Consider the following 144,179-nt stretch of genomic DNA (forward strand, 5'->3'; position numbering starts at 1 on the left):
ATATTTCGTTACTAGATCTGCTCATCCAAATATCTTGCCATAGCTTTAGACATCGACCTAGGTATTTTTTTCTGGACTTCATAAAAAAACATATATGTTTTTCCTGTAATATCTAGTAGAAGAACTAATTTGTATGTCTAACAGATGGACAGGATTTGGATAACTTCTTCTCGAAGATTCTCCGCTGCATATGTCGAGGGGGTTGAGAACTTCATGAACTTTATCAGAGCTGAGTACGGTGGTCCGAAATCAGATGTGCTCTACCCATGTAGCAGTTGTATGAATTCAGTTACAAGACCCCAGTCAACTGTGCAAAATCATCTACACTTGTATGGGATGTCGGTCACATATACTAGGTGGGTTCATCATGGTAAAGCTGTGAACGTCCATGTTATTGACTACGTGGAAGCAGCAGATCACCATCTTGATCTGCCTGATGTTCAGGTGGAAGAGGAGGAGGAGGTGGTGGTGGCGGAGCCAGTGAGTTTGACCAACATTGAAACAATGCTACGAAATGCTCGTGCATTCCGTGAACTTTCACCTGCAGAAGAAAAACGGTGGGCCCGCATGTTGGAACAATGCAACGTTGATGTCACCCCAGGAAATAAGCTGTCAGTATTCTCAGCTACGGTCACCTTTCTTTAGGTGAAGACATCTGAGCGGATGACCAACAAATCATTCGATGCGATGTTGGCTGCTTTCCGCGAATCTTTCCCAGATGCGTCTGAGCTGCCACACACCTACAGTAAAATGAAGAATTTCCTTCATGCTGTTGGAATTGGATATGATATGATCCATGTTTGTAAGAATAATTGTGTTCTGTTCTGGAAGGATTATGCCAACTTAAGTAAATTCCCGATGGAAAGATGGCGATGATGTGAAGAGGATTCCTCATAATGTTCTAAGACATTTTCCAATTACACCAAGATTGCAGAGGTTGTTTCATGATGCTGAAACAAGAGAGGATGTACTGTGGCATTCTAGGAACCAGGAGTACAGAGATCAGAATGTAATGATCCATCCATCTCATGGTAGTGAGTGGAAAAGCTTCAATGATAAACACAAAGAGTTTGCTGCTGACCCGAGAAACATTAGACTTGGCTTAGCTTTAGATGGATTTAACCCATTTGGCCACCAGAGCGCCACATATAGCATGTGACCAGTGCTTGTTATCCCTTACAACATGCCTCCAAATGTCTGCACCAAAGAATCAAACTACATGATGGCCTTGCTCATCCCAGGTCCAAAAAGTCCTGGAAAGGATTTTGATTTGTTCATGGAGCCTCTTGTGGAGGAACTTCAACAGCTATGGAAGGGTGTTCTCACTCGAGACCTATATAGCAGCCCACCAGCTGATTTATTTCTGCGTGCTGTTATAATTTGGTGCATCCATGATTATCTGGCTTTGGGCACTATGTCAGGGCGAACAACACATGGTTACAATGCATATGTTCGCTGTGACAGGAATCCGCTGTCATACGCAATACTTAGCAAGATCTGTTACATTGGACACTGCCGTTTCCTTGCCAAGGACAAGCCGCATCCTAGAAAATACCGAAGACATGTGTTCAATGCAAAGCATGAAAACCGTGATGCACAAAGAGGCTCACCACCGATGAGTTGCAAGTGGAATTAGAGAAGGTCAGTCATATTACACCAGGAAACCATCCTAGTAATGGTAGCGGGAAAAGGAAGCGTGGAAGGGTAGAATAGAGATTATTGTTTACCCATAGGTCCACTTTGTGGGACTTGGAGTATTGGAAAGATTTGGATCTGCGGCATAATCTTGATGTGATGCACATCGAGAAAAATATATGTGACAACATTATCGGCACACTTCTTAATATTGAAGGCAAGACGAAAGATACCTTAAAATCTAGGATTGATTTGACACACCTGAGTATCAGAAAGGATTTGCAGGTGCAAGATGAAGGTAAACCACGGGATATGGCACCAGCTGTGTACGTCTTGGACAAGGTAAAAAGAAAAGAATTCTGCGAGGCCCTGTCACGTGTGAGATTCCCACATGGATTTGCTTCCAACCCTGAAAGGAGAGTCAGTGCAGATGGAAACAAGTTACAAGGGTTGAAAACTCATGACTACCACGTCCTACTTCAAAGGGTTTTACCTGTTATCCTTAGAGGATTGGGCCGCCCTGACTTATACAAAGCAGTTGCAGAGTTGGGACAATTCTTCAGGGAACTCTGCAGTAGGAATATCAGGATAGATGCTTTGGAGCGTCTTAGAGACAAGATACCAACTATCATATGCGACCTTGAGAAGATATATCATCTAGCCTTCTTTGATGTGATGGTGCATTTGGCTGTTCATCTACCTGATGAGGCACTACTTAGAGGTCCAGTACAGTATGGATGGATGTACCCTATTGAAAGGTGGCTAGGCACTTTCAAGGGCTATGTTAGGAACAGAGCTAGACCTGAGGGTTCCATTGCAGAGGCCTACATTGCTACAGAAGCGTTGACATTCTGCTCAAAATACATTGAAACAGTTGATCAGCTTAGCAAAGAGGTGGGTGAAGACAATCCCGGGCTCAATGTTTTCGATTATTCTGTTCGAGTTACAGGGAAGAGTCGACAAGAGGACAAACCTAAAGATTTGGACAAAATGGTTTGGTATGTGTTGAATAACTGTCCTGAGATACCACCTTATATCAAGTAAGTGCAGTACTACAGCTTATACATCGTAATCTACTAAACTTGCAGCACATTCTTATATATTTATATGTTTGACGCGATCACTATGTTGTGCAGCATCTACAAAGAGGAGTTACTGCCGCAAAATCCAAGAAACATTGACAAACTGGTTATGGCAGGATTTGCGAAATGGTTCAAGAACCATGTAAGCTTTTGAAGTGCACTGTCAGTTTTTTTAATATATTGAGTACATAAGATGATCAGCTTGTCTATTTTCTAACCATAGGTTAAGAAGATGCGGGAGGATGGGCAGGCAGTTGATGATGCCCTTTACTCACTAGCAATGGGTCCTGATACTCGGGTAAGACATTATGAATCTTGCGTTGTTGGAGATGTGCGCTACAACACCCTTGCACGAGACGAAGGCAGGAAGACACAAAATAGTGCCATCATGAGCACGGATACATATGACAAAGAGACAACTGAAATGTATGCTAACATAACAGACATTATTCAGTTGCAGTATATCTCCAGCTTCGAGGATCATTGGTGTGTGGTTCTGTTGTGCTGTCATTGGTATAACCTGTTTTCCAGGATCGCAAAACCCAGAGCTGATGATTATTTCAAATCCATCAATGTCAAGGCGGCGTACCAGACCAACGAGCCTTTTATTTTGGCAAATCAAGCAACACAGATATTTTTCTTGGAAGACACATTTGCATGTAGCGATGACTGGAGAGTATTGCAAAGGTTTGTGCAGAGGAATTCGTTTAATGAAGTTGCACAACAAGATGATGCTTACACTGCTCCTAATGTACAAGATAACACAGATGTTCCTAATATCTTTGAGAACCATCACGTCAATGACGCCGGCGAAAAGATTGCCTGTCGTGCTGTGGACATACAAGAGTTGATCAAGAAGAAGCCAACATTCGAGGATGTTGAGGACGAAGAAGAAGATGACACCATGGGGAATTATGATTCAGACTGATACACATGGCGAAGATGTTGACGCTACTGCTGCAGATGATGATTACATTGCTTTTGTCGTATTTTCCTGTCAGAAGACGGTTTTTTATCTACTATGTGAAATTGTGTTTGCTATGACAACTGAAACCTGATGAACATGTTGTTTAGTATTTTGCTGTGAGAACATCACTTGTTATGTATGCTGAGTTGTGTTTGGTGATTGTATGACAACTAAAACATGATGACATTGTTGTTTAGTTGTACTCATATTTGGCTGTGAAACTTGAATTTGATAACATAGTTTGTTGTTGGACTGCAATTTGCTCGACGTCTTCGAATGAGAACAAAGCTGACCCGATAGGGCCTCTGCTATTTATTTATTTATATGAGAAAAGGGGATACCCCTTGATTTCCGTTAATAGAAATCATTAGATGTTCACAACACTACGCCCAACCTGCTACACAGGTTTCATTCATTACTAGTTTCAGCAAAGTGCTCATGTCGTAGCCACTGAATACATCACGAGTGCTACATACACTGCAAATAAAGAGACAATCATCCTACAGAGAACATCGATTTTTCCCATTATCTTCACAAGCTCTTTCATCTCCTCATTGCTGTCAAGGCCGTTTAGCAGCTGTTGCTTGGCCATGATCAGAGGAACTGCATCTTTAACCTTCTGCTCTGCATCTTCCTCTTCTGCCGTTCCTTCAGTTACTTGTCCAACACCCCAACCTGCTAGTATTGGGATTCCTCGGCTAACCAAATAATCAGCGTAGTTGCATTCCCCCACATCAGCAACTTCCCAGAAATACAAATCACACGAATCTTCCCTTTTCTGCACGAATCAAATTGGTAGATCATCAACCAAACTATTAAAAAAAATCAGCAACTGAAAGCAGCAGAACAACACTTAAACATATTATTACCCCATGATTCGGGCATTTGTAGAAGACTCGGCCAGGGTTGCTGATTGTGGTTGGGACGTGATGGATGACTCTGTGTGATTTGCAGCAGTGGCACCACACCAACAGCAGCGGGTTGCGATGAGCAATTGGCCGCGGTGCGCGTGCCGGCGAGGGTGTGATGAGACCCACATGCGATGGTACGGGTTGCGACTTGGCGCATATCTGGTTGTTGCCTGCTGAAGAGCAGGTGGACGAGCAACCAGCCGACATGGTTGCTGCGGCCAGAGCTTCTGATGCTAGCCGGAGTAAGTAGAGAAGAGGAGAAGCGAACGTTGGATATGTCAGTTTCATTACTTGCAGAGTAGCATAGCACCATATATACGCATAGTCTAGGTTTGGATTCGAACCAGCTACAGGAGCATGTCTTTCTTTTTTTAAACTCGGCAACGTCAAATTACTGGTACACTAGCTTGTTCTGTACGCCTTCCCAAGTCTTTGATTTTCTTTCCCTTTTTTGTGAGGAAGGAAGGAGGACAAAATTGAGAGTTCCTGGGACTCGAACCCAAGACCTCTCGGTTGAAAACCAAGGGTGCTAGTCACTTATGTGGCGAACGTTCCCTGTGAGGAGGACGGCAGACGAACACATTTTCCTCGCAGTTTTCTTCCTATATATAAAAAAGTATGCTACTTGGTGTCCGCTTAGTCAACAAACGATTGTGCCAACCTTGACCGTTGGATTGACATTCAATGTCTGTCGCGTTTCTTCAGTCTCTTCTTCCTCGAGCCGACAAAGCCAAACCAGAGCCGGCGGGACTGCTGGCTCCCGCCTCCCACGGCTGGCTGTGATCTGCCCGGCTCCTGTTCGTTCCCGTCCGAGGCCTCACCATCATCCTCCGCCTTGGTTCGCTCGCCACGGCGCCGCCCTCCGGTGTTGTCAACATGGTCAACAACCGAGAGGAATAAGGAGATGACTGTACATGGTGAGGATGACAGTAGGGACCCAGCAGCGCACGAAGTAATTTTGTTTTTTCTGGATGGAGAAGGGTATCAACTGGGTTGTGCGGGACCCATGGCCCGTCTAGCCTAGGCTTTTATTTCATCTGTTTAGCACATGACCAGCCAGTTTGTTTTTTTCCTTTCTGAAAATTGCTAGCCAGCTATTTTGTTTTTTGCAGAATAACCAACGTAGGCCTACTTGCTTTTCTACACCCTACTGGGCCGGAAATCTTTCAAGACGAGGAGGGATGCATTTTGCCCAGAAAATGGGCTATAAGTAATAAGAAATGGGCTATAAGTAATAATAAATGGGCTGTAAAATGAAAAAATACAACAAACAAACAATTAGTTCCAAAATACTGTTTTCTTTCAGATTTTGATATTTTAAATTTCATTGTTTTTGTGCGGGTAAAATTCCATTGAATTTAAATTAAGGTATATTTAGATTTAAAATTAATTTGAATCTGGCAAGAAATTTCGGACTGTATGCTGTTTGGGACAGATTTGGAGGCTGACTTGTGGGTCTACTAGGTTGACGTGTACTTTGGCTCTGTCAACTTAGTCCACAAACAATGCTAGCAGCAGTGACCATTGGATGTTAATCCAACGACCGTGCTGCTTCTTCAATATCTGATCTTCTTGCTCCAGCCGCCCAAACCAGCTCCGGTGGGACTGCCTGCTCCCGCCTCCCGTGGCCGGCTGTGCTGCCGCACAGGCCGCACCGCCCCACCCTACTTCATTGCTGGCCAGGCCATTCCTCTACTCACCCACACCTCCTGTTATTTTCCGGCGACGGCAGCCGGACCAGTAAACCCTCGTACTCCCCACCGCGTGGGCAACCATTGTCGAGTCTTCCCCGGCTCCGTGTCGTTCCCTTCCTAGGCCTCGCCGTCGTCCACCGCCATGGTGCTCTCGGCGCGGCCTGGTCAACTTGGTCAACGAACGACATCCATCGGACATGGACTGTATGCGCAAATAATGATTCCTCCACCTGACAGCTGGGACCCACCGGAAGGGCCTCTGTATTTCGCGAAAAAATGTTACCCCGCTGACATGTCGGACCCACCAGCTATATCTTCGCACGCAAGAAAGTGCCTCCTTATTACGCACAAAAAATTAATACCCCCTGCTAGCTGTGACCCACCATAGTGGGAGGATGACTTGTGGGCCAACAAAGTTGACGGGGACGGAGGGCTTTGTCAACTTAGTCAATATGAATGATTCTAGCTCCAGTGACCGTATGATGTCCATCCAACGGCCGTAGTGCTTCTTCAACCTCTGGTCTTCTTGCTCCATCCGCCCAAAGCAGCGCCGGTCGTGCCGCATGCTCCTACCTCCCGTGGCCGGCTGTGCTGCCGTGGAGGCCTCACTGCCCCCTACTATTCCCACCGCTGGCCAGGCCCTGCGGCGACGGCAGCCTCACACCACAGCCAAACCAGTGAACCCTTGTACTCCTCTCCGCGCGGGCTTCCACTGCCGCGTCTTCCCCTGCTCTGTGTCGTCCCCTTCCTAGGCCTCGCCGTCGTCCACCACCATGGTGCTCTGCGCGCGGCGTGGTCAACATGGTCAAGGAATGACTTCCATCGGAAGAGTACTGTACGTGGAGAGGCTGACAGCTGGGTCCACGGCCACAGCCCAGTTTTTTTGTGATTTGCCAAGTAAGTCGCTTTGTCAGGCCTGTTGGGCTGCAAATCTTTCAAGACGAGGAGAGCTTTCATTCGGCTGGCCGAGAAAATGGCCCATCAGTAATGAGAAATGGGCTGTACATTTTTAAAACACATCAAACCGGCAATTAGATTCAAATATATTTTCATCCATTTCAAGATTTTAAATTACATTAATTTTTATGCATGGAGAATTTGTTGGATTTATTTTTAAAATCAGTTTGAATGTGAGTCAAAATTTCGGGATTGAAAACAGTTCGGACCGCACCGAAATATGCAAAATTTCGTATAATTTTTTAACCGTGGCCACAATTTGGCCTGTAATGCTAACAAAAAGAATATGGGCTCCAACAAAACCTTAAGAATTAGCAAATGGGCTGAAAATTATTAGAAATAATGGAAGATGGGCTCTATGTTGTTTTCCACAGATTTGAGGCTTTCCTAAAAAAAGGTTGACGCACAAGCAGTGACTGTTGGATGTCCATCCAACGGTCGTCGTGCTTCTTCAATCTCTGCTCTTCCTGCTCCAGCTGCTCAAACAAGCGCCGGCGGCACTGCCTGCTCCCTCCTCCCCGTGGCCGGCTGTGCTGCCGCGCAGGCCTCACCGCCCCACCGTACTCCCATCGCTGGCCTAGCCATCCCTCTACTCACCCACACCTGATGTTATCCTCCGGCGACGGCAGACGAACCAGTAAACCCTCGTACAGTCGTACTCCCCTCCGCGTGGGAAACAACTGCCGAGTCTTCCCTGCCTCTGTGTCGTTCCCTTCCTAGGCCTCGCCGTCGTCCACCACCCTGCTGCTCTCGGCGTTGCCTGGTCAACGTCGTCAACGACCGACATGCATCTGAAGTGGACTATACGTGGAGAGGCCGACAGCTGGGTCCACGGCCGCACGCAAGTAAATGCCTCCTTATTACACGCAAAATATTGATTCCTCCACCTGACATCAGGGACCCACCAAAAGGGCCTCTGTATTTCGCGAAAAAACGTTACCGCTGCTGACAGCTCGGACCCACCAGCTATATCTTCGCACGCAAGGAAGTGCCTCCTTATTACGCACAAAAAAATGAATACTCCCATGTTAGCTGGGACCCAGTATAGTGGCACGATGACTTGTGGGCCTACTAAGTTGACGGGGACGAAGGGCTTTGTCAACTTAGTCAATATGCATGATTCTAGCTCCAGTGACCGTACGATGTCCATCCAACGGCCGTAGTGCTTCTTCAACCTCTGGTCTTCTTGCTCCAGCCGCCCAAACCAGCGCCGGTCGTGCCTCGTGCTCCTGCCTCCCGTGGTTGGCTGCGATGCGACGGAGGCCTCACCGCCCCCTACTACTCCCACTGCTGGCCAGGCCATCCCTCTACTCACCCACACCCCATGTTACTCTGCGGCGACGGCAGCCTCACACCGTAGTGAACCAGTGCCCTCGTACTCCTCTACGCGCGGGCATCCACTGCCGCGTCTTCCCCGGCTCCACGTCGTCCCCTTCCTAGCCTCACCGTCGTCCACCGCCCTGGTGCTCTCGGTGTGTCGTGGTCAACGTGGTCAAGGAACGGCTTCCATCGAACGTGGACTGTACGTGGAGACGCTGACAGCTGGGTCCATGGCCACAGCAAGGAAGTGCCTCCTTATTACGTGCAAAATAATTATTCCTCCACCTGACAGCAGGGAACCACCGGATGGGCCATCGTATTTCCCCCCTGATGACCCACAAGTATAGGGGATCTATCGTAGTCCTTTCGATAAGTAAGAGTGTCGAACCCAACGAGGAGCAGAAGGAAATGATAAGCGGTTTTCAGCAATGTATTCTCTGCAAAGTACTGAAATAAGTGGTAACAGATAGTTTTGTGACAAGATAAATTGTAACGAGCAACAAGTAACAAAAGTAAATAAAGTGCAGCAAGGTGGCCCAATCCTTTTTGTAGCAAAGGACAAGCCGGAACAAACTCTTATAATAGGAAAAGCGCTCACGAGGACACATGGGAATATCGTCAAGCTAGTTTTCATCACGTTCATATGATTCGCATTCGATACTTTGATAATTTGATATGTGGGTGGACCGGTGCTTGGGTGCTGTTCTTACTTGAACAAGCATCCCACTTATGATTAACCTCTACTGCAAGCATCCGCAACTACAACAAAAGTATTAAGGAAAACCTAACCATAGCATGGAACATGTGGATCCAAATCAGCCCCTTACGAAGCAACGCATAAACTAGGGTTTAAGCTTCTGTCACTCTAGCAACCAATCATCTACTTATTACTTCCCAATGCCTTCCTCTAGGCCCAAATAATGGTGAAGTGTTATGTAGTCGACGTTCACATAACACCACTAGAGGCTAGACAACATACATCTTATCAAAATATCAAACGAATACCAAATTCACATGTCTACTAATAGCAAGACTTCTCCCTTGTCCTTAGGAACAAATGTAATTACTCACAAAGCATATTCATGTTCATAACCAGAGGGGTAATAATATGCATATAGGATCTGAACATATGATCTTTCACCAAATAAACCAACTAGCATCAACCACAAGGAGTAATCAACACTACTAGCAACCTACTAGCACCAATCCCGGACTTTGAGACAAGAATTGGATACAAGAGATGAACTAGGGTTTGGAGATGAGATGGTGCTGGTGAAGATGTTGATGGAGATTGCCCTCTCCCGATGAGAGGAGCGTTGGTGATGACGATGGTGATGATTTCCCCCTCCCGGAGGGGAAGTATCCCCGGCAGAACAGCTCTGCCGGAGCTCTAGATTGGTTCCGCCAAGGTTCCGCCTCATGGAGGCGGAGTCTCGTCCCGAAAGGTTCCTCCTCCTTTTTTCTCATTCAAAGACTTCATATAGCAGAAGATGGACGTCGGAGAGCCACCAGGGGGCCCACGAGGTAGGGGGGCACGCCCTAGGGGGGCACCCCCCACCCTCGTGAACAGGGTGTGGGCCCCCTTGCCTTCATCTTGGGCGAGGATTTTTCTTTATTTAGTTTAAGATGTTCCGTGGAGTTTCAGGACTTTTGGAGTTGCGCAGAATAGGTCTCTAATATTTGCTTGTTTTCCAGCCCAGAATTCCAGCTGCCGGCATTCTCCCTCCTTATGTAAACCTTGTAAAATAAGAGAGAATAGCCATAAGTATTGTTACATAAAGTGAAATAATAGTCCATAATGCAATAAATATCGATATAAAATCATGATGCAAAATGGACGTATCAACTCCCCCAAGCTTAGACCTCGCTTGTCCTCAAGCGAAAAGCCGATAACAATAAATATGTCCTCATGTTTAGAGGTAGAGGCGTCGATAAAAATAAAATACAGACATGAAGGCATCATGATTATTCTCATAACAGCAACATATATAGATTTTGTCATATGATTAGTTATGTTCAAGTGATGATCTATTCACAATGCAAAAGGATAAATCATAAACCTTATTGGGCTCCGACAAACTATAATCTCAGTCATTGAAGCAATTGCAATTTATCATAACATCGTAAAGAGTCTATGTCAAAGCTAAAAAGCAAGTCCACATACTCAACTATCATTTAGTCCTCCATAATTGCTAACACTCACGCAATACTTGTGGTTACGGAGTTTTAATCGAACACAGAGAAAGATAGGGGCTTATAGTTTTGCCCCACAACCTTTTACCTCAAGGGTAATGTCAACCATAATGGTTCATGCTCCCCTACATCCAATTAGATATATATATCATGTTCTTTCCAACATGCTGAGCTTGCCAAAGGATAAAATGAAAAAGAAAAGTTGAAGATCACCATGACTCTTGCATAAGGTAGAAGATAATAATAAAGGATAGGCCCTTCGCAGAGGGAAGCAGAGGTTGCCATGCGCTTTTATGGTTGGATGCATAAAATCTCAATGCGAAAGAACGTCACTTTATATTGCCCCTTGTGATATGAACCTTTATTATGCAGTCCATCGCTTTTATTACTTCCACATCACAAGATCGTATAAAGATTATTTCTCCCACACCAATCAATCATAAATATTTAGAGAAATTTTTATTGCTTTGCACTGATGACAACTTACTTGAAGGATCTTACTCAATCCATAGGTAGATATGGTGGACTCTCATGGCAAAACTGGTTTAGGGATTTTGGAAGCACAAGTAGTATTTCTACTTGGTGCTGAGAATTTGGCTAGCATGAGGGGGAAAGGTGTAACGCCCTCGATGCGGCTATATCTCCCACGTGTCGAAGCACGACTTAGAGGCATAACCGCATTGAAAGCAATGTCGCAAGTGAGGTAATCTTCGCAAACAACCCATGTAATACATAAGGGAAAAGATACATAGTTGGCTTACAACCGCCACTTCACACAATTACATGAATAAAGCATTACATCAACCAGATACAATCAAGGTCCGACTACGGAACCAAAATAAAAGAAGAACCCCAAATGCGACAAGGTCCCCGATCGACCCCAACTGGGCTCCACTACTGATCTACTAGAACGGAACAACACAAAGGACAAGATCTTCATCGAGCTCCTCCTTGAGCTTGGTTGCGTCATCTGCACGATTCAACGGCACCTGCAAGCTGGTTTTGGTAGTATCTGTGAGTCACGGGGACTCAGCAATCTCGCACCCTCGCGATCAAGACTATTTAAGCTTATGGGTAAGGTAAAGGTAAGAGGTGGAGCTGCAGCAAGCGACTAGCATATATGGTGGCTAACATACGCAAAAGAGAGCGAGAAGAGAAGGCAAAGCACGATTGATAAACTATGATCAAGAAGTGATCCTAGAACAACCAACGTCAAACATAACTCCAACACCGTGTTCACTTCCCGGACTCCGCCGGAAAGAGACCATCACGGTTACACACGCGGTTGAAACATTTTAATTAAGGTCAACTTCAGGTTTTCTACAACCAGACATTAACAAATTCCCATCTGCCCATAACCGCGGGCACGGCTTTCGAAAGTTCAATTCCCTGCAGGGGTGTCCCAACTTATCCCATCACAAGCTCTCACGGTCAACGAAGGAATAGACCTTCTAGCGGGAAGACCCGATCAGACTCGGAATCCCGGTTACAAGACATTTCGACAATGTAAAACTAAACCAGCAACATCGCCCGAATGTGCCGACAAATCCCAATAGGAGCTGCACATATCTCTTTCTCAGGGCACACCGGATTGTCTAAACTTCCGGTAGGCCAGCCCAGAGTTGCCCCTGGTGGCCACTGGCGGCTGACAAGTTGGACCAACACTCAGAGGAGCACTGGCCCGGGGGTTTAAAATAATGATGACCCTTGGGCGCGCGACCCCCAAGGGAAAAGAAAAGGCTATGTGGCGAATGGTAAAACCAATGTTGGGCATTGCTGGAAGAGTTTTATTCAAGGCGAACTGTCAAGGGGTTCCCATTATTACCCAACCGCGTAAGGGACGCAAAATCCGGGAACATAACACCGATATGACGGAAACTAGGGCGGCAAGAGTGGAACAAAACACCAGGCATAAGGCCGAGCCTTCCACCCTTTACCAAGTATATAGATGCGTTAATTAAATAAGATATAATGTGATATCCCAACAAGTAAACATGTTCCAACAAGGAACAACATCTCCATGTTCCAACAAGGAACAAACTTCAATCTTCACCTGCAACTAACAACGCTATAAGAGGGGCTGAGCAAAGCAGTAAAATAGCCAATCAACGGTTTTCTAGGACAAGGTGGGTTAGAGGCTTGGTTCAACAATATGGGAGGCATGATAAGCAAGTGGTAGGTATCGCAGCAAAGGCATAGCAAAAGAGCGAGCAACTAAGCAAGCAAAGATAGAAGTGATTTCGAGGGTATGATCATCTTGCCTGAGATCCCGCAAGGAAGAAGAACGAGTCCATGAAGAAGACAAACGGACGTAGATGAACACCTCACAAAAGCGACGTTACCGGAACCAACCCGAAGAAGCAAACACCGGAAATAAGCACACAACATAGTAAACAACCAACACATGAACATGGTATGATATGCGGGATGCGGTATGCGATGCATATGCATGATTTGACAAGGAATGAAAGAACCTGTCCTCAACTTGGAAATCCAAGTGTGCCACTGGAATGATGAGATGAAATCGCTTGAAAACGATATAAAGGTCACCGGAAACGGAGCTACGGTTTGGAAATGGCAAGCAATTCAAATATGACACCGGTCTGCGATTTACAGCAAGTAGCCAACTAAATGCAACAAGATGAACATGCTACAGCACTCAAACATGGTAACAAAATACATGGCAGGGATCCATTCATGATGCTTAACAAAAGATGAACACTGAGCTACGGCCAATTCATCCACTAACATGTTCAAACAAGCATGGCAAAAATGCAAACGGTAAACAGATTTCAGACATAGTGAAATTAACACAAGCCTGGAATTTCAGATCAGATAGCACTCTTCGGAGCCACAAAACTATATGCTACAGGACCTGAACATGGCAAAGTAAAGAATGGCATGGGGCTACTCAAAGAGCTTAACAAAAGTCCCTTAGTGACCTTGAGCCAAAAGGGATCAGAAAATAGAATTGCAAGCATGTGAACATGGCAAAAACATAATCAGTTCTCAGACTTAGTGAAAACTGGAACATGCTGAAACAGATATCAAGTAGGCATGTTTACGAGCTCGATGCACTCACTACAGAGCAAGGCATGACAATCTAAGCATACATCCATCAAGAATACACAAAATACAAGCTAGACATGGCAATAACAATAACATAGCATGCAAGGATCAACTACAACATCATCGGCAAAATCGCTAACAAGTAGACAATCTGCCCAGATTCACGAAATGACAAAAGTAGAGCTCGATTGACTCTGGCTAGGGTGCTCCATAATTGCAAACAAATACATGGATGGATAGAGCACTACAAGATTAACAAAACATCCTTACTGGTCATCCTCAAAAGAGGCACGGATCACTAGGAAACAACATCAACATATGGCCATATGAGATAAACAGATCAAGGACTTGGTGGAAATGCTAAGTCCCTGAAATCAGCATTACCAAGTGCCTCACTTGGCAAGCTTATGCTAGTCACCACACACATCACAAAAATACATGGGTTGCACCTCTGGAAAGATGGCAAAACCCTTAACAAAACATATGTAGAGCTCATGGGCATATCATGCACACAATAATCATGGCAAAAAATGACAAATATCTAAATGGAGCATCAGATCTAACAATTATCTCAAGTAGCACTCTTCTAATAGCATTTCGGGCATCAAGATGAACTCAAATGAAAAATGATGCAATGAGATGAAATGATGTGCTCTCAGAGACGAACATTTTGATATGCTATACGCCCAAAACGGAGTTACGGATGCGGAGTTACAATGCGATGAACATGGGCTTATGAAACATGGAAATCTCGGGGACTTAGTAGAAATTGGACCTTTCCGAGAAAGTCAACGGGAAGGAGCGGTGCGGGATGGCTCGGTGCAGATCTGAGGCCGGGTGTTTGGATGAGATCCCGGTGGATCTTGTCCCGATCCACCGGATCTCACCGGAGCACGGAGATCGAGGATGGACGGGAATGGCGCCACGGTGGTTGGAGCAGCGAGGATGCCCGGAGCGGCGCGACGGCTCGCCGGAGAGGAAGCGCGGCGCCGGATCCGGGGTCTTCGAGACCCGGGGCGACGCGGGCGGCTGTGCGCGGCGCGCGGCAGAGGCGCGGCCAGGTCGTCGCCGGCGGGAGAGGAGAGAGAGGCGCGGCTGAGGTGGCGGAGAGGAAGACCCGGGTGGCGGCGCTCGGTGGCCCGGGCCGCGGGGGCTCGCCTCGGGCCCGGCGGGCCTCGGGCGGAGGGAGGGGCCCGGTGACAGGTGGCACACCCGGATTGGGCGCGGGGCGGCGGCGGTTTGTCCGGCCGGGTCCGGACATGTTCGGCGCGACGCGAGGGAAAATTAGGGTTGGAGGAAGGGGAAGACCCGGGAATTTCGGAGGAGAGCACATATTTATAGGTAGAGGGACCTAGGAGAGTCCAAATGAGGTGCGGTTTTCGGCCACGCGATCGTGATCGAACGACCAAGATGATGGAGCAAATTTAGATGGGTTTTGGGCCACTTTGGAAGGGTGTTGGGCTGCAACACACACGAGGTCTTCTCGGTCCCTCGGTTAACCATTGGAGCATCAAACGAAGTCCAAATGGTACGGAACTTGACAGACGGTCTACCGGTAGTAAACCAAGGCCGCTTGGCAAGTCTCGGTCCAATCCGGAAATGTTTAATCCCCACACACGAAAGAAAGGTAGAAATGAGCACCGGAGGAGAACGGAGCGCCGGATTGCAAAACGGACAACGGGGAAAATGCTCGGATGCATAAGATGAACAAGTATGCAGATGAAATGCACATGATGACATGATATGCAATGCATGACACGCAAGCAATGACAAGGCAACAACAGCGAATAACTGGAGGACACGTGGCACATCGGTCTCGGGGCGTTACAAAAGGCAAGCTCAACAAGTTAGAGGATCCATGACAACATACTTTATCTTAGATATAAAAAAGACATAACTCATTACGTTGTCTTCCTTGTCCAACATCAACCCTTTAGCATGTCATATTTTAATGAGTGCTCCCAATCATAAAAGATGTCAATGATAATATATCTATATGTGAAAACCTCTCTTTCCTTATTACTTCCTATTAATTGCAACAATGACCAAAGCTATGTCTGCCAACTCCCAACAACTTTTAATCATCATACTCTTTCTATGTGAAGTCATTACTCTCAATAAGATCAATATGAACTTTTTTTTCTTTTTTTCTTTTTCTCTTTCTTTTATTCACCCAAGATCATGGCACAATAATCAAGCCCTTGACTCAACACTAATCTTTATTATGTATATCTCACGGACTCGATTACAAAGATAGATCATAAAGCAAAACTCAAAACTAGATCATGCCATAAACTTTATTCTACTAGATCAAGATACTACTAATAGGATCGAACTAAGAAAAAACGGTGAAGATAGGAGTTGTGATTGTGATACGATACCGGGGCACCTCCCCCAAGCTTGGCAGTTGCCAAGGGGAGTGCCCATACCCATGTGATTATAATCTCCTTTGTCGGTGAAGAAGGTGATAGTGATGTTGGCTTAGTTGATGGCTTAGGCTTCTCCCTTAATTTGCGCTTGAGGACGGCATTTTGATCCCTCAGATCATCAATCTCCCACTCCACGGTTAATATCTTTTTGCATAGGTCCTGCTTATTTTCCTGCAATAGAAGAAAAGGGATAAACTCGAACTTGGGTTTCTTTACCCCATCAGGGAGACTCGACTTTTTGAACTCCACGTGCATGTCCCCAGGTTGAGGTAATGGTGCTTCATCTTCATGTAAGCTCGTCTCCTCCTTCCCCTTGGGTTCATAGTCCTCTTCTTCCTCCGTGGTCCATCCATCGTGTTCCACATCTCCATAGACCTTTGGATTTGCTAAGTAATCATCCACATAGCTTTCTCCTTCCGAATCATGGGAAGACGTGTTGATTTAATCTGCAGCAGCAACAACTCGAAAAAAAACAGAGGAAATTTGCGTGATACGGGAGTCAAAACCTTCGGGAGATTATATAATGAATTTTTACCGACCAAAATATGTATCGTGTAAGAAAACGGAGTCTGGAAGGCACACGAGGTTCTCACGAGGTAGGGGGGCGCGCCCAGGGGGGGTAGGGCGCGCCCACCACCCTCGTGGGGCCCTCCTGTCCTTCCCGGACTACTACTTATTTTTCTATTTTTCTAAATATTCCAAAACGGATAAATGTTGCATTAAAAATTGTTTTGGAGTCGGTTTACTTACCGTACCACATACCTATTCCTTTTCGGGGTCTGAAACATTCCGGAAAGTGTCCCTTATGTATTCCTCCGGGGTTACGGTTTCAATAATATTGGTTTCAACATTTATGGGATTACCTGAGATATAATTTTTAATTCTTTGACCGTTTACCACCTTCGGATTTGTGCCTTCAAAGTTGTTGATCTTTATGGCACCGGAACGATAGACCTCTTCGATAACATAGGGGCCTTCCCATTTCAAGAGAAGTTTTCCTGCAAAAAATCTTAAACGAGAGTTGTATAGCAATACATAATCACCTACATTAAACTCACGCTTTTGTATCCTTTTGTCATGCCATCTTTTAAATTTTTCTTTAAACAACTTGGCATTTTCATAAGCTTGGGTTCTCCATTCATCAAGTGAGCTAATATCAAATAACCTTTTCTCACCGGCAAGTTTAAAATCATAGTTGACCTCTTTAATAGCCTAATATGCCTTATGTTCTAGTTCAAGAGGTAAGTGACATGCTTTTCCATAAATCATTTTATACGGAGACATACCCATAGGATTTTTGTATGCAGTTCTATAAGCCCATAATGCATCATCAAGTTTCTTGGACCAATTCTTTCTAGACCTATTAACAGACTTTTGCAAAATTAATTTGAGCTCTCTATTACCCAACTCTACTTGACCACTGGACTGGGGGTGATAAGGAGATGCAATTCTATGATTAACATCATACTTAGCAAGCATTTTACGGAAAGCACCATGAATAAAGTGTGAACCACCATCAGTCATTAAATATCTAGGGACTCCAAACCTCGGGAAAATAACTTCCTTAAGCATTTTAATATAAGTGTTATGATCAAGACTACTAGTTGGAATAGCTTCTACTCACTTAGTAACGTAATCAACAGCAACTAAAATATGTGTGTATCCATTATAGGCAGGAAAAGGTCCCATATAATCAAAGCCCCAAACATCAAACGGTTCAATAACAACAGAATAATTCATAGGCATTTCTTGACGTCTACTAATATTACCAATTCTTTGACATTTATCACAAGACAAGACAAACTTACGGGCATCCTTAAAGAGAGTAGGCCAATAAAAACCAGATTGCAATACCTTATGTGCAGTTCTATCTCCAGCGTGGTGTCCTCCATAAGCCTTGGAATGACACTTGCGTAGGATCTGTTCCTGCTCATGCTCAGGTACACAATGTCTAATAACACCATCTACTCCTTCTTTATAAAGATGTGGGTCATCCCAAAAGTAATGTCTCAAGTCATAGAAAAACTTTTTCTTTTGCTGGTATGTGAAGCTAGGTGGTATAAACTTCGCAACAATATAATTAGCATAATCAGCATACCATGGAGTACTACGAGAAGTACTTATAACATTTAATTGTTCATCAGGAAAGCTATCATCAATAGGTAGTGGGTCATCAGGAATATTTTATAACCTAGACAAGTTGTCTATAACGGGGTTCTCAGCTCCCTTTCTATCAACAATATGCAAATCAAATTCTTGTAGCAAGAGAACCAATCTAATAAGTCTAGGTTTAGCATCTTTCTTGTCCATAAGGTATTTAATAGCAGCATGATCAGTTTGAATAGTTACTTTAGAATCAACAATATAAGGTCTGAACTTATCACAAGCAAATACAACTGCTAAAAGCTCTTTTTCAGTAGTAGCATAATTTCTTTGAGCATTGTCTAGAGTCTTACTAGCATAATGAATAACATTTAATTTCTTATCAACTCTTTGCCCTAGAAGAGCACCTACAGCATAATCGCTAGCATCACACATAATTTCAAAGGGTAAATTCCAATTAGGTGGCTGAACAATAGGTGCAGAGACTAATGCTTTCTTAAGTATTTCAAATGCTTCTACACAATCATCATCAAAGACAAATGGTATATCTTTTTGTAATAAATTAGCCAGAGGCCGGGAAATTTTTGAGAAGTCCTTAATGAACCTCCTGTAAAATCCGACGTGACCAAGGAAACTTCTTATACCTTTGATGTCCTTGGGACATGGCATCTTTTCAATAGCATCGACCTTGGCTTTATCAACTTCAATATCTCCTTTAGAAACTTTATGCCCCAAGACAATACCTTCATTAACCATAAAGTGGCACTTTTCCCAATTCAAGACAAGATCAGTTTCTTCACATCTCTGCAAAACTTGATCAAGATTGCTCAAGCAATCATGAAAAGAGGAACCATAGACGGAAAAATCGTCCATGAAAACCTCACAAATCTTTTCACAAAAGTCAAAATATAGCCATCATGCATCTTTGAAAGGTAGCAGGTGCATTACATAAACCAAAAGGCATACGTCTATAAGCAAAAGTACCAAAAGGGCATGTAAAAGTAGTCTTTGATTGATCTCTAGCCGACACAGGTATTTGAGAGAAACCAGAATAACCATCTAGAAAGCAATAGTGTGTATCTTTGCATAATCTTTCTAGCATTTGATCAATAAAAGGTAAGGGGTAATGATCTTTCTTAGTAGCTTTATTTAATTTGCGGAAATCAATTACCATCCTATAACCTGTGATAATTCTTTGTGGAATCAATTCATCTTTATCATTAGGAACAACAGTAATACCTCCCTTCTTAGGGACACAATGGTCAGGACTTACCCACTCACTATCAGCAACGGGATAGATTATACCTGCCTCCAGAAGCTTTAGTATTTATTTTCTTACCACTTCTTTCATTTTAGGATTCAAACATCATTGAGGATCACGAACTGGTTTGGCATCTGCTTCCAAATTTATTTTATGTTGACATAGAGTGGGACTAATGCCCTTAAGATCATCAAGAGTATATCCGATAGCAGCACGGTGCTTCTTCAGAGTTTTCAATAATCTTTCTTCTTCATGCTCTGAAAGGTTAGCACTAATAATAACATGATATATCTTCTTTTCATCAAGATAAGCATATTTAAGATTATCAGGCAATGGTTTAAGCTCATACATGGGATCACCCTTGGGTGGAGGAGGATCCCCTAAAATTTCAACAGGCAAATTGTGATGCAGAATAGGTTCCTGTTTAAAGAATACTTCATCTATTTCCCTTCTTTCATTCATGAACATATCATTTTCATGGTCTAGAAAATAGTGTTCTAAAGGATCACTAGGAGGTACGGCAATAGAAGCAAGTCCAATAATTTCATCCTTACTAGGTAATTCTTCCTCACGATGTTGTTTACTAAATTTAGAGAAATTAAACTCATGAACCATATCATCCAAGCCAATAGTAACAACATTCTTTTCGCAATCTATCCTAGCATTAACAGTGTTCAAGAAGGGTCTACCAAATATAATGGGACAAAAGCTATCTTGCGGAGAAGTAAGAACAAGAAAATCAGCAGGATATTTAGTTTTCCCACACAAGACTTCAACATCTCTAACAATCCCAATTGGTGAAATAGTATCTCTATTGGCAAGTTTAATTGTGACATCAATACCATCTAACTCAGCAGGTGCAATTTCATTCTTAATTTCTTCGTATAAAGTATGCGGTATAACACTAGCACTTGCACCCATATCACATAAGCCATGATAACAATGATCTCCTATTTTAACAGAAATAACAGGTACGCCTACCACAGGTCTATGTTTATCTTTATCACAAGGCTTAGCAATTCTAGCAGTTTCACCATCGAACTGAATAACATGCCCATCAATATTATCAGACAAGAGATCTTTAACAATAGCAATATTAGGTTCTACTTTAACTTTCTCAGGAGGTGTATAAGTTCTAATATTGCTTTTATGAACAACAGTTGAAGCTTTAGCATGATCCTTTATTCTAACAGGGAAAGGTGGTTCCTCAACATAAGAAGTAGGAACAATAGGATCATTATAAGTGACAGTCTTTTCTTCAACTTTAATAGGTGCAGCTACTTTTACTTCTATGGGAGGATGATATTTAAACCACTTCTCCTTAGGGAGATCAACATAAGTAGCAAAAGATTCACAGAAAGAAGCTACTATCTCAGAGTCAAGTCCATATTTAGTGCTAAACTTACGGAAAATATCAATATCCATAAAAGATTTAACACAATCAAACTTAGGTGTCATGCCTGACTCCTTACCTTCGTCGAGGTCCCAATCTTCAGAGTTGCATTTAATTCTATCCAATAAATTCCATCTGAATTCAATAGTCTTCATCATAAAAGAGCTAGCACAAGAAGTATCGAGCATGGTTTGATTATTATGAGAAAGCCGAGCATAAAAACTTTGCATAATTATTTCTCTCGAGAGCTCATGATTGGGGCATGAATATAACATTGATTTAAGCCTCCCCCAAGCTTGAGCGATGCTTTCTCCTTCGCGAGGCTAGAAATTATATATATAATTGTGATCACGATGAACAAGATGCATAGGGTAATACTTTTGATGAAATTCCAATTTCAATCTTTTATACTTCCATCATCTCATATCATCACATAGCCTATACCATATCAATGTGTCTCCCTTCAAAGATAAAGGGAAGACCTTCTTCTTGGCAACATCATCAGGTATACCTGCAAGCTTAAATAATCCACAAACTTCATCCACATATATTAAGTGCTCATCAGGATGCTTTGTTCCATCTCCTGTAAAAGGGTTAGCTAGCAGTTTTTCCATCATACCCGAAGGAAATTCAAAAGGAGTTTCATTTTCAATAGGTTCAGTAGCTTGAGGAGCAACTCTTTTCTCTACTGGATGGGGTGAAGATACCCCGAACAAGCCCCTAGAGAATTACTTTCCATAGTAACAAGTGACAGTAAATTTCAGCACACTATATAAATTTCTCCTTACCAAATTCCACCTACCAAAGGTGCTACACTCCCCGGCAACGGCGCCAGAAAAGAGTCTTGATGACCCACAAGTATAGGGGATCTATCGTAGTCCTTTCGATAAGTAAGAGTGTCGAACCCAACCAGGAGCAGAAGGAAATGATAAGCGGTTTTCAGCAAGGTATTCTCTGCAAGTACTGAAATAAGTGGTAACAGATAGTTTTGTGACAATATAAATTGTAACGAGAAACAAGTAACAAAAGTAAATAAAGTGCAGCAAGGTGGCCCAATCCTTTTTGTAGCAAAGGACAAGCCGGAACAAACTCTTATAATAGGAAAAGCGCTCCTGAGGACACATGGGAATATCGTCAAGCTAGTTTTCATCACGTTCATATGATTCGCATTCGATACTTTGATAATTTGATATGTGGGTGGACCGGTGCTTGGGTGTTGTTCTTACTTGAAAAAGCATCCCACTTATGACTAACCTCTATTGCAAGCATCTGCAACTACAACAAAAGTATTAAGGTAAACCTAACCATAGCATGGAACATGTGGATCCAAATCAGCCCCTTACGAAGAAACGCATAAACTAGGGTTTCAGCTTCTGTCACTCTAGCAACCCATCATCTACTTATTACTTCCCAATGCCTTACTCTAGGCCCAAATAATGGTGAAGTGTTATGTAGTCGACGTTCACATAACACCACTAGAGGCTAGACAACATACATCTTATCAAAATATCAAACGAATACAAAATTCACATGACTACTGATAGCAAGACTTCTCCCTTGTCCTCGGGAACAAACGTAATTACTCACAAAGCATATTCATGTTCATAATCAGAGGGGTAATAATATGCATATAGGATCTCAACATATGATCTTTCACCAAATAAACCAACTAGCATCAACTACAAGGAGTAATCAACACTACTAGCAACCTACTAGCACCAATCCCGGACTTTGAGAGATGAATTGGATACAAGAGATGAACTAGGGTTTGGAGATGAGATGGTGCCGATGAAGATGTTGATGGATATTGCCCTCTCCCGATGAGAAGAGCGTTGGTGATGATGATGGTGATGATTTCCCCCTCCCGGAGGGAAGTATCCCCGGTAGAATAGCTCTGACGGAGCTCTAGATTGGTTCCGCCAAGGTTCCGCCTCGTGGCGGCGGAGTCTCATCCCGAAAGGTTCCTCCTCCTTTTTTTCTATCGAAAGACTTCGTATAGCAGAAGATGGACGTCGGAGAGCCACCAGGGGCCCACGAGGTAGGGTGTGGGGCCCCTGGCCTTCATCTTTGGCGAGGATTTTTATTTATTTATTTTAATATGTTCCGTGGAGTTTCAGGACTTTTGGAGTTGCGCAGAATAGGTCTCTAATATTTGCTCCTTTTCCAGCCCAGAATTCCAACTGCCGGCATTCTCCCTCCTTATGTAAACCTTGTAAAATAAGAGAGAATAGCCATAAGTATTGTGACATAAAGTGAAATAATAGTCCATAATATAATAAATATCGATATAAAAGCATGATGCAAAATGGACGTGTCACCCCCTGACTGCTGGGACCCATCAGCTACATCTTCGCACGCAAGGAAGTGCCTGACAGTCGGGACCCACCTGGTCGAAGCGTACGTAGCGTTGTCATTCTGGTCGTGAACGTGTACGTAAATATATACTAGTCGATGAAGAGGCGCGCATGTGTCATAGTAGAGGCGCGCACGTAGCATGTACACGTACGTACAGCGGCCAGGGTGCAAGAAAGAAAATACGGCCACGTATGTGTACATACGGGCGGGGTCTCGAACGCCTACTCGCGCATACGTACGGCCAGGGCTCGTGTACATGGCTGGGACGGAATGGAGAAACAGCGTCGTTGTCGTGTTCATGGGGAGGCAACGGAATGCATCGTGTGCATGGGGAGGCAACGGAATGCGTCGTGTTCATCGGGAGGGCTTGGACGGAACATGCGATGGAAACGAGGCCTGGCGCACCGCACAACGGAGGAAACGGCCTTGTGTTCGACCGGCCACGTTCGAAATGGGATCCTGTTCATCAGGAGGGGTCTGGCGTACCGCAAAACGGAAGAAACGGACCTCCTACGGTCGAAACGAGGGTCCTGTTCATCGGGAGGGGTGTGGCGTACCGCAAAACGAGGAAACGGACTTGTGTTGGAGCGCTACGGTCGAAACGGGGGTCCTGTTCATCGGGAGGGGTGTGGCGTACCGCAAAACGGGACTCCACGAGATACTGTTCATCTCCACCGTCGACCCCCTCCAGCCTCCACGAGCTATTGTTCATCCACCGTCGACCTCCTCCAGCCTCCACCTACGACTGTTCATCCACGGGCTCCTGTTCATCCAGCCTCCACCGCGCGCTACTCCACCGGCTACTGTTCAACCAGCCCTCTCCACGGGCTCCTGTTCAACCACCCCTCCACGGGCTACTGTTCATCCTGCCCTCCACCGTCTACTGTTCATCCTGCCCTCCACGGGGTGGTCTTGTTCATCCAGCCCTCCATGGGGTCCTGTTCATCAAGCCCCAACCGGCTCGATCGATCGGGGTCCTGTTCATCCACCCCATCGGGAACTGTTCATCCAACCCCCCCCCCCCTGCAACGCTCACTGTTCATCCAGAGGCAGCATCGATCGGCTTTAGTTAGCAGCAGTAGCAAAGGAATCGCTCGATCGGGTTCAGTTAACAGCCATCGATCGATCGCTTGGGTTCAGTAACGCGTAGCCTGCAGTGCAATCGCTTGGGTTCAGTTAGAGCCCAACGCCTCGCTTGGGTTCAGTTAGAGCCAACGCCTCACACACACGCGCATACGTGTACAAGAGAAATGCGCATCGCTCGGCCCCGACCTCCCACCGTAACCGGGAACTCCCCGAAATTTTCCTCGCCCTCGCTTCTACCACAGTTTTTTCCGTCATGGACGGCCCAAAGAATGTCATGCAGCTGCGTCTCCGGCCCGCCCAGGACGAAAAGCCCATTTTCTGTCATGATTTTTTGTCGTAGAAGTAGGAGCCCAGCACATCTATGATGATATCGGGTTTTGTCACAATTATCGTCATAGAAGTGTCATATGTATGCAGAAAAAATTTCGTTCGGTCCAAAATGTCACGGATGTGTCTTTTTTTTGTAGTGATACCTTGATAAAGTTTTGAAGAAGTTCAAAATGGATCAGGCAAAGAAAGGGTTCTTGCCTGTGTTACAAGGTGTGAAGTTGAGTCAGACTCAATGCCCGACCACTGCAGAAGATGGAGAGAAAATGAAAGTCATTCCCTATGCTTCAGCCATAGGTTCTATCACGTATGCAATGCTGTGTACCAGACCTTATGTGTGCCTTGCTATTAGTTTAGCAGGGAGGTACCAAAGTAATCCAGGAGTGGATCACTGGACAGCGGTCAAGAACATCCTGAAATACCTGAAAAGGAGTAAGGATATGTTTCTCGTATATGGAGGTGACAAAGAGCTCATCGTAAACGGTTACGTCGATGCAAGCTTTGACACTGATCCGGATGGCTCTAAGTCACAAACCGGATATGTGTTTTTATTAAATGGTGGAGCTGTCAGTTGGTGCAGTTCCAAGCAGAGCGTCGTGGCGGGATCTAGGTGTGAAGCGGAGTACATAGCTGCTTCGGAAGCAGCAAATGAAGGAGTCTGGATGAAGGAGTTCATATCCGATCTAGGTGTCATACCTAGTGCTTCGGGTCCAATGAAAATCTTTTGTGACAACACTAGTGCAATTGCCTTGGCAAAGGAATCCGAATTTCACAAGAGAACCAAGCACATCAAGTGACACTTCAATTCCATCCAATTCAAGTCAAGGAGGGAGACATAGAGATATGCAAGATACATACGAATCTGAATGTTGCAGACCCGTTGACTAAGCCTCTCTCACGAGCAAAACATGATCAGCACCAGGACTCCATGGGTGTTAGAATCATTACAATGTAATATAGATTATTGACTCTAGTGCAAGTGAGAGACTGAAGGAAATATGCCCTAGAGGCAATAACAAAGTTGTTATTTATATTTCCTTATATCATGATAAATGTTTATTATTCATGCTAGAATTGTATAAACCAGAAATTTAGTACATGTGTGAATACATAGACAAACAGAGTGTCACTAGTATGCCTCTACTTGACTAGCTCGTTGAATCAATGATGGTTATGTTTCCCAACCATAGACATGAGTTGTCATTTGATTAACGGGATCACATCATTAGAGAATGATGTGATCGACTTGAATCATCTGTTAGCTTAGCATGATGATCGTTTAGTTTGTTGCTATTTCTTTCTCCATAACTTATACATGTTCCTATGACTATGAGATCATGCAACTCCCGAATACAGGAGGAACACTTAGTGTGCTATCAAACGTCACAATGTAACTGGGTGACTATAAAGATGCTCTACAGGTGTCTCTGATGGTGTTTGTTGAATTGGCATAGATCGAGATTTGGATTTGTCACTCCGAGTATCAGAGAGGTATCTCTGGGCCCTCTCGGTAATGCACATCACTATAAGCCTTGCAAGCAATGTGACTAATGAGTTAGTTATGGGATGATGCATTACAGAACGAGTAAAGAGACTTGCCGGTAACGAGATTGAACTAGGTATTGAGATACCGACGATCGAATCTCGGGCAAGTAACATACCGATGACAAAGGGAACAACGTATGTTGTTGTGCGGTTTGACTGATGAAGATCTTCGTAGAATATGTAGGAACCAATATGAGCATCCAGGTTGCGCTATTGGCTATTGACCGGAGATGAGTCTCGGTCATGTCTACATAGTTCTCGAACCTGTAGGGTCCGCACGCCTAACGTTCGGTGACGATCGGTATTATGAGTTTATGTGTTTTGATGTACCGAAGCTAGTTTGGAGTCCCTCATATGATCACGGACATGACGAGGAGTCTCGAAATGGTCGAGACATAAAGATCGATATATTGGACGGCTATATTCGGACACCGAAAGTGTTCTGGGTGATTTCGGAGAAAGACGGAGTGCCGGAGGGGTTACCGGAACCCCCCCAGGGAACTAATGGGCCACATGGGCCTTAGTGGAGAGAGAGGGCCGGCCAGGGCAGGCCGTGCGCCTCCTCCCCCTCTAGTCCGAATTGGACTAGGGAGGGGGGCGGTGCCCCCCTTTCCTTCTCCCTCTCCTTCCTTCCGCCCTCCTAGTAGGACTAGGAAAAGGGGAGTCCTACTCTGATACGTCCATTTTGCATCATGCTTTTATATCGATATTTATTGCATTATGGACTATTATTACACATTATGTCACAATACTTATGCCTATTCTCTCTTATTTTACAAGGTTTACATAAAGAGGGAGAATGCCGACAGCTGGGATTCTGGGCTGGAAAAGGAGCAAATATTAGAGACCTATTCTGCACAGCTCCAAAAGTCCTGAAACTTCACGGAAGATGTTTTCAGAATATATAAAAATTACTGAGCGCAAGAAGTTCACCAGGGGGGCCACACCCAGCACACGAGGGTGGGGGCGCACCTTACCCCCCTGAGCGCGCCCCCCTACCTCGGGGGCCCCCTGGTGGCCCTCCGGTGGCCATCTTCTGCTATATGGAGTCTTTTGATGAGAAAAAAATCATAAGCCATCTTTCCGGACGAGACTCCGCCGCCACGAGGCGGAACCTTGGCGGAACCAATCTAGGGCTCTGGCGGAGCTGTTCTGCCGGGGAAACTTCCCTCCGGGAGGGGGAAATCATCGCCATCGTCATCTCCAACGATCCTCTCATCGGGAGGGGGTTAATCTCCACCAACATCTTCACCAGCACCATCTCCTCTCAAACCTTAGTTCATCTCTTATATCCAATTCTTGTCTCTAAGTCCGGGATTGGTACCTATGGGTTGCTAGTAGTGTTGATTACTCCTTGTAGTTGATGCTAGTTGGTTTACTTGGTGGAAGATCGTATGTTCAGATCCTATATGCATATTAATACTCCTCTGATTATGAACATGAATATGCTTTGTGAGTAGTTACGTTTGTTCTTGAGGACATGGGAGAAGTCTTGCTATTAGTAGTCATGTGAATTTGGTATTCGTTTGATATTTTGATGAGATGTATGTTGTCTACCCTCTAGTGGTGTTATGTGAACGTCGACTACATAACACTTCACCATTATTCAGACCTAGAGGAAGGCATTGGGAAGTAATAAGTAGATGATGGGTTGCTAGAGTGACAGAAGCTTAAACCCTAGTTTATGCGTTGCTTCGTAAGGGGCTGATTTGGATCCATATGTTCCATGCTATGGTTAGGTTTACCTTAATACTTTTGTTGTAGTTGCGGATGCTTGCAATAGAGGTTAATCATAAGTGGGATGCTTGTACAAGTAAGGACAGTACCCAAGCACCGATCCACCCACATACCAAATTATCAAAGTACCGAACGCGAATCATATGAACGTGATGAAAACTAGCTTGATGATATTCCCATGTGTCCTCGGGAGCGCTTTTCTCCATATAAGAGTTTGTCCAGGCTTGTCCTTTGCTACAAAAAGGATTGGGCCACCTTGCTGCACTTTATTTACTTTTGTTACTTGTTACTCGTTACAAATTATCCTATCACAAAACTATCTGTTACCTATTATTTCAGTGCTTGCAGAGAATACCTTGCTGAAAACCGCTTATCATTTCCTTCTGCTCCTCGTTGAGTTCGACACTCTTACTTATCGAAAGGACTACGATAGATCCCCTATACTTGTGGGTCATCAATACTCTTTTCTGGCGCCGTTGCCGGGGAGTGAAGCGCCTTTGGTAGGTGGAATTTGGTAAGGAAAAAATATATAGTGTGCCGAAATTTACTATCACTTGTCGCTATGGAAAGTAATCCTCTAAGGGGCTTGTTCGAGGTATCCTCACCCCGACCAGTAGAGCAAAGAGTTTCTCCTTAACCTACTGAACCTAGTGAAAATGAAAATGTCTGCTTTGAAATTCCTTCGGGTATGTTAGAAAAACTGCTAGCTAATCCTTTTGCAGGAGATGGAACAAAGCATTCTGATGAGCACCTAATACACTACTGGAATCTGGCACTTTGCCATCTGCCATGGCAGATGGCAAAGGCATGGTCGGCTGATGGCAAAGGCTTTGTCATCTGCCAGCAGATGGCAAACAGTTTTTCTGAAACCCTGCCGGCAAAGGCTTCTTTGCCGTCTGCTGGCTGAGGGCCAAGAGCCTGTGGCTTTGCCATCAGTTGGCAGATGGAAAAGCCTCTTAACGGGGTTAGCCCCATTAGAAGGCTAACGGCATACTTTGCCATCAGCCAGCAGATAGCAAAGGCTGCAGGCTCTTTGCCGTCAGCCAGCAGACGGCAAAGGCTGTAGGCTCTTTACCGTCTGCCAGCAGATGGCAAAGTATGCAGGCTCTTTGCCGTGTGCCAGCTGATGGCAAAGGCTGCATGCTTTGCCGTCTGCCAACACATGGCAGAGAGCTTTGCCATCTGCTGGCAGATGGCAAAGAGCCCAAATAGGCTAGCCCAAATTTTACATGTAGATGACACGTGGCCTCTTTGCCATCTGCCAGCTGATGGCAAAGCTCTTTGCCATCTGCCAGCAGATGGCAAAGTGACTATATTGCCCCCATTTAATTTTATTTTTTCTTATATCAATTCATTTTCACAGAATATGAAACACAAATATATTTATATGACCAATATAGCATATTTAACACATATTACCAAAAGTCATGAACACATATATCCAATACATGTTACCAATAGTAGCAAGTTTCATCCGTACATATACATAGTTTCATCAATATTACACAGTTTCATCCATAGGTAACAAGTTTCACAAGGTCAAAACAAAAACTAAATACAAGCACTCCATCAACCCAAGCTTCCGTGATCTTAAGCAAATCTGTAAAATGGGAAAGAAGAAAGTTAGAAGAAGAAGACTAGAAGAAGATTATTATGATGCAACTAAAATGTGAAGATTATTATGATGCAACTTATATCTGTAAAATAGGTCATTTTGGAGCTAAGTATGGTTATTATGTCATTTTTGAGCTAGCTAAGCACACTAAGTCATTTTGGTGTAAACCATGCTAAGGTCATTCTAGAGCTAAGTAAGGTTATTATGTCATTTTGGAGCTAGCTAAGCATGTGAAGTCATTTAGGAGCTAAAATATGTCATTTCTTAAGCATATTATGTCATTTTAGAGTAAGCTAAGCATATTAAGTCATTTTAGAGGAAAAATGCTAAGTATAGGTCATTTTAGAGCTATCCTAGGTTAAATATGTCATTTTGGAGCTAATTAAGCTTATTATGTCATTTTTGAGCTAGCTAAGCATATTGAGTCATTTTGGAGGAAACAATGCTAAGTATATGATTATGTCGCTAGTATCCATATGGCAGAGAACCCGGGCCAACATGACTAGTCATAGAACCAAGGTGGCACAAACGTACAGGGACAGGCATACATGACCCAGCAATGCACGTGTCGGTCATCAGCGAGTGCAACCAAGTCGTAGCAAGCTACAAGGACTTCAGTGATACACCGCGTGACATTTCCCCATAGGGACAGACACAGGAGCAAAGAAGGACACATGCCGGTCAATCCATGTGTTCCAGAGCAGTAGCGAACTACCATGGCTCAGTGGAAGCACTAGGAGGCATTTCCCTGTATGGAAGGCTACCAAAGGCACATGACTAGGTGTCGAATCCCACACATACAATGCATTTCAAACATACACACATTATGCACGATATGTGTAGATACAACATGGCATCACAACAAAACTCTATTAAGCAAAACACTTGGGAAACTTACCATCATCACGGAGGTGTAGGTGTAGGTGTAGGACCGGTCGTGCCAGTGGAAGATGGAGAAGGATCGGTCGATGCTTGTCGGGAGTTACGCTGCACCAAAGATTATTTCCAATGTATCGTTAGCATGATGCAACTCAAATGTGAAGACTAGTAACTAATGACCGTTCAAATGAAACTCACCGTACCCGCCGGAGCAATGACTGGCATCGGCGGAGGGGTCTGGCCGTTCTTCTCGCACATGGACTGCACATTTGGTTTTGACAAGTCAGTCATATTAGTTACTAATGAAAGGAACAATGCATGCATGATTTAGCTAATATGCAGAAGAAACTTACCATGAAGAGATCGTACATGGCCCGGTTAGCCGAGTCGTTCCGGTTCCTCTCCTCCTCCAACAGCCTAGCCGTCCTCTCCTCATTCTCCCTGTCCCTCTCCGCCGCCTGCCGGTCCCTCTCCGCCAACTGCCGGTCCCTCTCCTCAAAAGAAGCCTGGGTCTTCGTTCTCTCTGCCTCAATAGCAGCCTGCAACACCACTCGTTAGCATTGTAATCATCGACGGCCGCAAACACAATGTAATGGAGGAAAGGCTACTGAGTCCATATAACAAACCTGGAATTCGATTTCCACTGGTCGTAAACGAGGCGGTATCTCAGGATCAGAGCTGGTCTGGCGCTTCTTGATCTGCGGGAGAGTGATACTACAACGTATCAGTCCATTACCAATGGCTAATGAGCCATGGGACCTCCCTCCACCAGATATCATCACCAGCTCTAGATCAAGAGGCCGGCTCGAGTTAAAGTCCGGCCCTTTCCTCGCCTTTCCCTGCTTAACGTACTGCACCATCTTGTGGTGGGAGGCCTCGTTGCTGAAGTTCTTTGCATTTTCGAGGTCAGACTCAGAGAATGCCTTGGCCTTCTTGTACGGTGCAATATTGGACATGCCATAGAGGTCGAACAGCTCTGGCACTGGAGCCTTGTTGTGTTTTGACTAAAAGAGAGGAACAGAGTATTAGTTAAGGACTCAAACTAGCACAAAGAATGAATTTGCATGAATCATCAAGCAAACCACACATACCCAGTTTTTCCCGTACCCATTTAGGTTGACGCTTCCTAGATGGTGTGGCACACCTTTCATTTTGAGACGCTTCTCCTTTGCAATGTTGTGGGTGACGCGCCACTGGGGAGAGCACCACTCATCCACCAACGCCTCCCAGCAGTCCATCTTGTCCGCACACCATCTCGGGGGCACCTAAGTTAAGCAGGAGAAATTTGAGCGCTACGCCTATGAATCAAATCAAGGAAACTAAGTACAATGCCTTAAGAATAGGTAATTACCTTCATGTACTAATGAGACTGCATGTGAGATCCATCCGACGATTACTAATGAGACTGCATGTTGCAGCATTTTAACAAAATGTAGTCATCGACCAACAGACACAAGGGAACCTGCTGCAGCCTACATATTTCTATATTTCTATGGTATGTTTATAGTAGATGGCCAGCATATGTACTCATATGTCATGCATATGAAAGCAAGAAGAAACTCAGGCACACCCTACTGAATTAAGACTAGTGACCAATGTTCAACTAATTGATCTACACTCTTCTGTATGGGCACCATTTAACATCATATTTGATTTATTATTCCCCGCAAACATAATAATATAGGATCTATGATTGTCCAATAAAATATAGTAGGCTAATCCATAGGCTGAAGTAAATAAATAGAGTAGACCAACTAGTTAAAGATTAGTTGTGATTTATGTAATCAAAGAATATATTACAATTTGTGTAAACCTAAATATAATTCGTATTTCACATTGATACCATAAAGAGGACACGAGTGTAGAAAAATGTTTGAGATAAATTGCAAGTTAGTATGTAATGTGGGATACAAAATCAGCCACGACCCCATTGTGATTATATGGGCATAAAGAGGACATGGGTGTTAGAAAAATGTTTGAGATAAATTGCAAGTTAGTCTCTAATGCCGGATACAGAATCAGCCATGACTCCATTGTGATTATATGGGCATAAGGAGGACGTGGATGGTAGAAAACTGCTCGAGATAAATTGCCATTTAGTCTGTAATGCTAGATAAATCAGCCACGGCCCCCATTGTGATTATATGGGCACAAAGTAGAAGTGAGGCACAAATTTGCCGGATATGTACCAACCAGATGGGAACTGAGTATATATAATTTTTATAAAAGATATTTAGCCGATTGTTCGTGAAAACAGTAACATATTTATCATAAATGTAATGATCAATTTTTTATGTCAATGAAGGTATCAAGTATTTTACCATCAACTAAAGCATATAATATTTAGAGCTTACTTTCAACTTTTGTAAGTCAAAGCATATAATATGGTTTACTCGCAAACTCCAATAAACTTTCAGTAATTCATTTTAGCCTGGCTGGCATGCTAAAATTTGTTAGAATCTCTCAGATTGGTTTAAATATCTATAGAGAAAGTAAACACTATTGGAAGTAATAATAATCATATGGACCCAACTAGCACACTATATCATGATCTCATCATGGTCCAGAGCTGATGCATTACAACTTATATGTTCCTATTCTCTAGTGGAGCCTTAAAAATGTGAAGATAGCGGATGACAGAGACCAAAGATGGGAGTACTAAGCAGCCACTTAAACCAACTTTTCATACGCAAATAGTGGTATTGGTACTGGTGTGATCAACAATGGTAAGTATAGTTTGGGTTGAAGATTTGTAGCTGATGTAAGTACCTCGAGGAGGAGGTTGCGGGGGAACTGCTTGACGGAGAGCACATCGGCGACGATGGTGTCGGGGCAGAGCTTGGCGAGGGGGATGGCGCGGACGACGGACTCCGTGGAGAGGATGGAGCTGCAAACCAGCAGCACGTCCGGCTGCTCCTCGCACAACGCCTCCAAGCTTCTGTTGTTGTCAGCATTTCACAGCATGATCAATCGATCCCCTTGCAGTTGCATCCCGACTGGAATAGAAGAAAGATAGGTTCGTGGGTTGGCATGGCTGGTCACCTGAAGAAGCGAATCCCGTGGGCGGAGCAGTAGTCGGAGTAGTCGGATCTGGAGGTGGCCAACACGGCGTGTCCCTGCCGCTGGATGCCCCTGGTGATGAACTGCATGAAGTTGCCGAACCTGATGATCCCCACGCGCAGCGCCGCGGGATCTTGCGCCTCCATCGAGGACACCGACGGTGACGGCGACGGCTCCTCGTAGGCGCCGCACCACGAGGAGGTGAGCTGCTGCTCCTGCTCTCATTGCTCCTGCGCGGTGGAGGTCGTGGCGTCTCTCGGGGGCTTGGCGCCGGCGGCGGCCGGCCTGACCCACAGTTAGGCCGGTGGAGGGCCGGCGACGGGGCGGGGGAGCGAAGGCGACGGGGTGGAGGAGTGACGCGGCCGGCGACAGGGGGAGCGACGGGGCCGGCGACAGGGTGGCAGGGGAGGGCCGGCGACGGGGCGGGGGAGGGCCGGTGACGGGGCGGGGGAGCGACGGCGACGGGGCAGGGGAGTGACGCGGCCGGCGACAGGGCAGGGGAGCGACGGGGCGGTTGTTTTTTTACCTGGATGGGTGGGGAGAGAGGGAGGGGATAACCCCACAGTTTTTTTACCTGGAAAAAAATAACCCATCTCTTTGCCATGTGCTAGCACATGGCAAAGAATCTTTGCCGTCTGTTGGCAGATGGCAAAGAGGTGGGGCTGGTACGCCGTTAGATGTTTGACGGCCACAGGATTTGCCAACCTCTTTGCCATCTGCTGGCAAATGGCAAAGATTATTTGCCATCCACTAGCAGATGGCAAAGAATTGGCTGATGGCAACCATGTTCTTTTCCGTCTATCAGTTCTTTGCCATCTGTTTTTTATAAGCAGATGGCAAAGACGTTCTTTGCCATCAGCTGGCAGATGGCAAAGAGCTGGCTGATGGAAAATTCCCTATTTTCAGTAGTGATATATGTGGATGAAGTTTGTGGATTATTTAAGCTTGCAGGTGTGCCCGGAGATGTTATTAGGAAGAAGGTCTTCCCTTTATCTTTGAAGGGAGATGCATTGACATGGTATAGGCTATGTGATGATACGGGGTCATGGAACTACAAACGATTGAAATTGGAATTTCATTAGAAGTTTTATCCTATGCATCTTGTTCATCGTGATCGCATTTATATATATAATTTCTGGCCTCGCGAAGGAGAAAGCATTGGTCAAGCTTGGGGGAGGCTTAAATCAATGTTATATTCATGCCCCAATCATGAGCTCTCAAGAGAGATGATTATTCAAAATTTATATGCTCGGCATTCTGATAACAATCGCACCATGCTCGATACTTCTTGTGCTGGCTCTTTTATGACGAAGACTATTGAATTCAAATGGGATTTATTGGAAATAATTAAACGCAACTCTGAAGATTGGGACCTCGACAAAGGTAAGGAGTCAGGTATGACACCTAAGTTTGATTGTGTTAAATCTTTTATGGATACCGATGTTTTCTATAAATTTAGCATTAAATATGGACTTGACTCCGAAATAGTATCTTCTTTCTGTGGTTTAAATATCATCCTCCCATAGAAGTAAAAGTAGCTGCACCAATTAAAGTTGAAGAAAAGACTGTCACTTATAATGATCCTATTGTTCCTACCGCTTATGTTGAGAAACCACCTTTTCCTGTTAGGATAAAAGATCATGCTAAAGCTTCAACTGTGATTCGTAAAAGCAATATTAAAACGTATACACCTTATGAGCAAATTAAAGTTGAACCTGATATTGCTATTGTTAAAGATCTCTTGTCTGATAATATTGATGGGCATGTTACTCATTTCCTTGATGAGACTGCTAGAATTGCTAAACCTTGTGCAAAAGATAAAAACAGACTGGTGGTAGGCATGCTTGTTATTTCTGTTAAAATAGGAGATCATTGTTATCATGGCTTATGTGATATGGGTGCTAGTGCTAGTGCAATACCTTACAACTTATACAAAGAAATTATGCATGATATTGCACCTGCTGAGATAGAAGATATTGATGTCACAATTAAACTTGCCAATAGAGATACTATTTCACCAATGGGAATTGTTAGAGATGTTGAAGTCTTGTGTCGGAAAACTAAATATCCTGCTGATTTTCTTGTTCTTGGTTCCCCACAAGATAGCTTTTGTCCCATTATATTTGGTAGACCCTTCTTGAACACTGTTAATGCTAAGATTGATTGCAAAAAGGATGTTGTTACTATCGGTTTAGATGATATGTCTCATGAATTTAATTTCTCTAAATTTAGTAGACAACACCGTGAAGAAGAATTACCTAGTAAGGATGAAATTATTGGTCTTGCTTCTATTGCCGTACCTCCTAGTGATCCTTTAGAGCAATATTTGCTAGACCATGAAAATGATATGTTTATGAATGAAAGAAGGGAAATAGATGAAGTATTCTTTAAACAGGAACCTATTCTGAAACACAATTTGCCTATTGAAATCCTAGGGGATCCTCCTCCACCCAAGGGTGATCCCGTGTTTGAGCTTAAACCATTGCCTGATACTCTTAAATATGCTTATCTTGATGAGAAAAAGATATATCTTGTTATTATTAGTGCTAACCTTTTAGAGCATGAGGAAGAGAGATTATTGAAAACTCTAAAGAAGCACCGTGCTGCTATTGGGTATACTCTTGATGATCTTAAGGGCATTAGTCCCACTCTATGTCAACATAAAATAAATTTGGAAGAAGATGCTAAACCAGTTCGTGATCATCAACGACGGCTGAATCCTAAAATGAAAGAAGTGGTAGGAAAGGAAGTACTAATGCTCCTTGAGGCAGGTATAATCTATCCCGTTGCTGATAGTCAGTGGGTAAGTCCTGTCCATTGTGTCCCTAAGAAGGGAGGTATTACTGTCGTTCCTAATGATAAAGATGAATTGATTCCTCAAAGAATTATTACAAGTTATAGGATGGTAATTGATTTCCGCAAATTAAATAAGGCCACTAAAAAGGATCATTACCCCTTACCTTTTATCGATCAAATGCTAGAAAGATTATCCAAACATACACATTTTTGCTTTCTAGATGGTTATTCTGGTTTCTCTCAAATACCTGTCTCAGCCAAGGATCAATCAAAGACTACTTTTACTTGCCCTTTTGGTACTTTTTCTTATAGACGTATGCCTTTTGGTTTATGTAATGCACCTGCTACCTTTCAAAGATGCATGATGGCTATATTCTTTGACTTTTGTGAAAAGATTTGTGAGGTTTTCATGGATGATATCTCCATCTATGGATCTTCTTTTGATGATTACTTGAGCAACCTTGATCGAGTTTTGCAGAGATGTGAAGAAACTAATCTTGTCTTGAATTGGGAAAAGTGCCACTTTATGGTTAATGAAGGTATTGTCTTGGGGCATAAAGTTTCTGAAAGAGGTATTGAAGTTGATAAAGCCAAGGTTGATGCTATTGAAAAGATGTCATGCCCCAAGGACATCAAAGGTATAAGAAGTTTCCTTGGTCATGCCGGATTTTATAGGAGGTTCATTAAGGACTTCTCAAAAATTTCTCGGCCTCTGACTAATTTATTACAAAAAGATATACCATTTGTCTTTGATGATGATTGTGTAGAAGCATTTGAAATGCTTAAGAAAGCATTGATCTCTACACCTATTGTTCAGCCACCTGATTGGAATTTACCCTTTGAAATTATGTGTGATGCTAGTGATTATGCTATAAGTGATGTTCTAGGGCAAAGAGTTGATAAGAAATTAAGCATTATTCAATATGCTAGTAAAACCCTAGACAATGCTCTAAGAAATTATGCTACTACTGAAAAAGAATTCTTAGCAGTTGTGTTTGCTTGTGATAAGTTCAGACCTTATATTGTTGATTCTAAAGTAACTATTCACTTTGATCATGCTGCTATTAAATATCTTATGGAAAAGAAAGATGCTAAACCTAGACTTATTAGATGGGTTCTCTTGCTACAAGAATTTGATTTACATATTGTTGATAGAAAGGGAGCTAAGAACCCCGTTGCAGACAACTTGTCTAGGTTAGAAAATGTGCTTGATGACCCACTACCTATTGATGATAGCTTTCCTGATGAGCAATTAAATGTCATAAATGCTTCTCATACTGCTCCATGGTTTGCTGATTATGCTAATTACATTGTTGCCGAATTCATACCACCTATTTTCACGTACTAGCAAAAGAAAAAGTTCTTCTATGATTTGAGGCATTACTTTTGGGATGACCCACATCTTTATAAAGGAGTAGATGGTGTTATTAGACGTTGTGTACCTGAGCATGAATAGGAACAGATCCTACGCAAGTGTCACTCCGAAGCTTATGGAGGACACCATGCTGGAGATAGAACTGCACATAAGGTATTGCAATCTGGTTTTTATTGGCCTACTCTCTTCAAGGATGCCTGTAAGTTTGTCTTGTCTTGTGATGAATGTCAAAGAATTGGTAATATTAGTAGACGTCAAGAAATGCCTATGAACTATTCACTCGTTATTGTACCATTTGATGTTTGGGGCTTTGACTATATGGGACCTTTTCCTGCCTCTAATGGATATACACATATTTTAGTTGATGTTGATTACGTTACTAAGTGGGTCGAAGCTATTCCAACTAGTAGTGCTGATCATAACACTTCTATTAAAATGCTTAAAGAAGTTATTTTTCCAAGATTTGGAGTCCCTAGATATTTAATGACTGATGGTGGTTCACATTTTATTCATGGTGCTTTCCGTAAAATGCTTGCTAAGTATGATGTTAATCATAGAATTGCATCTCCTTATCACCCTCAGTCTAGCTGTCAAGCAAAATTGAGTAATAGAGAGCTCAAATTAATTTTGCAAAAGATTGTCAATAGGTCTAGAAAGAATTGGTCCAAGAAACTTGATGATGCATTATGGGCCTATAGAACCGCATATAAAAATCATATGGGTATGTCTCCATATAAAATGGTTTATGGAAAAGCATGTCACTTACCTCTCGAACTAGAACACAAGGCATATTGGGCTATTAAAGAGCTCAATTATGATTTTTAACTTGCCAGTGAAAAGAGGTTATTTGATATTAGCTCACTCGATGAATGGAGAACCCAAGCCTACGAAAATGCCAAGTTGTTTAAAGAAAAAGTTAAAAGATGACATGATAAAAGGATACAAAAGCGTGAGTTTAATGTAGGTGATTATGTATTGCTATACAACTCTTGTTTAAGATTTTTTGCAGGAAAACTTCTCTCTAAATGGGAAGGTCTTACGTTATCGAGGAGGTCTATCGTTCCGGTGCCATAAAAATAAACAAATTCGAAGGCACAAATCCGAAGGTGGTGAATGGCCAAAGAATCAAACATTAATCTCAGGTAATCCCATAAATATTGAAACCAATTGAGGGAGTCCTGGATTAGGGGGTCTCCGGACAGCCGGACTATATCCTTTGGCCGGACTGTTGGACTATGAAGATATGAGATTGAAGACTTCGTCCCGTGTCCGGATGGGACTCTACTTGGCGTGGAAGGCAAGCTAGGCAATACGGATATGCATATCTCCTCCTTTGTAACCGACCTTGTATAACCCTAGCCTCCTCCGGTGTCTATATAAACCGGAGAGTTTTAGTCTGTAGGAAAACAGACAATCATACCATAGGCTAGCTTCTAGGGTTTAGCCTCTCTGATCTCGTGGTAGATCAACTCTTGTACTACTCATATTATCAAGAATAATCAAGAAGGACGTAGGGTTTTACCTCCATCAAGAGGGCCCGAACTTGGGTAAAACATCATGTCCCCTGCCTCTTGTTACCATCCGCCTTAGACACACAGTTTGGGACCCCCTACCCGAGATCCGCCGGTTTTGACACCGACATTGGTGCTTTCATTGAGAGTTCCTCTGTGTCGTCGTCATTAGGCTTGATGGCTACTTCGATCATCGATAGCGATGCAGTCCAGGGTGAGACTTTTCTCCCCGGACAGATCTTTGTATGCGGCGGCTTCGCACTGCGGGCCAACTTGCTTGGCCATCTGGAGCAGATCGAGAGTTACGCCCCTGGCCACCAGGTCAGGTTTGGAAGCTTAAACTATGCGGCCGACATTCGTGGAGACTTGATCTTTGACATATTCGAGTCCCTGCCAAGTGCGCTGCACGGTCACGATGAGCATGATTTAGCTCTACCATCGGACATTGTTTAGGAAACCGCACCAGCAACCGCTCCGACCCTCAATTCAGAGCCAATTGCGCCATCCATGGATGGGTGGATGGACCCCGCCACGGAGGCCGCACTCTCATCGGTGATCGAGCCGAGTATCGACCTTACCCCGTGACGCCGAATTGCCGGATTCTCCCCCGGCCACGGACTCTGAACCGCCTGCACCCGTGCCTATCGAATCCGACTGGGCGCCGATCATGGAGTTCACCTCCGTGGATATCTTTCGGCCCTCGCCCTTCGGCGACATGCTGAACTCATTAAGGTGTCTCTCCCTGTCAGGAGAGTCCTGGTCGAACTATGTTCGACAGGATTGGGATGCGGAGGACGAAGAAATTCGCCGCCCACCCACCGCCCACTTAGTAGCCACTATCGACGACTTGACCGACATGCTCGACTTCGACTCCGAAGACATCGACGGTATGGACGACGATGCAGGAGACAAACAGGAACCACTGCCCACAGGGCACTGGACGCCCACTTCATCATATGATGTATACATGGTGGACACACCCAAAGAAAACGACGACGAGGAACGGAAGGACGCAGCAAAGGGTTGTTCCCTCGAGAAGCAGTCAAAGCGGCGGCGTAAGCGCCGCTCCAAATCCCGCCTCGGCAGAAGCAGCGATTATATAAACCCAGCGATATAGCAAGGCCAGCAACAGAGGAAGAGATGGAGGCTGAGTTGAAGAGGATAGATGCCATGGAAGAGGATCAAGAAGTCACTTCCCGCTTCCGAGCTGGATTCGCAATGGGAGAACTGCAGAGCTCGGCTGTTCGAAACTCAGTTATCCCTTCCAATGTTAGATTTCTTTCTTATGAGAATATGAAAAAGAGTGTCCCTGGTTCTCCCGCAGCTATGCAGCACCCTTGGGTGCAGGGAGCTTTGGCTGTTACAGGAAAACTCCGAAAGGAAATAATGGACCTCAAGCAGCAAGTCAATAAGCTCGAGGAGGAGAATCGTATCCCGAGGGGCATCATCGCCAAGAATATCACATCACCAGCCCCGAAAAGAGAGACATAATCACATGGGTATGGGTACTCCCCTTGGCAACTGACAAGCTTGGGGGAGTGCCCCGATATCGTATCACCATCACTTTTATCTTTACCGTTTTTCTTAGTTCGATCCTTTTGGTTATCTTGATCTAGTAGAATAAAGTTTATGGCATGATCTAGTTTTGAGTTTTGCTTTATGATCCTTCTATGTAATCGAGTCCGTGCACTACATATAATAAAGATTAGTGTTGAGTCAAGGGCTTGATTATTTTGCCACGATCCTAAGTGAATAAAAGAAAAGAGAAATAAATAAAAAAGGAAACATAGAGATCATATGGATCTTATGGAGAGTAATGATCTCACATAGAAAAAGTATGATGAATAAAAGTTGTTGAGAGTTGACAAACATAGTTTTGGTCATCGTTGCAATTAATAGGAAGTAATAAAGAAAGAGAGGTCTTCACGTAATGGGTTATGTTTTCTTACATCTGAGATAAATTATATTGTCATGGATCATCCAACATGGTTGAGCTTGACTTTCCCCCTCATGCTAGCCAAATTCATCACACCAAGTAGAGATGCTACTTGTGCTTCCAAATACCCTTAAACCAGTTTTGCCATGAGAGTCCACCATACCTACCTATGGATTGAGTAAGATCCTCCAAGTAAGTTGTCATCGGTGCAAGCAACAAAAATTGCTCTCTAAATATGTATGACTTATTAGTGTGGGAGAAAATAAACTTTATACGATCGTGTGATATGGAAGAAATAAAAGCGACAGACTGCATAATAAAGATCCATATCACAAGTGGCAATATAAAGTGATGTTCTTTCGCATTAAGATTTTGTGCATCCAACCATAAAAGCGCATGACAACCTCTGCTTCCCTCTGCGAAGGGCCTATCTTTTACTTTTATCTCCTACCTTGCATAAGAGTCGTGGTGATCTTCACCCTTCCTTTTTACATTTTATCCTTTGGCAAGCATAGTATGTTGGAAAGATCCTGGTATATATGGCTAATTGGATGTGAGTTTTCATGAACTATTATTGTTGACATTACCCTTGAAGTAAAACATTGGGAGGCAAAACTATAAGCCCCTTTCTTTATCTGTGTCCGATTAAAACTCCATACCCATAAGTATTGCATGAGTGTTAGCAATTGTGAAATACTATATGATAGTTGAGTATGTGGAATTGCTGAAAAGCTCTTATAGTGACTCTTTCCTATGTTATGATAAATTGCAATTGCTGCAATGACCGAGATTATAGTTTGTTAGTTTTCAATGAAGTTTATGATTCATACTTGAAATTGTGATTGAATTATTACTCTAGAATGAGAGATCATATGAAAATAATTATGTAAGTTGTTGTTCTAAGAATGATCATGATGCCCTCATGTCTGTATTTTACTTTTATCGACACCTCTATCTCTAAACATGTGGACATATTTTTCGATTTCGGCTTTCGCTTGAGGACAAGCGAGGTCTAAGCTTGGGGGAGTTGATACGTCCATTTTGCATCACGCTTTTATATTGATATTTATTGCATTATGGGCTGTTATTACACATTATGTCACAATACTTATGCCTATTCTCTCTTATTTTACAAGGTTTACATAAAGAGAGAGAATGTCGGCAGCTGGGATTCTGGGATGGAAAAGGAGCAAATATTAGAGACCTATTCTGCACTGCTCCAAAAGTCCTGAAACATCACGGAAGACGTTTTCAAAATATATAAAAACTACTAAGTGCCACCAGGGGGGCCACACCCTGCCCACGAGGGTGGGGGCGCACCCCCCTACCTCGTGGTCCCCCTGCTGGCCCTCCAGTGGCCATCTTCTGCTATATGGAGTCTTTCGATGAGAAAAAATCATAAGCCATCTTTCCGGATGAGACTCCGCCGCCACGAGGCAGAACCAATCTAGGGCTCTGGCGGAGCTGTTCTGCCGGGGAAACTTCCCTCCGGGAGGGGGAAATCATCGCCAACGATCCTCTCGTCGGGAGGGGGTCAATCTCCATCAACATCTTCACCAGCACCATCTCCTCTCAAACCCTAGTCCATCTCTTGTATCCAATTCTTGTCTCTAAGTCCGGGATTGTTACCTGTGGGTTGCTAGTAGTGTTGATTACTCCTTGTAGTTGATGCTAGTTGGTTTACTTGGTGGAAGATCATATGTTCAGATCCTATATACATATTAATACTCCTCTGATTATGAACATGAATATGCTTTGTGAGTAGTTACGTTTGTTCCTGAGGACATGGGAGAAGTCTTGCTATTAGTAGTCATGTGAATTTGGTATTCGTTCGATATTTTGATGAGATGTATGTTGTCTACCCTCTAGTGGAGTTATGTGAACATCGACTACATAACACTTCACCATTATTCAGACCTAGAGGAAGGCATTGGGAAGTAATAAGTAGAAGCTGGGTTGCTAGAGTGACAGAAGCTTAAACCCTAGTTTATGCGTTGCTTCGTAAGGGGCTGATTTGGATCCATATGTTTCATGCTATGGTTAGGTTTACCTTAATACTTTCGTTAATAGAGGTTAATCATTAATGGGATGCTTGTCCAAGTAAGGACAGTACCCAAGCACCGGTCCACCCACATACCAAATTATCAAATTACCGAATGCGAATCATATGAATGTGATGAAAATTAGCTTGACAATATTCCCATGTGTCCTCGGGAGCGCTTTTCTCTATATAAGAGTTTGTCCAGGCTTGTCCTTTACTACAAAAAGGATTGGGCCACCTTGCTGCACTTTATTTACTTTTGTTACTTGTTACTCGTTACAAATTATCCTATCACAAAACTATCTGTTACCTATTATTTCAGTGCTTGTAGAGAATACCTTGCTGAAAACCGCTTATCATTTCCTTCTGCTCCTCGTTGGGTTCGACACTCTTACTTATCTAAAGGACTACGATAGATCCCCTATACTTGTGGGTCATCATACTCCTACTAGGAGGAGGACTCCTCCTCTCCTGGCGCGCCCCAAGGGCCGGAGGGCCTCCCCCATGCTCCTTTATATACGGGGGCAGGGGCACCCTAGAACACACAAGTTGATCATTGATCTCTTAGCCGTGTGCAGTGCCCCCCCCCCACCATAATCCACCTCGGTCATATCGTCGTAGTGCTTAGGCGAAGCCCTGCGCCGGTAGCTTCATCATCACCGTCATCATGCCGTCGTGCTGACGAAGCTCTCCCTCGGCACTCAACTAGATCAAGAGTTCGTGGGACGTCATCGAGCCGAACGTGTGCAGATCGCAGAGGTGTCATACTTTCGGTACTCGGATTGATAGGATCGTGAAGACGTACAACTACATCAACCGCGTTGTCATAACGCTTCCGCTTACGGTCTACGAGCGTACATGGACAACACTCTTCCCCTCTCGTTGCTATGCATCACCATGATAGATCTTGCGTGTGCGTAGGATGTTTTTTTGAAATTACTACGTTCCCCAACAGGGGTGTGATACGTCTCCAACGTATCTATAATTTTTTATTGTTCCATGCTATTATATTATCAACCTTGGATGTTTTATATGCATTTATATGCTATTTTATATGATTTTTGGGACTAACCTATTAACATAGATCCCAGTGCCAGTTTCTATTTTTTCCTTGTTTTAGAGTATCGTAGAAAAGGAAAATCAAACAGAGCCCAATTGACCTGAAACTTCACGGAACTTATTTTTGGACCAAAAGAAGCCCACGGAGTATCAGAGATGGACCAGGAGAGTCCCGGGCTGCCCACGAGGGTGGGGGCGCGCCCACCCCCCTGGGTGCGCCCCCCTGCCTCGTGGATAGCCCGGAGATCCACCGACGTACTTCTTCCTCCTATATATATATCCATATACCCTAAAAACTTTGGGGAGCAGAATAGATCGGGAGTTCCGCCGCCAGAAGCCTCTGTAGCCACTGAAAACCAATCTAGACCTGTTTCTGCACCCTGCCGGAGGGGGAGTCCCTCTCCGGTGGCCATCTTCATCATCCCGGCGCTCTCCATGACGAGGAGGGATTAGTTTTCCCTCAGGGTTGAGGGTATGTACCCGTAGCTATGTGTTTCATCTCTCTCTCTCTCTCGTGTTCTTGAGATGATACGATCTTGATGTATCGCGAGCTTTGCTATTATAGTTGGATCCTATGATGTTTTCTTTCCCCCTCTACTCTCTTGTAATGAATTGAGTTTCCCCTTTGAAATAATCTTATCGGGTTGAGTCTTTAAAGATTTGAGAACACTTGATGTATGTCTTGCGTGGGATACCCGTGGTGACAATGGGGTATTCTATTGATCCACTTGATGTATGTTTTGGTGATCAACTTGCGGGTTCCGCCCATGAACCTATGCATAGGGGTTGGCACACGTTTTCGTCTTGACTCTCTAGTAGAATCTTTGGGGTACTCTTTGAAGTTCTTTGTGTTGGTTTGGATAGATGAATCTGAGATTGTGTGATGCATATCGTATAATCATACCCACGGATACTTGAGGTGGCATGGGAGTATCTAGGTGACATTAGGGTTTTGGTTGATTTGTGTCTTAAGGTGTTATTCTAGTATGAACTCTATGATAGATTGAACGGAAAGAATAGCTTCATGTTATTTTACTACGGACTCTTGAATAGATCGATCAGAAAGGATAACTTTGAGGTGGTTTCGTACCCTACCATAATCTCTTCGTTTGTTCTCCGCTATTAGTGACTTTGGAGTGACTCTTTGTTGCATGTTGAGGGATAGTTATATGATCCAATTATGTTATTATTGTTGAGAGGACTTGCACTAATGAAAGTATGAACCCTAGGCCTTGTTTCCTAGCATTGCAATACCGTTTGTGCTCACTTTTATCATTAGTTACCTTGCTGTTTTCATATTTTCATATTACAAAAACCTTTATCTACCGCCATATACCACTTGTATCACCATCTCTTCACCGAACTAGTGCACCTATACAATTTACCATTGTATTGGGTGTATGGGGACACAAGAGACTCTTTGTTATTTGGTTGCAGGGTTGCTTGAGAGAGACCATCTTCATCCTACGCCTCCTACAGATTGATAAACCTTAGGTCATCTCACTTGAGGGAAATTTGCTGCTATCCTACAAACCTCCGCACTTGGAGGCCCAATAACGTCTACACGAAGAAGGTTGTGTAGTAGACATCAGGGTGCTACTTGTGAGCTGTGTTGGGATTTTCACCGAACAGGAAGGGTGAAGCAATATAGTAGCGGATAGTATTTCCCTCAGTGAGAACCAAAGGTTATCGAACAAATAGGAGAACCAAGCAAATTCCTAGTAAGCAGCACCTACACACACAAGAGCAAATACTTACACCAAACGCGGGCAAGAGAGTTGTCAATCCCCTTGAACTCATTACTTGCAAGGATTAAATATGACAATGATAGATAGATAAATTGAAAAGTAAAATTGCAGCAAGGTAATTTTGGTTTAGCAATATGATTAAAGTAGACCCGTGGGCCATAGTTTTCACTAGAGGCTTCTCTGTTGAAACATAGCATACAGTGGTTAGACAAATTACTGTTGGGCAATTGATAAAAAAGTGCATAGTTATGACGATATTCATGGCAATGATCGTGTATATAGGCATCACGTCCGTGGCAAGTAGATTGAAACGATTCTGCATTTACTACTATTACTCTGCCAATCGACCACTATCCAGCATGCATCTATGGTATCAAGTTCATGACAAACAAACGCTTTAAGCAAGATGACATGATGTAGATAGAATAAAACCAAGCAATATGATTAAACTCCGTCGTTTTACCCTTAATGGAAACAACACAAATACGTGCTTCGCTACCCCTGTTGTCACTGGGTGAGGACATCGCAAGATTGAACCCACTACAAAGCACCTCTCCCACTGAAGATGAATCAATCTATAGTAGGCCAAACCAAACGGATAGATCGAAGAGAAATACAAAGCTATAAAAAGCATGCATAATAAACTTCAGCAAAGACTCCATTACTTTCAATGAATATTCCAAATCATAAACCCACTATTCATCGAATCCCAACAAACACACAGCAAAAAGATTATATCGTATGGACCTCCAAAGAGAACATTGTATTGAAGATCAGAGAGAGAGAGAGAGAGAAGAAGAAGAAGCCATCTAGCTACTAGCTATGGACCCGTAGGTTTTGAAGGAAATATGCCCTAGAGGCAATAATAAAGTTATTATTTATTTCCTTATATCATGATAAATGTTTACTATTCATGCTAGAATTGTATTAACCGGAAACTTAGTACATGTGTGAATACATAGACAAAAAGAGTGTCACTAGTATGCCTCTACTTGACTAGCTTGTTGAATCAAAGATGGTTAAGTTTCCTAGCCATAGACATGAGTTGTCATTTGATTAAAGGGATCACATCATTAGAGAATGATGTGATTGACTTGACCCATTCCGTTGGCTTAGCACGATGATCGTTTAGTTTGTTTCTACTGCTTTCTTCATGACTTATACATGTTCCTCTGACTATGAGATTATGCAACTCCCGAATACCGGAGGAACACTTTGTGTGCTACCAAACGTCACAATGTAACTAGGTGATTATAAAGGTGCTCTACGGGTGTCTCCGATGGTACTTGTTGAGTTGGCATAGATCGAGATTAGGATTTGTCACTCCGATTGTGGGAGTCCTGGATAAGGGGGTCTCTGGACAGCCGGACTATATCCATTGGCCGGACTGTTAGACTATGAAGATACAGGATTGAAGACTTCGTCTCATGTCTGGATGGGACTCTACTTGGCGTGGGAGGCAAGCTAGGCAATACGGATATGTGTATCTCCTCCTTTGTAACCGACCTTGTCTAACCCTAACCTCTCCGGTGTCTATATAAACCGGAGGGTTTTTGTCCGTAGGACAACATACAATCATACCATAGGCTAGCTTCTGGGGTTTAGCCTCTCCGATCTCGTGGTAGATCTACTCTTGTACTACCCATATCATCAATATTAATCAAGCAGGACGTAGGGTTTTACCTCCATCAAGAGGGCCCGAACCTGGGTAAAACATTGTGTCCCCTGCCACCTGTTACCATCCACCTTAGACACACAGTTCGGGACCCCCTACCCGAGATCCGCCGGTTTTGACACTGACATTGGTGCTTTCATTGAGAGTTCCTCTGTGTCGTCGCCGTTAGGCTTGATGGCTCCTACTATCATCGATAGCAATGCAGTCTAGGGTGAGACTTTTCTCCCCGGATAGATCTTCGTGTTCGGCGGCTTTGCACTGCCGGCCAATTCACTTGGCCATCTGGAGCAGATTGAAAGTTATGCCCCTGGCCACCAGGTCAGGTTTGGAAGCTCAAACTACGCGGCCTATATCCGTGGAGACTTGAACTTCAACGGATTCGAGCCTCTGCCTTGTGTGTCACGCGGTCACGATGAGTACGACTTAGCTCTACCATCGGACAGTGTTAAGGAGATCGCACCGGCGGCCGCTCCGACCTTCAATTCGGAGCCAGTTGCGCCTTCACCGGACGGGTGGATGGACCGCGCCACAGAGGCCTTACCCTCAGCGGCGATCGAGCCGAACATCGACTTTACCTTGCACGAAAGCTGTGTTGTTGAACTACCGGATACTTCTCCGGCCACGGACTCCGAACCGCCTGCACCCGTTCCGATCGAATCCGGTTGGGCGCCAATCATGGAGTTTACCTCCATGGATGTCTATCAACACTCGCCCTTCAGCGATATACTGAAGTCATTAAAGTCTCTCTCCTTGTCAGGAGAATCCTGGCCGAACTATGCTCGGCAGGATTGGGATGCGGATGACGAAGAAATTCGCCGCCCACCCACCACCCACTTAATAGCCACCGTCGATGACTTAACCGGCATGCTCGACTCCGACTCTGAATACATCGACGGTATGGACGATGATGCAGGAGACGAACAGGAACCACTGCCCCCAGGGCACTGGACGCCCGCTTCACCACATGACGTATACATGGTGGACACACCAAAGGAAAACAACGACGAGGAACGGAAGGACGCAACGAAGGGTTGTTCCCTCGAGAAGCAGTCAAAACGACGGCGTAAGCGCCGCCCCAAATCCCGCCTCGGCAGAAACAACGATCATACAGACCCAGCATTAGAGCAGGGGGGACCATTGCCGGACCACGGCAACACGGAGAATCAAGCCGAACAACCCGACTCTGTCAAAGATCATAGTCCAGATGACGTCACACCGACGGACACCTGGAGCAACAGAATGCCCATCAAAGGCTCATTACCACCGCGAGGAGTCTAAAAAAGCAGAAGCAAAGGCTCAAGGTTGCGCAAGACACACTCCAAATCAGATGGAGCAAAGTACTCAACACAGCAGCAAAGTACGGCGGTAATCGCCCCACCAGGAGCTACCCGAAGCGGAAGTTGCTACCTGAATTCGATGAGGAGGCCTTAGATCCCCCACAACCAAAAATCAAAACAGCCATCTGGCCGGATAGGCGACCTCACGGCCAACATAGAGTGGAAAACAACGCCGCACATAAGCCAATACGCGATCCACGCGAGGACTCGCATCAAAAGGACGGCACAATCAGATCCATCTATGGACCACGTAAGCGCGCTCCAGCATACAACGCAACACAACAAACATCCGAAGAACACGGTACACCCGGATACAGGGGTGCCACACACCCCCTATGTTTCACCGATGAGGTGCTGGATCATGAATTTCCAGAGGGATTCAAACCCATAAATATAGAGGTATACGACGGAACAACAGACCTTGGTGTCTGGATTGAGGAATATATCCTCCATATCCATATGGCTCAAGGAGATGACCTCCACGCCATTAAGTATTTACCCCTCAAACTCAAAGGGCTAGCTCGGCAGTGGCTTAAGAGCCTCCCCGAAAGTTCCATTGGAAGCTGGGAAGAGCTCGAAGATGCTTTTCGGGCAAATTTTCAGGGGACTTACATCGGACCTCCGGACGTGGACGATTTGAGTCATATAATTCAACAGCCCGGGGAGTCAGCCCGAAAACTTTGGAACCGGTTTCTTACTAAAAAGAACCAAATAGTCGACTGTCTGGACACCGAAGCCTTGGCAGCTTTTAAGCACAGCGTCCGTGACGAATGGCTTGCCAGACACCTCGGCCAAGAAAAGCCGAGAACAATGGCAGCATTAACAAGCCTCATGACCCGCTTTTGCGCGGGTGAGGATAGCTGGCTAGGCAGATGCAGCATCAGCGACTCAAGTACATCCGAAGTTAGAGATGGAAATGGGAAATCACAACGCAATAACAATAACAAACGCTGGAATAAAGAAGACAACACGAAGAGCACGGCAGTAAACGCCGGATTTAGAAGCTCTCGACAAAGTCAGCAAAAGCAGCCCTCTAAAGGCGCCAGAGATGAACTGTCCAGCCTAAAAAAATTCTGGACCAAGTATGTCAGATCCATAGCACCCCTGGTAAACCTGCTAATCATACCCACAGAGAATGTTGGGTCTTCAAGCAGTCCGGCAAGCTCAACGCCGTACACAAGAGGGAGGATTCACCAAGAGAAGACGAGGATGAGCCTCCCAAGCAAGACACTAGGGAACAAAAGAAGTTTCCACCAGAAGTCAAAACAGTCAACGTGTTACACGTGATCAAGGGGAGAAACAAAGAGGCACTCCCAGAAAAATATGCCCAAGGGCCTATCACCGCAGAGTCCTGCCACAGGTCGTCTCAACCGATCACTTTTGACCATCGTGATTACTCAGCAAGTATCCGGCATGCAGGATGGGCTGCCCTGGTATTAGACCCAATAATTGACGGATACCACTTTACATGAGTCCTGATGGACGGTGGCAGCAGTTTAAACCTGATATACCAGGATACAATCCGCGAAATGGGGATAGATCCAACAAAAATTTGCCATAGCAACAGTACCTTTAAAGGAGTAACGCCAGGCCCAGGGGCTCACTGCACGGGCTCCCTACTACTAGAGGTTATATTTGGCTTCCCCGATAACTTCTGTATCAAACATTTAACCTTCCACATTGCTCCGTTCCAAAGTGGCTATCAAGCACTACTTGGACGCGAAGCTTTCGCTCGCTTTAATGCAATACCGCATTATGCTTCCCTCACGCTCAAGATGCCCAGTCCACGTGGCATCATTACAGTGCATGGAAATATTGAGCGATATTTGTGCGCCGAAGAGAGTGTGACTGCCTTGGCAGCCGCACACTAAAAACGGCCTCACCAACTAAAGCATTTGATAGGTCGTGAAGACCACGGACACGGTTAGACGAGTCTGGCGCAGCTATATCTAATTCATACCGGATTGATGGCCACACCCCTATTACAAATACAAGGGGCTCAATGCGCGCAGACAAGTGGCAATTTTTACTTATCTTTAATTATACATGGTTTCTTTAAAAACTACCTTTTTGCATGACAACTTTTCACCTAAGTTCCTCTCTTTTACAGATGACCATCGTGCTACACCCATCCAGGATATGGCACAACAGAGACACAGGCGCAGACGTGCAGCAGGGACCCGCTCCAAGGATTCTTTTTAGATTAAGACCATGCGTAAACCATTTTTACTGTCTCTTGTTGATATACATCCCTCGGATTCTTAGTACAAATTGAGAAGGATGCTGGCGTCTTGGCATGTGGCCACGTCAGAATAACGCACGTACCCGGACACAAGGGGCTTCTTACAAAGGGCACTATTTAGGCCCGGTTTATACCATAAAGACCGAATACCTTAGGGAGTGTTCGGCGTCGCGAGTTTGGCCTTATATGCATCAGCTCCGAATCATGTCTTTGGTCAAATGTTGGGTTTGCCCGGCTCCTGTGTTTTGGTGCCTTACGTTCTGTTCTATCGGCTAAGGCAGCACCAGGAGAACTACTGCAATTGTGCTCTGGTTTGTCCGGACGAGCACCTCAGTAGAGAAAGCCGAAAACTGACTGTCATGATATAGCGCGAGACTGGTCAACCACTCGATGACCTATCGGAATCTTAGAATTCCTCCGCTTTAACGAAGGGCCATTTCCCAGCCAGGCATATATGCACCTCGAGTTTGGGAGAGTGTGGAGCCACCAGGGGCTATATAGTAGCCCCACCGTCAAACTCCTATGGCTAAGTGAAAGTGTTAAAGCATCATAGTCCAGTTGCCTCGTTCGCTGCGCTATCACCTCCTTAATAGGACCAAGACGTTGGGTTAAGTGTGAACATGCATTTTCTGCGACCACCTCTGCATTATATGCGTGGGGGTTGAAGCCGATGACTGCAATCTTTCAGGTTATATACATATATACATAAACGGCCGCATAGGAGGCACCATATTACTTTCCAGCAAAAGTATAAATACAGCCTTACTACATTTTATAAAGACATTGTGTTTACAATGGGGATACATGTCACTCAAACATAATATTCTTCGAGCACTGGGCCTCTATCAAATGAGCACCCTCAAGAACCTCTTCAAAATAGTGCTCGGCAGCTACTCGGCCTATGGCCGAACCTTGCGCCGCAACAGTGGTAGCATCCATCTCCGCCCAGTATGCCTTGACACGGGCAAAGGCCATCCACGAGCCTTCTATGCAGGCCGACCTCTTCATCGCATTGATGCGCGGAACCGCACCAAGAAACTGCTGCACTAAGCTAAAATAGCTGTTCGGCTTCGGCTTCTCCGGCCACAAATGATCTACGATGGACCTCATGGCATGTCCAGACAACCTATTAAGTTCGGCCCATTCGGCTAGCTGATCACTCAAGGGAAGCGGACGCTCTGGAACGTTAAATTGCGACTAGAACAGCTTGTCCACTTCACGATCTGTCTGATCTCGGAAGTATTCGACCGCATTGACAGCTCTTGCCGCCAAGTCCATATATGCGTCTATCGAACTCCACAGCCGATCCAGAGGGGCATACCGTGGATCTCCGAACTTCCTCTGCAGCAAAAAGGGCTTCCCAGCCGCAATATCCCCGGCTTCGCGCAGCTCCTCCTTCTTCGCCCTCATAGCAGAGCGAGTGTCTTTGGTCTCCATCGTGGCCTTTTCAAGGTCCGCTGCCTTCACTCGGTTCTCTTCTTCAAGGAACTGGCAACGGTCGGCAGTGTCTTTTAATTGTACAGCCATCTTGGCCATCTTCTCTTTGCTTTCGCAATGCATGGCCTTCTCGGCTCTTAACTCTTCGGCCGCCTTCAAAGCAGCCGCATTACTAACTCTTGCTTGTTCCTTGGCTCGGGCAAGTTCCGCCCGAAGGGTCTCCATGGTGGCAGCTCTATCTGCAGTCACAACATATTAAAGATACTGGCATCATGCTGCTCTTATTACGTGACATTCACCAGAAAACATTACTTACCCTGTGACTCGTCAAGCCGCTTGTTAACAAGCTCGATGTCGGCGTCTGCCGCATCGAGTTACCGCTTTAGTTCGGCAAACTCATTAGTCCGGCTAGCCACCGAAGCTTCCACCACCTGCACATCAAGGCAGTACTGGTTATTACCTGGGACTATGATCCTCTGTTCGCCGCCGTTCTCGACGACAACCAGAGTCTCAGGGGCTACTATCTACACAGGGCACACCTAACATGTGCGGTACTATCAAAAAGTATATCATTTCACGTACCTCAAAGCCCGTCAGTAGACTCATAAAGGCTTCATGTAATCCGCTTTCAGCGGATGAAATTCTTTCCATCACCGTACCCATCAATGTACGATGTTCTTCTGAGATGGCCGCTCGCTCCAACAGCTCCCACAGAACGTCCGACCGCATACCAGATGGTGCCGGACTCTTTTGTTTGCTCTCTTCGAGAGCCGGGCGCTGGGGACTTCGGGTGACTATGGGATTATCTTCTGGCCTCACCGGATCCGGAGAGGCCCTCCGTGACGACACTTCGAGGTCGCCCACTTCTTGAGTGGGGGAGTCCGGGGGAGGTGTTTCGCTCTCCATCATCTTCGGAAGAAGATCCCCCGAAGACGAGCTCAGCTGAGAAGGGCTCAGGTCCGAACTGCAAGATATATGCTTCAGTTAATTTCCTCAGAGGAAAGGTAGTATACCTTCACTATTAAAGTATTTTTTGATCACTTACGACTCGTTGGAGGGTCGATCCCCGCGCGGACTTTGTGTGGCAGAAGCACCCCCCGAGGTAGGACCCTCTGTTGGAGACTTCTTCTTCCGTTTGGAGGCCTCGGTTTCTGGATCCTCAGAGGCAGTCCTCTTCCTCCCCCGTAGCGAGAGAAGGTCAGAATCTTCTCCCTGGTTATCCTCCCTTATGGAGGCGCTCATTCCCTCGGTTGGAACTGGCAGTGATGGGGGCCCGCTTTTGCCCATATTATCCCCCCCCCCCCCGTATCTTCCTTCGAGGGCTCCGGGCAAGGTGCGAGCTCGAGCATCTTTTCCAGTACCGGGTTTTCCAAACCCTCAGGGAGGGGGCCGAACACCGAATCATCTTCGCCTTTGTTAGCCAGTCCTGGTCAAAGGGCGATTTCTCAGGAATGACGTCATGGTAAATAAAAGACGGTGTGTCCGGCTAGAGGATTACTTACTTGTTCGGCGGTGCGGTTGCTACTCAGGCCCACGTCCTCGGTAGTATCCGGACACTCTGTTTGAGGTCCGAAGAATGACTTGTACATCTCCTCGTGCGTCAGGCCAAGGAAGCTTTGAATAGTGCGCGGTCCTTATGGGTTGAACTCCCACAAGCAAAGGGGCCGGCGTTTGCAAGGCTGGACTTGACGAACCAGCATGACTTGCATTACCATGACCAAATTAAAATCTCCCTCGAAGAGATCTTGAACGCGGCTTTGCAATATAGGCACGTCCTTGGCTGGACCCCAGCTCAGCCCTCTGCTAATCCATGACATCAGTTGTGGTGGGGGCCCGAGCGAAAAGCGGGGGGAGCCAACTTCTGGGAGCTGTGATGTAAAACCACTCCCATTGCCATAATCCGGACACCTCTGGAAAGGAACCTTTGGGCCACGGAGCTCCCGCAGTCTTGCTTATTAATGCTCCTCCGCACGCTGCATGATGTCCCTTGATTGTCTTCGGCTTCACATCAAAAGTCTTGAGTCACAGGCCGAAGTGAGGGGTAACACGGAGGAAGGCCTCACACACGACAATAAATGCCGAGATGTGAAGAAAGGAGTCTGGGGCTAGATCATGGAAGTCTAGCCCGTAGTAAAAACATCAAACCCCTTACGAAGGGATCCAGAGCGAGGCCTAGACCTCGGAGGAAGTGGGAGATGAACACGACGTCTTCGTTGGGTTCAGGAGTAGGGACGACCTGCCCTCGGGCAGGCAGCCGATGCGAAACTTCGGCGATCAGATATCCGGCCTCCCTCAATTTCTTGATATCTTCTTCCGTAATGGAGGAGGGCATCCATCGGCCTTGAAGGCTAGATCCGGACATGGTTGAAGATCCAGAGCACCTGACCTGGGCTTTGGGTGTTATAACTCAAGGCGGGGGAAGGATTCGATTGAGCACGGGAGGGAAAAAAGTGAAAGCCTTGGCCCTTTATAAAGAGGGTGAATACCAAGCGTCCTCTCCGTGGCCGTTTGGGGCTTGCCTATAATCTAGGAGTCCTAGACGCGGTTGGGTTACCCACACCCGTATTGATGAGAATCCATGATAAGGGGACACGATATTTGCTTTGACGAGACATGTCAAAAAACTGCCTTGCGTTATGTGCGGGGCTAGTTAAAAGAAACGGTTCAAATAATCACCGGGATGTGACATAATGTCGTGTTGCCAAAACAAGTCAGCAAATTGGATTTGTGGAAATATTATTCTCTCTACGGTGGTATGTGGAACTTATTTTGCAGGGTCAGACACTATCCTTGTATTCAAATTCTTCCATGGTGTATTCGGAGGAGGAACCCGCCTTGCAATGCCGAAGACACTACTGCGCACCGAACTCACCGTCATTGAAAGCCTGGTTCAGGGGCTACTGTGGGAGTCCTGGATAAGGGGGTCTCCGGACAACCGGACTATATCCATTGGCCGGACTGTTAGACTATGAAGATACAGGATTGAAGACTTCGTCTCGTGTCCGGATGGGACTCTACTTGGCGTGGGAGGCAAGCTAGGCAATACGGATATGTGTATCTCCTCCTTTGTAACCGACCTTGTGTAACCCTAACCTCTCCGGTATCTATATAAACCAGAGGGTTTTTGTCTGTAGGACAACATACAATCATACCATAGGCTAGCTTCTGGGGTTTAGCCTCTCCGATCTCGTGGTAGATCTACTCTTGTACTACCCATATCATCAATATTAATCAAGCAGGACGTAGGGTTTTACCTCCATCAAGAGGGCCCGAACCTGGGTAAAACATTGTGTCCCCTGCCTCCTGTTACCATCCTCCTTAGATGCACAGTTCGGGACCCCCTACCCGAGATCCGCCGGTTTTGACACCGACACCGATTGTCGGAGAGGTATCTCTGGGCCCTCTCGATAATGCACACCACTATAAGCCTTGCAAGCAATGTGATTAATGAGTTAGTTGCGGGATGATGCATTACGGAATGAGTAAAGAGACTTGTCGGTAACAAGATTGAACTAGGTATTGAGATACCGACGATCGAATCTCGGGCAAGTAACATACCGATGACAAATGGAACAACGTCTACCGTTATGCGGTTTGACCGATAAAGATCTTTGTAGAATATGTAGGAGCCAATATGAGCATCCAGGTTCCGCTATTGGTTATTGACCAGAGATGAGTCTCGGTCATGTCTACATAGTTCTCGAACCCGTAGGGTCCGCACGCTTAACGTTCGATGACAATCGGTATTATGACTTTATGTGTTTTGATGTACCGAAGGTTGTTCGGAGTCCCGGATGAGATCAGGGACATGACGAGGAGTCTCGAAATGATCGATGCATAAATATCAATATATTTGAAGGCTATATTCGGACATTGGAAAGGTTTCGAGTGATCCGGGTATTTTTGCAGTACTGGGGGAGTTACGGGATAACGAGAGTACATATGGGCCTTAGTGGGCTTTAAGGGAAAAAGAGGAGAAGCCACAAGGGCTGGCCGCGCACCCCCCATGGGCCTAGTCCGAATTGGACCAGGGGAGGGGCTGCACCCCCTCTTTCCTTCTCCTCCCCCTCTCGTTCCTTTCCCCTCCTAGTAGGACTAGGAAATGAGGAATCCTACTCCTACTAGGAGGAGGATTCCTCCCCTCCTTTGGCGTGCCTAGAGAGGCCGGTTGGCCTCCCTCCCTCCTTTATATACGTGGGGAGGGGGGCCTCCTAGAGGATGCACAAGTTGATCAGTTGATCTTTTAGCCGTGTGCGGTGCCCCCCTCCACTATAATGCACCTCAGTCATATCGTAGCGGTGCTTAGGCAAAGCCCTGCGTCGGTAGCATCATCATCACCGTCATCATGCCATCGTGCTGACGGAACTCTCCCTCGAAGCTCTGCTAGATCGGAGTTCGTGGGACGTCACTGACCTGAACGTGTGCTGAACTCGGAGGTGTCGTGTGTTCGGTACTTGGATCGGTCGGATTGTGAAGACGTACGGCTACATCAACTGCATTCTCATAATGCTTCCGCTTATGGTCTACAAGGGTACGTGGACGACACTCTCCCCTCTCGTTGCTATGCATCACCATGATCTTGCGTGTGCGTAAGAAATTTTTGAAATTACTGCGTTTCCCAACAGTGGCATCCGAGCCAGGTTTATGCGTAGATGTCATATGCACGAGTAGAACACAAAGGATTTGTGGGCGTCGGTATATACATATTGCTTGCCGTCACTAGTTGATTCTTGATTCAGTGGCATTGTTGGATGAAGCGGCCTAGACCGACATTACGCGTACGCTTATGCGAGACTGGTTCTACCGATGTGCTTCGCACACAGGTGGCTATTGGGTGTCTGTTTCTCCAGCTTTAGTTGAATCGGACTCAATGAACAGGGTTCTTTCTGAAGATCAAAAAACAATCACTATACTGCGTTGTGGTTTTTGATGCGTAGGTAAGGACAATTCTTGCTCAGCCCGTAGCAGCCACGTAAAACTTGCAACAACAAAGTAGAGGACATCTAACTTGTTTTTGCAGGGCATGTTGTCATGTGATATGGTCAAGACATGATGCTAAATTTTATTTTATGAGATGATCATGTTTTGTAACACGGTTATCGGCAACTGGCAGGAGCCATATGGTTGTCGCTTTATTGTATGAAATGCAATCGCCATGTAATTGCTTTACTTTGTCACTAAGCGGTAGCGATAGTCATGGAGGGAATAGTTGGCGTGATGACAGCGATGCTTCGATGGAGATCAAGGTGTCAAGCTGGTGACGATGGTGATCATGACGGTGCTTTGGAGATGGAGATCACAGGCACAAGATGATGATGGCCATATCATATCACTTATATTGATTGCATGTGATGTTTATCTTTTATGCATCTTATTTTGCTTAGATCGACGGTAGCATTATAAGATGATCTCTCACTAAATTTCAAGGTATAAGTGTTCTCCGTGAGTATGCACTGTTGCGAAAGTTCGCCGTGCCGAGACACCACGTGATGATCGGGTGTGATAAGCTCTACGTTTACATACAACGGGTGCAAGCCAGTTTTGCACACGCGGAATACTCGGGTTAAACTTGATGAGCCTAGCATATGCAGATATGGCCTTGGAACACTAGAGACCGGAAGGTCGAGCGTGAATCATATAGTAGATATGATCAACATAGTGATGTTCACCATTGAAAACTACTCCATCTCACGTGATGATCGGTGCTACCTCTTGAGCACTGCGTTGGTTTTCCCCGAAGAGGAAGGGATGATGCAGAAAAGTAGCGTAAGTATTTCCCTCAGTTTTTGAGAACCAAGGTATCAATCCAGTAGGAGGCTACGCGTGAGTCCCTCGTACCTGCACAAAACAAATAAATCCTCGCAACCAACGCGAATAGGGGTTGTCAATCCCTACACGGCCACTTACGAGAGTGAGATCTGATAGATATGATAAGATAATATTTTTGGTATTTTTGTGATAAAGATGCAAAGTAAAATAAAGGCAAAGTAAAAAGCAAAGGAAATAACTAAGTAGTAGGAGATTGATATGATAAAGATAGACTCGGGGGCCATAGGTTTCATTAGTGGCTTCTCTCGAGAGCGTAAGTATTCTACGGTGGGTGAACAAATTACTGTTGAGCAATTGACAGAATTGAGCATAGTTATGAGAATATCTAGGCATGATCATGTATATAGGCATCACGTCCGAGACAAGTAGACCGACTCCTGCCTGCATCTACTACTATTACTCCACTCATCGTCCGCTATCCAGCATGCATCTAGAGTATTAAGTTAAAAACAGAGTAACGCCTTAAGCAAGATGACATGATGTAGAGGGATAAACTCATGCAATATGATGAAAACCCCATCTTTTTATCCTCGATGGCAACAATACAATACATGCCTTGCTGCCCCTACTATCACTGGGAAAGGACACCGCAAGATTGAACCCAAAGCTAAGCACTTCTCCCATTGCAAGAAAGATCAATCTAGTAGGCCAAACCAAACTGATAATTCGAAGAGACTTGCAAAGATAACCAATCATACACAAAAGAATTCAGAGAAGATTCAAATATTATTCATAGATAGACTTGATCATAAACCCACAATTCATCGGTCTCAACAAACACACCGCAAAAAGAAGATTACATCGAATAGTTCTCCACAAGAGAGGGGGAGAACATTGTATTGAGATCCAAAAAGAGAGAAGAAACCATCTAGCTAATAACTATGGACCCACAGGTCTGAGGTAAACTACTCACACTTCATCGGAGGGGCTATGGTGTTGATGTAGAAGCCCTCCGTGATCGATGCCCCCTTCGGCGGAGCTCCGGAACAGGCCCCAAGATGGGATCTCGTGGATACAGAGAGTTGCGGTGATGGAATTAGGTTTTTAGCTTCGTCTCTGATCGTTTGGGGGTACGTAGGTATATATAGGAGGAAGGAGTATGTCGGTGGAGCAACAGGGGGCCCACGAGGGTGGAGGGTGCGCCTGGGGGGTAGGCACGCCCCCTACCTCGTGGCCTCCTCTTTTGTGTCTTGATGTAGGGTCCAGGTCTCCTGGGTCTTGTTCGTTGATAAAATCACGTTCCCGAAGGTTTCATTCTGTTTGGACTCCGTTTGATATTCCTTTTCTTCGAAACCCTAAAACAGGCAAAAAACAGCAATTCTGGGTTGGGCCTCCGGTTAATAGGTTAGTCCCAAAAATAATATAAAAGTGGATAATAAAGCCCAATAATGTCCAAAACAGTAGATAATATAGCATGGAGCAATCAAAAAGTTTAGATACGTTGGAGACGTATCAATCGGACATGATTTAGTTGATTTGGATCACGTGATCATTTAGATGGCTAGAGGGATGTCTATCTAAGTGGGAGTTCTTAAGTAATATGATTAATTGAACTTTAATTATCATGAACTTAGTCCTGATAGTATTTTCATCACTATGTTGTAGATCAATAGCTCACGATGTAGCTCCCCGTTTATTTTGATATGATCCTAGAGAAAAACTAAGTTGAAAGATGTTAGTAGCAATGATGCGGATTGGATCCGTGATCTGAGGATTATACTCATTGCTGCACAGAAGAATTATGTCCTTGATGCACCGCTAGGTGACAGACCGATTGCAGGAGCAGATGCAGACGTTATGAACGTTTGGCGAGCTCGATATGATGACTACTTGATAGTTTAGTGCACCATGCTTTATGGCTTAGAATCGGGGCTTCAAAGACATTTTGAACGCCATGGAACATATAAGATGTTCTAAAGAGTTGAAATTGGTATTTCATACTCATGCCCGTGTCAAGAGGTATGAGACCTCTGACAGTACTTTTCCTACAAGGTGGAGGAGAATAGCTCAACCAGTGAGCATGTGCTCAGATTGTCTGGGTACTACAATTGCTTGAATCAAGTGGGAGTTAATCTTCCAGATAAGATAGTAATTGATAAAGTTCTCTAGTCACTATCACCAAGTTACTAGAACTTAGTGATGAACTATAATATGCAAGGGATGATGAAAGTAATTCCCAAGCTCTTCGCGATGCTGAAATCGGTGAAGGTAGAAATCAAGAAATAGCATCAAGTGTTGATGGTTAACAAGACCACTAGTTTCAAGAAAAGGTCAAAGGGAAAGAAAGAGGAACTTCAAAGAAGAAAGGCAAGCAAGTTGCCACTCCCATGAAGAATCTCAAAGCTAGACCCAAGCCTGGAACTGAGTGCTTCTACTGCAAAGGAAATGGTCGCTGGAAGTGGAACTGCCCTAGATACTTGGCGGATAAGAAGGATGGCAAAGTGAACAAAAGTATATATTTGATATACATGTTATTGATGTATACTTTACTAGTGTTTATAACAACACCTCAGTATTTGATACTGGTTCAGTTACTAAGAGTAGTAACTCAAACGGGGGTTGCAAAATAAACAGAGACTAGTTAAGGGCGAGGTGACGATGTGGGTTGGAGGTGATTCAAAGGTTGATAAGATCACCATCGCACACTCCCTTTACCTTAGGGATTAGTGTTGAACCTAAAACAAATGTTATTTGGTGTTTGCGTAAAGCATAATATGATTTGATCATGTTTATTGCAATACGGTTATTCATTTAAAGTCAGAGAATAATTTTTGTTATGTTTACATGAATAAAACCTTCAATGGTCATACACCCAAGGTGAATGGTTTATTCAATCTTGATTATAGTGATACATATATTCATAATATTGAAGCCAAAAGATGTAAAGTTAATAATGATAGTGCAACTTATTTGTGGCACTGCCGTTTAGGTCATATTGGTGTAAAGCGCATGAAGAAAATCCATGCTGATGGGCTTTTGGAATCACTTGATACTTGCGAACCATGCCTCATGGGCAAGATGACTAAGACTCCATTCTCCGGAACAATGGAGCGAGCGATAGACTTGTTGGAAATAATACATACTGATGTATGCAGTCCGATGAGTGTTGAGGATCGCAGCAGGTATCGTTATTTTCTGACCTTCACAGATGATTTGAGTAAGATATGGGTATATCTTCTTGATGAAACATAAATCTGAAACATTTGAAAAGTTCAAATAATTTTAGAGTGAAGTGGAAAATCATTGTAACAAGAAAATAAAGTTTCTACAATCTGATCATGGAGGAGAATATTTGAGTTACGAATTTGGTCTTCATTTGAAACAATGCGGAATAGTTTCGCAACTCACGCCACCTGGAACACCACAACGTAATGGTGTGTCCGAACATCGTAACCGTACTTTATTAGATATGGTGCAATCTATGATGTATCTTACCAATTTACCACTATCGTTTTGGGGTTATGCATTAGAGACAGCTGCATTCACATTAAATAGGGCACCATCTAAATCCGTTGAGACGATGCCATATGAACTGTGGTTTGGCAAGACACCAAAGTTGTCGTTTCTTAAAGTTTGGTGTTGCGATGCTTATGTGAAAAAGTTTCATCCTGATAAGCTCAAACCCAAATCGGAGAAATGTGTCTTCATAGGATACCCAAAGGAGACAGTTGGGTACACCTTCTATCACAGATCCGTAGGCCAGACATTCGTTGCTAAGAATGGATCCTTTCTAGAGAAGGAGTTTCTCTCGAAAGAAGTGAGTGGGAGGAAAGTAGAACTTGATGAGGTAACTATACCTGCTCCCTTATTGGAAAGTATTCCATCATAGAAATCTGTTCCTGTGACTCCTACATTAATGAGGAAGCTAATGATGATGATCATGTAACTTTAGATCAAGTTAATACTGAACCTCGTAGGTCAATCAGAGTGAGATCAGCACCAGAGTGGTACGGTAATCCTGTTCTGGATGTCATGTTACTTGACCATGACGAACCTACTAACTATGAGGAAGCGATGATGAGCCCAGATTCCGCGAAATGGCTTGAGGCCATGAAATCTGAGATGGGATCCATGTATGAGAACAAAGTATGGACTTTGATTGACTTGCCCGATGATCGGTGAGTCATTAAGAATAAATGGATCTTCAAGAGGAAGACGGATTGTCGGTGTCAAAGCCGGCGGATCTCGGGTAGGGGGTCCCGAACTGTGCGTCTAAGGCAGATGGTAACAGGAGGCAGGGGACACGATGTTTACCCAGGTTCGGGCCCTCTCGATGGAGGTAATACCCTACGTCCTGCTTGATTGATCTTGATGATATGAGTATTACAAGAGTTGATCTACCACGAGATCGTAGAGGCTAAACCCTAGAAGCTAGCCTATGGTATGATTGTATCTTGTCCTACGGACTAAACCCTCCCGTTTATATAGACACTGGAGGGGGCTAGGGTTACACAAAGTCGGTTACAAGGGAGGAGATCTACATATCCGTATTGCCAAGCTTGCCTTCCACGCCAAGGAGAGTCCCATCCGGACACGGGACGAAGTCTTCAATCTTGTATCTTCATAGTCCAACAGTCCGGCCAAAGGATATAGTCCGGCTATCCAGAAACCCCCTAATCCAGGACTCCCTTAGTATCCCATGAACCGGGCTTCAATGACGATGAGTCCGGCACGCAGATTTGTCTTCGGCATTTCAAGGCGGGTTCCTCCTCCTAATACTCCATAAGAGATTTTGAACACAAGGATAGTGTCCGGCTCTGCAAAATAAGTTCCACATACCACCGTAGAGAGAATAATATTTCCACAAATCTAATCTGCTGACACGTTTAGCAACATGACATTATGCCATGGCCCGATCTTTATCGAACCGCTTTTCTCAACCAGCACTGCACATATTGCGAGGCAGTTTTCTTGACACGTCTTGTCGAAGCAGAGATCGTGTCCCCTTATTATGGGATTCTCATCAATACGGACATGGGTAACCCAATCGTGCCTGTTGGTATGACTCCTCGATTTTAGGCAAGTCCCAAACGGCCACGAGGGGGACGCTTGATATTCACCCTCTTTATAAAGAGGCCAAGGCATGTCCTTCTTTCCCTCTCATGCTTAATCGAATCCTTCCCCCGCCTCGAGTTCCAACACCCATGGCTTAGGTCAGGCGCTTCGTACCTTCAACCATGTCCGGATCCAACCTTCAAGCTCGATGGTTGCCCTCCTCTGTCACAGAGGAAGACATCAAGAAGCTAAGAGAGGCCAGGTACCTGACCGCCGAAATCTCACACAGGCTGCCTGCCCGAGGGTAGGTCATCCCCACTCCCGAACCCAATGAGAGTGTCGTATTCGTCTCTCACTTCCTCCGAGGGCTAGGCCTCGCTCTAGATCCCTTTGTTAGGGGGCTCATGTTCTATTATGGACTGGATTTCCATGACTTGGCCCCGAATTCCCTCCTTCACATCTCGTCGTTCATCGTCGTGTGTGAGGCCTTCCTCCGCATTACCCCACACTTCGGCCTATGGCTCAAGACCTTCAATGTGAAGCCGAAGATGATCGAGGGGCAGCACGCAGAGTGCGGAGGTGCCATAATAAGTAAAAGCGCTGATGCTCCATGGCCAGAGGGTTCCTTCCCAGAGGTGTCCAGCTGGTGGCAGCGGGAGTGGTTTCATATCACAGCTCCCCGGAGCACCAAGTGGGTTGCCGCCCCTGCCTTTCGCTCGGGCCCCCCACCACAACTGATGTCATGGATCAACAAGGGGCTGAACTGGGGGCCAGTAAATTGTGCCAATATTGCAGAGTCGCATCCGAGATCTCCTAGAGAGAGATGTCAGCCTGGTCATGGTAGTGCAAGTCATGCTAGTTCGTCAAGTCCCGCCTTGCAAACGTCGACCCCTCTGCATGTGGGAATTCAACCCGGAAGGACCGCGAACTATTCAGCACTTCCTCGGCATGATGCTCGAAGAGATGTACAAATTGTTCTTCGGACCACAAATAAAGTGTCCGGACACCATCGAGGATGCGGGTCTGAGCTGTAATCGCCCAGATACCCAAGTAAGTAAGCCCGTGGCCGAACACGCTGTCTTTTTATTTATCATAACCTCATTCTGAAAAGTCGCTCTTTGACCAGGACTGGGTAACAAAGGAGAAGATGATCAGGTGTTCGGCCCCTCTTCCCGAAGGTTCAGCAAATCCAGTACTAGCCAGAATGCTCGAGCCGGCGCCTTATCAGGCGCCCTCAGGGGAAGATAAAGGGGAGAATAAAGAGGCTGAAAGCCGGCCTCACTCATCATTCATCCAAACCGGGGGAATTAGCGCCTCCGCGAAGGAGGATAACCAGGGAGAAGAATCTGAAATTCCCTCTCCCCAAGGAAGGAAGAGGACCACCTCTGAAGACCCGGAAACAAAGGTTTCCAAACGGGGGAAGAAATCTTCGCCAGAGGGTCCTGCCTCGGAGGGTACTCTTGCCACACAGTGTCCACAAGGGGATCATCCCTCTACCGAGTTGTAAGTAAACAAAAAGTACTTAATAGTAAAAATATCCTACATTACTTCTGAAGATAACAACCCAAGCATATATCTTGCAGTTTGGAACGTAGCCCTTCTTGACAGAGTTCATCTTCGGGGGATCTTCTTCTTCCGAAGATGATGGAGAGCGAAACACCTCCCCCTGCCACCCCGCCTCATGAGGTGGGCGACCCTGAAGTGTCGTCGCAGAGGGTTTCTCCACCAAGGCCAGAGGGTAATCCTTTGGCCACCCGAAGTCCTCAGTATTCGGCTCCTAAAGAGAGCAACAGAAAGAGTCCGGAACCAAACAATGTGTAGTCGGACGCACTGAAGGATCTTCTAGAGCAACCGGCCATCTCAGAAGCGCATCGTACGCTAATGGGTACGGTGATTGAAAGGATTTCATCCGCCGAAAGCGGGTTGCATGAAGCTTTTCTGAGTCTGCTAAAAGGCTTTGAGGTACATGAAATAGTGTATGTTTTTGACAGTATCGCACACGTTAGGTGTGCCCTATGCAGATAGTAGCCCCTGAGACTCTGGTTGTCGTCGAGAACGGCGGCAAACAGAGGATCATAGTCCCAGGTAATACTCAGACCGCCTTCATGTGCATGTGGCTGAAGGTCCGGTGGCTAGCCGGACTGGTGCGTTTGCCGAGCTCAAGCGGCAACTTGATGCGGCAGATGCCGACATCGTGCTTGTCAACAAGCGGCTCGACGAGGCACAGGGTATGTGATTTCTCGGTGATCAACACATAAGAAGAGGAGCATGATGCCAGTATCTTTATATGTTGTGACTGCAGATTTCTCGGTGATCAACACATAAGAAGAGGAGCATGATGCCAGTATCTTTAATATGTTGTGACTGCAGATGGAGCTGCCACCGTGGAGACCCTTCGGGCGGAACTTGCCCGAGCCAAGGAACAAGCCAGAAATAGCGATGCGGCCGCTCTAAAGGCGGTCGAAGAGCTGAGGGCCGAACAGGCCGCGCATTGCCAGAGCAAGGAAAGAATGGCCAAGATGGCCGTTGAGTTGAAAGATGCCGCCGACCGTTACCAGCTTCTTGAAAAAGAAAGCCGAGCGAAGGCGACGGACCTGGAGAATGCCATGGTAGCAGCCAAGAAAGCCTGCTCCAAAATCATAGCAACAAAGGAGGAGCTGCGTCAAGCTGGAGATATCGCGGCTAGGAAGCCCTTTTTGTTGCGGACTAAGTTCGGAGATCCGAAGTATGCCCCTCTTGATCAACTATGGAGTTCTGCAGACACATACGTGGATTTGGTAGCAAGTGCTACTGATGCGGCCGAGTACTTCAAGGATCAAAAAGATCGTGAAGTGGAAAAGCTGCTCTGGTCACAGTTCCATGCTCCAGTGCGTCCGCTGCTGTTGAATGAGCGAATGGCCGAGTGGGCCGAGCTCCATAGGTTGTTCGGACTTGCCATGAGGTCTATTGTGGATCATCTGTGGCTGGAAGGGCCAAGGCCGAATAGTTACTTTAGTTTAGTGCAACAATTCCTTGGTGATGTGCCGCACATCGACGCTATGAAGAGGTCGGCGTGCATAGAGGGTGCGCGGATGGCACTTGCCCGTGTCAAGACATACTGGGCAGAGATGGAGGCCACCACTATTGCAACACAGGGTTCGGCCGTGGGCCGAGTAGCTGCCGAGCACTACTTTGAAGAAGTCCTTGAAGGCGCTCGTTCGATAGAGGCTCGGTGCTCGAAGAATATTATGTTCTAGTGACATGTATTCCCATTGTAAAAACAATTTTTTATTGAATTATAAAGGCTGTGTTTATACTTTTGCCTGAAAGTATTATGATGCCTCCTGTGTGGCCGTTTATGTATATATGAATATAACCTGAAAGTTTGCAGTCGTCGGCTTCAGCCCCCACGCATATAATGCGGGGGTGTTCGCAAAAAACGCGTATTCACACTTGATCCAACGTCTTGGTCCATAAAGGAGGTGGTAGCGCAGTGAACGAGGCAATTGGGCTATATTGCTTTAACACTTTCACTTAGCCATAGGAGTTTGACGGTGGGACTACTATATAGCCCCTGGTACTTCCGCGCTCGTCCGAATATGGGGCGCGTACGTACATGACCGGGAAACAGCCCTTCGTTAATGCGGAGGAATCCCGAAGATTCCGCTAAGCCATCGAGTGGTTGACCAGTCTCGCGCTTTATCATGACAGTCAGTTTTCGGCTTTCTCTACGGAGGTGCTCATCCGGGTGAACCAGGGCACAATCGCAGTAGTTCTCCCGGTGCCGCCTTAGCCGATAGAGCGGAACATAAGGTAGAAAAACACGGGAGCCGGGCAAACCCAACATTTGACCAAAGACATGATTCGGAGCTGATGCATATAAGGCCAAACTCGCGATGTCGAACACTCCCTAGGGTATTCGGTCTTTATAACATATGCCGGGCTGAACAACGCCCTTAATAATAAACCCCAAGTGTCCAGGTACGTGCAATATCCTGACGTGGCCACATGCCAATAACGTCAGCATCCTTCTCGGTTGTGTTGAGCATCCGGAGGATGTGAATCAACAAGAGACAGTAAAAAAGGTTTACGCAGGGTCTTAATCTGAAAAGAAACCTTTGAGCGGGTCCTTGCTGCACGTCTGCGCCTGTGTCTCTGTTGTGCCGTGTCCTGGACGGGTGTAGCACGATTGTTATCTGTAAAAGAGAAGAACTTAGGTGAAAGTTGTCGTGCCAAAAAAGGTTGGTTATTCTAGATAACCATTAAAATTCAAGATAAGTCAAGTTGAGCTGAACTAGCCCTAATTACACGCGTGAAGCCCCTGGTACCGTCTATGAGGGTTTAACCATCAAACCAATCTCATGTATATGTAGTGATGCACCGGACTCGTCTAACCGTGTCCGTGGTCTTGACGACCTGTCATTTATTCTAGTTGGTGAGGACGTCTAGTGCTCGGCTATTAAAGCCGCCGCACGTTCTTCCGCGTGTAGAGAACGCTCAATATTTCCACTCACTGTGATGGTGCCACGTGGACCGGGCATCTTAAGCTTGAGAGAAGCGTAATGCGGTACTGCATTAAAACGAGCGAAAGCCACTCTTCCGAGTAGTGCTTGACAGGCACTTCGGAATGGAGTGATATAGAAAGTTAAATTTTCGCTTCGAAAGTTGTCGGAAAACTGAATACAACCTCTAGTAATAGAGAGCCCGTGCAGCGGGCCTCTAGGCCTGGTATTACTCCCTTGAAGGTAGTATTGCTGTGGCTGATTTTTGTCGGGTCTATCCCCATTTTGCGGACTGTGTCCGGATATATCATATTTAGACCACTGCCGCCGTCCATAAGGACTCGTGTGAGATGGTATCCGTTTATTATTGGATCTAACACCAAGGCAGCTAATCCTTCATGCCGGATGCTTGTCAGGTAATCCCTGCGATCAGAAGTGATCGTGCAGGCCAACCAGGGGTTGAGCTTAGGGGTGACGGGCTCTATGGCGCGTATGTCTTGGAGTGCATGTTTGCTTCTCCTCTTCGTCACATGGATCATGTTTACTGTTTTAACCTCTGGTGGGAATTTTTCCTATTCTCCAGTGCTTTGCTGGCGAGGTTCGTCCTCATCCCCGCTTGGTGTCTCCCTCCCCTTGTGTTCGGCGTTTAGCTTACCGGCCTGCTTGAAGACCCAACATTCTCTGTGGGTGTGATTTGCAGGTTTATCGGGGTGCCATGAATCTGACACAGTTTGTCTAGAATCTTGTTTAGGCTGGACGGTCCCTCTCTGCTGCCTTTGAAAGGTTTTTTCCGCTGACCTGGTCTTGAGCCCCTGAATCCGGCGTTTACCATCGTATTATCTGGGTTGTCTTCTTTATTTCGACGCTTGCTTTTACTGCGTCATGGTTTTCCATTGCCATCCCTGACTTCGGATGTGCTTGGGTCGCTAGTGCTACTGCGGTCTAACCAGCTATCTTCGCCCGCGCAAAAGCGGGTCATAAGGCTTGTCAGGGCTACCATCGTTCTCAGTTTTTCTTGGCCGAGGTGCCTGGTGAGCCATTCGTCTTGGATGCTGTGTTTGAAAGCTGCTAAGGCCTCGGCGTCCGGGCAGTCGACGATTTGGTTCTTCTTAGTGAGAAACCTATTCCAAAGCTTTCGGGCTGACTCTCCGGGCTGTTGAATTATATGACTTAAATCATCTGCATCCGGAGGTCGGACATAGGTCCCCTGAAAATTAGCCCAAAAAGCATCCTCGAGCTCCTCCCAACTTCCAATTGAGTTTTCGGGGAGGCTTTTAATCCAGTGCCGAGCTGGTCCTTTAAGCTTGAGGGGTAAGTACTTGATGGCGTGGAGATCGTCTCCGCGAGCCATATGGATGTGGAGGATAAAGTCCTCAATCCAAACCCCAGGGTCTATGGTCCCGTCGTACGCCTCTATGTTCACTGGTTTGAATCCTTCTGGAAATTCGTGGTCCAGCACCTCATCGGTGAAACATAGGGGGTGTGCGGCACCCCTGTATTTGGATGTATCATGGCGTTCGGACGGTTGTAGTATTCGGTTTTGATTTTGTGCCGGAGCGCGCTTCCTAGATCTATAGATGGATCTGGTCATACTGGATTTTTGGCGCAAGTCCTCACGTAGATCGTGTGTTGACTTATGTGCGGCCTTGTTAGCCGCTCTATCGCGGTCACAAGGTGGTTGATCCGGCCGATTGGCCGTTTTATTTTTCGACTGTGTGGGCTCTAAGGCCTCATCATCGAATTCAGGTAATAGCTTGCGCTTTGGATAGCTCTTTGTGTGGTAACTTCCACCATACTTTTCTTCGTTGTCAAGCACTTTGTTCCATCTGCAGCTGAGCATATTTTGTGCGGCCTTAAGCCTTTGCGTCTGCTTCTTCAGACTCCTCGCTGTGGCAATAAGCCTTCTGCGGAGGTTCTCTTGTTCCAAGTGCCTTTCCGGGGTGATGTGTGCATCTTCGTCCGGACTGTTTTCCTCCCCGGAGAGAGGTTGATGAGATTTATCCTCGGCGTCACCGTGTTCGCATATCGGATCTATACTATGTTCGCCATTTGCAGTTTTGTCGTGTTCTGCCTCTGGGTCAATATGGTCGTCATTTCCTCTGGAGTCGACTGGGGTGTTATTTTCTTTTGCGATGTTATCGTTGTTTTTGCTGTGGCGGGACTTAGAGCGGCGCCGCTGACGTCGGCGCTTGGGTTGCTTCTTGGAGGGGTCATCCTCCGCTGTCTCATCGCCATTTCCTTCTTTGGGGGTGTCCACCATGTATATATCATATGATGGGGTGGCTGTCTAGCGCTCTGTGGGCACTGGTTCCTGTTCCTCTCCTGCATCGTCGTCCATGCCGTTGATGTCTTCGGAGTCGAAATCGAGCATGTCGGTTAAGTCGTCGACAGTGGCTACTAAGTGGGTGGTGGGTGGGGAGCGAATTTCTTTGTCGTCCACATCCCATTCTAGCCGGACATAGTTCGGCCAAGGTTCTCCTGACAAGGAGAGATACCTTAATGATTTTAGCACGTCACTAAAAGGTGAGTCCTGAAAGATATCCGCGGAGGTGAACTCCATGATCGGTGCCCAATCGGATTCGATGGGCACGGATGCAGGCGGTTCGGAGCCCGTGGCCGGGGACGAATTCAATGGTTCGGCAACACGGCTCTCGTAAGGGGTGAAGTCAGTATCCGGCTCTATCTCCACTGAGAGTGCGGCCTCCATGGCTGGGTCTACCCACCCGTCCTCGGATGGTGCAATTTGCTCCGGTTTAAAGGCCGGAGTAGTTGCACGTGTGATCTCCCGAACGTTGTCCGATGGTAGAGCTAAATCATGCTCGTCGTGATCGTGCGGGGCACCTGACATGGGCTCGAATCTGTCGAAGATTAAGTCTCCACGGATGTCGGCAGTGTAGTTTAAGTTTCTGAACCTGGCCTGACGGCCAGGGGCATAGCTCTCGATCTGCTCTAGATGGCCAAGCGAGTTGGCCCGCAGTGCGAAGCCGCTGAATACGAAGATCTGTCCGGGGAGGAAAACCTCACCCTGGACCGCATCGTTACCGATGATCGAAGGAGCCATCAAGCCTTATGGTGATGGCACAGTGGAACTCTCAATGAAAGCACCAATGTCGGTGTCAAAACCGGCGGATCTCGGGTAGGGGGTCCCGAACTGTGCGTCTAAGGCAGATGGTAACAGGAGGCAGGGGACACGATGTTTACCCAGGTTCGGGCCCTCTCGATGGAGGTAATACCCTATGTCCTGCTTGATTGATCTTGATGATATGAGTATTACAAGAGTCGATCTACCACGAGATCGTAGAGGCTAAACCCTAGAAGCTAGCCTATGGTATGATTGTATCTTGTCCTACGGACTAAACCCTCCGGTTTATATAGACACCGGAGGGGACTAGGGTTACACAAAGTCGGTTACAAGGGAGGAGATCTACATATCCGTATTTCCAAGCTTGCCTTCCACGCCAAGGAGAGTCCCATCCGGACACGAGACGAAGTCTTCAATCTTGTATCTTCATAGTCCAACAGTCCGGCCAAAGGATATAGTCCGGCTGTCCGGAGACCCCCTAATCCAGGACTCCCTCACGGATGTTGATAGTAGTGTTACTATCTACAAAGCTCGAATTGTCGCAAAATGTTTTCGACAAGGTCAAGGTGTTGACTACGATGAGATTTTCTCACTCGTATCGATGCTTAAAAGTCTGTCCGAATCATGTTAGCAGTTCCCGCATTTTATGAAATCTAGTAAATGGCTGTCAAAACGGTATTCCTTCATGGATTTCTTAAAAGAAGAGTTGTATATGATGCAACCAGAAGGTTTTGTCGATCCTAAAGGTGCTAACAAAGTGAGCAAGCTCCAGCGATCCATCTATGGACTGGTGCAAGCATCTCGGAGTTGGAATGTATGCTTTGATAAAGTGATCAAAGCATATGGTTTTATATAGACTTGCGGTTGTCGGATTTCGGGTTCTGGCAGACCCTTGAGGTTCGAACACTGGGGTGCGCGTAGAGATTTCGCCTTCTACCTACCTGCACCCCTCCGCCTCGCTAAGATCTAAGCTATGGAAAGAACAGCACAAGAGACACAGGGTTTATACTGGTTCGGGCCACTGTTGTGGTGTAATACCCTACTCCAGTGTGTGGTGTGGTGGATTGCCTCTTGGGCTGATGATGATGAGCAATACAAGGAAGAACAGCCTCGCGAGGGTCTGTTCTCGGCTGGGGGGATGAACTGCTAGGAGGATTTCAGTCGCCCTTCTCTCTCTCTCTCTCTCTCTCTCTCTCTCTCTCTCCGTGTGATGCTACTCGATCCGATCCTAGCTAGTTTCTCTCTTGGCTTCTAGATTCTCCCTTCTTGATTGCCCCTCTACCCTGGGGGTGGCTAGTCCTATTTATAGGAAAAGTCCCTGGGCCTCTTCCCAAATATTGAGCGGGAAGGGCGCCAACAATTGGACATTTTGAAGGGGAACATCTGGTACACTTATCCTGACTAAAGTTGGTCCTCGCCTGCCAAAGGCTCTGGTGGTGACACTGACTTGGGCTCCACAATGACTTCCTCCCTGCCGTTGGACTGGTCTTGGTCTCGTTGCACCAAAACGGGTGCCTTTGCTTGATGCTCTCGCCTGCGCTTGCTCCCTTTGCACCAAAGAGGAAAGGAGGACACTGCGCGGCTGGTGCCCGCCTAGCGCCTTTGGTCGTCATGGCTTGCGTCACAGGCACCTCGTGAGGTACCCCGCCTTGATCTCTCCACCTCCTCGCGAGCCAGCCTGATGAGGCCGTGCTTGAGGAAGCTCCGTGTCATCCGTCCCGCGAGGCTTGGCCCCTCGTGAGGGTCTTGGGTCTGTGTTGATGAAGATGGGCCATGCTGGGCCCCCCTTTGAGCCACGCCGCAGGCCGCAGGCAAGCAAGTCTGGGGACCCCCGTTTCCAGAACGCCGACAGTAGCCCCCGGGACCAAGGCGCGCCCGGACTTGGCCGTGCAGGGAGGCGAAAGGGCAAGAGCGAAGCGCCGCGGGCCCTAACAGCCTGCGGCCTTGGGCGCCGCGTGGCGGTTGATTGGACGTGGGCGTCTCCACTTCCCCACGGCACCTCGGCAACTGCACGGATTGGACAAGTCCCTACATGCAAAGCGGGTCATGATTACCTGCGATCGTGGAGGTCGGCGGTTGGCCTTCGCTGGCCATAAGTACGGAACGGCGCGCGCCCTTCCAGTCCATCCCTTCTTGCTTCTCCTTCTTCCCGGTCCTTGCTCCGTCTTGCTGCGATGGCTCCGATCCGCCGGTTCTCGGCGGCAGAGAAGGGAAAGGCTCCCCGAGAGGAACCAGACCCGCTCCCGCCGAAGAAACGGCTCGCCCTCCGCGGCCGGGACGAGGGGGCCTATCAGGTGGCGTCGAGGCCCTGGTGCGAGCGGCCACCGCTGGGGTTCCCGCTTCCCTTGTATGCCCACATCGAGGGCTCTGAAGGAGTCGATGCTGATCGCCACGGGCGACGCCACCATCGGCGCCAACGGGTCACGAAGGTGTGGGTCGTCCCCCCTGGGGTCCACACCGAGGGCTCCTCCCGAGAGTTCGTGCTCCACGCTGCCATGCCTCCTCAGTCTTGGATTCGCCTTCCTCCCTTCTTCGCCTCCATCATCCCGCAGGGAGAACTCCTGGAGCTTTGGCTGCAGCACGCCGGCTGCAGCACCCTCACGACCGAGGCAGAGGTCGCGGTCGTTGCCCCAGGAGAGGTCTTCATGACTCGAGGCTTGAGCGAAATCGCCCGGGTTTGCAGGACAAGAGGCGCCTTCACGATCCACTTGGAGTACGACGGTGCTTAGGTGATGTTCTTCAAGGTCTTCGATGCGAACGGGCGCCGGCTGGAGTGCTGCCCCGGGAGAGGTGGCCGGGACCCTGCTACGGCGAGGACTGGGCCCGCCGACCGCTCCCTTGGCGGCTGCTCGGGCGGCGGAGGCGTCGGAGGGTCCAGCGACTCCGGCGAGCTCTTCGCGGCTCCGGAGACGAGCGACAACAGCCGACCCTGCGCCGCTCCTGGAGCAGGGCGGGCTCGTCAGGCTGTCACCGACTGATCTGGATGGGGTTGGTGTCGGTGCTTGACGGCCCGATGTTGACAATGGTGTCTTTTGCAGGGGCACGTGTAGTTAGCGTCCTTTTAGGATCTGTTCCCTGCAATGAATCAAAGACGCGTCCTGTGGGGGCTTGTAAGGTGCCTGTGATCCTGTTTGTTAATATAACCCTTGTCGTAGAATTGTGCGAGTTGCTCATTCCGTCTTAGCTCAGTTCTCCCTTTCGAACCTCACGAGGGCTTGGTGCTCTGCGCCGACAGGTCCCAGTCCCAAGGCGGCTTCAGCCGTCGCTGGTATGCCAGGTCGCGATGCCGTGGTCAAGGCCAGGAGGTGAGCGACCCGGGGTCCGGTAAAGCCCCTGAGTCGCGATGCTCAGGAGGTCCCCTTTGGCGCTCAAGCAGCCGTCGTTCGGTGAGAAAGGAGAGCGGCGTCGCTAACACGGGATTGCATTAGGTGCGGGGATGGTGCCACGGCAGCTGGTGCTTCCGGGTGGTGACTTATCTCGAGAATCAGGGACCGCTCTCTGGTGTGTTGCCGAGTCCGTGCATCGGCAGGCGTGAGGTTGCTCGGCGAGGTCCTCGCGTGTCCCTCCCCTCTCGCCTTTGCTCCCCTTTCTGCTCTACATCCTCGGGTCCCGGCCCTCGAGCGAGTCTCAGCCGTCGCTGGTATGCCAGGTCGCGATGCCGTGGACAAGGCTAGAGGGTGAGGGCTGGAGAGCCAGTAGGAGCCCTGAGTCGCGATGCTCAGGCACCCCCCCTTTAACGTGCAAGCGGTTCGCGCGGATGAGAGTGAAGGAGACACCGCAAGGGCCTCACCTGACGCAGCTCCTTTAGGAGATCCTGTAGACCCATCATAGAAAGAACGAGGGGTTGCCATTGACAGTCAGTTGTTGGTTGCTTCCGAGGGGCGATGAGGCACTGAAGGCTTGACGAGGTGGCGCCATGCGGGGCTGCCGCGGCCAGAGCTCAGCCATTCAGGTTTGTCGGTGTTGCAGGGACGGACCCATGCGCAAGCGTCGTGCCGTTTGGGAGCAGCTCCGTCAGTTGGCGTCAGTTGAGCGGGCAACTAGGTCAAACACATTAGCCGCGAAGGAGTGGATTCATTCAAATAGATGCTGGGAAGGCGGACATCACTGGGTCAGGCCCGAGCGACTTGGGGATGATGCAGCCCGTGGGGCGCCCCCAACAAAGTAAGCTAACAACATGAAATAAAAGGGATACATGCCGCAGGGACGGACCCACGCGGCCTAGGAATAATGCAGCCCTGGGGGGCGCTCCCAGCTGGAAATGAAACTTGAAAGATGTCACCTGATGATGTTGAGGACGAAGGAGTGTTGGTGTAGCAGACTCGGTGGGCTGCGGAAGCCGATCCTCACAAGCCCCCAGGCCCAGGGGCCTCGGGAGGCTCCGGAGGCGCTGGTGGCTCCTCGCGGACCATCTCCATCTCCGCCAGGGATGCGGAACGCCTGGCCTCTTGAGCCTCCATGATGCCCCTCATGAGGCGCTGGTACGTGGCAGCCGCGTTCGGCAAGCCGTAAGGCATGCGAACGTAGCTGTGGGGTGGACCTTCGCAGCGCCCCACTCGCGAGGGCCAGAGGCGCTCCAGAGAGGCGACTCGATTGAGCCCTGGTATGTCGATGCAGACGCGCAGCCCACCATCCTCGCCTGGATGGGGAGCCACAGCTGGTAGGCGGCGGCCGCCTTTCATGACTCTTGACTCCTGTAGCTCCTGAATGGCCTTGCTGATGAACTCCTGAGGGTCTGGCCCTCCTTGCCTTACTCCTTGAGGGAAACATGCTTCGAAACATGCCTCCATGTGGTGCCCAAGCGCCTCCCTCGTGACCTTAGCCAGGTCGGTGGCCCTCCAGGGGAGAGCCCCCGAGCCCTGCCTGAGGAGGGCGCCGGGCGCACTTTCCTATGTGATGGAAGGAGGTTCCCCCTGGGCAGGTGCGGGCCCTGAGGGGCCTGCCTCCTGAGGGGCCGGGCCGGACGATGTCTTCTTTTTCTTGGGGGGCGGTCTCGGGAAGCCTCCTGCTTCCGCGATCCGGGTCTTCCAGTGATGCGGCCTGAAAGGCTCGTTCCAGGGAACACACCGCGTCCTTCTCTTCACGGGGCACCGTGATGACTCCGCCACTTCCTGGCATCTTGAGGACGTTGTAGCCGTGGTGAGTTACGGCCATGAACTTGGCCAGCGCTGGGTACCCAAGGATGGCGTTGTACGGCAGGCGGATGTGAGCGACATCGAAGTCGATGAGCTCGGTGCGGTAGTTGTCGCGTGCCCCGAAGGTGACAGGGAGGCGGACCTGCCCAATCGGGACCGTGGAGCCGTCGGTGACTCCAGAGAAAGGCTTGGTCGGCTAAAGCTGGTTGTAGGGCACTTGGAGATTGTTGAATGTTTCCATGGACAGGACGTTGATCCCTGCCCCGCCATCGATGAGGGACCTGGTGACCACCACGTTGCTGATGATTGGGGAACAAAGCATCGGGAGGACTCCGGCTGTGGCCGCACACTTGAGCTGATCTGCTGAGCTGAACGTGATGGCGCACGCCGACCACCTGAGAGGACGCGTGGCTTCGAGCTTGGGGAGGACTGCATTCACTTCGCGGGCGAACTGCTTGAAGATGCGTTGAGAGGCTGGGGCTTGAGCCCCGCCCAGGATGCAGGCAATCACGCGCGGCTCCTGGAAGCCCCCAGCCACCTCGTCCTGATGGCGGTCCTCGTTTCTCCTTGGCTGCGGCGGCAGCGGAGGGAGGCCTGCGTTGCCTTGCGGGCGATCCTCGCGAGGCTGATCCCTCCAGTCTCCCTCGCGAGGCGCGTCTTGCCAGCGATCCTCGCGAGGTCGATCGCGCCACCCTTGGCGCGGGCAGCGGTCTTCCCAGCGTTCTGCATTCCTTCCTCCTCCTCGACCGTAGCCCCGGTCACCGTGGTCGGGGCGACGGCCGATCCTTCCTTCTCGCACGGCTCGGAGCTCTTGACATTCGTTGGTGTTGTGGGTGTGGAGGTCGTGGTACACATAGTACCGACTGCCCTTGGAAGATTCGGGCTGATCTCTGCCCCGCTTGGTGTCTGGTTCTGCCGCGAGCACGGCAGCCCCCTTGCGCTTCACATCCTTGGCCTTGGGCTTCTTCTCTTCTGGGTCCGCGGCAGGCAGCTCGAGGAGGGAGAGACGCCCTTCCTCAGCCCTGGCGCACTTGGTTGCCAAGTTGAACAACTCCAAGGAAGTGCACAGGTCTTCATGCATCGCCAGCTCCTCCTTCATCTTGACATCGCGCACGCCGTCGGAGAAGGCTGAGATGATGGCCTCCTCGGTCACCTTGGGAATCTTGAGGCGTGCGTTGTTGAAGCGCTGGATGTACTTCTGCAGGGTCTCTCTGGGTTGTTGCTTGATGCAGCGCATGTCGCTCACGGCGGGTGGCCGGTCGCGAGTACCTTGGAAGTTGGCGATGAAGCGGGTGCGCATCTCTTCCCAGGAGGAGATCGTGCCTGGAGCCAGGTTCAGGAGCCAGGTGCGGGCCCCGTCCTTGAGCACCATGGGAAACCAGTTTGCCATGACCTTCCTGTCTCCGTTGGCAGCTTCGATGCCCAGCTCATAGAGCTGGAGGAACTCCGCAGGGTCGGCCGTGCCGTCGTAACGAGGAGGCAGGTCTGGCTTGAACTTGCCGGGCCACGCGACGCTGCGTAGCTCGATGGTGAAGGCACGGCAGCCTGCTGTGGCCACGGGAGGCCTTGGGTGACGAAGATCTTGGTCTTGCATGTCCCCACGCGCTGCAGCTGGGAGCAGTGCGGGGTCTTGACGTGCGGGAGCAGGAGCATGGTCGCGATGTGCTGGAGCAGGGAGCGCCCGGGCAGCTTCTTGCGGGCGAGGGACTTCTTGGCAGCTCTGCTCTTGCCGCGCTGGCACCTGACGGAGTGGGTCCCGCCCAGGGGCCACGCGCCTTGGAGCCATGGCGCCTTCTTGAGGAGGAGGCGGCTGGGGCGCCCCCAGAGCTTCGTCGCCCGCGCGGGGCGGGGTGCGGTGCAGCGGAACGGACGGCGCAGGAGAGCCCCCTGCGGCGCGGACGAGCTCGGCGACGCGGTCGAGCCATTCTTTGTAGACGTCATCGAAGGGACGGTAGCGCAGGAGCTCATTTGCCGCGATGAGCGCAGCTCGAGCCTCCATGGGTGCGCAGAGCGCGCGGGACGAAGAACCAGCTGGGGTGAGCGAGGGAGTAGTGGTGCGGCCGTCTTGCCGCACGGACGGATGCTGAGACGACGCTTGCTGCTCGTTCCCCGCCGGGCCGGTGGTGGCGTTGACGGCAGGTGACGGGGAACGGCGAAGACACCCGCCGACAGGAGCCGTCTGGGCGACGCGGGAAGCGAGAGCGGCCCGGCGCTCGGCGCGGGCCCGACGAGCGTCAGACATGGACGCGATGGTCGGAGGAGAACGGGGTGGTGGAAGACGAATTCCGGCGCACCCCTATCTGGCGCGCCAAATGTCGGATTTCGGGTTCCGGCAGACCCTTGAGGTTCGAACACTGTGGTGCACGCGGAGATTTCGCCCTCTACCTACCTGCACCCCTCCGCCTCGCTAAGATCTAAGCTATGGAAAGAACAGCACAAGAGACACATGGTTTATACTGGTTCGGGTCACCGTTGTGGTGTAATACCCTACTCCAGTGTGTGGTGTGGTGGATTGCCTCTTGGGCTGATGATGATGAGCAATACAAGGAAGAACAGCCTCGCGAGGGTCTGTTCTCGGCTGGGGGGGATGAACTGCTAGGAGGAGTTCAGTCGCCCTTCTCTCTCTCTCTCTCCGTGTGATGCTACTCGATCCGATCCTAGCTAGTTTCTCTCTTGGCTTCTAGATTCTCCCTTCTTGATTGCCCCTCTACCCTGGGGGTGGCTAGTCCTATTTATAGGCAAAGGCCCTGGGCCTCTTCCCAAATATTGAGCGGGAAGGGCGCCAACAATTGGCCATTTTGAAGGGGAACATCCGGTACACTTATCCTGACTAAAGTTGGTCCTCGCCAAAGGCTGTGGTGGTGACGCTGGCTTGGGCTCCACAATGACTTCCTCCCTGCCGTTGGACTGGTCTTGGTCTCGTTGCACCGAAACGGGTGCCTTTACTTGATGCTCTCGCCTGCGCTTGCTCCCTTTGCACCAAAGAGGAAAGGAGGACACTGCACGGCTGGCGCCCGCCTGGCGCCTTTGGTCGTCATGGCTTGCGTCACGGGCACCTCGTGAGGTACCCTGCCTTGATCTCTCCGCCTCCTCGCGAGCCAGCCTGATGAGGCCGTGCCTGAGGAAGCTCCGTGTCGTCTGCCCCGCGAGGCTTGGCCCCTCGCGAGGGTCTTGGGTCTGTGTTGATGAAGATGGGCCGTGCTGGGCCCCCCTTTGAGCCACGCCGCAGGCCGCAGGCAGGCAAGTCTGGGGACCCCCGTTCCCAGAACGCCGACAGTGGTGAAGTCTGTATTTACAAGAAAGTGAGTGGGTGCACTACAGCATTTCTGATAAGTATATGTGAATGACATATTGTTGATCGGAAATATTGTAGAATTTTCTGGAAAGCATAAAGGAGTGTTTGAAAAGATTTTTTGAAAGAAAGACCTCGATGAAGTTGCTTACACATTGAGCATCAAGATCTATAGAGATAGATCAATACGCTTGATAAGTTTTTTCAATGAGTACATACCTTGACAAGATTTTGAAGTAGTTCAAAATGGAACAGTCAAAGAAGGAGTTCTTGCCTGTGTTGCAAGGTGTGAAGATGAGTAAAGACTCAAAACCCGACTATAGCAAAAAATAGAAAGAGAATGAAAAGGCATTCCCTATGCCTCAGTCATAGGTTCTATAAAGTATGCTATGTTGTTTACCAGTCCTATTGTATACCTTAGCATCTTTCTGGCAAGGGAGTACAATAGTGATCTAGGAGTAGATCACTGGACAAGGTCAAAATTATCCTTAGAGGACTAAGGAAATAGTTCTCGGTTATGGAGGTGATAAAAGAGTTTGTCGTAAAGAGTTACGTCGATGCAAGCTTTTTACATCGATCTAGATGACTCTAAGTCTCGATCTGGATACATATTGAAAGTGGGAGCAATTAGCTAGAGTAGCTCTGTGCAGAGCATTGTAGACATAGAAATTTGCGAAATGCATACGGATCTGAATGTTGCAGACCCGTAGGCTAAACTTCTCTCACAAGCAAAACGTGATCACTCTTTGGGTGTTAATCACATAGCGATGTGAACTATATTATTGACTCTAGTAAACCCTTTGGGTATTAGTCACATGGAGATGTGAACTGATCACATAAAGATGTGAACTAGATTGTTGACTCTAGTGCAAGTGGGAGACTGAAGGAAATATGCCCTAGAGGCAATAATAAAGTTATTATTTATTTCCTTATATCATGATAAATGTTTACTATTCATGCTAGAATTGTATTAACCGGAAACTTAGTACATGTGTGAATACATAGACAAACAGAGTGTCACTAGTATGCCTCTACTTGACTAACTTGTTGAATCAAAGATGGTTAAGTTTCCTAGCCATAGACATGAGTTGTCATTTGATTAACGGGATCACATCATTAGAGAATGATGTGATTGACTTGACCCATTCTGTTAGCTTACCACGATGATCATTTAGTTTGTTGCTACTGCTTTCTTCATGACTTATACATGTTCCTCTGACTATGAGATTATGCAACTCCCGAATATCGGAGGAACACTTTGTGTGCTACCAAACGTCACAACGTAACTGGGTGATTATAAAGGTGCTCTACAGGTGTCTCCGATGGTACTTGTTGAGTTGGCATAGATCGAGATTAGGATTTGTCACTCCGATTGTCGGAGAGGTATCTCTAGGCCCTCTCGGTAATGCACATTACTATAAGCCTTGCAAGCAATGTGACTAATGAGTTAGTTGCGGGATGATGCATTACGGAATGAGTAAAGAGACTTGCCGGTAACGAGATTGAACTAGGTATTGAGATACCGACGATCGAATCTCGGGCAAGTAACATACTGATGACAAAGGGAACAACGTATACCGTTATGCGGTTTGACCGATAAAGATCTTTGTAGAATATGTAGGAGCCAATATGACCATCCAGGTTCCGCTGTTGGTTATTGACCAGAGATGAGTCTCGGTCATGTCTACATAGTTCTCGAACCCGTAGGGTCCGCACGCTTAACGTTCGGTGACGATCGGTGTTATGAGTGTATGTGTTTTGATGTACCGAAGGTTGTTCGGAGTCCCGGATGAGATCAGGGACATGACGAGGAGTCTCGAAATGATCGAGACGTGAAGATCGATATATTGGAAGGCTATATTCGGACATCGGAAAGGTTTCGAGTGATCCGGGTATTTTTCGGAGTACCGGGGGAGTTACGGGAATACGAGAGTACATATAGGCCTTAGTGGGCTTTAAGGAAAAAAGAGGAGAAGCCACGAGGGCTGGCCGCGCGCCCCCCATGGGCCTAGTCCGAATTGGACTACGGGAGGGGCTGCGCCCCCTCTTTCCTTCTCCCCCTCTCCTTCCTTTCCCCTCCTAGTAGGACTAGGAAAGGAGGAATCCTACTCCTACTAGGAGGAGGATTCCTCCCCTCCTTTGGCGCGCATAGAGAGGACGGCCGGCCTCCCCTCCCCCAATTGATCAGTTGATCTTTTAGCCGTGTGCGGTGCCCCCCTCTACCATAATCCACCTTGGTCATATCATAGCGGTGCTTAGGCGAAGCCCTGCGTCGGTAGCATCATCATCACCGTCATCATGCCGTCGTGCTGACGGAACTCTCCCTCGAAGCTCTGCTGGATCGGAGTTCGTGGGACGTCACCGAGATGAACGTGTGCTGAACTCAGAGGTGCCGTGCGCTCGGTACTTGGATCGGTCAGATCGTGAAGACGTACGACTACATCAACCGCGTTCTCATAACGCTTCCGCTTACGGTCTACGAGGGTACATGGACGACACTCTCCCCTCTCGTTGCTATATATCACCATGATCTTGCGTGTGCGTAAGAACTTTTTTTGAAATTGCCGCGTTTCGCAACAGGTTTGCGGTGAACTACTTGCACATCATTGAAAGGGCGGCAAGGTTGATGTAGAAGCCCTCCGTAATTGATTCCCCCTCCGGTAGAGAATCGGAAAAGGCATCCAGATAGGATCGCGGAAGAACAGAATCTTGCGACAGTGGAAAAATTGTTTCAGATGACTCTCTGTTGGTTTTGGGATTTATGGAAATTTATAAGTTTGGAATTAGGTCAAATGGAGTTGTGTGGGGCCCACTATCTCAGGGTGGCGCCCCTGGGGGCGCGTCATGTGAACTTGTAGCTCTCTCGTAGATCTTCTGGCCTCCTCCCGAAGCTTCTAGGATCCCTTCTAGTTTAGAAAAAAAATACGGTAAAGTTTCATCGTGTTTAGGCTCCGTTTGGTATTAATTTTTTGAAAAACAAAAAACATGTAAAAAAAACTGGAACTGTCACTACGCACTGAGTTAATAGGCTAGTTTTAAAAATAATATAAAATTACATATGAAGCATCTAAAATTAATAATATAATAGCATTAGACAATTAAAAGTTATAGATACAGTAAAGACGTATCACCTCGATCGGGCATTCCGTTGGGCACAAGCGTTTACCAAACATATTTGGCGCATAGGTCGCTAGTTAGAGAACAACTAAGTGGAGGATTGTCTCAAGAAAAAAAAAACTAAATGCTGGTTTACCCCTTGCGGAGACCTATATGGTCACTTTTGGTGTTCCGAGAGTGTGCTAAATGGTGTGTCATGTCGCTGCCACATGTTGCGTGTTGGGTGTTTTTTAGAGATTTTTTTTCTTGTACGTGTTTTCAAGTTCACATGAGTTTCTTTTGAGTTTTTTTTATGATTTTGGAGCAAAATCATGGATTCTTTTGCGTAAAAACAAACTTTGTTTTTAAAGAATCACATATTTGCTTGTCATGGAGGCATAGTTGTGCTTTTCGAAAAGAAAAGAGAACTATGTGTTTTCACGAGAAGCATGTATTTGCATCATATCGATTTGCTTCTGTGAGAAACATAGCTTAGAAAGACACAAATTGCTTTCACGCGAGCTGTGATTCTTGGAAAAAAGAACACGTGCTTTCACGAAAAACACAGATTTACTTCTCATAAAGGCACTGATTTGATTCTCATCGAGGCACTGATTTGCTTCTGTGATAAGCATGACCATACTTCTCATAAAAGAAAGGAAAAAATTGTGCTTCCATGAGAAGCACAAATTTGTTTCTCGTGCAGGCACAGATTTTAATCCGCGGAAAGCATATATGTGCTTCTCGAAAAGAGAAAAAAATATGTACTTCTATGAGAAGCACATATTTGTTTCTCGTGGAGGCACAGACTTACTTCCGTAAAAAAGACAACATTAAAGGAAAACATATCTGCTTCCACAAAAGGCACAAACTTTTTTCTTCTCGATGCACATATATACTTCCGCTAGAAGCATAGGGAAGGGGGAAAAGTGGGGAAAAGCCATGCTTCTCACTCCATTTCTTTCTCTCAATTTTTTGCCAGGTTTTTTTAGGTTTTCGTGATTTTTACGGTTTAAAAAAATTATTTTCCTCTTTTTTCATGAAAAAATCATCAAGCCTATTAACATGAAATCCAGTTTCAAAGATCTCGATGTGAGAAATCCAACGATGAAAACGGATCAGGAATTGCACGCTCGGTTCAAATAAAATGTTTTGAATAAATGAATTTATAAAAAAAGGAAAAATTGCGCATTGGGACAAGTGGTGTACATGCAGTTCGCCACCTGTTAGCGCCTTAGAAAGTGGGAGTGACCTTTGCAAGGGGCAACACTTAACTAGTGATTTCACGCTGATTAGAGACCGGGCACGTACCAAACCCCCTCCCCGGGCCGCCACCACTACGTACACTTTGGTCCGGCTTATTAGCTCTTTTCCGATTTGGGAAATATTCTAGAACCTTTTCATACCAGTTTTTTTCTTTCTTTCATGTTCGTTTTTCTTTTATTTTAATATTCAAATTTTTTATTTTTATTTTGCAATCCTGAACAATTTTAGAAATCAAGATTTTTTTTTACTTTGCAAACATTCTCTATGGAATGACAACATTTTTTAGTTTCAGAAATATTATTTAAAAATTCATCAATATTTTCAAAATCATGAACTTTAAGATTTCGTAACATTTTGTACCAATTTGCGAACATTTTTTGAAAATGAAGAACATTTTTATGAAACTTGTGAACATTTTGCAAATTGATGGAAAATTACTGAAACTAGGTAAAAACGTGGAAATTAACGAAAGTGTTTTTGTTTCGATGAAGATTTTTGGAAGGCATGAAATATTTTCAATTAATGAATATTTTTAAAACAAGCAGACATTTTTCAATCCAACTTCTTTTGTAATTCATGAGATTTTGTTTTGCTTTTATGAACATTTCTACAAAATTCATGAACATTTTTATTCGCAAACATTTGTTCAAATTCATGAACATTTTGATAATAATAGTTATGAACATTTTTAGAGTTCACCAACATTGATTCAAATTCATGAACATTTTTTTAATACAAGAACATTTTTTCAAATTGATGAACATTTCTTTATTTTACGAACATTCTTTTCAATATCGTGAACATATTATGAATATGTGAACATTTTTTGGGGATCATAAGATATTTTTGAATGCAGGAACATTTTTATGATTTGTTGAGTGTTTTTTTAATAACATCACAACTTTTTAAATTTGGAACACTTCTGAAATCCCAAATTACTGAAACAAGTAAACACAAAAAAGTGAAAAGCAAAAAGGGCGTGTGTGTAAGGCGGTTGTGCGCTTCCTCGGTAGAACCGGAGAGCTATATCTCGCGCTGTGCAAGACAGAAGAAGCTCTCGCTGAAGCGTCGAGGAGGCCCATTAGCGCATGGGGAGAAAAATAGGAAGGGAAAAGGGAGCTCTCAGGGAATGGATCCTGGTGGGTTCGATGGTATGTGGTGATTCAAGCCATGACCCGATCTTGTGTTCGTGTTAAGATAGGAGGCTCGATCAACTTGAGGTAAATCATCCAGATTTTTTTGTTTTCTGTTCAGTTACCTATTCTTCTCCGTTTTTATCCTTTTCACTGTTATATGTGTGTTTTATGTTTTTGTGTTTTTTTCTTAATTTCTTCCATGTTTTTATCCATTTTCCTTTACTTTCTCTTTTGTTTTCATTTTTGGGTTTCTTTCTTGGTTTTCAATACTCTTTGTTTTTCCTTTGTTTCTTCATTTGTTTTTACAGTTCTTAAAAAATGCATTTGTTTTGTTGGTTTTTTCATGTTCTTTATTCTTTGGATTCTTTTTTTCTTTTTTCTTTTTTTGTTTCTTTTGGTTTTCATTCTACATCTATCTACTATCTTCTACTTCCACTATAAAAGAAAGAGAGGGGCAGATCCAAACAATCACATCCATTCATCATCAAAATTTAATGACCCTTAATCATTATGTGTTTAACGCTACCAACCACGCATTAAACCACAATCGACCCCGCATTAAAAAAAAACCGCCCGCACGACCTCCTCATTCTCCTCCCGCACGACCTCCTCATTCTCCTCCCGCACGACCTCCTCCTCCTCCCGCACAACTCCTCCCCTCCTTGCATCGCCCTGCACCGGCGCCTCCTCGGCTCCCCGCGCAACGCGGGATCCATTGCCCTCCTTGCTTGCTGTCGACGTTGCCAAAGCCGGAGGTGTTGTCGCCCCACACAATTTGCTGACACGCCGGTGCATCGACGCCAATGCGGGATCCGTCCGCCCTCCTCGCTCGCCGTTGACGCCGCCATAGGCGGAGGTGCCGCTGCTCCACAGGATCCGGCAAGGTCGTCTTCCATCACGACAGCCCATGAGAGGTCGTCTTCCGTCACGGGTGCAGGTGACTGGGGCGTGGTAGTCGTCCCACCATCGTCTCTACTGTCCCCATGCCAAGCGGTGGTCCTTCCCGGTGGCCCTTGCTCCTTCGCCAGCGCGCCTCCGCGCCGCTGCGCCTCTGCGCCGGGCGCCGCTGCTCCTCCGCCAGAGCCATGCCGCGCCCGGTCGCAGCCTCACGCGCCTCCGTGCCGGCCCTCCACGCCTCTCCACGCACGCCGCAGACGGCCCTCCTCACCTCCCACGACACGCCCCAGGAGCTCAACTGGCGACGACACCCATCTCCTTTCAGGTAAATCATGTTCCGATCTTTATATTCAGTTATTATATGCTTGTACTGATTTCTTAACTTCCTCGTGGTTTTACCTTCATCCACATGCATATTGAGGGTCCTAAAAACAAACACTGCATACTGTTTTATCATCTCAACGATGTTCAGATGCATTTTCAGGGTCCTCTGATTTTCACAATAAAAAACAACTTCTGCTGAACATAAACATCATGACAAATGCCCCCAGACCAGAAGCGAAATCACCTAACAAACATAATGCCATCAGACGCAATCCTGAATCTCTCATCAATGCAGAGATGAGTGGACGTTCCAAAAGCTTTGTCTCCGTTACCTGCTGGTTCGAGATCTGCACAAGTTTCCTCCCTTCCGTCGTCGGCCTCATCTGAAGGTATTCTTCCCCGGCCTTGTCATTTTGCAACATACAATTGAATGTTTGTTTCGACATGGATCTCCAGAGACGAAGTTCTGCACTCATGTGTCACAGATTTTTTATTCTATTCCACCTCCGTTTAGTTTCAACTGTAGTTACCTGATAAACCGTGGAGTACAAGCGCCCTAGCAAACCAAAGAAATTAATTGTTAGAACTGTTGTTTATGCATGTTTGATTCTGATGCTTCCAGTTGGCATTTGTGAGTCATCTTTTCATAGTTACTGAAGCGCTACTTTTCTTAAAATTTGTACGCATACAAGCTGCAACCCCGAGTGAGCACAATTGTCCTATAGCACATAATTCAGATTTTCACTTTTAAATACTTAAGAAGTGCAATTTTTCTTGAAATTTGTACAAATACAAGCTTCTGGTCAGAGTGAGCACAACTGCCCTACGGTACAAAATTCAGAGTTTTGCTACACATTCAGATTACTAAGAATGCCATAATTGCAAATACGTTAGAGGCATGCCGTGTAATTGCAACAATTATAAATAATAAGGTCTTATGTATTTTGTAATTTCTAGGTCCTTTTTTCTTGAATTTTTTTCCAGGTCCTTTGATTGGTCTATTCTGCGTCAAAGGTCCCATTCATCTCTGGCAAATTCTGTTGCAGCCTCAATTGTACATGTGCTTCAATCTATTTTCATGTTGTTTTCTTGGGCCTTAGTGTTTTGTTTCTTGGGTGTTTGATGAACGCTTCACAAATTAAGCTCCTCTTAACAATTTCATAGGTGTCGGTTGGCCTGCAGCTCGTGTGGTTGTAGGTGCTCGTGCGGGACGAAACTTGGTGGTAAGCCTCTTCTCCCCCCCCCCCTCAGTTCTTCCCCTTTGCTTTGGACGATCTATGTTCATGTCATTACTGTTTATAAATATCTTATGTTGTTCTAGCTGATAGTCTTGACTTTTCTGGTATTCATGGAGGTAACTAAGGTATATATATGCTGTAGTTGACAAGGAGGCCTACCTATGATGCCCGTGCAGTTGAAAATGTTTGCAAGCCAGCCTATGATGTCTGGTTGGAGGCCTACTTATGATGTCAGGTTGTTATACACGGAAATTTTGCGGGATAGTTTGCAAATTGGGAGTTTATGTTTTTCTTCGTTAGCTTTTAAGATTGTTGTAGTTAAAACATGAGATGGAAGCCTCATATTGAATACTGAGCTATGTTACAAATTTATAGTAGTGGCTATCTTCTACATCAGCCTCTGTTCAAATAGTCTATTTTGTATGTTTGTTCACAGAAGTTGATTATCCTCGCATACAACTACCCTCCGCTCATGAAGCCTTAGATTGAATACAGAGCTATGTTGCCAAGGATTAGAATGCATTATTTCCATAGAAGCAAGATTATTTGATCATATTCTAAAATATTTTTTGCTGCTTATATTTGGACGGGCACGATGTGGTGCAGGTTCCGCTGATTCTGGAAGCACACGGCCGAATGGAATCCAACAGAACCAATGCTGCATCAGGGTGCACTGTTGAAGCATTTTGATTGGCCCGAGAGAAATGAGGACACTGTGTCAGACAACCTTTTGCTTACTAACCTCGAAATATTTGAAGTGTAAGTTTCTAACCACAAAAATGATCTCATAACCTTGCTTGTCACATTGCACCTATGATATGAGGAGTACGGCAAATTTTACAAATAGAACATATATAATTTGTGGTAGCAGAATTACATTTAGTACTGAATATTTGATTAATAATCCTTACTCCGTATGGAGCGAAGTCTACAACCTTTATTGTCGGGGAACGTAGTAATTTCAAAAATTTCCCTACGCACACGCAAGATCATGGTGATGCATAGCAACGAGAGGGGAGAGTGTTGTCTACGTACCCTCGTAGACCGGAAGTGGAAGCGTTATGACAACACAGTTGATGTAGTCGTACGTCTTCATGGCCCGACCGATCAAGCACCAAAACTACGGTACCTCCAAGTTCTAGCACACGTTCAGCTTGAAGACGATCCCCGGACTCTGATCCAGCAAAGTGTCGGGGAAGAGTTCCGTCAGCACGACGGCGTGGTGACGATCTTGATGTTCTACCGTTGCAGGGCTTCGCCTAAGCACCGCTACAATATTATCGAGGAGTATGGTGGAGGGAGGCACAGCACACGGCTAAGAAAACGATCACGAGGATCAACTTGTGTGTCTAGGGGTGTCCCCTGCCCCATATATAAAGGAGCAAGGGGAGGAGGCCGGCCGGCCCTATTGGCGCGCCAAGGAGGAGTCCTCCTCCTAGTAGGAGTAGGACTCCTACTAGGAGGGGGAAAGGAAGTGGGGAGGGAGAAGGAAAGGGGGGCGCCGCCCCCCCTCTCCTAGTCCAATTCGGACCAGGGGGAGGAGGCGCGCGGCCCACGCTGGCTGCCCTTCTCTCTCTCCACTAAGGCCCATATGGCCCATTACTTCTCCCGGGGGGTTCCGGTAACCCTCCGGCACTCCGGTTTTCTCCGAAATCATCTGGAACACTTCCGGTGTCCGAATATAGCCATCCAATATATCAATCTTTATGTCTCGACCATTTTGAGACTCCTCGTTATGTCCGTGATCACATCCGGGACTCCGAACTAACTTCGGTACATCAAAAACTCATAAACTCATATAACTGTCATCGAAACCTTAAGCGTGCGGACCCTACGGGTTCGAGAACAATGTAGACATGACCGAGACATGTCTCCGGTCAATAACCAATAGCGGAACCTGGATGCTCATATTGGCTCCCACATATTCTATGAAGATCTTTATTGGTCAGACCGCATAACAACATACGTTGTTCCCTTTGTCATCGGTATGTTACTTGCCCGAGATTTGATCGTCGGTATCTCAATACCTAGTTCAATCTCGTTACCAGCAAGTCTCTTTACTCGTTACGTAATACATCATCTCGCAACTAACTCATTAGTTGCAATGCTTGCAAGGCTTGTGTGATGTGCATTACCGAGAGGGCCCAGAGATACCTCTCCGACAATCGGAGTGACAAATCCTAATCTCGAAATACGCCAACCCAACATTTACCTTTGGAGACACCTGTAGAGATCCTTTATAATCACCCAGTTACGTTGTGACGTTTGGTAGCACACAAAGTGTTCCTCCGGCAAACGGTAGTTGCATAATCTCATAGTCATAGGAACATGTATAAGTCATGAAGAAAGCAATAGCAATATACTAAACGATCGAGTGCTAAGCTAACGGAATGGGTCAAGTCAATCACATCATTCTCCTAATGATGTGATCCCGTTAATCAAATAACAACTCTTTGTCTATGGTTAGGAAACATAACCATCTTTGATTAACGAGCTAGTCAAGTAGAGGCATACTAGTGACACTCTATTTGTCTATGTATTCACATATGTATTATGTTTCCGGTTAATACAATTCTAGCATGAATAATAAACATTTATCATGATATAAGGAAATAAATAATAACTTTATTATTGCCTCTAGGGCATATTTCCTTCAGTCTCCCACTTGCACTAGAGTCAATAATCTAGTTCACATTGCCATGTGATTCAACACTAATAGTTCACGTCACCACGTGATTAACACCCATAGTTCACATCGTCATGTGACCTACACCCAAAGGGTTTACTAGAGTCAGTAATCTAGTTCACATCGCTTATGTGATTAACACCCAATGAGTACTAAGGTGTGATCATGTTTTGCTTGTGAGATAATTTTAGTCAACGGGTCTGTCACATACAGATCCGTAAGTATTTTGCGAATTTCTATGTCTACAATGCTCTGCACGGAGCTACTCTAGCTGATTGCTCCCACTTTCAATATGTATCTAGATCGAGACTTAGAGTCATCCAGATCTGTGTCAAAACTTGCATCGATGTAACTTTTTACGACGTACCTTTTGTCACCTCCATAATTGAGAAATATTTCCTTATTCCACTAAGGATAATTTTGACCGCTATCCAGTGATCTACTCTTAGATCACTATTGTACTCCCTTGCTTAACACAGTGTAGGGTATACAATAGATCTGGTACACAGCATGGCATACTTTATAGAACCTATGGCTGAGGCATAGAGAATGACTTTCATTCTCTTTCTATCTTCTGCCGTGGTTGGGCTTTGAGTCTTACTCAATTTCACACCTTGTAACACATCCAAGAACTTCTTTCTTTGACTGTTCCATTTTGAACTACTTCAAAATCTTGTCAAGGTATGTACTCATTGAAAAAATTTATCAAGCATCTTGATCTATCTCTATAGATCTTGATGCTTAATATGTAAGCAGCTTCACCGAGGTTTTCTTTGAAAAAATTCTTTCAAACACTCCTTTATGCTTTGCATAATAATTCTACATTATTTCCGATCAATAATATGTCATACACATATACTTATCAGAAATGTTGTAGTGCTCCCACTCACTTTCTTGTAAATACAGGCTTCACCGCAAGTCTGTATAAAACTATATGCTTTGATCAACTTATCAAAGCATATATTCCAAGTCCGAGATGCTTGCACCAGTCCATACATGGATCGCTGGAGCTTGCATATTTTGTTAGCACCTTTAGGATTGACAAAACCTTCTGGTTGCATCATATACAACTCTTCTTTAAATTCATTAAGGAATGTAGTTTTGTTTATCCATTTGCCAGATTTCATAAAAATGCGGCAATTGCTAACATGATTTGGACAGACTTAAGCATCGCTACGAGTGAGAAAATTTCATCGTAGTCAACACCTTGAACTTTGTCAAAAACCTTTTTTGACAAGTCTAGCTTTGTAGATAGTAACACTACTATCAGCGTCCGTCTTCCTCTTGAAGATCCATTTATTTTCTATGGCTTGCCGATCATCGGGCAAATCCATCAAAGTCCATACTTTGTTCTCATACATAGATCATATCTCAGATTTCATGGCCTCAAACCATTTCGCGGAATCTGGGCTCATCATCGCTTCCTCATAGTTCGTAGGTTCATCATGATCTAGTAGCATGACTTCCAGAACAGGATTACCGTACCACTCTAGTGCGGATCTTACTCTGGTTGATCTACGAGGTTCAGTAGTATCTTGTTCTAAAGTTTCATGATCATCATCATTAGCTTCCTCACTAATTGGTGTAGGTGTCACAGAAACTGGTTTCTGTGATGTACTACTTTCCAATAAGGGAGCAGGTACAGTTACCTCATCAAGTTCTACTTTCCTCCCACTCACTTCTTTCGAGAGAAACTCCTTTTCTAGAAAGTTTCCAAATTTAGCAACAAAAGTCTTGCCTTCGGATCTGTGATAGAAGGTGTATCCAATAGTTTCCTTTGGATATCCTATGAAGACACATTTCTCCGATTTGGGTTTGAGCTTATCAGGATGAAACTTTTTCATATAAGCATCACAATCCCAAACTTTAAGAAACGACAACTTCGGTTTCTTGCCAAACCATAGCTCAGATTGTGTCGTCTCAACGGACTTAGATGGTGCCCCTTTTTAATGTGAATGCAGCTGTCTCTAATGCATGATCCCAAAACGATATTGGTTAATCGGTAAGAAACATCATAGATTGTACTATATCCAATAAAGTACGGTTATGACATTTGGACACACCATTATGTTGTGGTGTTCCAGGTGGCATGAGTTTGTGAAACTATTCCACATTGTTTTAATTGAAGACCAAACTCGTAGCTCAAATATTCGTCTCTGCGATCAGATCGTAGAAACTTTATTTTCTTGTCACGATGATTTCCACTTCACTCTGAAATACTTTGAACTTTTCAGACTTATGTTTCATCAAGAAGATATACTCATATCTGCTTAAATCATCTGTGAAGGTCAGAAAATAATGATACTTGTCGCGAGCTTTAATATTCATCGGACCACATACATCAGTATGTATGATTTCCAACAAATCTGTTGCTCGCTCCATTGTTCCGGAGAATGGAGTTTTTAGTCATCTTGCCCATAAGGCATGGTTCGCAAGCACCAAGTGATTCATAATCAAGTGATTCCAAAATCCCATCAGCATGGAGTTTCTTCATGCACTTTTACACCAATATGACCTAAACGGCAGTGCCACAAATAAGTTGCACTATCATTATTAACTTTGCATCTTTTGGCTTCAATACTATGAATATGTGTATCACTACGATCAAGATCCAATGAACCATTTTCATTGGGTGTGTAACCATATAAGGTTTTATTCATGTAAACAGAACAACAATTTATTCTCTTACTTAAATGAATAATCGTATTACAATAAACATGATCAAATCATATTCATGCTCAACGCAAACACCAAATAACACTTATTTAGGTTCAACACTAATCCCGAAAGTATAGGGAGTGTGCGATGATGATCATATCAATCTTGGAACCACTTCCAACACACATCGTCACTTCACCCTTAACTAGTCTCTGTTTATTCTGCAACTCCCGTTTCGAGTTACTAATCTTAGCAACTGAACTAGTATCTAATACTGAGGGGTTGCTATAAACACTTGTAAAGTACACATCAATAACATGTATATCAAATATACTTATGTTCACTTTGCCATCCTTGTTATCCGCCAATCACTTGGGGTAGTTCCGCTTCCAGTGACCAGTCCCTTTGCAGTAGAAGCACTTAGTCTCAGGCTTAGGAACAAACTTGGGCTTCTTCACTTGACCAGCAACTTGCTTGTTGTTTTTCTTGAAGTTCCCCTTTTTCCCTTTGCCCTTTTCTTGAAACTAGTGATCTTGTCAACCATCAACACTTGATGCTCTTTCTTGATTTCTACCTTCATTGATTTCATCATCATGAAAAGCTCGGGAGTCGTTTTCGTCATCCCTTGCATACTATAGTTCATCACGAAGTTCTACTAACTTGGTGATGGTGACTAGAGAATTCTATCAATCACTATCTTATCTGGAAGATTAACTCCCACTTGATTCAAGCGATTGTAGTACCCAGACAATCTGAGCACATGCTCACTAGTTGAACGATTCTCCTCCATCTTTTAGCTATAGAACTCGTTGGAGACTTCATATCTCTCAATTCGGGTATTTGCTTGAAATATTAACTTCAACTCCTGGAACATCTCATATGGTCCATGACGTTCAAAACGTCTTTGAAGTCCCGATTCTAAGCCGTTAAGCATGGTGCACTAAACTATCAAGTAGTCATCATATTTAGCTAGCCAAACGTTCATAACGTCTGCATCTGCTCCTGCAATAGGTCTGTCACCTAGCGGTGCATCAAGGACATAATTCTTCTGTGCAGCAATGAGGATAAACCTCAGATCACGGATTCAATCCGCATCATTGCTACTAACATTTTTCAATACAATTTTCTCTAGGAACATATCAAAATAAACACAGGGAAGCAACAACGCGAGCTATTGATCTACAACATGATTTGCAAAATACTATCAGGACTAAGTTCATGATAAATTTAAGTTCAATTAATCATATTACTTAAGAACTCCCACTTAGATAGACACCCCTCTAATCCTCTAAGTGATCACGTGATCCAAATCAACTAAACCATGTCCGATCATCACGTGAGATGGAGTAGTTTCATTGGTGAACATCACTATGTTGATCATATCTACTATATGATTCACGCTCGACCTTTCGGTCTCCGTGTTCCGAGGCCATATCTGTATATGCTTGACTCGTCAAGTATAACCTGAGTATTCCGCGTGTGCAACTGTTTTGCACCCATTGTATTTGAATGTAGAGCCTATCACACCCGATCATCACGTGGTGTCTCAGCACGAAGAACTTTCGCAACGGTGCATACTCAGGGAGAACACTTCTTGATAATTAGTGAGAGATCATCTTAAAATGCTACCGTCAATCAAAGCAAGATAAGATGTATAAAAGATAAACATCATATGCAATCAAAATATGTGACATGATATGGCCATCATCATCTTGCGCCTTTGATTTCCATCTCCAAAGTACTGTCATGATCTCTATCGTCACCGGCATGACACCATGATCTCCATCATCTTGATCTATATCAATGTGTCGTCACGTGGTCGTCTCGCCAGCAATTGCTCTTGCAACTATTGCTATCGCATAGCGATAAAGTAAAGCAATTATTGGGCGCTTGCATCTTATGCAATAGAGAGACAACCATAAGGATTTTGCCAGTTGCCGATAACTTCAACAAAATATGATCATCTCATACAACAACTTATATCTCATCACGTCTTGACCATATCACATCACAACAAGCCCTGCAAAAACAAGTTAGACGTCCTCTACTTTGTTGTTGCAAGTTTTACGTGGCTGCTACGGGCTTAGCAAGAACCGTTCTTATCTACGCATCAAAAACCACAATGATAGTTTGTCAAGTTGGTGCTGTTTAACCTTCGCAAGGACTGGGCATAGCCACACTCGGTTCAACTAAAGTTGGAGAAACTGACACCCGCCAGCCACCTGTGTGCAAAGCACATCGGTAGAACCAGTCTCGCGTAAGCGTACCCGTAATGTCGGTCCGGGCCGCTTCATCCAACAATACCGCCGAACCAAAGTATGACATGCTGGTAAGCAGTATGACTTATCTCGCCCACAACTCACTTGTGTTCTACTCATGCAAATAACATCAACACATAAAACCTAGGCTCGGATGCCACTGTCGGGGAACGTAGTAATTTCAAAAATTTCCCTACGCACACGCAAGATCATGGTGATGCATAGCAACGAGAGGGGAGAGTGTTGTCTACGTACCCTCGTAGACCGGAAGCGGAAGCGTTATGACAACGCAGTTGATGTAGTCATGCGTCTTCACGGCCCGACCGATCAAGCACCGAAACTACGGTACCTCTGAGTTCTAGCACACGTTCAGCTCGATGACGATCCCCGGACTCCGATCCAGCAAAGTGTCGGGGAAGAGTTCCGTCAGCACGACAGCGTGGTGACGATCTTGATGTTCTACCGTCGCAGGGCTTCGCCTAAGCACCGCTACAATATTATCGAGGAGTATGGTGGAGGGGGGCACCGCACACGGCTAAGAAAGCGATCACGAGGATCAACTTGTGTGTCTAGGGGTGCCCCCTGCCCCCGTATATAAAGGAGCAAGGGGAGGAGGCCGGCCGGCCCTATTGGCGCGCCGAGGAGTCCTCCTCCTAGTAGGAGTAGGACTCCTACTAGGAGGGGGAAAGGAAGTGGGGAGGGAGAAGGAAAGGGGGGCGCCGCCCCCCTCTCCTAGTCCAATTCGGACCAGGGGGGAGGAGGCGCGCGGCCCACCCTGGCTGCCCTTCTCTCTCTCCACTAAGGCCCATATGGCCCATTAATTCTCCCGGGGGGTTCCGCTAACCCTCCGGCACTCCGGTTTTCTCCGAAATCACTCGGAACACTTCCGGTGTCCGAATATAGCCGTCCAATATATCAATCTTTATGTCTCGACCATTTTGAGACTCCTCGTTATGTCCGTGATCACATCCGGGACTCCGAACTAACTTCGGTACATCAAAAACTCATAAAATCATATAACTGTCATCGAAACCTTAAGCGTGCGGACCCTACAGGTTCGAGAACATTGTAGACATGACCGAGACATGTCTCCGGTCAATAACCAATAGCGGAACCTGGATGCTCATATTGGCTCCCACATATTCTATGAAGATCTTTATTGGTCAGACCGCATAACAACATATGTTGTTCCCTTTGTCATCGGTATGTTACTTGCCCGAGATTTGATCATCGGTATCTCAATACCTAGTTCAATCTCGTTACCGACAAGTCTCTTTAGTCGTTACGTAATACATCATCTCGCAACTAACTCATTAGTTGCAATGCTTGCAAGGCTTGTGTGATGTGCATTACCGAGAGGGCCCAGAGATACCTCTCCGACAATCGGAGTGACAAATCCTAATCTCGAAATACACCAACCCAACATTTACCTTTGGAGATACCCGTAGAGCTCCTTTATAATCACCCAGTTACGTTGTGACGTTTGGTAGCACACAAAGTGTTCCTCCGGCAAACGGGAGTTGCATAATCTCATAGTCATAGGAACATGTATAAGTCATGAAAAAAGCAATAGCAATATACTAAACGATCGAGTGCTAAGCTAACGGAATGGGTCAAGTCAATCACATCATTCTCCTAATGATGTGATCCCGTTAATCAAATAACAACTCTTTGTCTATGATTAGGAAACATAACCATCTTTGATTTACAAGCTAGTTAAGTAGAGGCATACTAGTGACACTCTGTTTGTCTATGTATTCACACATGTATTATGTTTCCGGTTAATACAATTCTAGCATGAATAATAAACATTTATCATGATATAAGGAAATAAATAATAACTTTATTATTGCCTCTAGGGCATATTTCCTTCATTTATATCTAAAGCAGTTTAACTTTGATACTAGGCAGTGGGTATGCTAAGCTTTGCCACTTTCTGAAGTGTGTTGAAATAGGAGTTCCAGTTCTTAATTTTTCAGGAGACTGAAGAAGAGCGTTTGAGGAAAGAGGAGAAGTGGGAGGCACAAGAAGATAAGAAGGGGAGAAGGGAGAGGGAAAAGGGAGAGGGAAAAGGAGAAGTTGCTCAAGAATACTAGAAACGCCTTACCAGTAGGCTTTCGTTGCAATGTTTTCATGGATTATTGGATGAGTCTTCCTCTTGATTGTTTTTTTAGGTAAGTTCATGATCACATTGAAAATATGTGATGGATGCATGGAGTTTTGTGGGTAACCTGATTTATTGTGACTTTTTGAGATTTTTGTTTGGAATTAATATTCAGTACAACCATTGCCAAAGTATATTGATCAACAGATCAGCTTCTAAATGATTCATCATTTTCAATGCTTTGTATGATGGGTTTAGTAAGATGATGACATCCGATTAATATCTTGCTGTTCAGGAGGTTTTGACTATATGAAAAATGTTGTTTTCTTGCCAGTGAAGATTAGCATGTTTGTACGCGGCGGCGAAGCCAGCCTCATAAATCTGTGGGGTCATCGTTAATTTTCTGATTTTTTTCTTCACAATGAACAGTAACGGTACAGTATTTTTAGGCTATTTTGCTGAAAAGCTGTGGGGTCGGCCGACCCCACAACTAACACGTAGCTCCGCCACACTACGCCTACCCTATAGTAAATTGCCGTATTCAGATCAATTGCTGGATTATCAGGGTCATGATGTAACGCCCTCGATGCGGCTATATCTCCCACGTGTCGAGGCACGACTTAGAGGCATAACCGCATTGAAAGCAATGTCGCAAGTCAGGAAATTACCACACATCCCATGTACATAAATAATATAAAGGGGAGGAACGTAGTTGGCTTACACTCGCCACGTCACATCAAAGTACATAAATAACATCCATCATACAAATCACTCATGGCCCGACTACGGTGCCAAAATAGAAAAGACCCCCAACATGCGACAAGGCCCTGAATCGGTAACCCCAACTAGGCACCACTACTGATCATCGAGAAAGGAAACATAATAACGCTGAGAGTCCTCGTCGAACTCCCACTTGAGCTCGTACTCGTCACCTGGAGCGGAATCACCTGGACCTGCATCTGGAATTATAGTATTTGTGAGCCACAAGGACTCAGCAATCTCGCACCCTCGCGATCAAAACTATTTAAGCTTATAGGAAGGATAAGGCAAGTATATGTGGAGCTGCAGCAAGCGACTAGCATATGTGGTGGCTAACTTATCCGCAAAGGAGAGCGAGAAGAGGAGGCAACGCGCGAGCGAGAAACTAGAAGGAACAACCTGCGCAAGAATTACTCCAACACCGTGTCCACTTCCCGGACTTCGCCGAGAAGAGGCCATCACGGTAACACACTCAGTTGATTCATTTTAATTAATTAAGGTTTACGTTGTCTACAACCGGACATTAACAAATTCCCATCTGCCCATAACCGCGGGCACGGCTTTCGAAAGTTCAATCCCTGCAGGGGAGTTCCAACTTAGCCCATAACAAGCTCTCACGGTCAATGAAGGAATAGACCTCCTCCCAAGACATTCCGATCAGACTCGGTATCTCGGTAACTCAAGACACTTCGACAGGTTAAAACAAGACTAGCAACACCGCCCGAATGTGCCGACAAATCCCGATAGGAGCTGCACATATCTCTTTCTCAGGGCACACTCAGATTGTCTTAGGTACAGGTAGGCCAGCCCAGAGTTGCCCCTGGTGGCCATCGGTAGCTGACAGGTGGACCAACACTCAGAGGAGCACTGGCCCGGGGGGGGTTAAAATAAGATGACCCTTGAGTCTGCAGAACCCAAGGGAAAGAAAAGGCTAGGTGGCAAATGGTAAAACCAAGGTTGGGCATTGCTGGAAAAGCTTTAATCGAGGCGAAATATCAAGGGGTTCCCATTATAACCCAACCGCGTAAGGAACGCAAAATCCGGGAACATAACACCGATATGACGGAAACTAGGGCGGCGAGAGTGGAACAAAACACTAGGCGAGAGGCCGAGCCTTCCACCCTTTACCAAGTATATAGAGGCATTAAGATAACATAGCAATATAGTGATATCCCAACAAGCAAATAAAAGGTGTTCCAATAGGAACGGCTCCAATCTTCACCTGCAACTAGCAACGCTATAAGAGGGGCTGAGCAAAGCGGTAACATAGCCAATCAACGGTTTGCTAGGACAATGATAGGTTAGAGATTCAATCATGCAATTGGGAGGCTGACAAGCAAGTGGTAGGCATCGTAGCAGTGGCAAAGCAAAAGAGCGAGCAAACTAGCATAGCAAAGATAGTAGTGATTTCGAGGGTATGATCATCTTGCCTGCACAGTTGTCAAAGCTGACTGGATCCTCACAAGCAAACTCAACGGGCTCCTCGGTAGCGAACTCGTCTCCCGGATCTACCCAACAAGACAAACAAGCAACAAGGATACAATCAACCACGTGCAAGACCAAGCAATATGATGAAATGATGACATACTATGCGGGATGCGATGCGGGATGCAAAATGCAAGATATGACAGGAAATGCATGAAACTGGCCTCAACTTGGAATTTCAAGGGTGCCACTGGATAGAGGGGATGAAATCGCTTGAAAACGACATAAAGATCATTGGAATCGGAGTTACGGTTTGGAAATGGCAAGCGTTTTAAGATATGACACCGGTCTGCGATTTACAGCAAGTAGGCATCTAAATGCAACGAAATGAACATGCTACAGCCACCAAACATTAAAACAAAATACATGGCAGTGATGTCCACAAGATGGTTAACAAAACACTAGCACTGAGCCATAGGCAAATTCATCCATTAAGAGGTTCAAACAAGCATGGCAAAAATGAATATGCAAAACAGATTCCAGATAGTGAAATTAACACTAGCCTGAAATTTCAGATCACGAAGCCCTCTTCGGAGCAGCAAAACAACATGATAGATAACCTGAACATGACAAGTAAGAACATGGCATGGAGCTACTCAACAAGCTTAACAAAACACCCAAAGTGTCCTGGGGCCAAAAGGGTTCACAAAATACTCTACCGAGCTCACGAACATAGCTCGAACACAATCAGTTTTCAGACTTAGTGAAAACTGAGACATGCTGAAATTATAGCTCACGAAGGCATGTAAACGAGCTTGATGCACTCACTACGGTGCAAGTCATGGCAAGTCAAGCATATATCCAGAAAGAAGACACAATATGCTAGCTACACATGGCAAGAACAAAGGCATAGCATGCATGGAACACTAACGGTAGCATCGGCAAAATCGCAAACAAGTTGACGATCTGCCCAGATTAACAACGAAGCAAAAGTTGAGCTCGATTGAGTCAACCTAGATCACTCCACATATGCAAACAAAGACATGGATGGATAGAGCATAACATAAATATCAAAACTCCCTTACTGATCATCCTCAAAATAGGCACGGATCACTAGGAAACAAGCTGGACATATAGCATCACGAACTAAAATATCCCAGACTTAGTGAAAATCACTAAGTCCCTGAAATCAGCAATCTCAGGTACCTCTCTTCGCAAGCTTGCACAAGACAACACACACATCCTAAAAATGCATGGGTGGCACCTCTGGAAAGAAGAAAAAATGCTTAACAATTCATCCCAAAGGGGCACAGGCATATCATGCACGGATTAAACATGGCAAAAATGACAAAAGTGCATGATGAACTAACGGATCTGCAATTTAACTCACGAAGCCTCCTTCTAACAGCATTTTGGGCATCAAGATGAACTCAAATGAAAATGATGCAATGGAATGAAATGATTTACATGTCGAGGCAAAGATTTTGATATATTATACGCCCAAAACGGAGCTACGGTTGCGGAGATACAAGCAGTCAAAGTAGGCATAAAAATTCAAGAGGGGGGAAGGGAAAGTCAACCCTAGGGTTTCGAATTCCAGATCTGGATCTCGCGGCACTGTAGCAGTACTGTAGCTGGCGCGCGCGACGAGGTTCGCCGGGATCCCGCCGGAGCAGGAGAGGAAGAGGAGGCCGGGGCGCGGTCGCCGGCGGGGAGGCGCGGACGGCGGCGGCGGGGAGGCGCGGTGCAGCGGCGGGGTCGGCCGGCGTCGGGGACGGAGGCGGCGCAGGCGTCGGGGTCGGGCGCGGGGAGCGGCGGCGCGGAGACGGGCCGCGGGGGCCGGCCTCGGGCTCCCGGGCCTCGGCGGCGGCGATGTGGGCCTCGCCCACGTGGCGGCGTGGGATTCGCTGCGGCGGCGGGGCGGACGGCGTCCGGTCCGATCCGGACACGTCCGTCGGCGGGGGGGTTTGATCTGTTTTTTTTAGGAGGAGGACGGGGAGGAAGACGAGATCCTAAATGGGGGGGTGTTTAAATAGGCATAAGTGGAGCTAGGAGAGTCCAAATGAGGTGCGGTTTTCGCCCACGCGATCGTGATCGAACGATCTAGGACATGGAGCAGAGTTTGGTGGGTTTTGGGACAAATTTGGGGGGTGTTGGGCTGCAACACACACGAGGCCTTTTCGGTCCCTCGGTTAACCGTTGGAGTATCAAACGAAGTCCAAATGACCCGAAACTTGACAGGCGGTCTACCGGTAGTAAACCAAGGCCGCATGACAAGTCTCGGTCCAATCCAGAAATGTTTAATCCCCACACACGAAAGAAAGCTAGAAATGGCCACCGGAGGAGAACGAAGCGCCGGAATGCAAAACGGACAACGCGGAAAAAGCTCGAATGCATGAGATGAACATGTATGCAAATGCAATGCACGTGATGACATGATAAGAGATGCACGGAAAAGAAAACAACACACGGAGACAAAGACCCGAACCCGAGAAATAAATATAATTTAATGCCGGAAACGGCAAGAGTTGACTACAAATATGGAAAGTATATCTGGGGCGTTACACATGAACTGCTAAAAGATAGTGATGATCCCTTTGGAACTTTTAAACTTTTTCAATTGTTGGATTATCAGGGTCATGAATTGCTAAACGATAGTGATTATCTTGGCTGTTGGATTATTTTTGGAATGTTTAAACTTTTTCTGAATTTTTGAAAAATAAAAAATTCAGAAAAAGTTTAAACGTTCCAAAACTTTTTCCCAACAAACTTGATTTGTCGTTTCTGTCGTACAACAATATTCTGTGACAAAATTTTGACAAATATTCTCTGACAATAGCATGAACAGTATGGTGTATATAGCCACAATTTTTTTTTTGAAACTGTGTATATAGCCACAAATTTGTGTTTTTACATCCACAACAACATGAAAAGTCATTTCTTGGGGAAATATTTTATATGGGTGCAACGTGAAAAACATTATTATTGGAGATATATCATGTATGAATGAAAAACTATGTAAATATCAACCCGTATTTTGATAATTATTTGATGACAAATAAGACGTGCATTGCACGTGAAGCTTACTAGTTTTTCGTATATGACAAGAACATTTTTCTAATACAATTTCAACATTTTTTCAATACATATTTAACATTTTGTAAATATATAGTCAATGTTTTTTCTAACCACATTTTTGACATTTTTCAAATGCTTGATTAAATATCTTCAAATACTTGTTCAACATTTTTTAAATGCTTGATTAATATTTTCATATACCTGATCAAAGATTTTTCATCATCTTTTTAATACATGGTCAACATTTTTCTATACACATTCAACATTTTCAAATGGTTCATTGCATTTTCCAAATACTCGTTTAACATATTTCAAATACATGATGAACTTTTTCACACCCATTGTATATTTTCTGTATACATGGTCAACATTTTTGTATACACATTCAACATTTTTCAAATGTATGATTAAGGTTTTTCAAATGCATGAATAATATACATGTTTGGACTTTTCAGAAGTGTAAACAAAAGTTGAAAAAAGAAATAAAGATGTAAATATAAAAGGTCGAACAAAAAAAGAAGAGTCAGTGGCGCCGCGCGAGCTGGGCCGACCTATTTACGCGGTTGCCTTTAGGGAGAGCTTCCCTCTGTCTCACAATAAGCGAAAGATAGGGGCGCCCCTAGCACCTAGATTGAAACTCAAGGTGAACTCAAGGTTTCCTTGAAGTAAACCCTTTACTTCAAGCTAAAGTAACCAACCACTTTCTTTCTTTTTCGCTTTTTACGTGGCAAATGTGTGTAACTTGGTAACTTCTAGACCGGTGTTGGGAAGCCTTTCGAAGCTTCCAGGTCGGGTTTTTTGTTCTTTAAAAAAGGGTTTGTTCTGTTCTTTTCATTTCTTTTCTCTTTTCCTACTTTCTGCTTTCTTTCAAATGAGTGGACTTAAAAAAAAATCATATTTGTGCACTTTTTCTTACCTTTGTGAATCTTTTTCAGTTTATTGAATTTTATTCTGCAATTTTTTGTGAAAATCTGCGACCTGTTTTCAAACATATGTACTTTTTTCAAAACCGAAGACCTTTTCTAGAACCCGTAAAACTTTCTTCTCATATTTTATGAACTTTTTAATTAATAATTTTTTCAAATCTGTGAAACATTTTTCAAATTTGCAAGCTTTTTCTCAAAATCATTGAAATGTTTTCAAATCCAGGAAGTTTTATAAAATCCATGAACTTTTAAAAATACGTGATTTTTTTTGAAAATTCCTAAAAATTTCTCAAATCCGTGTACCTTTTTCAAAATCAATGAACTTTGTTCCAAATCCGTGAACTTTTTTTTGAAAACTCCAGAAACTTTTTTGAATTCATGAACTTTCTTTTGAATTTCGATTTTGCTTTTTAAAAATCCATTTGAGTTTTGAATTAAAAAACTTTTAGCCTTTTTTTTGCTTTTCCGAAAAGTCAATGGTGAACCGGTCAACCGTGAGTTTGAATAGCGAACCCAGCGACACGAGCGTCTTGGCTCGTTTCTAGGCCGCCTCAGGCCTTGTACAATGGGAGATGGTTAGAGGGGTGCTTTGAAAAATAAATCGAGATTTTCTGAAGCACCAGTGCCTATTTCTACAGGAGAGACGCTTAGTTAAACGTCTACCCTGTACAAATAAGTATCGGTGCTTAAGAAAAGTCTGGTTTATTTCTGTAAGCACCTCCCCTAAACACCTCCCATTGTACAAGGCATCATGACGCCTAGTGCTAAGGAGGCGCTCTCGGGCGGAATAGAAGGTCCACGTTCGGCGATAGCCAGCGCCAATGGACTGCCCCAATCCTAGCGAGCTTCACTTGTGCTGTTTTTTCCCTAAAAAAACTTGTGCGTTCTTTTCTTTTCAAAAACTAGTTTTGGATTTTTGTTTCATTTTTTTTCAAAAAAAAAAAATTTACTGTGTGTTTTAAAAATGTCTCTTGTGTACTATTTTTTATGAACATATACTAAAAAATCGTTTACCATACATAAAAAATAGTTTTTATGAAAATATTCTCCGTATGTTAAAAAAAGTTCATCACACATGGAAAAAGACATATATAGAAAAGTTTACATCATATGTTAAAAAATAGTTCAGTCAAAGTTAAAAGGTGCACATTGTTATTAAAAATGTTCTTAATATACTAAAAAACAACCCTATAAGAAAAAAAATCACAAAATGGAAAAGGGAAAAGGAATAAAATAAAAACCATAAAGAAAAGAAAACCAAACAGATGGCAAAACCAAAAAACACACATAAAAATGAAAGAAAAAACAAAAAAAGAACCAGGAAAAAACAGACAAAACTCAATATAAACGAAATAAAAAATGTTCATGCCACTCGCGAGATGGGAACCCGGTGGCAGCGCGTGGAGGTAAATCTAAGAATGGTTTCAAAACTGAACCATACCTCAATCACACATAAATGTATCTCTCTCAATGTAAACAACTTGCCCTTATGGCCCATTCTGTTAGGCAACCAACAATTTCTTCTTCGATCGCACGTGTGGGGATACTTCACTTTCGCAAAGCTTATGATCTTCTTCTTGTATTTGACTTATGCATTGATGTAATTAGCAGTGATGCAAGCTCTGTGATGAAGTCCACATGTCAGATGTTTAAGCAAATGCGAGGATCCCAATTTGCAGCTCAACTTTGATATCTTTCTTCATTCCATGATACATCTTCGTTGCATCATCACGAACTGCAAGCATCCTCAATTGATCAACGAGACTTTGCAATATGGGTTCTCAAACTCGTAGTCCCAGACTTGGTGTGAAGTTGCGCTCCACAGTATTTGCACACGGCCTTGAGATCACCATCTACGACAACCAGATCTTGTTCATAATGCTCCCATACATTGGACCTTCTAGCACATGGTACTTGACTCGTATCCTCGTCCATGGAATCAACACTCTCAGAACCCATTGAGGTAGGCATGCCTCATATTTCATAGCACACTAAGTGGGAAAATACGTATGAAAAATTACGGTTAGAAAATGCTAGAATGGCTTGAGATCAGATCATAACTTTTTGAGAATCGAGAAGCATAACCAAGTAGCCATGTGGCCATAAAGTAGTAACATATAGAGAACCATAGTAGTATCAGTAATTGAAAGATCGAGGATGTCGCCTAGAGGGGGGGTGAATAGGCGCTTTAAAATAATTACGGTTTAGGCTTGAACAAATGCGGAATAAACCTAGTGGTTAAATTACCAAGCACAAAACCTAAAACAACTAGACTCACCTATGTGCACCAACAACTTATGCTAAGCACGGTAAGCAACTATGTGATAGCAAGAAATATGACAAACAACAATATGGCTATCACAAAGTAAAGTGCATAAGTAAAGGGCTCGGGTAAGAGATAACTGAGGCACGCGGAGACGATGATGTATCCCGAAGTTCACACCCTTGCGGATGCTAATCTCCGTTTGGATCGGTGTGGAGGCACAATGCTCCCCAAGAAGCCACTAGGGCCACCGTAATCTCCTCACGCCCTCGCACAATGCAAGATGTCGTGATTCCACCAAGGGACCCTTGAGGGCGGTCACCGAACCCGTACAAATGGCAACCCTTGGGGGCGGTCACCAAACCCGTACACTTTGGCAACCCTTGGGGGCGGTCACCGAAACCCGTCAAATTGCTCGGGGCGGTCACCGAAACCCGTCAAATTGCTCACAACCTAATTGGAGACCCCGACGCTTGCCCGGAGCTTTACACCACAATGATTGAGCTCTGAACACCACCAACCGTCTAGGGCGCCCAAGCACCCAAGAGGAACAAGCTCAAGGGTACCAAGCACCCAAGAGTAATAAGCTTCTCAACTTGTAACTTCCACGTACCACCGTGGAGAACTCAAACCGATGCACCAAATGCAATGGCAAGGGCACATGGAGTGCCCAAGTCCCTCTCTCCCAAATCCCACCAAAGCAACTAATGCTAGGGAGGAAAATGAGAGGAAGAACAAAAAGGAGGACACCAAGAACTCCAAGATCTAAATCCAAGGGGTTCCCCTCACATAGAGGAGAAAGTGATTGGTGGAAATGTGGATCTAGATCTCCTTTCTCTTTTCCCTCAAAAACTAGCAAGAAACCATGGAGGGATTGAGAGTTAGCAAGATCGAAGAAGGTCAAGAATGGGGGAAGAACTCGAGCTAAAAGGATAAGGTTCAATGGGAAGAAGACCCCCTTTTATAGGAGCTCCCGAATCCAACCGTTATGTGTTGAGGCCGCGCACGAGCGGTACTACCGCTCAGGGGAGCGGTACTACCGCCCGGGCGGTAGAACACATAGAGCGGAGCAAAGCAGAGGGTGAGGCAGAGCCGTATGAGCGGCACTATCGTTGGGGCCAGCGGTACTACCGTTGGCAACGGCGGCACTGCCGCTGGGCCCAGCGGTACTACCACACATGAGCGGCACAACCGCTCCTACTGCCGCTACTACTGCCGCTGAACCCGACACGAGAAAACCACGTCTCGAGTCGATGCGGTACTAGCGCGGAACCAGAGTCGTACTGTCGCTTATGGCCATGGGCGGTACTACCGTTGTGAGACAGCAGTACTACCGATTGTGGCGATACGCGGTACTGCCGCTCTGGCCTCGTGGTACTACCGCTGGAACGAAACATATGCCACTTCCATGAAAACAAGTATACTCCAAGGAAAACCAGAACTACCATAACTTCTGCAAATGAGCTCTGAATCGAGCAAGATCAAGCTTGTTGGAAACAAGATGACGAGTAGCATCAAAACAGCGACTGGATATAGTAAGAAGAGGCATGGGAGGTATGCCTAACCAATAGAGGAGCGAAACCTCCAACAGAGAAGAACTGACATAACCTCCAACGTCGAAAACATCATAGCAGAAGCGAGTGAACTCCGTTTTCGATGAACTCGAACTTATCATCAAGATGACCATAAGCTCCAAAACTCACAAAGAGAAGAACCAAACAAGAACCAATAAAGATGATGCAAGGATGCAATGGTTTGAGCTCTCTACGAAAGATACGATTAGGCTACTCATCGAGAGCCCCCCTGATAGTACGGCAATTGATCCTATAACCCGATCTCCCAACTACCACCATGAGACCGGTAAAATAAAAAACCTATCAAGGGCAAACCTTTGCCTCGCACATGGTCCACTTGAGTTAGATGATGACGATCTTGACTCCCTCAAGTTGGACCACCTTTCTTGATTGCGTTGGATCGATGAAGACTAGTTGATTGCTCCCCATACTCCACTATGGGTGAGCCACTCTTCCGCACATCTTTACAAGTCCATTGTCACCACAATTGTCGGATTTCGGGTTCCGGCAGACCCTTGAGGTCCGAACACTGGGGTGCGTGCGGAGATTTCGCCTCCTACCTTCCTGCACCCCTCCGCCTTGCTAGGATCTGAACTAAGGAAAGAACAACGCAAGAGACACAGGGTTTATACTCGCTCCAGCAGCACGTCATGGCCGCCCTCCAGCAGCCTGCACTGCAGCTCTCGGGCCACTGTGAGCGCAGCCCTCGAGTTCGCCTGCTCCCTGCGGGTGTACGGTGTCGTGGTCGCGGCGTGATTGGAGGCCCTTACTGCCGACCGCGCCTGCCGCGGTGTGAGAGCTGTCGGAGCCTGTCCACGTCGCCCGCGGCCCGCAGCGCCCTGCGGACTGCGAGCTGCCTGGGGCACGGGGTCGCCCGAGGCAAGCGGCTCTGCGCGGGCGGGCCACGCCGCCCACGGATCTGGGTTGCCCGCCTGGTCGCCAGACATGGTGATGACGACGCGACGGGGCGCGAGGCGGTAGAAGGTGGATTCCGGCGTACCCCTACCTGGCGCGCCAAATGTTGGATTTCGGGTTCAAGCAGACCCTTGAGGTTCGAACACTGGGGTGCACGCGGAGATTTCGCCTCCTACCTTCCTGCACCCCTCCGCCTTGCTAGGATCTGAACTAAGGAAAGAACAACGCAAGAGACACATGGTTTATACTGGTTCGGGCCACCGTTGTGGTGTAATACCCTACTCCAGTGTGTGGTGTGGTGGATTGCCTCTTGGGCTGATGATGATGAACAATACAAGGAAGAACAGCCTCGCGAGGGTCTGCTCTTGGCTGGGGCGATGAACTACTGGGAGGAGCTCAGTCACCTTTCTCTCTCTCTCTCTCTCTCTCTCTCAGATCTTCTCTATCTTTCCAACTCTCCGGCCAGCCCTTTTTTCCCAGCCTCCCTTGCTCTGTGGGTGGCTGGTCCTATTTATAGAGGCCTGGTCCTCTTCCCAAATATCGAGCGGGAAGGGAGCCAACAATGGCGGGCTAATTTGAAGGGGGACAGCTAGTATCAACTATCCTGACAAAAGTAGTCTTCGCCTGCGCAAAGCTCTGGTGATGACGCCGTCTTGGGCTCCACGGTGACCTCCGTCTCGTAGTCCTCCTGGTCTTGGTCTCGTTGCACCGAAATGGCAACCTTTGCCTGATGCCTCGGTACTCCGCGGCTGCGCTTGCCCCCTTTGCACCAAAGAGGAAGGGAGGACGCTGCGCGGGCTGGCACCCGCCTGGCGCCCCCGGTCGTCATGGCTTGCGTCATGGGCACCTCGTGAGGTACCCCTCCTTGATCTCTCCGCCTCCTCGTGAGCCAGCCTGACGAGGCCGCGCCTGAGGAAGCTCCGCGTCATCCGCCCCGTTAGGCTTGGCCCCTCGCGAGGGTCTTGGGTTTGTGTTGGTGAAGATGGGCCGCGCTGGGCCCCCCTTTGAGCCATGCCGCGGGCCGCAGGCAGGCAAGTCTGGGGACCCCCGTTCCCAGAACACCGACAGTAGCCCCCGGGCCCAAGGCGCGCTCGGACTTGGCCGTGCTGGGAGGCGGAAGGGCAAGAGTGAAGCGCTGCGGGCCCTAACAGCCCGCGGCCTTGGGCGTCGCGTGGTGGTTGATTGGACGTGGGCGGCACTGTTCCCCCACGCCCTCCTTATTTTGCGCCATGCTGGGCGGACCCGTAGTCGTACACAGCCGTTCCCCTATTTGGTTGCTCGAGCGCCCTCTGTTCTTCCTCCGCTCGAACTCTGGTTTCTGTTTCCAATTCAATCTTGAACCTTCCCCCCCTTTCCCATCGCCATGGCTCTGGCAAAGAAGGGAAGAGGGTAGAAACCCGTGTCTTCGCCTTGCCCGCCGCCGTTGGTGGCCCCCGCCGAGGGCTTGGGCAAGGTTAGCTTGGCTCTGGCCACCATCTTCAATGAATGCGGGAGGACGATGGCTTGGCCTGCGTCCCACTTCTCCATCAGCAGGATAGCCACCGAGGTCCCGTATTTTGCCGACGCCCTGTGGGCGGGTCTGGTTCCTCCCTTTTCTGATTTCTTCAATGCCGTGCTCTCCCATTATCAGATCCACATGATGCATCTGGGTCCTGAATCCATCGCTCTCATTTCGGTCTTCGCCTTTGTTTGTGAGGCTATGATGGGCATCCTTCCTTCGGTTGCCTTGCCGCGCCACTTCTTCTCGCTGCGCCTTGTTGACCCTACCCAACACTGGGCGTGTGTGAGCTTCGTTGCCGCGCCTGAGACGGCGGCCTCTGGGATTGACTTCAAGCCCCCTCCGCCCGTGGCTGGGTTCCGCGAGCGGTGGCTGTATGTGGATGCTGGGGTGCCCAGCCCCCTGCTGTCGGAGCCAACTTCGCCTGCTGTCCCCAATTCGGGCTGGGGCCAGGAGACGCTTGAGAGCCCCCGGCTCGTCTTCGTCTGGCACCGCTTCGCGTTCTTGAGGTCGCTTGGCACGACAGTGCCCAAGGTGGTGAAGGAGTTCCTGCTACGCCGCGTTGCTCCTCTCTAGCGCCACTCCCGCCGGATGTGGGCCTTCAGCGGGCGCGATGATCGTATGAGGCTCCAGGAAGAGGACCTGATGCCTGAAGTGCTGAGGGCGGCGCTCTTGACCCTGACGGGGGACCCCAACCCTGGCAGTATCCAGCAGGGAGGGGCCTTGATGTACCTCTGCCAGAGCGGGGGCGATTTGGTGAGGCAGATGCCTATCTTCGATGAGTGGGGGCCGCGCCCCGCCGGCCTTCAGGGGCCTCGCGAGAACCCAGTGGTGGTGGCCGCCCTTCAAGTTGGCCAAGGCGGCTCTTCCTCAAGTGGCGGAGCAGGGAGGCACGAGGCGTCGGAGGCCGAGGGGGCTCCCGGCGGGGTGAAAGCGCCGGGCGAGGCTCATGAGGAAGCGGTTATCGGGGCCCGTGCCGCCGAGGCTGAGGGTGACAAGCAGCTGCCTTCTGCGCCTATGTCCGAGGCCACCGAGGCTCCGGCGGCTTCTCTTGGCGAGGCGATTGGCGGCGCACGTCAGGCAGGCGCCCCTGACGCAGATCGTCTTGACGCTCCATCTCCGTCGCAGGTTGATCCCTGCGCCCGACTCTTATGCCGCTTCCGCGTGGACTTTCAGGCCCTCCGGAAGAGAAGGGAGGCCCTGGGCGACGATTACCCTTGTCGCCTGCTGAAGCGTAGGAAGTACTTCGCCACTGATGAGTAAGCCTTCTCCTTTCCCAGATCCCGATCCTTCTGTTGCTCTTACTGACTCTTGCTCCGCAGGCCCCTTCCAGCCGAGCTTGCGGGGACGGCTGAGGAGCCGCCCCCCTTGGCTTCGCCCCCTCCACCGTCCTCAAGCGCTCCAAGCAGTGGAACCCTTGTGGTGAGGGCGACTGACGAGGCGAACCGTCCCGAGGCGTATCGTGGCCCTGCGCACCTCGCGATCCTTCGCGGGCCTTCTCGTGGCATAGCCGGCCTGCCGTGGGCTTCTCGCCTGGTCGTGGACTGCGATTGGCTGAGGCGCTTCCTGCGCTCTTCACCTGGGGACGGGCCGGCCCCCGGCCGGGCTTCTGACACGGCGTGCCCGGCCGTCGCGAGGGTGCCAGCCACCAGCCCCCAGCCCGGAGAGGGAGTGCTGGCTCGCGGCCCCCAGCGCTTGATTGGGGCAGATGATGGTGTGGAGGACGTGCTCGAGCGTGCTCGGGAGCGTCGCGCCTTCCGCCAAGGATTCCTTCGAAGGGCGGCTAACGCGGTAAGCCTGCTTGGAGAGGAGCTTGCCGATGAAGACGCGCGCCTTAAGGCCGAGGGCCTGCGCCTGGCTGCAGAGAGGTGCGAGCTGGAGGGTGCCATCGCCCTTGCGCGCTGACAGCGTGATCTTGATGACGCAGAGGCCAAGGCGTCACTGGTGGCCTCTCGGGAGGCCCGATCTTGGGCCGCTGAGGAGGCTCGAGAAGCTGACTGGCGGCGAACGGCGGCGGAGGAGCGGGCTCGGGAGCTCCTGGCCTGGTGCCACTCACTGGAGGAGCAGGTGGAGCTGCGCGAGGCAGCTCTCGCGTCGATGAAGGTGGCCTCCGGCGACTCAGCAGAGCTCCAGAAGCGTGAGGAGGCGCTGACGCTGGAGGCCGCCGAACGCACCCGTGAGTACGAGCGTCTGGAGACGAGGGAGCGCTTGGTGACGCAGGCGGAGGATGATGTTGCCGCACGGGAAGGCCGCATCCTGGAGGAGGTCGGACGTCGAGTGGCGATGGCGCATTTGAACCTCGAGCACGAGTTCGACGAGAAGCTGGGGTTGAGCCGGGCCGAAGCTGAAGGCAGGACTGCTGCCTTGAGGGTCAAGCTGGAGGAGGCGATGCGGCGGGCTGACGCTTTCCGGGCCGCTCTTGAGGTGGTGCAAGGTGAGTTAACCGCTTCCCAGGCCAAGGTGCTCCTTCTCCGCCAGCGAGTGGAGGAGGCTGATGTCGTCGCGGGCCAGAACGCGGACGAGATCCGTCAGCGGCGGATCCTGGAGCATGAGCATGGCTCCATGTTTGCCATGCTCCGGGAGAGAGCCAACGCAGCCTTGGGCAATATCTGCGAGGCGGCTGTTGGCGAGCCGCATGCAGTCAACTATGCTGGCAATCTTTAGTTCTTCACTGACGTGGTGACGCAGCTGGAGGCGCGGTCGGTCAGGGCTGACAGGTTGGTGCAGGAGAGGAGTCGCGGCCTGCTTGGGCGCGCCTTTTCTCGCGTCTTCAGCCACCTTCAGAACATGGATCCCCACTTTGATTTTGACGCCGCCATCGCCCCAGTCCCTCAGGCCGTCCGGGGCGACCTGGCGCACTGGGTGGAGGACAATGTGGACGCTCTCGTCAGGGCCTTTGCTTCAGATAACGATGACGCGACCGTGGCGGCCGACGAGGGCGGCATGGTGAACGGCCCTGACGCCGCTGGCGGCAACGCGGACAGTGATGGCGAGTTCAGCGACGCCAGCAACGGCTCGGGTGGTGCTCTTGAGAACGCATTGGGGGATTCATCCGACTGATTGCGCATCGCTCATACTTCCTTATCCTGCATGAATAGAACTCAGGTTTTGGCCTGATTGTAGTGAGAGCATTTTGGAGGGGGAGCCCCTTATGTAAAACTTGTGTTCATCGTATTAGTAGACGCTACATTGCCCATGCGCCCGTGCCAAGTGGTTGGCCCAAGCGACGCGCTGGTCGGCTAGTTTACCTTTGTCCCGTGCTGGCCCTGAGGCAGCCCGCGGGGGGTTGTGGTGTTTCGAGTGTTCCCTGATTGGGTTCGTAGGATCTGCAGTAAAACATCCTCCTGAGAGGTCACGTCGGCGGGAGTCTGGGCTGCGCGCAAGCTAGGCCTGACCCGGCTCGCGAGGGGCTCGCGAGGGGAGGAAGCTGAGGCGATGCGGTAACCAAAACGCGAGAAATTGCTCGAACGAGACTAAGCTCCCCTTCCCCGAACACACGCAAATCTCAAATTCGAATCCAACTTGAATCCAGCGGAGGAAAACGGCAACCAAAGAGAAAAGCAACGAAAGCAAACAAAAGGCCGCGTCCGGCACCTAGTCTAGTCTTGGACGTCTTCTCACCAGTGCGGAGTTAAGTGCTGCCACTAGACGTGGGAGGGAGCCCCCAGGGCCTGAGGCCGGCACCCCTGAGACTCCGGGGCATGTACAGCCCCACTCATTATTACGTGAGAGTGTCACGGGGCGGCGAGCTTCACAGGCACTGGGCCTTCTTCACAGGTACTGGCCTTGCTTCATATCGCCAGATGAGGGCCCTGCCTTGCGCCACACTCTAGTGCCATCAACGACGACCGGAAACCAGGACGCCGTCGATGGGGTAGAGCGGTCGCCAGCGGTTCCCCCGACGACCACGGGTCCTCCACCGGGGGCAGGCCCTGAGGCACCTCCCCAACGGAGGGCCTACCTCCTGAGAGCACCTTGCTCCGAACGCTGCGGTGGTGATGTCGGATCCCGGCCCCTCTCCTGCAGCCCCCTGCGCCCTCCTCCCGAGGGGCAGGAGGCTGTGGGAGCGGGGCAGCTGCTCGCTGTGGCGACCTGCACCTCCTGCGATCCATGGTTAGCGTATGCCTGCTCCTGAAAAATTGGCCGTACCCGATAATCGTTGGCGCCATCGTGGCCAGTGGGACCGTCCCGGGGCTTCCGGAAAGGCTCAGCTTCTGGCGCCTCGTCCCCCCAGCTTGGGCTGAGGAGCGAGCCTTGTTCGCTCTCGTGTGGGTGTCCTCGGGCCATCATGAGGGGCACGTATTCCTCCGGCGCCGTCATCCCGAATGTCATGCCGTAATGCTCCGCATGCCACGTGGCCCTGCCCTGACGCGCCCACCGTGGGGTGGCAGCGCGGCTGTCCACTGGGGTCGCGGGTCGCGTCGAGTCCTTCTTCTTCGCGGACTGGGAGCGGGGGCAGCGCCGCCGCCGGTCCGACGCTGACAGCTTCGCTGGCGTTGGAGTAGCCTTGGAGCCCGCGGGCGCGCGCAGAGCCCCCGCGTGGGCCGCCCTGGGCCTGAGATGGGAGCTGGGTGGAGAAGGGGTGAGCCCCCGAGGCGGCGAAGCCCAGGAGCTCTGCCACTCGCTCCAGCAGCACGTCGTGGCCGCCCTCCAGGAGCCTGCACTGCAGCAGCTCTCGGGCCACTGTGAGCGCGGCCCTCGAGTTCGCCTGCTCCCTGCGGGTGTACGGTGTCGTGGTCGCGGCGTGATTGGAGGCCCTTACTGCCGCCCGCGCCTGCTGCGGTGTGAGAGCTGTCGGAGCCTGTCCATGTCGCCCGCGGCCCGCAGCGCCCTGCGGACTGCGAGCTGCCTGGGGCACGGGGTCGCCCGAGGCAAGCGGCTCTGCGCGGGCGGGCCACGCCGCCCACGGATCTGGGTTGCCCGCCTGGTCGCCGGACATGGTGATGACGACGCGACGGGGCGCGAGGCGGTAGAAGGTGGATTCCGGCGCACCCCTACCTGGCACGCCAAATGTTGGATTTCGGGTTCAGGCAGACCCTTGAGGTTCGAACACTGGGGTGCGCGCGGAGATTTCGCCTCCTACCTTCGTGCACCCCTCCGCCTTGCTAGGATCTGAACTAAGGAAAGAACAACGCAAGAGACACATGGTTTATACTTGTTCGGGCCACCGTTGTGGTGTAATACCCTACTCCAGTGTGTGGTGTGGTGGATTGCCTCTTGGGCTGATGATGATGAACAATACAAGGAAGAACAGCCTCGCGAGGGTCTGCTCTTGGCTGGGGCGATGAACTACTGGGAGGAGCTCAGTCACCTTTGTCTCTCTCTCTCTCAGATCTTCTCTATCTTTCCAACTCTCCGGCCAGCCCTTTTTTCCCAGCCTCCCTTGCTCTGTGGGTGGCTGGTCCTATTTATAGAGGCCTGGTCCTCTTCCCAAATATCGAGCGGGAAGGGAGCCAACAATGGCGGGCTAATTTCAAGGGGGGCAGCTAGTATCAACTATCCTGACAAAAGCAGTCTTCGCCTGCGCAAAGCTCTGGTGATGACGCCGTCTTGGGCTCCACGGTGACCTCCATCTCGTAATCCTCCTGGTCTTGGTCTCGTTGCACTGAAATGGCAACCTTTGCCTGATGCCTCGGTACTCCGCGGCTGCGCTTGCCCCCTTTGCACCAAAGAGGAAGGGAGGACGCTGCGCGGGCTGGCACCCGCCTGGCGCCCCCGGTCGTCATGGCTTGCGTCATGGGCACCTCGTGAGGTACCCCGCCTTGATCTCTCCGCCTCCTCGTGAGCCAGCCTGACGAGGCCGCGCCTGAGGAAGCTCCACGTCGTCCGCCCTGCGAGGCTTGGCCCCTCGCGAGGGTCTTGGGTTTGTGTTGGTGAAGATGGGCCGCGCTGGGCCCCCCTTTGAGCCACGCCGCGGGCCGCAGGCAGGCAAGTTTGGGGACCCCCGTTCCCAGAACGCCGACAACAATGGACGACAATCTTCAAGCATTTGATCTCTTCGTGATGCTCCACTTGAACTTACACACCGCAATCTAACCCCACAAAGAACTCTCTCATAGACCATGGGTTAGTACACAAAGCATAATGGATAATCCTTACCATACCATGGGATCACTTGAATCACTCTTTGTGTCTTGATCAACCTTGAATCTTTCCAACTTTCTCCATTAAGATGATGTCTTGAAGGTAAACATGAATGTTCACACAATCTTCTTCTTCAAGACATGCTTGCAATAAGCTCAACACTCACATGACCAATCTTTGGATAATTCCTTAAAAGCACCATGGTCAACTCATAAACTCCTTTAAACCAACAAATGGACTTCAAAACAAACCTATGGACAAATCCTTCAAATATAACTCAAGGCAATCATTAGTCCATAAAGATTGTCATCAATTACCAAAACCAAACATGGGGGCACCGCATGTTCTTTCAGTAATGACTAATGATGATAAGACGTTAATTCAGTGATCTTGAATATATGAAGTATATAAATGTATCTAATATTAGAACCGAACAACAACAAAGTCAACTCAATCTGGCATCAATGTAAACGTACGAGTTGGTAGGAGTGGGCTTATTGTGTACCTGATTTCATCCAACATGCACCGGTGGCGTGTATTCATATAAATTATGATATTTGATTTAGATGGGTGTCTTCTATAAGCTCTTTTTTTGTGCTCATAATCCACATTGATGCGATCTCCTCGCTGTTGTCCTCCAACATACTTGTAGATCAAACCGAAAATTTTGGATTGAAGAGGCAGAGAATTAGGAAATATAAATCTTCACAAGAGAAGTTCACACGGATACATATATCCCTTTCTAGCCATCTTACAAGAGAATCAAAATTTATATCGATACCTAATAATAAAAAGGTGAAATTACTCCCAAAGTTGCAAAATATTACCCGCCAACGCCATCTATAAAGTGATAAAAAATGTTTCACACAGGTGAATCCCCACCTGGGCCGGCCCATGTTGTAGGAACCTTCTATATTGTGCTCTGAACGCTCGAGAAGATATAGCGCCCCTGTTTGGGCCGGCCCATGTCCGGGCGGCCTGTTCTTCAAATTTCATTTTTTTTCTTCGTTTTTTCTACTTTAAATAATTTGGGAATTCAAAAAAATTCAAATTTTTTAAAATGAGAATTTTCATATAAAATGTTTAATAATTCATAACGGTTTGTGGATTCAACAAATGTTCGTGATTTTTAAAAAATGTGTGCATATTCAAAAAATATTCGCAACTTTGGAAACAAGTGCTTGGGAAATAAAAAATGTTCATGATTTTTTAGAAAAGTTCGTGTATTATTAACTTTTAATAAAATTGAACAAAATTTTGCCAATTCAAAAAATGTTCATGAACTGAAAAATATCCTAAAATCTCAAAAACTGTTGGTGACTTACAAAATAGTTTATTGATTCAAACAAATGATCATGCATTTTAAAAAATGTACGTTAAATAAAAAATGTTCGTCTATTTCAAAAATTATTCCACCAAATTTTCTTCCAAATGTCAGTTATAGAAATGTTCGCCTATTCAGGAAAAATGGTTTTAAAATATTCACAATTATTTAAAAGGTTTGCAAATAGTATAAAATGTGCATGAATTCAAAAATGTTCCTGATTTTAGAAAATATTCAAAACTCTATAAAAATATTCACAAATTTGAAAACTGTTCATGATTTCAGATATGTTCACGAGTTTGAAAACATGTTCATGATTTTCAAAAATTGTTCGTGATTTCACGAAAGTAAGAGTGATGGACGCATCAACTTTTGATCCTATCAAGTCGATATACATCTGACAGGCAAAGACACAAAAGGTATAATATTTGCAATTCGATTTCATTTTAACTGGTAAATTCCATGTAATAAATAGGCAGATGCCAACACCAAATAGGTGGTTCTAGATAAAATCAATAAGAATTTCGATCATTAAATTACTTAATTTCCTTGCAAGAACACTTTATTCATTAGCCCATGGTACCTAAATTATTTCACAGAAGTGCTAATATTATGTCCATCCATCTCTGTCTTGCATGTTTTCTCATTTATTACACTCATCAATGTGCTAGTACAGCATGTAGGATTCCTAACTAAAGCATAATATTGTGTCCTCTAAGTTTTGCCATGAAATTTTCCAAGTTTTTCTTTAACCGACACAATTGATGAACCCAAAACTGCACTCTTAACAATACCTGGGCGATTTATTGTCTTTGCAATATTGATGCCGAGCGGTTAATGGCTCAGCTAAAAACTCTAGAAAACAACATGATTTTGGATGCATGTTATGTTCCTCTATTGGAACACTGTCGTGTCCGGTCATCTGGTGAAAAAAGGTGAATACTCCAACTATCAAAATTCAGAAGTTGAACATATGTCTATGCGACAACATTTCTACACTTCAGAAGTTGATCATTTTTATGCTGAAAACAAACCAAATTATTCCTAACAGTTTGTATAAAAAGATCTGGACAAATTGGTTCATGGTGATGATGAGGGCAACATAAGAAAACCCAACATGTCACCCCTAGAAAAAAGGTGCTACTTCCATTCTGCATGACATTGACATTAAAACCAACAGCTTGAACATCTCTAGTTATCGAGGACTAGGGAGGGAGGGACCCATTTTTCCATGCCCTAGTGTGCTCTTCCTGTTGAGAGAAGGAAAGAGATAGGATTCATCACACATCCATTATGCTCAAGGCTGGGTGATATATACAGGTTGCTAGACTCAGCTGAGCGGGATCATGGGTATGCCACTACCACTAGACGTGCAGCACTACTCAAACATCTGCTGCACGATCATGGCTATACCGTATGGCGTACTATACAGGGCACATACGGTATAGAACTACCTAGTCTAACACCCCCCCGCAGTCATGACATCGGCTCCGGCGACGCAAAGATTGGACCGGAATTCAGAGAAAACTTCCGATGGCAACCCTTTGGTCATGATGTCTGCGAGCTGCTGGCGAGTCGGGATGTGAAGAACACGAAATTCGCCGAGCGCCACACATTCACGAACGAAGAGAATGTCGAGCTCGACGTGCTTCTACGACGGTGGTGCACAGGGTTGGCCGATAGGTACACGGCGGAGACGTTATCGCAGTAGACGAGCGTGGCCTTGTCGATGGGAGAGAAGAGCTCGCCAAGTAGCTGTCGGAGCCAGACACACTCGGCGACGGCGTTCGCGACGCCGCGGTACTCAGCCTCGGTGCTGGAGCGGGAGACGACGGCCTGGCATTTGGACGACCAGGAGACGAGCGCGTCGCCGATGTAGATGCAGAAGCCGGAGGTCGAGCAGCGAGTGTCGGGGCAGCCAACCCAGTCAGCGTCCGTGAACGCACGCAGGTCCAGAGTGCGCGAGGCGCGGAGGTGAACTCCGAGAGCAGGCGTGCTGCGCACGTACCGGAGCACACGCTTGATCAATCCGAGATGGCACTCACGGGGATTGTGCATGTGTAAACAAATCTGCTGAACGGCGTAGGCGATCTCCGGGCACGTGATGGTCAGGTACTGTAGAGCACCGGCGATGCTGCGGTAGGCGGAGGGATCAGCGACGCGCGGCCCGTCAGCTGTAGGTAGCTTGCTCTTCGTGTCGATCGGCGTGGGCGACGGACGACATGTGTCCATGCTGGTGCAGTCGAGGATGTCAGGGGCGTACTGCTGCTGACAGAGGAAGAAGCCCGCCGAAGTGCGCGTGACACGGATGCCGAGGAAGAACTGGAGAGGACCAAGGTCCTCCATGGCGAACTCCGCAGTAAGCTGGGCGATGACATGGCGAAGGGCAGCTGGTGATGATGCTGTGAGCACGATGTTGTCGACGTAGAGAAGGAGGAGCGCAGTGTCGCAGCCGTGGCGGCGGGTGAAGAGCGACGAGTCGGAGCGCGTGGCGTCGAACCCGATGGACTTGAGGAAGCCGACAAATCGAAGGAACCACGCGCGTGGCGCCTGCTTCAAGCCATAGAGTGAGTTGGAAAGGCGACAGACGTGGTGGGGCTTGCCGGCATCGACAAAGCCGGCTGGCTGGAGGCAGAAAACCTCCTCGTCTAACGTCCCGTGGAGGAAGGCATTGGACACATCAAGTTGGTGAACTGGCCAGTTGCGCGAGGCTGCCAGGGTGAGCACGGTGCGGATGGTGGCAGGTTTGACCACCGGTGAGAAGGTCTTGCCATAGTCCACGCCGGCGCGCTGCCGGAACCCGCGCACGACCCACTGTGCCTTGTAGCGCTCGAGGGAGCCGTCGGCGTTGTGCTTGTGCTTGAACACCCATTTGCCGATGATGAGGTTGGCGTCAGGAGGACGATGCACCAGCTCCCACGTGCGATTGCGCACGAGAGCGTCATATTCCTCGCGCATGGCGGTGAGCCAGTTGGGGTCACGGATGGCAACACACACCGAAGAGGGGACCGACAAGATGACGCCAGGCGTGCCGGTGGTGGCGGCGAGACCGTCATGGTAGCGCGGGTTTGGAGGAAAGACCCCGGTCTGGGCGCGCGTAACCATCCGTCTGGGAGCGGCCGGCGGGGCGGCCGAAGGTACGGGTGGAGGCGAGGTAGGCGACGAGGAGCCCGCCAGGGTGGTAGACGAAACACCCGTGGTGGAGGAGCTCGCGTTCGAGCCGTCGATCATTAAATCAGCGGCTGCATGCGTCTGTAGGGTGGAGACATTGGATGGAGAAGGCGCGGAGCCGCTCGATGATGATCCAGCAGCAGAGCTTGAACACGTGGTGCGCGCGCGTGGGGCACCGTCTGACCGCGATCCAGGAACCACGTTGGAGGTGGAACATGGCGCGCGATCATAGAGGCGCCGCGCGATCATGGGGACCTGCAAAACTGGGGGAGCAAGAGCAGGTGGTGGTGGAGCGGCGGGGTTAGCCACGGGCTGTGAGGCGAAGGGGAAAACTGACTCATGGAACTAGACATGACGGGAAGTGATCACACGACGGGAGGTGGGGTCGAAGCACCGGTAGCCACGGTGATCTGACGGGTACCCGAGTAAGATGCACGCAGTGGATCGATGATCTAGTTTGTGCTTGGCTGTGGAGGTGAGGTTTGGGTAACACAGGCAGCCGAATACACAAAGAAGTGAGTAGTCAGGGGCAGCACCAAGAAGGAGCTCATGAGGTGTGCTCAGTGTGCTAGCAAGGCACGGCCGACGGTTAATGAGATAAGTGGCCGTGTTAAGGGCCTCAGCCCAGAATTGAGCAGGCATGGATGCATGAAATAACAGGGCACGCACGCTGTCATTGAGTGTTCGTAGAATGCGCTCGGCCTTTCCGTTCTGTTGGCTAGTGTATGGGCAGGAGAGGCGAAGGTGGGTGTCGTGATGTGCTAGAAGGGTGCGGACAGCAGCGCTGTCAAACTCACGCCCGTTGTCTGTTTGGAGTGAGAAAACAGGAAGTTGAAACTGTGTCTTGACATAGGCATAGAAATCGAGCAAGGCAGGGAGCACTTCCGACTTGTGTTTGAGAGGGAACGTCCAAACGTAATGGGTGTAGTCATCAAGCACAACCAAATGAAATTGATAGCCAGAGATGCTTACAATGGGAGATGTCCATACATCAAGATGCAAAACATGGAAAGGAAACATGCTAATGCTGGTAGAACTGCTAAAGGGTAGACATGTGTGCTTGCCCAAATGACAGGCATGACATGAGTGTGGTGCAGACTTGCTGAAACCAAGGTGATCGGCAGCCAAGCGAAGCGATGCATGGCCGAGCCGCTGGTGCCACAGGGTGGAGTCGGCGAGGCCAGCAAAGACGGATCGAGAGGGGAGCGTCGGGCGGCCAACCGAGTAGAGATCACCGTCAGAGTCACATCGGAGGATCACCGCCCTGGTTCAAAGGTCCTTTATAGAGAAGCCAAATGCGTCAAATTCGACAGAAACAGGGTTATCATGACAAATTTGGCGAACAGAGAGCAAGTTTGTAATGAGAGAGGGGGAGACCAGGACGTTGCGGAGTTGAACAGGAGACGTGCCCTCGATGAGAGCACCATCACCGACATGGGTGATGGGTAGATGCGCCCCACTGCCAACTATGATGTGAGAAGGAGAATGACAAGGTCGAAGGGAGTGGAGATTACCAGGCGATGAAGACATGTGGGACGAGGCCCCGGAGTCTAGGTACCACTCCGAGGTAGTGCCGGACGACGAAGGCCCAGCCGTGGCGCTGTGAAGCGCGGCCTGCAGCGACTGCATGTCCCATGGCTGCGGCGGCGGGGCGGTGGAGGAGCTGGCGCCCGGAGAGCCGTAGCCGGGGAACGGGGCACCGTACCCAGGAGGGAGACCACCCGGAGCGCCGTAGCCGGAGCCGTACGGTGCGGGAGCCGCGAACATGGCCTGTTGATGAGGCGTGCCAGGATGAGGCCCGAGGACGCTGGTGCCCGGGGCGCGCCAGGGAATGGGCCAGGCCTGGACGAGACCCGTCCAGGAGTTGGCGCCGGGAGCAGGCGCGGGGTAGGCGGGCGGGCGCGACGGCGGGGGCGATGGTGATGCAGAGGCGCCGCCGTTGCCGCGCCCACGACGACGCTGGCCACGGCCGCGCCCTCATGCGGTGTCGGAGGCGGGTGCTGGCGTAGGAGGCGCTGGAGTCGAAGGAGAGCCGCGCCCAGCGAAGAGAGCATGCGCGGACTGCTGGCGAGCCGCCTGCTCAGCACAGTGCTCCTCCAATAGGAGGAAGGAGCGCACCTGGAGGAACGACGGGAGCGGGACCTGGGAGGTGATGTGCGGGATGACGGAATGATACTGGCGGTTGAGGCCGCGGAGAAGATGGAAAACCTGCCGGGAGTCAGTCACGGACTGCCCCAGATCACGAAGCTGATCGGCGAAGGTCTTGAGCCGAGTTCAGTACTGCATCACCGTCATGTCCCCCTGGACAACGGCGTGGTATTCGGCGTCGATGTACACGGCGCGCACCAGCCGGTTGTTGCGGAAGAGCTCATCGACGGCAAGCCACACGGTGAGAGCCGTGTCCTCCGGCTGCATGACCGCATCAAGCAGCTCAGGCGAAATGGTGGTGTACAGCCAGTGGATGACAGTGTGGTCCGCCATCTGCCACTCGGGGTCATCGTGGTGAGGAACCGCCTCGGGGTCGACGTGGGCACGAAGGCCGAACATGCCGATCACTGTGTTGAAGTGGCGTCGCCACTGGGAGTGGTTGCCGGCGAGGAGGTCGAGCATGACGGGGACGTGGCGACGGATGTAGATGGTCTGGAGGATAGCAGAGGGAATGGATGGGGTTGGGGTGGCCGGCGCAGCCGGCACAGCAGGGGCGGCGGGGGCGGCCTGCTGGAGAGGTTCGGCAGTGAGGGTGCCGGCTGCGTCGTCGAGAACGCCAGCTGCGCCATCGACGAAGGAACGGGGAGAGAGGACGGGGTTGCCGTCCATGGAGGGAGCGGAAGCAGGATCAACGGGCGGCGCAAAAGGGTTGCGCAGGCCGTTGGCGTCTGATGCCATGTCGGGAGAAGGAAAGAGATAGGATTCAGCACACATCCATTATGCTTAAGGCTGGGTGATATATACAGGTTGCTGGACTCAGCCGAGCGGGATCGTGGGTATGCCACTATCACTAACGTGCAGCACTACTCAAACAACTGCTGCACGATCATGGCTATACCGTATGGCGTACTATACAGGGCACATACGGTATAGAACTACCTAGTCTAACACTTCCAAAATACAACAATATGCTTCCTATCTAACTATATGAATTACAAACGGTAAGAAAGAAGCATTCACCTGTGGGGATCATGAACCTCACAAGATTCACACTAAAATTCAAGAAATCCAAGAGAAGAAACCTGAACTAATCAATCCCAGAATTAGAACCGAACAATTTCACCCGATTATTTAAAAGATTTACATGCAGGGGTAAGCGGTGTGTATGGGATGGCGGTGGCACATGGAGGCGTGGAGAGCGCGTGGTGTGCGTGGGCCGAGGCCGGAGCTGAGGAGCGGCGATAGGGAAGGAGGTAGGGAGGGAGGGAAAGGGGGCGGGAACCAGGGTGCATCTTGATTTGCAACTGCGCGTGGAGAAGGGGAGAAGAGCGGCTGCAGCTAGCTAGCGATTGCATTGGTTACTTGGTTTCTACACGTGATTTTTTTTAGATTTTTTCTCCTCCTTATTGCGTGGACGGATAAAAGTAAATCGGCGGAAAGACAAGGATGGGAGACGTATGCGATGTGAGGGAATCTAATGAAATGAACAAAACGACCATGTATTCCATTTAATAGGAGAGACAATCATTCTTAGTATAGTTGTATATAGGCATCACGTTCGTACATTTATAGCTAATACTTGATACGTCTCTAGTGTATCTATAATTTTTGATTGTTCCATGCTATTATATTATCCACCTTGCATGTTTTATATGCTATTTTATATGATTTTTGGGACTAACCTATTAACCTAGAGCCCAATGCCAGTTTCTGTTTTTTCCTTATTTTTGAGTTTTACGAAAAAGGAATACCAAACGGAGTCCAATTGACGTGCCAATTTTTAATGATTTTTTATGGACCAAAAGAAGCCCGGGAGTAAAATAGTTGGGCCAAAAGAGTCCCGAGCCGTCCACAAGGGTGGAGGGCGCTCCCTACCCCCCTGGGCGTGCCCCCTGCCTCGTGGATGACTCGGAGACCCCCCTGACGTGAGAACGACGCCAAAAATTCCTATAAATATAGAAACCCCTGAAAATTAACCTAGATCGGGAGTTCCGCCGCCGCAAGCCTCTATGGCCACCAAAAACCAATCGGGACCCTGTTTCGGCACCCTGCTAGAGGGGGGAATCATCACCGGTGGCCATCTTCATCATCCCGGCGCTCTCCATGATGAGGAGGGAGTAGTTCACCCTCGGGGCTGAGGGTATGTACCAGTAGCTATGTGTTTGATCTCTCTCTCTCTCTCTCGTGTTCTTGATTTGGCATGATCTTGATGTATCGCGAGCTTTGCTACTACTATAGTTGAATCTTATGATGTTTCTCCCCCTCTATCTTCTTGTGATGAATTGAGTTTTCCCTTTGAAGTTATCTTATCGGATTGAGTCTTTAAGGATTTGAGAACACTTGATGTATGTCTTGCATGTGCTAATCTGTGGTGACAATGGGATATTCACGTGATCCACTTGATGTATGTTTTGGTGATCAACTTGCGATTTCTATGACCTTGTGAACTTATGCATAGGGGTTGGCACACGTTTTCGTCTTGACTCTTCAGTAGAAACTTTGGGCACTCTTTGAAGTTCTTTGTGTTGGTTGAATAGATGAATCTGAGATTGTGTGATGCATATTGTATAATCATACCCACAGATACTTGAGGTGACATTGGAGTATCTAGGTAACATTAGGGTTTTGGTTGATTTGTGTCTTAAGGTGTTATTTTACTATGAACTCTAGGGCTGTTTGTGACACTTATAGGAATAGCCCAATGGATTGATCGGAAAGAATAACTTTGAGGTGGTTTCGTACCCTACAATAATCTCTTCATTTGTTCTCCGCTATTAGTGACTTTGGAGTGACTCTTTGTTGCATGTTGAGGGATTGTTATATGATCTAATTCTGTTATCCTTGTTGAGAGAATTTGCACTAGTGAAAGTATGAACCCTAGGCCTTGTTTCGAAGCATTCAATACCATTTGTGCTCACTTTTATCATTAGTTACCTTGCTGTTTTTATATTTCATATTACAAAAACCTATATCTACCATCCATATTGCACTTGTATCACCATCTCTTCGCCGAACTAGTGCACCTATACAATTTACCATTGTATTGGGTGTGTTGGGGACACAAGAGACTCATTGCTATTTGTTTGCAGGGTTGTTTTAGAGAGACCATCTTCATCCTATGCCTCCCACGGATTGATAAACCTTAGGTCATCCACTTGAGGGAAATTTGCTACTGTCCTACAAACCTCTGCACTTGCAGGCCCAACAACGTCTACAAGAAGAAGGTTGTGTAGTAGACATCAAGCTCTTTTCTGGCGCCGTTGCCGGGGAGGTTAGTGCTTGAAGGTATATCTTTAGATCTTGCAATCGAATCTTTTAGTTTCTTGTTTTATCACTAGTTTAGTTTACAAAAGAAAACTACAAAAAATGGAATTGAGGGTGCCTCATATGCTTCATCTTTTTAATATCTTTCGTGAAAATAAGGATTCCGATAATTGTGCCAAAGTGTTATAAGAAGAATGTATTAAAATGTTTGGCACTAAATCTTTGGATGATGAGCATGATTGCAATGTTGTTAGTATGAATTCTTTGAATATCCATGTTGCTAATGATATGCAAAGCCACAATCTTGGGGATGCTATGTTTGATGAAGATGATATTTTTTGTCCCCCAAGTTTTGATGAGAAAATTTATTATGATGAAAGCACCCTTCCTATCTATGATGATTATTGTGATGACACGTATGCTATAAAGAATAATGATATCCATGAAACTTGTCATCATGATTTTAACTTTCAATTGGATTATGCCTCACATGATAGTTATTTCATTGAGTTTGCTCCCACTACTATTGATGAGAATAGATTTGCTTGTGTGGAGAGTAATAAAAATTCTATGCTTGTATATCATGAAAAGAATGCTTTATGTGACATGTTGGGGATATTACTACTGGACGTGGCCAGGAGTAGCCGGATTAACTTTATGAAGATTAGAAGCCCATGAAGTATGTGAAGATGATGGCGCTTTACGAAGGCCCAAGGCCCAGAAGTGAATTAAGGCCTGTAGATGTAAACCGGCTTAATCATGTAACTTGCTTTGTAAGATAGGAAGTGTAGAGACCGAACCGGAAACGTTTATGATCCGGCTTCGGGACTCTGTAAACCGACGGGCGCCACCCATGTATATAAGGGGACGACCCGGAAGCGGTTCAGGGGACAGACAACAACTCGAGAGCCAAACAAAGCGGATTCACTCCCTAGCCTTCGAAACCTAAGTAATACCAATCACAACTAGACATAGGCTTTTACCTTCATCGAAGGGGCCGAACTAGTATAAAACTCTCCGTGTCGCCTTGTCCGGTTTAACCCCTTTAAGTTAACCCATTGCGATGGCTCCACGACTAAGTCCTTTCACAAGGACATCTGCCGTGACAAACCCAAGACAGTTGGCGCCCACCGTGGGGCTATCGCACGATGGTTTCGAGTTCTTGAAGGGCAGCTTTGATGGACTCAATGGATACGCTGTGGGTCGGATGACGAAGAGATGTCGCGGCAAGCTCTACATCGACAACGCAGCATGGGGTCCCGAGGCCGATTCAATTGAATATGGGTACCGGGTCCCCTTTGGTGGGATTCACGTCTTCATCGGCAAGATCGGCGAACCGGCCCCTGAGCCGGACACTTGCACCGACATCATCGAAACGGCTCAGCGTACGAGTTCTTCGCCGGTTCAGCCCGTGATGAAGCATGTCTTTGTAGGTGTTATCCATGGAGCAGAATACGAGGATGGATCGGTGTCCGATGGAGAAACCATTGTTTGTTCTGACGACGAGTCTTCTGGAGAGACCGAATCGCTCTATCAGTTCCAAGATGGCCGGATTGGTGGGGGATCCGAGGGAAACAGTATTCCGGACCGCCCCCGATCTACCAAACCGGGCCGTTATCTTCATGGCCGGTACACAGTCAACGCCTCACTCATCAACTGCTGCAGCAATGCTCTCCGGTTCAACAACAGCCATGCCAGCGGGGGCAGGAAGCTCTGCGCCGCCTCCGGCTCAGGTCCTATCTGACCTGTTCGACGCTTTGGCAACATTAATGGCTGCAGAGGTGGATGCAGCAGCCAGGGATCAGCACAACGCGGAGATTGCAAAGGTAAAGGATCAGATAGCCCAGGCTAAAGCGGACCTAGCGACGGAGAACGCTAGGATGGCTATAGAATGGCCTGAATTGGAAGCACAGGCCTACCGGATTAGGCTAGATCAGAACGCTTCCGAAGAAGTCCTGAGAAGAAGGTACCGATCGCATCTCCCGTCGGGTTATGAGCCACGAAATCTCTTCAACACACCAGGAGCAGGAGCTAGTCACCAGCTAGTACTGAACCGCGCGGAGGCACCAGGAACAGGAGCGCCGGTTCAACCGCGCATGATGGACCCACCCTGTCAGAACAACGTTGTGCCACAGTATGTACCAACACCTCCCGGGCATTATTCCAACCCATTGGACAATATTGTGGCCGCCGCTTCACGCCTGGCAGCCCTCCCAACCAACGGCGAATCACCAGTTGCGATTGAGGCACGTCGGGCCAGAGATCTCCTTCAAACGGCGCTAAATCAGCAGCAGGCATATTCACGTAGTCGCGAGAGGATTCATTCCACTCCCCATCCGAGCAGGAGCTATAGCAGGCATGTTGAGGATGAACTAGCCGTGTCAAGCAGTGCACGCCGCCGTAATTTTCCACGAGGACACAACCCGACAGGGGGAGGTACTAATGCACAGAACATTGTGGATCACGGCCGCGCGCGTCGGGAGGCCGAGCAAGCAGCTCGACACGGAGCGCGTCAACATACTCCGATTCACCCTACCACCTCGGTAGAACTAGGTGTGGTATTCAGTTCCTTAGGGGTGCCATGTCTCACCCCCGCTTTGCGTAATGTGAGATTGCCCAAGGACTTCAAGGGACCTCGTAAGGTACCAAATTACACCGCCGATTTACAACTAGAGGCATGGGTTGAAAGCTATGAGATGGCAATGGAGATGTTAGATGTGGATGAGGCAGTGTGTGCTAAATACTTAACCATGATGTTGGAAGGAACAACTTGTACTTGGTTGAAGAGCTTACCAACTAACTCCGTCGGATCATGGGCCGAGTTGAAGCACCGGTTTATCCAGAACTTCAAAGATACTTGTAAGCAGCCCATGTCAATCGTGGATCTGGCTGCTTGTGTCCAAGAGGAGGGGGAGTCGACGACCCATTGGGTCAAGCGGGTCTCAGCGATTTTACATTCATCGGATCATATCAATGTAGATACCGCAGTACTAATGTTGGAGGGCAATTGCCGTTTTCTGCCGCTCAAACAGAAGTTAGGGAGGCTCAAACGTCACTGCAATGATATGTCAATGCTCATGGCCGCTTTGGTTAAATACGCCGATTCAGATAATACCAAGGACCCGGACTCAGAGGAGGACAAACCGGGGAAAGGGAAGAAGAATGACAACGCCAAGGGTCAGCAGTATAATCCGGCAGGCCATGGGAACAGTGGTAAGTGCAAAGCCGACAGCAGCTTGGACTTTGTCGCTAACACCAATGCTCAGGAGAATGGCCAGCGTCGTAAGGGCAAGCAGCCCTAGAGGGGCGGAGGTTCAGGCCCCAATTTGGAGCGCCTGTTAAATCAACCCTGTCCAAAGCATGGATCAAAGGAGAAGCCAACATCGCATCTTTGGAAGGACTGTTATATCATGCGGGATTTCAAGAACTCCAATATGTTCTAGTATGATAATGGCCTGCCCGGCGGTTCAGGAGGTGGTTTCCATGGGCCGGGTTACGGAGGTGGCGGTTCCGGTTTAGGGTTTCAAGGCAACCAAACCGGACACATCAATCAAGGGCACCAAGGCAACCAGGGAGGTTACAACTAGGGGTGGAAACGGATCGGATGCGGATCGGATAGTGCTCTTACCACTTCCATTTTCATATTTTCAAAACGAATACGAATCCGAATACAGATGTTCTCGGATACGGATGCGGCTCGGATATTATTCGAATACTGATACGTATCGGATATTTTCTTGATTCGGAACGGATACGAATTATATCAACTTGTTGCTTAAGTAAATTAGTCGATAGCTATGTAACCTAAAATAATCAACTTGTGACATACAATAAGTCAATGATAAATAGGTTTATGAATAAATACTATTGTAATGCATAATAATTTATAAGTTTAATCATATAAAGAGTAAAATTTGACCACGTATTTGGCTTTGATTTTGGATAATTGGAATATTGGGCCTAGAATTTTAAAAAATACCATCCATAATCTTATTCGGATACGGATATATCTTCCATATCCATATTTGTGTCAAAATCTCCTACCATATTTTATTTTGTATTTTCTTAATAAATTCGGATACGGACAATTTTGGTTCGGATGCGGATGTTTCGGATACGAATAGGCATTTTCTCGAATACGAATATCGGATATTTCGGATTATCCGCTACCACTTTCCACCCCTAGTTACAACCATCAGGGGAACCACCAGCAGCAGTAGCAGTCGGGTTACCAGAGCAATCCCAAGCAGCTAAATAGCGAGCAATATCATGTCTTCACTACTAGTTTGTATAAGCGTGATCAGAAGCTTCACAAGAGGGCAATAAACTCTGTTGAACCGGCAGTGCCTCAGTATTTGCGCTGGTCTGAGCAACCCATTTTGTGAAGTAGAGAGGATCACCCACCCTGGGTTGACAATCCGGGTCACTTGGCCCTGGTGGTGGCCCCTCAAGTTGGGGGGGGGTACAAGTTCACCAAAGTGCTCATGGATGGGGGAAGTAGTATCAATATTCTATATTATGATACATTCCGCCGTATGGGGTTGACAGATAAGAATCTTAAACCATCAAATACCATTTTTCATGGTGTGGTGCCTGGTAAATCTGCATATCCAGTGGGCAAGATATCCTTAGAGGTGGCTTTTGGAGATGATTATGATTCAAGGTCAAAAACATTGACTTTTGAGGTGGTAAAAATCAAAAGCCCGTATCACGCCTTGTTTGGGCGGCCAACTTATGCTAAGTTCATGGCGAGGTCGTGTTATGTTTATCTACAGCTTAAAATGCTAGGTCATAAGGGGACTATCACAGTACATGGAAGCAGAAAGATCGCTTTGGAGTGTGAGGAAGGTGATGCAGCTTATGCTGAGTCGGTTTGTGCCACGGAGGAGTTGAAATTCTATAAGGAGCAAGTTGATCCGGCAGATATGACCTCTTTGAAAAAGCCGACTATGGAACATGATCTGGCGTTGAAGTTCAAATCGGCTATAGACACTAAGATGATTGATTTTGTTCCTGGCGACTCATCCAAGCAATTCAGCATCAGCGCTAACCTGGATCCCAAATAGGAAAGCGCGCTCATCGAGTTCATCCATGAGAACCGGGACATCTTTGCATGGAAACCTTCTGACATGCCAGGTGTACCGAGGGAACTCGTTGAGCACACACTTAACATCGATCCTAAGCTTAAACCGGTCCAACAGTTTCTCCGCCACTTCAATGAAGAAAGGCGTAAGGCTATCGGTGAAGAGGTAGCTCGGTTGTTGGCCGCATGGTTTATCGTGGAGGTCTTTCATCCAGAGTGGTTGGCTAATCCGGTGTTGGTTCTTAAGAAAATGACACTTGGCATATGTGTGTGGATTACACAGATTTAAACAAGGCTTGCCCTGTAGACCCCTTTGCCCTCCCTCGCATTGATCAGATAATTGATGCTACGGCAGGTTGTGACCGTTTGTGTTTTCTGGATGCTTATTCTAGTTATCATCAGATCAAAATGGCGGTTAAGGACCAGGAGAAGACAACTTTCATAACTCCCTTTGGAGCCTTTTTCTATGTCTCCATGCCCTTTGGACTCAAGAGTGCCCAGGCAACTTATCAGTGCTGTGTTCAGAATTGCCTTCATAAGTAGAGTGGGCGCAATGTTCATGCATATGTGGATGATATTGTGATAAAGTCCAGAAAGGAGGAAACATTAGTAGATGATTTGAGAGAAACCTTTGACAACTTCCGGGTTTACAAGATGATGCTCAATCCGGAGAAGTGTGTCTTTGGTGTCCCGGCAGGCAAGCTCTTGGGTTTTCTGGTGTCAAACAGAGGCATTGAGGCTAATCCATAAAAAATTTCAGCGATCACGTCTTTGGCTAAACCGGCGTGTATCAATGATGTTCAACGTATGGCCGGCCGGATTACAGCTTTGAGTCGTTTTATCAGTCATCTCGGGGAGAAGGCCATCCCTTTATATCAGATGCTCAAGAAAACAGATAACTTTTTCTGGAGCGAGGCAGCTGATAAAGTGTTCGAGGATCTAAAGAGGCAGTTAGCTGAACCGCCCGTGCTTGCAGCACCGATCGATAAGGAGCCGTTATTGCTATATGTGACTGCTAATGCCCGAGCTGTTAGCGTGGCTATCATGGTGGAGCGCAAGGAAGTTGGCAAGGAATATCCGGTTCAACGGCCGGTTTATTATATCAGTGAGGTGCTCATTGAGTCAAAGCAGAGGTATCCACATTGGCAGAAGCTGGTGTATGGAATGTTTATGGCAAGCCGGAAGCTTAAACACTATTTTCAGGGCCATCCCATCACAGTGGTCAGTTCAGCCCCTCTGGGAGATATCATTCAAAACAGAGAAGCAACTGGCCGGATTGCTAAGTGGGATATCGAGCTTGGACCTCATGGGCTCAAATATATACCCCGCACAGCGATCAAATCCCAGGCACTCATGGACTTCATTAATGATTGGACGGAGTTACAGGCACCAGAAGAGAAACCAGATAATACGCATTGGACTATTCATTTTGATGGCTCCAGGTAGTTGGAGGGCTCGGGGGCTAGAGTCATACTAACTTCCCCACGAGGTGACAAGTTTTGTTATGTCCTCCGTTTAATATTCCCTTGTACTAACAATGCAGCTGAATATGAGGCTTTGCTCCACGGTCTTCGGATGGCTAAGGAGATGAGCTTAAGTCGGGTTAAGTGCTTTGGCGATTCAGATCTGGTGGCTCAACAGGTGTCTGGCACTTGGGATTCTAAAGACCCACTCATGGCTGCATATCGGCGAGAGGCTGATACAGGGGCTGGTCACTTCAAGGGTTATCAGGTGGACCATATAGACCGACGAAAGAATGAAGCGGTAGATGCTTTATGTCGTCTTGGTTCTCAGCGTAAACCGGTTCCACCAAATGTCTTTCTTGACGTATTGCATAATCCGTCAGTCAAGGTACCAACAGAAGAAGAGTTGGCTATTCCTGATCCGGAGGCTCAATTAGTGGCAGCTTTGCACGTCATACCGGATTGGACAATCCCATATCTGGCTTACATGAACCGGGGCGAGTTACCGGACGATGAAACGTTGGCTCGACAGATAATCCGGCGTTCCAAGTCCATGACCATACTTAACGGGGAGTTACATCGTTACAACGTTTTAGGAGCAATTCAGTGTTGTGTTTCTCCTCAAGAGGGTTATGAGATTTTGTGAGAAATCCATGAAGGGGATTGCGGTCATCATGCTGGTTCAAAATCTTTGGTTGCTAAGGCTTTTTGCCATGGTTTTTACTGGTTAACAGCACATGCCGATGCGGAGGATTTGGTTAAAAGATGTGATGGCTGTCAAAAATTCGCACGTCGTGCTCACATTCCGGCTCAGGAGTTGAGGATGATTCCAATAACTTGGCCGTTTGCGACTTGGGGGCTTGATATGGTTGGACCCTTCAAGCGATCCAAGGACAAAAAAACCCACTTATTAGTGGCAGTTGATAAATTCACCAAATGGGTGGAAGCAGAACCAGCCAGCAAGTGTGATGCGGCCACGGTGGTCCAATTCATCAAAAAGATGATATTCCGGTTTGGTTTTCCACACAACATTATAACTGATAATGGTACTAATCTGTCAAAGGGAGAGATGGAGGAATTTTGCCAATGTGAGCACATCCAGCTTGATATAGCTTCCGTGGCTCACCCCCAGTCTAATGGTCAAGCAGAAAGGGCAAATCAAGAAATTTTGAGAGGTATTAAACCCCGGCTTATGGTTCCTTTGAAACGGACACCGGGTTGTTGGGTGGAGGAATTACCTTCTGTGTTATGGAGCATCAACACCACACCTAACAGGTCGACAGGTTACACACCTTTCTTCATGGTTTATGGAGCAGAGGCGGTTCTCCCTAGTGACATCTGTCGGTGTCAAAACCGGCGGATCTCGGGTAGGGGGTCCCGAACTGTGCGTCTAGGCCGGATGGTAACAGGAGGCAGGGGACACGAAGTTTTACCCAGGTTCGGGCCCTCTTGATGGAGGTAAAACCCTACGTCCTGCTTGATTAATATTGATGATATGGGTAGTACAAGAGTAGATCTACCACGAGATCAGAGAGGCTAAACCCTAGAAGCTAGCCTATGGTATGATTGTATGTTGTGATTGTTGTCCTACGGACTAAAACCCTTCGGTTTATATAGACACCGGAGAGGGTTAGGGTTACACAAGGTCGGTTACAAAGGAGGAGATATCCATATACGTATTGCCTGTTGGGGAACGTAGTAATTTCAAAAAATTTCCTACGCACACGCAAGATCATGTGATGCATAGCAACGAGGGGGAGAGTGTTGTCTACGTACCCAACGCAGACCGACTGCGGAAGCGATGACACGACGTAGAGGAAGTAGTCGTACGTCTTCACGATCCAACCGATCAAGCACCGAAACTACGGCACCTCCGAGTTTGAGCACACGTCCAGCTCGATGACGATCCCCGGACTCCGATCCAGCAAAGTGTCGAGGAAGAGTTCCGTCAGCACGACGGCGTGGTGACGATCTTGATGAACTACAGCAGCAGGGCTTCGCCTAAACTCCGCTACAGTATTATCGAGGTATATGGTGGCAGGGGGCACCGCACACGGCTAAGGAATAGATCACGTGGATCAACTTGTGTGTTCTAGGGTGCCTCTACCTCAGTATATAAAGGAGCCAAGGGGGGAGGGGGGCGCCGGCCAGAGAGAGAGGCGCAGGAGGAGTCCTACTCCTTCCGGGAGTAGGACTCCCCCCCCAATCCTATTCCAACTAGGATTCCCAAGGGGGAAAGAGGGAGAGGGGTGGCCGGCCACCTGTCCTAGTCCTACTAGGACTAGGGGAAGGGGGGAGGCGCGCAGCCCTTGTGGGCAGCCCTTTCACCTTTCCACTAAGGCCCATGAAGGCCCATATGGCTCCCGGGGGGTTCCGGTAACCTCCCGGTAACCCGGTAAAATTCCGATTTCACCCGGAACACTTCCGATATCCAAATATAGGCTTCCAATATATAAATATTTACGTCTCGACCATTTCGAGACTCCTCGTCATGTCCGTGATCACATCCGGGACTCCGAACAACCTTCGGTACATCAAAATGCATAAACTCATAATATAACTGTCATCGTAACCTTAAGCGTGCGGACCCTACGGGTTCGAGAACAATGTAGACATGACCGAGACACGTCTCCGGTCAATAACCAATAGCAGGACCTGGATGCCCATATTGGCTCCTACATATTCTACGAAGATCTTTATCGGTCAGACCGCATAACAACATACGTTGTTCCCTTTGTCATCAGTATGTTACTTGCCCGAGATTCGATCGTCGGTATCCAATACCTAGTTCAATCTCGTTACCGGCAAGTCTCTTTACTCGTTCCGTAATACATCATCTCACAACTACCATATTAGTTGTAATGCTTGCAAGGCTTATGTGATGTGTATTACCGAGAGGGCCCAGAGATACCTCTCCGACAATCGGAGTGACAAATCCTAATCTCGAAATACGCCAACCCAACATCTACCTTTGGAGACACCTGTAGTACTCCTTTATAATCACCCAGTTACGTTGTGACGTTTGGTAGTACCCAAAGTGTTCCTCCGGTAAACGGGAGTTGCATAATCTCATAGTCATAGGAACATGTATAAGTCATGAAGAAAGCAGTAGCAACATACTAAAAGATCGGGTGCTAAGCTAATGGAATGGGTCATGTCAATCAGATCATTCAACTAATGATGTGACCTCGTTAGTCAAATAACAACTTATTGTTCATGGTCAGGAAACATAACCATCTTTGATTAACGAGCTAGTCAAGTAGAGGCATACTAGTGACACTTTGTTTGTCTATGTATTCACACATGTATTATGTTTCCGGTTAATACAATTCTAGCATGAATAATAAACATTTATCATGAATATAAGGAAATAAATAATAACTTTATTATTGCCTCTAGGGCATATTTCCTTCAGTCTCCCACTTGCACTAGAGTCAATAATCTAGATTACAATGTAATGATTCTAACACCCATGGAGCCTTGGTGCTGATCATGTTTTGCTCGTGGAAGAGGCTTAGTCAACGGGTCTGCAACATTCAGATCCGTATGTATCTTGCAAATCTCTATGTCTCCCACCTGGACTAGATCCCGGATGGAATTGAAGCGTCTCTTGATGTGTTTGGTCCTTTTGTGAAATCTGGATTCCTTTGCCAAGGCAATTGCACCAGTATTGTCACAAAAGATTTTCATTGGACCCGATGCACTAGGTATGACACCTAGATCGGATATGAACTCCTTCATTCAGACTCCTTCGTTCGCTGCTTCCGAAGCAGCTATGTACTCCGCTTCACATGTAGATCCTGCTACGACGCTTCGTTTAGAACTGCACCAACTGACAGCTCCACCGTTTAATGTAAACACGTATCCGGTTTGCGATTTAGAATCGTTTGGATCAGTGTCAAAGCTTGCATCAACGTAACCTTTTACGGTGAGCTCTTTGTCACCTCCATATACGAGAAACATATCCTTAGTCCTTTTCAGCTATCTAAGGATGTTCTTGACCGCTGTCCAGTGATCCACTCCTGGATTACTTTGGTACCTCCCTGCTAAACTTATAGCAAGGCACACATCAGGTCTGGTACACAGCATTGCATACATGATAGATCCTATGGCTGATGCATAGGGAACATCTTTCATATTCTCTCTATCTTCTGCAGTGGTCGGGCATTGAGTCTTACTCAACTTCACACCTTGTAACACAGGCAAGAACCCTTTCTTTGCTTGATCCATTTTGAACTTCTTCAAAATTTTGTCAAGGTATGTGCTTTGTGAAAGTCCAATTAAGCGTCTTGATCTATCTCTATAGATCTTAATGCCTAATATGTAAGCAGCTTCACCGAGGTCTTTCATTGAAAAACTTTTATTCAAGTATCCCTTTATGCTATCCAGAAATTCTATATTATTTCCAATCAGCAATATGTCATCCACATATAATATCAGAAATGCTACAGAGCTCCCACTCACTTTCTTGTAAATACAGGCTTCTCCGAAAGTCTGTATAAAACCAAATGCTTTGATCACACTATCAAAGCGTTTATTCCAACTCCGAGAGGCTTGCACCAGTCCATAAATGGATCGCTGGAGCTTGCACACTTTGTTAGCTCCCTTTGGATCGACAAAACCTTCCGGTTGCATCATATACAACTCTTCTTCCAGAAATCCATTCAGGAATGCAGTTTTGACATCCATCTGCCAAATTTCATAATCATTAAATGCGGCAATCGCTAACATGATTCGGACGGACTTAAGCATCGCTACGGGTGAGAAGGTCTCATCGTAGTCTATCCCTTGAACTTGCCGAAAACCTTTTGCGACAAGTCGAGCTTTGTAGACAGTAACATTACCATCAACGTCAGTCTTCTTCTTAAAGATCCATTTATTCTCAATTGCTTGCCGATCATCGGGCAAGTCAACCAAAGTCCATACTTTGTTCTCATACATGGATCCCATCTCAGATTTCATGGCTTCAAGCCACTTTGCGGAATCTGGGCTCACCATCGCTTCTTCATAGTTCGTAGGTTCATCATGATCTAGTAGCATGACTTCCGGAACAGGATTACCGTACCACTCTGGTGCGGATCTCACTCTGGTTGACCTACGAGGTTTAGTAACAACTTGATCTAAAGTTTCATAATCATTATCATTGGCTTCCTCACTAACTGGTGTAGGTGTCACTGAAACAGTTTTCTGTGATGAACTACTTTCCAGTAAGGGAGCAGGTACAGTTACCTCGTCAAGTTCTACTTTCCTCCCACTCACTTCTTTCGAGAGAAACTCCTTCTCTAGAAAGGATCCATTCTTAGCAACGAATGTCTTGCCTTCGGATCTGTGATAGAAGGTGTACCCAACAGTTTCCTTTGGGTATCCTATGAAGACACATTTCTCCGATTTGGGTTCGAGCTTATCAGGTTGAAGCTTTTTCACATAAGCATCGCAACCCCAAACTTTAAGAAATGACAACTTTGGTTTCTTGCCAAACCACAGTTCATAAGGCGTTGTCTCAACGGATTTTGATGGTGCCCTATTTAACGTGAATGCAGCCGTCTCTAGAGCATAACCCCAAAACGATAGCGGTAAATCAGTAAGAGACATCATAGATTGCACCATATCTAGTAAAGTACGATTACGACGTTCGGACACACCATTACGCTGTGGTGTTCCAGGTGGCGTGAGTTGCGAAACTATTCCACAATTTTTCAAATGTACACCAAACTCGTAACTCAAATATTCTCCTCCACGATCAGATCGTAGAAACTTTATTTTCTTGTTACGATGATTTTCAACTTCACTCTGAAATTCTTTGAACTTTTCAAATGTTTCAGACTTATGTTTCATTAAGTAGATATATCCATATCTGCTTAAATCATCTATGAATGTGAGAAAATAACGATACCCGCCACGAGCCTCAATATTCATCGGACCACATACATCGGTATGTATGATTTCCAACCAATCTGTTGCTCTCTCCATAGTACCGGAGAACGGTGTTTTAGTCATCTTGCTCATGAGGCACGGTTCGCAAGTACCAAGTGATTCATAATCAAGTGGTTCCAAAAGTCCATCAGTATGGAGTTTCTTCATGCGCTTTATACCGATATGACCTAAACGACAGTGCCACAAATAAGTTGCACTTTCATTATCAACTCTGCATCTTTTGGCTTCAACATTATGAATATGTGTATTACTACTATCGAGATTCAATAAGAATAGACCATTCTTCAAGGGTGCATGACCATAAAAGATATTACTCATATAAATAGAACAACCATTATTCTCTGATTTAAATGAATAACCGTCTCGCATTAAACAAGATCCAGATATAATGTTCATGCTCAACGCTGGCACCAAATAACAATTATTTATGTCTAATATTAATCCCGAAGGTAGATGTAGAGGTAGCGTGCCAACCGCGATCACATCGACTTTGGAACCGTTTCCCACGCGCATCGTCACCTCGTCCTTTGCCAGTGCCCGCTTATTCCGTAGTCCCTGTTTCGAGTTGCAAATATTAGCAACAGAACCAGTATCAAATACCCAGGTGCTACTGCGAGCTCTAGTAAGGTACACATCAATAACATGTATATCACATATACCTTTGTTCACCTTGCCATCCTTCTTATCCGCCAAATACTTGGGGCAGTTCCGCTTCCAGTGACCAGTCTGCTTGCAGTAGAAGCACTCAGTTTCAGGCTTAGGACCAGACTTGGGTTTCTTCTCCTGAGCAGCAACTTGCTTGCCGTTCTTCTTGAAGTTCCCCTTCTTCTTTCCTTTGCCCTTTTTCTTGAAACTAGTGGTCTTGTTAACCATCAACACTTGATGCTCCTTCTTGATTTCTACCTCCGCAGCTTTCAGCATTGCGAAGAGCTCGGGAATAGTCTTGTTCATCCCTTGCATATTATAGTTCATCACGAAGCTCTTGTAGCTTGGTGGCAGTGATTGGAGAATTCTGTCAATGACGCAATCATCCGGAAGATTAACTCCCAATTGAATCAAGTGATTATTATACCCAGACATTTTGAGTATATGCTCACTGACAGAACTGTTCTCCTCCATCTTGCAGCTATAGAACTTATTGGAGACTTCATATCTCTCAATCCGGGCATTTGCTTGAAATATTAACTTCAACTCCTGGAACATCTCATATGCTCCATGACGTTCAAAACGTCGTTGAAGTCCCGATTCTAAGCCGTAAAACATGGCACACTGAACTATCGAGTAGTCATCAGCTTTGCTCTGCCAGACGTTCATAACATCTGGTGTTGCTCCAGCAGCAGGCCTGGCACCCAGCGGTGCTTCCAGGACGGAATTCTTCTGAGCAGCAATGAGGATAATCCTCAAGTTACGGACCCAGTCCGTGTAATTTCTACCATCATCTTTCAACTTTGCTTTCTCAAGGAACGCATTAAAATTCAACGGAACAACAACACGAGCCATCTATCTACAATCAACATAAACAAGCAAGATACAATCAGGTACTAAGTTCATGATAAATTTAAGTTCAATTAATCAATTTACTTAAGAACTCCCACTTAGATAGACATCCCTCTAATCTTCTAAGTGATTACGTGATCCAAATCAACTAAACCATGACCGATCATCACGTGAGATGGAGTAGTTTTCAATGGTGAACATCGTTTATGTTGACCATATCTACTATATGATTCACGCTTGACCTTTCGGTCTCCGTGTTCCGAGGCCATATCTGCATATGCTAGGCTCGTCAAGTTTAACCTGAGTATTCTGCGTGTGCAAAACTGGCTTGCACCCATTGTAGATGGACGTAGAGCTTATCACACCCGATCATCACGTGGTGTCTGGGCACGATGAACTTTGGCAACGGTGCATACTCAGGGAGAACACTTCTTGATAATTTAGTGAGAGATCATCTTATAATGCTACCGTCAATCAAAGCAAGATAAGATGCATAAAAAGATAAACATCACATGCAATCAATATAAGTGATATGATATGGCCATCATCATCTTGTGCTTGTGATCTCCATCTCCGAAGCACCATCATGATCACCATCGTCACCGGCGCGACACCTTGATCTCCATCGTAGCATCGTTGTCGTCTCGCCAATCTTATGCTTCCACGACTATCACTACCGTTTAGTGATAAAGTAAAGCATTACATCGCGATTGCATTGCATACAATAAAGCGACAACCATATGGCTCCTGCCAGTTGCCGATAACTCGGTTACAAAACATGATCATCTCATACAATAAATTAAGCATCATGCCTTGACCATATCACATCACAACATGCCCTGCAAAAACAAGTTAGACGTCCTCTACTTTGTTGTTGCATGTTTTACGTGGCTGCTACGGGCTTAAGTAAGAACCAATCTCACCTACGCATCAAAACCACAACGATAGTTTGTCAAATAGACTCCGTTTTAACCTTCGCAAGGACCGGGCGTAGCCATACTTGGTTCAACTAAAGTTGGAGAGACAGTCGCCCGCAAGCCATCTCTGTGCAAAGCACGTCGAGGGAACCGGTCTCGCGTAAGCGTACGCGTAAGGTTGGTCCGGGTCGTCTCGTCCAACAATACCGCCGAACCAAAGTATGACATGCTGGTAGGCAGTATGCCTTGTATCGTCCACAACTCACTTGTGTTCTACTCGTGCATATAACATCAACATAAATAACCTAGGCTCTGATACCACTGTTGGGGAACGTAGTAATTTCAAAAATTTTCCTACGCACACGCAAGATCATGTGATGCATAGCAACGAGGGGGAGAGTGTTGTCTACGTACCCAACACAGACCGACTGCGGAAGCGATGACACGACGTAGAGGAAGTAGTCGTACGTCTTCACGATCCAACCGATCAAGCACCGAAACTATGGCACCTCCGAGTTTGAGCACACGTCCAGCTCGATGACGATCCCCGAACTCCGATCCAGCAAAGTGTCGAGGAAGACTTCTGTCAGCACGACGGCGTGGTGACGATCTTGATGAACTACAGCAGCAGGGCTTCGCCTAAACTCCGCTACAGTATTATCGAGGTATATGGTGGCAGGGGGCACCGCACACGGCTAAGGAATAGATCACGTGGATCAACTTGTGTGTTCTAGGGTGCCTCTACCTCAGTATATAAAGGAGCCAAGGGGGGAGGGGGGCGCCGGCCAGAGAGAGAGGCGCAGGAGGAGTCCTACTCCTTCCGAGAGTAGGACTCCCCCCCCAATCCTATTCCAACTAGGATTCCCAAGGGGGAAAGAGGGAGAGGGGTGGCCGACCACCTCTCCTAGTCCTAATAGGACTAGGGGAAGGGGGGAGGCGCGTAGCCCTTGTGGGCAGCCCTTTCACCTTTCCACTAAGGCCCATGAAGGCCCATATGGCTCCCGGGGGGTTCCGGTAACCTCCCGGTAACCCGGTAAAATCCCGATTTCACCCGGAACACTTCCGATATCCAAATATAGGCTTCCAATATATAAATCTTTATGTCTCGACCATTTCGAGACTCCTCGTCATGTCCGTGATCACATCCGGGACTCCGAACAACCTTCGGTACATCAAAATGCATAAACTCATAATATAACTGTCATCGTAACCTTAAGCGTGCGGACCCTACGGGTTCGAGAACAATGTAGACATGACCGAGACACGTCTCCGGTCAATAACCAATAGCGGGACCTGGATGCCCATATTGGCTCCTACATATTCTACGAAGATCTTTATCGGTCAGACCGCATAACAACATACGTTGTTCCCTTTGTCATCGGTATGTTACTTGCCCGAGATTCGATCGTCGGTATCCAATACCTAGTTCAATCTCGTTACCGGCAAGTCTCTTTACTCGTTCCGTAATACATCATCTCACAACTACCATATTAGTTGTAATGCTTGCAAGGCTTATGTGATGTGTATTACTGAGAGGGCCCAGAGATACCTCTCCGACAATCGGAGTGACAAATCCTAATCTCGAAATATGCCAACCCAACATCTACCTTTGGAGACACCTGTAGTACTCCTTTATAATCACCCAGTTATGTTGTGACGTTTGGTAGTACCCAAAGTGTTCCTCCGGTAAACGGGAGTTGCATAATCTCATAGTCATAGGAACATGTATAAGTCATGAAGAAAGCAATAGCAACATACTAAACGATCGGGTGCTAAGCTAATGGAATGGGTCATGTCAATCAGATCATTCAACTAATGATGTGACCTCGTTAATCAAATAACAACTTATTGTTCATGGTCAGGAAACATAACCATCTTTGATTAACGATCTAGTCAAGTAGAGGCATACTAGTGACACTTTGTTTGTCTATGTATTCACACATGTATTATGTTTCCGGTTAATACAATTCTAGCATGAATAATAAACATTTATCATGAATATAAGGAAATAAATAATAACTTTATTATTGCCTCTAGGGCATATTTCCTTCATTGCCTAGCTTGCCTTCCATGCCAAGTAGAGTCCCATCCGGACACGAGACGAAGTCTTCAATCTTGCATCTTCATAGTCTAACAGTCCGGCCAATGGAGATAGTCCGGCTGTCCGGAGACCCCCTAATCCAGTACTCCCTCAGTAGCCCCTGAACCAGGCTTCAATGACGATGAGTCCGGCGCGCAGTATTATCTTCGGCATTGCAAGGCGGGTTCCTTCTCCGAATACATCACAAAAGAATTTGAATACGAGGATAGTGTCCGACCTTGCAAAATAAGTTCCACATTCCACCGTAGAGAGAATAATATTTTCACAGATCTAATTTGTGAGCTTGTTTTGGCAGCACGACGTTATGTCATGGCCCAGTGATTATTCGAATCGTTTCTTTTAACCAGCCCCGCACATAACGCGAGGCAGTTTTTCGACACATCTTGTCAAGCAGAGATCGTGTCCCCTTATTATGGGATTCTCATCAATACGGGCGTGGGTAACCCAACCGCGCCATCAATTGTGGCGCTTGGGGGATAAGCAAGTTTTACCAGGCAAGTGGGGACGCTTAGTTTCGTCCGCCCATATAAAGGGATAAGGATTTACCTTTCTATCCACGCCTTCTTCCTCCTTTGCTCATCCGTTTTCGCACACTCGAGCTCCAGCGCCCAAGTCCTCACTTCCACCTCAACCTTCTCCAACCATGTCCGGAGCGGGAGACATCAAGAAACTGAGGAGAGCTGGATACCTTCTTCACGACATCGCGCACCGGCTCCCAGATGAGGGGCAGCTCATCCCCACCCCCAGGCCCCACGAGAGGGTGGTATTCCTCACCCATTTCCTCCGCGGACTGGGATTCCCTCTCCATCCCTTCGTCCGGGGGCTCATGTTTTATTACGGCCTGGATTTCCACGATCTAGCCCCGAACTTCGTCCTCAACATCTCGGCGTTTATCGTCGTGTGCGAGGCCTTCCTCCGCATCAAGCCCCACTTCGGCTTATGGCTGAAGACCTTCAATGTCAAGCCGAAGGTGGTGGGTGGCCGCCAGACGGAGTGCGGAGGCGCCATGGTGGGCAAGATGCCGAACATAACATGGCTCGAGGGCTCCTTTGTGGAAACCATAAAGGGGTGGCAATCGGGGTGGTTCTATATCACCAAGTCGCGCGATCCTGCATGGGTAGCGGCCCCCGAGTTCCGATCTGGCTTCCCCATGCGGCTCACCTCCTGGAAAGAGAAGGGCCTGTCCTGGGGTAATTCGAAAGAGCTGACCAGACTCCAAACATGTATTCAAAACATGGTGGACAAGAAACTCGAGCTTGTCAACATAGTCCAGGTTATGCTCAACCGCCGGATACTCCCGTGCCAACAACGGGAGTTTACCTTGTGGGAGTTCAATCCGGCACAGCACCGGACTCTGAACAGGCTCTTCGACACGACTCATGAAGACGCCTGGAGGGTGCTGTTCAAAAGTGCCGAGGTCCCTCCCCCTATTACTGAGGATCGCGGATTCAGCGCGAAGCGCCAAGCCAGTGCGGTAAGCTGCTTTACCTTTCACAGGATATT

The sequence above is a fragment of the Triticum urartu genome, chromosome 7 (assembly GCF_003073215.2).
Source record: "Triticum urartu cultivar G1812 chromosome 7, Tu2.1, whole genome shotgun sequence".
In the NCBI taxonomy this organism is placed as follows: domain Eukaryota; kingdom Viridiplantae; phylum Streptophyta; class Magnoliopsida; order Poales; family Poaceae; genus Triticum; species Triticum urartu.